Source organism: Oncorhynchus tshawytscha, linkage group LG08 (genome assembly GCF_018296145.1).
Source record: "Oncorhynchus tshawytscha isolate Ot180627B linkage group LG08, Otsh_v2.0, whole genome shotgun sequence".
NCBI classification, from domain to species: domain Eukaryota; kingdom Metazoa; phylum Chordata; class Actinopteri; order Salmoniformes; family Salmonidae; genus Oncorhynchus; species Oncorhynchus tshawytscha.
This window is the reverse complement of record NC_056436.1, coordinates 57254557-57398735: the sequence shown is the minus strand read 5'-3', so window position 1 is coordinate 57398735 and position 144179 is coordinate 57254557. Positions and strand designations below refer to the sequence as shown.

Here is a 144179-nt window from a genome sequence, read left to right as displayed (position 1 = left end):
ACTTACCATCCTGAGACAAGGCCGAGTAGAGCCCACAAAGATCTCCGCCACGGCACAACCCAAGGGGGGGCGCCAACCCAGACAGGAAGACCTAACTGCATTGTCCAATTTACAGTAGTTATTACAGTGAAATAATAACATGCTATTGTTTGAGGAGAGTGCACAGTTATGAACTTGAAAATGCATTAATAAACCAATTAGGCACATTTGAGCAGTCTTGATACAAAATATTGAACAGAAATGCAGTGGTTCATTGGCTAAGTCTAAAACTTTGCACATACACTGATGCCATCTAGTGGTCAAAATCTAAATTGCGCATGGGCTGGAATAATACATTATGGCCTTTCTCTTGCATTTCAAAGACAGTACAAAAACAATACAAAAAAACATGTTTTTTCTTTGTATTATCTTTTACCAGATCTAATGTGTTATATTCTCCTACATTATTTTAACATTTACACAAACTTCAAAGTGTTTCCTTTCAAATGGTATCAAGAATATGCATATCCTTGCTTCAGGTAATGAGCTACAGGCAGTTAGATTTGGGTATGTCATTTTAGGCAAAAATTGAAAGATTGAAACTTAAAACATGATTTTCAATTGTTTTGCACTGCATGGTTGAATGCAGCATTGCAGTATGGTGCACTCAAAATGTATTGTCGTTGAGTAGCCAGCCTCGGCTAATGCTCAAATGTTGCTGTAATAGGCCTACATGTTTTTCCTTTGCATGGTGCTTTGTTGCAGGTTTTGTTTTTTGGTTATTTATTGTCAAACTTTAAAAACCGAAGCCAGACTGCAATATTTTTAGTAGGTTAGTTAGGACTGTGGCATGTGTCTGTACACATTCCCTCTGCTGCTCGCTGTAAACCGGACACACGAAAGCTGTGCAATTGAAGTTGAATTTACTGATGCGAGCGCAGTAGATGAATCAACAGGTAGACAAATTTATACTCGCTTGTGTGTCCTATTTGGCCCGCGTGCCTTGTATTTGACACGTGTGCTCACCTATTAGCCGTGTTACAACTGACTTGTGATCATTGTGTTAGGGTTGCGTCAATTCGAATCTGGTATCAGAACAAGTTATAACACTGAGTCACTGATTGTACTCTATGTACTTTTATTAGCTAAGCAATAAATGGCAAATACAACTTTCGTATATACGGGCTCACTGTAATACCACGCAGGGCAGAACAGGGAACTGACAGGATGTACGTAAACAGCTGTTCTTATACTGTGATAGACATAGTTCCAACCCATCTGTTGGCCTATCACAGTAGGGGCTGAGCGTGGTTTAGACTTGCTCAGCCTATCGCAGGCGCTCAGGCTGGTCCCCGCCTCTTGGCGCTTCTTGGAGTCCTCCCTCCGTCGATGTATAGATTCTTACTGTTCTGGTATCACCCCCTAGTTATAACAGTTGCTCAGTTCCTGCTATTGTGTTGTTCAGTATTTTTCCATCTCAGTTAAACCTCGTGATGACCACCCCTCCCTATACCTGATTAACCACAACTTTGTAAGATACAGCAAGTCACACCATGTGCTCAATATTGTCACATACAAACACAAGGACAAAGCATCTGCTGGGCTGTTATCTACAGTTTTGCAACATGCAGCAGTCTCAGCATGTTGCTCAGTTCTTGACACACACACACACACACACACACACACACACACACACACACACACACACACTGCAAACTGCTGTTCAAACAATTCAATCTTACGTGATATAGTAGTAGGTTATAGAGCATAGACATAAATCCTCACAATTGCTATTGCTAGTTTGATTGTATTGACATCCCCAGCCTTAGTTAAAGTCTGACATTTTTGTAAAAAATATTGAGCCATTGAAACTGAAACTGCATCCCTAAGGCCAGCTGTGATATCAGTGGCGATTTTAGCATGTAAATCTTGGTGGGGCAAAAGAAAAAGTGGGGCGCATGCCAGCAAAGCCACTACACAACACAACACAACACTACATTAATTGCACTATAATGGTGACAAACGGCGCCCACAAAATGTTAGGGCCTACGACAAGCGTATAAGAGGCAATCCGTAATTTCGATTAAGACATTAATGAGTGAGCTAGGATGGACGCAGTCAATATAACTATATGTTCAGCACTTTTGAAATGCACAGCGACATAATTCAGAACATGGCCATTCATACAGTGTTCTCCCTGTACACCAAGTCAGAACCGTAGGATAAATAAAGGGGGCATATAAGCAAACAATGAAAGTTCTTACAATATTCAATGATTACATTTCTCAAAAACAGGTTATAGGCTACATGTGCAGCACTAAGTCAGAACAGTAATGAAATTCAGAGGTGAAAATAGACCAAATTATTAGGGTGAGGCACATGGGCTACTAACAGCTTACTACACAACATACACTTAGTATTACTTTCTGAGCTACAGTTTACATATCTCCCTGGCATATTACATCACTTATGCAGCAGCATACACAACGTTTTTGGACTCACCTTTTGCTGTGCTCCCTTGAACAGGAAGGTGGCGCGGCTGTCCTTCGTGGGCAAATGTTGTCATCAAACTCTGGCATTCTGTGGATTTATGGTGCTTTCAAGACAACAGGGAACTCGGGGCGGGGGGGGGTGAATCATTGTCAGTGATTTTCGGGCACTTCTTATATAACTCTATGGCAGCACCCAAGGGGATTGAATTGTCTAAGTCTACCCTTAGATTTGGTGGTGACGTAGTGTCCCTGTGAGAGACAGAACACTGAGCCAATCACAGCGCAACCTTCCGTATTTTCTGCTGGCTTGCCCCACCACAGAAAGCACTGAGCTAGGCTGAAACACCTGCATTTTGGAGATGCCTTACTCAAATAAACAAAAAAGAGACCATGTTTGTATGCAGCTTTAACAACACAATGATATATTATTATTTTTTACATTGTTTGCAAACTGATATGTGACATGTATTAATGCCAAAATAACATGTGAAACAGGCAAAAATGTGGGACTCAAAACATGTGCCCCAACTGCCCTGAATGACAGATTGCCACTGTGTGATTTACAACCTGATAGCAATATTTTTGGAAGTACCAAGAAATGTATTGGTGAATTATATTAGTCATGCATCCATATATTTTGCTAACAATGCCTCAGTTTACATAATGGAATTTTGAATCAAACAAAACCTATTTTTAAAATCTCTTATAAAGTTGTTGTTTAAGCATAAATTGAATTTGATATTTTTGACTAATATTATGATTTCCTGTTTGTGTCATATCTGCAAAGTAGTTAAAACGCTGTCAATTCCACTTTAAACTCATTAGTGATTAGTGATTTCCAGGAATAAAAAGACTGGATCATAATTGAAGCTCAGGCCTGTGTTTGTTCTTATTTTTCTAAATGATATTCTTATACCCAACAGCTCAGAGTAATCACCAGTGGTAGAATGTTATTACACTGTTAAAAAAAGTTGAAATGTAAGTTGAACCATCTTTCTCTCTGTGTTGGTTTTAATCTCAGTGTTCCCTCTCTGTGTTGGTTTTAATCTCAGTGTTCCCTCTCTGTGTTGGTTTTAATCTCAGTGTTCCCTCTCTGTGTTGGTTTTAATCTCAGTGTTCCCTCTCTGTGTTGGTTTTAATCTCAGTGTTCCCTCTCTGTGTTGGTTTTAATCTCAGTGTTCCCTCTCTGCGTGTTCTAAGTTGGAGTTCTCCAGTACCAGTCCAGAGATGCATTGTTTCCTGTGCCATGGCCCTGTGGACCAGAATGTGGTGGAGAGCCAGGTGGTGCTCCAGGACTACACCAGCTCCTCCTATACTAACGGCCACCCCAACCCCAGCCTGCACCACTAAGGCCCAGAGGACCACCGTGCCACCTTCACCCTCAGCAACGTGGTCCCTCAGCGGGCAGCCTCAAACTCTAGGCCCCTGGGCTCAGCTGGAGGTTGAGATTAGGGCCCAGATGGGTGATTACTGCACGGCGTATGTGGTGACACTGCCATACCTCTGAGTGCTGGATGGCCAACCGGGTGGTCTGCCTACTGCTGCCTCTCCGAAAACTTTAGTCTCCCCGCCTGAGACTCTACTTTCCATCATATTCCGCTGTGGGTCGGAACGACCATCAGAGTGGAGATTGGACCGGTGGACCCCCAGTCAAAGGCCTCTGTTCAGGGGGTACGATGTGAGGCGGTTGGCCCTGGACACCGTAGGGGTATATTCTACAGCATCCACATCAGCCAGTTTCACACCCAATGTCAATGAGCAGGTATGTTAGTAAGATAATTATGGTCTGTCCATAGTCGGTGAAAAATAAAATGCTAGCGTTTCCTCCCCAGTTACAGTGCACACACACTGAACACTAACCTGCTTAAATGGTTGCTAGAGAATATCATGTCTCGTGAAAATGCAGGACATGCGTTGAATAATTACCCAAGCAAAGATTAAAGCAGATTAAAAAAAATGTTTAAGTATTATAACCGCATGTATGAAAAAACAACAGAGCGTCTTAACTGTGAACGGAATCTTCTCCAAATACAAATGACACCTTTGTTCACATGCAGCTTCTGTGTCAAGGTCACTGATAAATGCAAATCACAGACGAGGTTACCTCGGGTTGATCTTTGCTCTGGTACAAGGACCTAGAGCAGCTGATGTGAACACATTTCCTTTAGTCTGCAGTCCACCGTCAATTGTTGTGTGTGTGTGTGACACTATATGACTACAGAAGTTTGTACTTCTGTAAGGAGAGATGGAGAGCATTAAGTTAGTCTGATTAATCAGGCTGTACATGTTATATACAACCTGAAACTAATGCCTGCAAAATCGTGGAAATGTTCCTTACAAGCCAGAATGTCAAATTAGATCACTTAAAAACTTACTCTACCGGTTTTTCCTTCAGCTGCTTGAGACAAAATATCCACAGGAAAGTGTTGTTTATCTGACTTTTTAGAGCCCGTACTTTGGTTTGGCACCAAGGTAAATTAGTTTTATACTGGATATTCAGTTCTCTCGTCAATAGCTATTTAACCAGTCATAATGAAAATGGTACTGAAAACAGTGGATGGAGAACAACACATTTTTGTATCTAATTATTCTTTTGAATATTGAAATCAGAATTTAAAAAAAATTCACACAAAAAGTGTTGATTGTTCTCCATCCTTCCCAGATTCAAAATATAAAATGTTTGTCATAGCTATTGAGAGAAAATCAAATATCCAACATAAAACCATATACCTACCACAGGTTGGCGGCACCTTAACTGTGGAGAACAGGCTTGTGGTAATGACTGGAACAGAATCAGTGGAATGGTAAATAGTTTCCAGGTGTTAGATGCCATTCCACATGCTCTGTTCCGGCCATTATGATGAGCTGTTCTCCACTCAGCAGCCTCCTGTGATACCTACCTAGATACCTACCTACTACCTGCTTGTAACAGAATCAGCGTAATGAATACGCCCCAGATCTCCATTTGAAGCTCCTGCATGCTTGGACCACCCACTTGAACAAGACGTCCACGATTAAAGCAAGCTGTGACAAAGTCGATATCTCTAGTTTCTGCCAGTGCCATACTAGTGAATGGATACGATTCCAGAACGTTATCAGTAGGTGTTGCTGTCACTAAGTTGTTGATACAACGACTCATTTTCCCGGGTTGGGTTTGGCTCAAGCATTTGGCGAGTCATCGCGACCTAGCGTCTAAAATCCTAATGACACCAACAAAAGGTAATGTTTGCTACAGTAGCACCAAAGTAGTATACAAAATTCCAGCTGGTCTGGGGGGAGGGCAAAACTAAACTAGTTCTAGCTGAAAAACTGTGGCAAGTGACAGTATATGAAAGGAGACCATTGGTCACTGAATGAAGTCGTGTTTATTCCTGATAGATAATACAGAAAACAAACGAATAGTACAAAATACCAAAATTGTTATCATCCTCATTGATAAAGTCAAGATACAAGGCCATGATTGATGTATTCAAAGTGAAAATACTAAATTTCATAATATAAAAGATACAATGTACATTTGAGAAACATACAAAACACACAAGTTTCTCCATATACAATTTGACCTCTCAACCTGGATGACCATCATTGCCTTTTTTTTTGGAGTAGATAGAAGTTGTCCCTAACCACTGATACAAGGTCAGAGCTTTAGACTGCATTTCTATTGGTCAACTTCAGGATTGAGGCCAGGGTAAAATAATCTTAGATCTGTTAGGGACTTCTACCTTGAGCAGGAATTTCTTTCAACTTTCCCCTCCCCCAAACAAATCATGGTAAATCTCAATTATCAAACTATAAAAAGCACTCATGGTTTTTGAGCTGCTCTGGTTCGCTGAAGCCTTTCCCACACTGAGAGCACTGGTGGGCGCTGCCGGCCTTGTCTCGGTCTCCACTGTGGATCAGCTGGTGTCTTTTCAGGTACTCTACTCTGCTGAAACGCCTGCCGCACACCTCGCACCCGTACGGACGCTCGCCCGTGTGGATCCGCTGGTGCCTCTCCAGGTTGCTTAGGCGACTAAAGCTCCGCCCACACTGTTGGCAGCGGTGTGGCCTCTCTCCAGTGTGAACCACCTGGTGCCTCTCCAGCGAGCGCGAGTGTGTGAAGCCCTTCCCACAGAGCTCGCAGCGGTGGGGCCGCTCGGCCGCGCACACACACTCGTGGTTCTTCAGGGCCCAGGCATGGCTGAAGGCGTGGCCGCATGAGGCGCAGGGAAACAGGGTGGCCTCCGTCCCTCCCTGCAGGTGAGTGTCCCCCAGGGGGCAGGGGTGCTCCTCCAGCTCAGCCTCGTTGGCAAAGCCCCCGCCGCACTGCGTGCAGAAATGCATCAGGTCTCCGGTCTCCTCCTCACCACTGTCATCCACGCTACCCGGAGCAGATGGGTGATGCAGGGCCTCATCTGAGCCTCCCTGCTCCTCCATCCCCTCACCGTCCCTCGGCCTCTTGGGCCAGCGTGGCTGCAGCACTCCTCCAGCCCCCCCTGGCAGTGCCCTCTCACCTTCCTTCAAACGGGCACCAGGACCCTGCAGGGCATCACTAGAGTCCCTCTCTGAGGGTGTGGGACTCCCCAGCGCCCCCTCCTGTTCCAACCCATCCAGACCAATGTACTTCTGGCCCAGACTGAACTCGCTGCCTGCTATGACTTCCAGGTCAGGGGTCATGGAGCCATGGTTGGAGCCTGCTGTGGGAGGGATCCTCAGGGCTGCTTGCTGGCGCCCCCTCTCTGCCCTCAGGGCCGTCTCCAGCCCACTCAGGTCCTCCACGCTCAGCACCCCCTCCGACACCGCTGTGGGAGGGGACCCCACGTCCCACTCCTCCTCATCCCCCTCTTCATGCCTTACGGCTGAGGGTCGCTTCAGGGCCTCCTGGGCCATAGGGCTGAACTCCATGTCTCCTACTGGGCAGAGAGATGGAGAGAGAGGGTCTGTTAGAGGAGCAGTACTATGAAGGCACATGCAAACAATGTACTGCAGACAACACTGTACAGAGCCAAAGGCGTTAACAAGTGTCCTGTGAAACCTACAAGAAAATGTCAGCAATCCCATTGGGGTTATTGCGCTAGCCAAGAGTTGTTGTAATCATGTTTTTGGTTCCGAGCTGGTGTCAGTACCTTCGCTGTGGTTTCTGGATCCAGTATGGCGGTTCTGGTTGGGCGGGTCCATCTTGAGGGCTTCCTTGATCAGCCGCAGAGACGCAGGCTGGTAGCCCCCCTCCACCATATCACTGGACTACAGACAGAGCAAAACTAACTACATTACCCACAATAGACTACAATACAGTAACATTAATGCAATGCAGAGTTCACTAGCACCCCCAGCATTTCATGTAAATACTTATGAAAGTGCACTTTGCAAGTATCCCAAAGAACACTGTTCAAGTTTTACACTGGGCATTTTCTGTAAACGTACAATGTTTAGACAGTTTAAGATGACACGAAGACAATTGTATTCTTTAAGTCACCTGGTAGAATACACAACTGTTCAGTCCTAAAATGATATTCATGTTTAGGGTCTACAACGTTCTACACTTGAGTGCACTTTCTGAACAAGCACTTCTGCACCTGAATATCAAATCAGTGTCTTTCCAACATCCACGCCATTTACCAGCACTGCTGCAGTTTGTCAGTCACACAAACACAGCAGATGAAGAACATTGTATCTGCGTGTGGTGAGACTGAGAACATTGTTATATTCACAAACTTCACTGAACAAAAATATAAAACGCAACATGTAAAGTGTTGGTCCCATGTTTCATGAGCTGAAATAAAAGATCCCAGAAATGTTCCATATACGCACAAAAAAAAAAATGTCTCCCTGTTCGTGAGCATTTCTCTTCTGGCAAGATAATCCATCCAGCTGACAGGTGTGGCATATCAAGAAGCTGATTAAACAGCATGATCATTACACAGGTGTACCTTGTGCTGAGGACAATAAAATATGCAGTTGTCACAACAATGCCACAGATGTCTCAAGTTGAGGGAGCATGCTGACTGCAGGAATGTCCACCAGAGCTGTTGCCAGAGAATTGAATGTTCATTTCTCTCCCATAAGCCAACTCCCACGTAGTTTTAGAGAATTTGTTAGTACGTCCAACCGGCCTCACAACCGCAGGCCACGTGTATGGGGTCATGTGGGAGAGTGGTTTTCAGATGTCACCGTTGTGAACAGTACCCCATGGTGGCGGTGGGGTTATGGTATGGGCAGGTATAAGCTACAGACAACAAACACAACCGCATTTTATTGATGGCAATTTGGATTGCACAGAGATAGAGTGACGAGATCCTGAGGCCATTCATCCACCACCTCATATTTCAGCACGATAATGCACAGCCCCTTGTTGCAAGGATCTGTACACAATTCCTGGGAGCTGAACATTTCCCAGTTCTTCTATGGCCTGCATACTTACCAGACATGTCAGCCCATTGAGCATGTTTGGGATGCACTGGATCAACGTGTATGACATCGTGTTCCAGTTCTCACCATTATCCAGCAACGTCGCACAGCAATTGAAGAGGAGTGGTACAACATTCCACAGGCCACAATCAACAGCCTGATCAACTCTGAGAAGGAGAACCAGATACTGACTGGTTTTCTGATCCACACCCAACTTTTTAAATTTTTTTTAAGTTATCTGCATTCCCAGTCATGTGAAATCCATAGATTAGGGCCTAATGAATGCATTTCAATTGACCGGTTTTACTTATTTGAACTGTAAGACAGTAAAATCTTTGAAATTGTTACATGTTGCGTTTAGATTTGTGTTCAGTATAGTGGTCTCCGATGCAGTGACGTTGTGTAGGACATATTCAGACGCATCTCCCTCACCTCCTCTTTGATGTTGTCCATCTCCTCCCCCTCTCCTGAAACACAGCCCCCCTCCTCCTCCAGTTCTCCTTCCTCCCCGGGGAACTGAATGAGGTACAGCTCGCGTGCCTCCTTCCACCCTCCCCCCATTACTACCCTGGCTGCTCCTCCTTCCTCCTCCCCCGCGCCTCCCAAGGCAAGGCCCAGCGTCTGCTTTCCTCCTGTGGAGGATGGGGTGAGGAGGAGGGAGCATTAAGGAAAGAGTGGGAGGGACAGAGCGGAGCGGTGATATAAATAGAGGGGGAAGGGAGAGAGCATTATGAAGGAGAGGAAGGGAAGCAGGGAGAGGAGGAGGGATGGCAGGGAGCGGGAGAGAGGCAGAGGGGGGCATGAAGGATGGAGGGGAAGCAGGGAGAGGAGGAGGGATGGCAGGGAGCGGGAGAGAGGCAGAGGGGGGCATGAAGGATGGAGGGGAGCGGTGACAGAAGTGGAGAAGTTGGGGGAAGGGAGAAAGCATGTTGAAGGAGAGCGGGAGGAGGAATGGCATGGCGCAGGAGAGAGCATGGAGGAGAGGGGCGCATTGACAGTGGAGGAGTTGGGGGAAGGGAGAGAGCATGAAGGAGAGCAGAGGGGGTGGGAGTGAAAAAGGGAGAGGAAAGCAAATAGAGAATTGGAGGAGGTGGAGGCAGGGAGAAGGAGAGGGCAGGATGAAGAGCAGGGAGGGAGGAGGTGGAGGCAGGGAGAAGGAGAGGGCAGGATGAAGAGCAGGGAGGGAGAGAGAAGGAGAGAGGTCGTGATGAAGGAGAGCGGATAGGAGTGGGGGAGGTGAAAGATAGAAAATGAAGAGGAGGAGGTGGGGGAGGGAGAGCGGAGGAGTAGAGAGAAGGAGAGATGAGACAGCTCAGCCTCTGCCAGATGGCTTCCAACATAACAAGCACCTCTTCACACAAGCATTACAGGCTTTCGACTTAATGGTACACAAGAAAATCAACTTGTATTGATGTGATATGCAATCACATAACATTTCAATCATAATCTGATGAATGATGTTTAATGTCAGTTTAATACATATGGAAAAACAAATACATAAACTACTTTATGGTCCGTGATGCTTGTGGCTGTACTTACTAAATATGAACACTTACGAGGCACTTCAATTTTCCGCTTTTTCCGCCCACCGTCCTCAGACACTATCAAACCAGCATTGCGGCGATTCTCTGCCCACCCCATCCCGTACTTGCGTTCATTTCTCAGTTTGTTCTCCGTCAGTCGGAGTCGGAGTTTTAGAGCGTCCATTTCCTTCCTGTTCAGCGATATTTCCACCAGATAGTCATTCACCGTGTCCTGGAACAGTTTGGTGATCTCGCACACCGATGCGCGGATCAAACTGTCCATGACTGAGGTTAGGTGGGTCTGGAACGTCTCCACCGAGTCCGCCATGGGTTCGCTGCCTTGGCGATCACACGATGGATATGGGAAACTGGACCAGGCAGATATTCAACTGAAACACGAAAAGTAATAGCTAGAGTTGACCGTTACCAAGTCACATTATCAGTGAGTGACAACAGTACGTTAGTCAGCAGCATCATACATACCTGTAATTAAACCAGTAGCTAACTTCTGAATTATTATAATTGTTCTAGTTAGTAGCCTAGCTACTCACTAACAACAAATACAGCAGTTGAACAAGACAGCCTAACGTCGTATGGCGTGAGGAAAAACAAGTAGCACACCGTGAATGTGAACCCATCTTTACCGCGCGACCGAGCTACCACACTTGAGGTTTAGCTAGCTAGCTAACGTTAGCTTGATTGCTACCAAAAGCTTTATAAATCTAGCTAACTCGACGACTATTACAACACCACTAAGGCTAGACCATACTATGTAGCAGCACTAACGTTACAGTACAAATCCACCTACCCAACGATCGTCGCTATCCGACCTTGTAAAGCTTATTTCTTGAATACAACGCTAGCTAGCTCGCTAACGTTAACCTACAGCTCAAGCACATATTTGGCTCAAGTGGCAGCTAGGCTAGTAATTCTAGCTAGCGTTACGTACCGTGCAGTCGCTGAAATCAGGCTGACGAACCACCGTTTGTTATAAACGACAACCGATACGTATGAACACTGTAGATAAGCCAAGCGTCAATATGACAAAGGAAAAATAGATCCAACTTTATATCCTCCCTTCCAAGCACCGTTGAGGACATTGCGCATGCGTAGTAGACATTACCGTATACAACCACATCCTAAAAAATGTCATTTTGAGGCGATGCATGGGTTTAGACGATTGACGTATGTAACACATGGATTGCTGACGCTATGTATTGGCCACTAGTCGGCCATATTGGCACTCCCTAGGTCGGAGGAGCAGTCCTCCATAGAGCCTCACAGTGGTGGTGTCATAATACCCATAAAACCTAACGGTCAAACAGGGAAATGGACCTAGAGCTAGAGGCGTCACTACGGACCCGGGTTTGATCCCGGGCTGTATCACAACCGGCTGTGATCCGGAGTCCCATAGGGCACCGTCTGGGTTAGAGGAGGGTTTGGCTGGGGTAGGCCGTCATTGTAAATGAGAATTTGTTCTTAACTGACTTGCCTAGTTAAATAAAAGGTTTTTTTTTTAAATAAAGAAAAAATGGTTCCAATCGTTTTTCCACCATTCATTTTCCCATAGGAAATTATAGAAACACTTAAAATAAGGGTTGTGTTTCGTGTAGGCTTACCCTGGTGACATTTTGATAACTCACCTTGTCCGAGAGATTTACATGGTTATCAATATATTAGTCTCTATTTACTCTCAGACATCATGCAAAGCAGACATCATGCAAAGCGACAAATCCCTGCAAGCTCCTGCACTTCATCTCTAGCTGACATCTTTGCTAACGGGTATTGTGTCAATTGAAAACGTGCACAAGACAGTTCACAGAATTGACCATTTAAATAAATGTTGCCAATTTATTCAATACTACATTTAACTCACATTAGATAGTTAATCCAGAGATTCTTACCTTTGCCTTGATTTGACAGTCTTGTCCAGATCATAGCATTTGCAGTTATTTATTATCGTCACATTAGCAACTAATTAGCGGTAAATTTGCTCCCCTTTGGTCAGTGTGGCGAGGGATGTTCTGATCAATAAATTGCAAAACTCGTGCAGCACACACCATACCAGAAGTACTAAGAAATTAGATTTGAAACTCAATTCATAATAAAACCCATTGTGTTCATTGCCCATAGAGATAGCACTCTAGTACACAAAAGCCCATTTAGGATGGGCAGCGCCATCGAGGACTTTCACCATTTTGAAGTAGTCAACTTTGTGAGGCTTCCTATGGGATCAGCCAATGAATTATGCTTGTGAGCAAACATTCCATAACTGTAGATGGCAGTAAATCGCCAACTTTGACTGTTCAAATAAATAACACACTTCAGCTGGCAGTATGCACCCTTTCACAGAACCCAAACGTCTGCGCGCGTGCGCCATCGTGCATAAATGTATTTTGTCCCCCCACACCAAACGCAGGTTAAAATATAACAACAAACTCTGAACCAATTACATTAATTTGGGGACAGGTCAAAAAGCATGAAACATTTATGGCAATTTAGCTAGCTTGCACTTGCTTGCTAATTGGTCCTATTTAGCTAGCTTGCTGTTGCTAGCTAATTTGTCCTGGGATATAGTTAAACATTGAGTTGTTATTTTACCTGAAATGCACAATATCCTCTACTACGACAATTAATCCACACATAAAACGGTCAACCGAATCGTTTTTAGTAATCTCTCCTCCTTCCAGGCTTTTTCATCTTTGAATTTATATGGTGATTGTCATCTAAACTTTCATAGTATTACTACACCGACCAGCAACGCAGTTCGTCTTTCAATCACCCACGTGGGTATAACCAATGAGGAGATGGCACGTGGGTACCTGCTTCTATAAACCAATGAGGATATGGGAGAGGCAGGACTTGCAGCGTGATCTGCGTCAGAAATAGAAAGGAGTTATATTTTAGCCCTTGGCAATGCAGACGCTTGTTGGCATGCTCGCGCAGTGTGAGTGCAATAATTGAATAATATAGATTTCTAAATTGATTTTGCACAAGCGGTGTAGTCAGCCTGTTTGAGTTTGTTTACCAACTCATAGAAGTATACTGAAAAATATATAAATGCAACATGCAACAATTTAAAAGATTTGACTGAGTTACAGTTCATATAAGGAAATCAGTCAATTGAAATAAATACATTAGGCCCTAATCTATGGATTTCACACAACTTGGTCACAGGCACCTTTAAAAAAAAGATAGGGGCGTGGATCAGAAGACCAGTATCTGGTGTGACCACCATTTGCCATGCAGCGTGACACATCTCCTTCTCCTAGAGTTGATCAGGCTGTTGATTGTGGCCTGTGGAATTGCAAAAAGTAAACATCCAGAGAGCCTCTGTATTGCCCCCCCCCCCTTATTTACAGGAAATGGTGCAGTCCTGCTCCCAAACCAGGCGCAAATGGTACTTGCTAGCAGTGAATTGCAAGTGAGGAGTGCAGGTGGAGCATCATGTCTCAGCTTCCTAAAGAAAAATCTGTCTTCCAGAAATGAAAAGAAAGACAGGAGAGAGAAAAGAAACGGCAACAGTATGTCACCCAATTTTTACAAAGGAAGGTGGGTGTAGTCTGTGAGTGGTGGAAATTAACCTGTTAGCTTAGTCCATAGTGAAATAGGCTACTTTTGCTCCCCTAACATTAGTTACTTAATATATTCACAGACAATTCTGAGTGTTTACATTTCGCTCATCTTTAAGCCGACATTTAATCAATGCAGGCAAACTTTTAGCAAGCTATTGATACTAAATCAGTTGTCCCTGCCCCTGCCTGGTGCCAGGCCCAACAGGTGCAGCTTCAGGCATAGCAGCCTTGTCTCCCCATCCCCCTGAACCAGCCCTGTCTCCCCATCCCCCTGAACCAGCCCTGTCTCCCCATCCCCCTGAACCAGCCCTGTCTCCCCATCCCCCTGAACCAGCCCTGACTCCCCATCCCCTGAACCAGCCCTGTCTCCCCATCCCCATCCCCCTGAACCAGCCCTGCTCCCCATCACCCTGAACCAGCCCTGTCTCTCCATCCCCCTGAACCAGCCCTGTCTCCCCATCCCCATCCCCCTGAACCAGCCCTGTCTCCCCATCCCCATAGCCCTGAACCAGCCGTGTCTCCCCATCCCCATCCCCCTGAACCAGCCCTGTCTCCCCATCCCCATCCCCCTGAACCAGCCCTACTCCCAACTGAAGAAGGAGGTGAGCAGCATTGTGTTGAATGACATGTTAGTTGGCATAATTGCAGGTACTGCAATGCATTGAGGACAGGAATGTGATTGTCCAGTCAGGAAAAATGTCTCTTGACACAGAGGCAGTCAATATCAGCCTTAAATTAAGAGATGCAGGCTCTTAGAGAAGGATGGGAGTCTCTCCTGTCTGAGGCAACACTGATTGCTACGCAAATGGATGTTGCACCTCAATTTAGCAAGGAACACAGCCGCCAGAGGAAAAGGAAGACATTCCATGGTGAGACCTCTCAAGAGGAGACAGCTCAGGACAGTGCAGCAACGGAACACAGTGTTTTTTTTACTGCTATGGACAACATCATAACTGACTTGGACACTAGGTTCCACACCACTGCAAAAATTGTAGAATAATTTTCTGTTGTTTTGAAAGTTGGGCAGATTAGTGAGGGTAAAATCCCTTCTGTGTGCCAACCACTGATCATGAAGTATTCCAGAGATCTTACACCTGAGGTACAAAATGAATTAAGACACCTGAACACTGTATATGCTGCCACTTTCCCCCCTAACTTGTCCCATCTTGGTCTACTGAAGGCAATTAGTAAGATGCAGCTGCAAAGCATATTTGGAGAAGTGTGCATTGCTTTACGTATATTTTGCACAGTGCCTGTGACTGTTGCTGGTGGCGAGAGATTTTTCAGTAAACTAAAACTGATGGGGAAAAAAACAATTTGAGGTCCACTATGTCCCAGGACAGGCTTTGCAGTCTTGCCATGCTGTCCATTGGAAGTCAGTTAGCTAGAAAGCTGGACTTCAAAGACTTGATCAGTGACTTTGTTAGCAGGAAGGCTCAGCACTGGGCTCTTGGTGAGTAAGGCTGAGCAAGGGCCAGTGATAACTGTTAAATGGCATTGTTATGGATATTGGATCAATACACACATGATGCCCACAGGCTGAGAACAAGACTGAGAACAAGGTATATCTCAAGGTAATGGCTGGATTGCCATAAAATTGGTTGTGCACAATCAAGACCCCAAGTGGAAGAAACCTATTGATTTGATGACCTCTTGACCTTTCCTCTAGCACCACCATCAGGCCTTTTCATTTCCATTTTGTTTTCCATTTCCACTTTTACAGCTGCTTATTTTCTAGTTGGTATGTGTACTTAGTTAAAACATCTGCTACTGATTTTATTATTTTGTTTGTTATAGATGATGATGTTAATTTATTTTAATTTAAGAGGTTAATGTATATTTAAGTTATATTTATTTTAGGTTATTCATTAATGTTAAGATAATTTTCCATTCAAGAATTTGACCATTAAAATTACATTTAGACTGTAAAAGATGGCCTTTAGCACATTTCTTATAGAGGGTGTCAGTCTTGCATCAAATAGTGAATTCCTGTGTAGAGATGCTGCATGCATGTCTGCACAGTGTTATATTTTCACAGCTCACTGTCAGTAAATATCATACAGTAAATATTGGACTATAAGAGAGTTGCAAGCCTGCAAAGGTGGAGTTATTTAAAGCTTTGAATGGGCCGATTGGGTTCTTGGATGTGTTTGGTTACAGAAATTGTGTAGGGATGGTGGGTCCTGTGGTGGTGGGGCCCAATGTGATATATTTTTTGGGTCCCAAAATCCCAGGCAGTGCCCCTGTCTGCGGTTGTGAGACCTGTTGGACGTACTGCCAAATTCTCAAAATCGATGTTGGAGGCGGCTTATGGTAGAGAAATTAACATTAAACTCTCTGGCAACAGCTCTGGTGGACATTCCTTCAGTCAGCATGCCAATTGCACGCTCTCTCAAAACTTGAGAAGTCTGTGGCATTGTGCACAACATTTTTGTGAAATAAACTTTTTGTGCGTATGGAACATTTCTGGGATCTTTTATTTCAGCTCATGAAATATGGGACCAACACTTAACATGTTGCGTTTATATTTTTGTTAAGTGTAGTAGAAGGAGAAAATGGACTACTTTAAAATGGAGGTGGCCTCAATGGCTGCTTGTGGGTGCCCACAGACGCCTTAATGCAGAAGAGTCTTCCATCATTCTCTATGACGTTGCTCGTACGCTGTCAATGGGCTGCACTGTGCATTTTGGGCGACTCATGGACAAAGGGAGAATGTCAATTGGTTTTGCCTCCCTTCTATGTCCACATTTTGAACAAGGTAAAAGGTCATCCAGGAGCAGAGGCAAGGGGAGGGAACGTGTAAACAAATGCGCTCGTATGAAATTAGACTCCTTCTCCATGTAATCAGTCAAATTACTTTTACATATGGGTGGAATTCCAAAATAAATGTATCATGTGATAAAAACACATTGCGCTTGTGACAGACATTTTAGAGATAAAATATTAAGTAGTGTATTGTTTCTTCATATGTGCATGCTTTTCTCCTTTGAGAAAACAACAGTTGATTTAAAGGGGGTGTGGCAGATTTCAAAACACTTCTGCACTACTTGATAGGACACCCTTATGTCGAGGTAGGTAATCGAGGTGGGCAGCAGACTCCTTCATTTACCTACCAATGAATTGACAGAGGAGTCGAGGAGATGACAGACTTTCCAATTGAGAATCTCCCAAAGAGTGCACTCCTTCAAGGAGTGAATGGAAGTCAACTGGGTGCTAGCAAACAAAAAATAACATAATTAATTATGTGAACATGCACAACATTACACATCTTTTCAGAGATGTGAGATAATTAACTAGCTTTGAAATCATACTTTCGAGGAAAATAGCCAGGTTTCTCGACAAATGCCGCGTTCACGTACTAGTCGGAACCCGGGTATAACTACAACCAGTTAGCAAGTCTGACATTTCCAAGTTTCCTACTTCTGATTAGTACGCGAACGCGACATCATACCCTGATTTTTAGAAGGGATTGCGTGACGATTAGTTTAGCAACAGCGTGATGCAGCATGACATGAACGCGATTGGTCGACAGTCTGCTGAGCGGGGCGACAGATATGTCGATATGCCCTTGAGCAGCACTAAAGTGGTTTTCGAACAGCAACACTCAGATTATTATGGCAGTGTTGCTATTGTTTATAAAAGTCTTTCTTTATAATGTCGAAATAAACATGTATCAAACCCCCATATCACACACTCACAAACTGAAATCCTAATAAAATAAGATATTATCTGTTTACACATTGTACTATCAATTAGTGAGAGATTTATCCAAAGCGTTTTACACGGTTGATCATGAAAATTGTTATTACGTTTTTTTTATGATTATACACATCATTGTTTATATAGTTATGTTTATGATAGAGGACAATGTGTTTATTTAAACGGCTGTGCATCTACCAGGGCCAAGATATCCTGTCGCGTGCCGCAGGGTTTGATAATTGGATCTTTGTTATTCCTTATCTATAACCATGACCTTGCTGCTGTGTCTACCGTACTTCCCATTCTCTTTACTGATGATACCAATTACAATTTATCACACAATAATTTTGACTCACTAATTAATGAAGCCAACTCAAGCATGGCCACATTTTCTGAATGGTTCCAGATAATTTGTTTACCTTTAAATGTAAAAAAATAAATAAACTTTATTGTATTCACTTATAATGTTATCACTTATAATATTCACAAAATATTGTTAAAAAAAAGAGCCAGACTCATCAGAAAGATGAGTGGTTTGGTTCATCAGGCTTTCTTCCTAACTCTATACTATAGCTTTTTTGACCCATATCTTATTTCCTGTAATATAGTTTGGGCCAGTATATATGACTCCTACCTACATAAATTACTCATCATACAAAATAAATTTAGAAGACTAGCCACCTCCTCTAATTACCTGGCTCCATCTGCACCTTTGTTTAAGGAACTCAATGTCTTGTCTATTTATGACGTTAATGTATGCCAATTTTTCACTTTTATCTACAAAATACTCCTACCTCCCAGCAGCCAAATACATTTAAAAATGTCAGAATAATAGTAGAGAATGATTTATTTCAGCTTTTATTTCTTTCATCACATTCCCAGTGGGTCAGAAGTTTCCATACGCTCAATTAGTATTTGGTAGCATTGCCTTTAAATTGTTTAACTTGGGCTACCCAAACATTTCGGGTAGCCTTCCACAAGCTTCCTACAATAAGTTGGGTGAATTTTGGCCCATTCCTCCTGACAGAGCTGGTGGAACTGAGTCAGGTTTGTAGGCCTCCTTGCTCGCACATGCTTTTTCAGTTCTGCCCACAAATGTCCTATGGGATTGAGATCAGGGCTTTGTGATGGCCACTCCAATACATTGACATTGTTGTCCTTAAGCAATTTTGCCACAACTTTGGAAGTATGCTTGGGGTCATTGTCCATTTGGAAGACCCATTTGCGACCAAGCTTTAACTTCCTGACTGATGTCTTGAGATGTTGCTTCAATATATCCACATACTTTTTCTCTTCATGATGCCATCTATTTTGTGAAGTGCACGAGTCCCTCCTGCAGCAAAGCACCCCCACAACATGATGCTGCCACCCCCATGCTTCACGGTTGGGATGGTGTTCTTCGGGTAGCAAGCCTCCCCCTTTTTCCTCCAAACATAACAATGGTCATTATGGCCAAATAGTTATGTTTTTGTTTCATCAGACTAGAGGACATTTCTCCAAAAAGTACGATCTTTGTCCCCATGTGCAGTTGCAAACCGTTGTCTGGCTTTTTTTAATGGCAGTTTTGGAGCAGTGGATTCTTCCTTGCTGAGCGGCCTTTCAGGTTATGTCAATATAGGACTTGTTTTACTGTGGATATAGATACTTTTGTACCTGTTTCCTCCAGCATCCTCCAGGTCCTTTGCTGTTGTTCTGGGATTGATTTGCCCTTTTCGCACCAAAGTACGTTCATCTCTAGGAGACAGAACACGTCTCCTTCCTGATTGGTATGACGGCTGCGTGGTCCCATGGTGGTCATACTTGCGTACTATTGTTTGTGCAGATGAACGTGGTACCTTCAGGCGTTTGGAAATTGCTCCCAAGGATGAACCAGACTTGTTGAGGTCTACAATTTTTTTCTGAGGTCTTGGCTGATTTCTTTTGATTTTCCCATGATGTCAAGCAAAGAGGCACTGAGTTTGAAGGTAGGCCTTGAAATACATCCACAGGTACACCTTCAATTGACTAAAATTATGTCAATTATCAGATGCTTCTAAATCCATGACATAGTTTTCTGGAATTTTCCAAGCTGTTTAAAGGCACAGTCAACCTAAGTGTATGTAAACTTCCGACTTCAACTGTATCTATGAGGCTTATTTTTATGTATTTTATTTATTTGCACCAAAGAAAACATGTGATTGACAGCAATACAGATAAAATATGAATTAGAACAAATTAAACGATGTGCAGGTGTTGTTGGAAGCTCAAAAGGCTTATGTGAAAACCACACCACAAAAAAACAATATATACTGAACAAAAATATAAACGCAACACGCAACAATTTCAAAGATTTTTTATAAATCTGCAGTTTCCAGCTACAATAGTCATTTACAACATTAACAATGTCTACACTGTATTTCTGATCAATTTGATGTTATTTTATTGGACAAAAAATGTGCTTTCTTTCAAAAACAAGGACATTTGACCCCAAACAGTGGTGTGTATATATATATATATATATATATGAGAGTACAAAACATTAAGAACACCTGCTCTTTCCATGACATAGATTGACCAGGTGAATCCAGGTGGAATCCCTTATTGATGTCACTTGTTAAATCCACTTCAATCAGTGTAGATGAAAAGGAGGAGACAGGTTAAAGAATTATTTTTTTTATCTGTGAGACATTGATTGAGTATGTGTGCCATTCAGACGGTGAATGGGCAAGACAAAATATTGAAGTGCCTTTGAACGGGGTATGGTGCCAGATGCACCGGTTTGAGTGTGTCAAGAACTGCAACGCTGCTGGGTTTTTCACACTCAAATTTTCCTGTGTGTATCAAGAATGGTCCACCACCCAAAGGACATCCAGCCAACTTGACACAACTGTGGGAAGTATTGGAGTCAACATGGGCCATGATCCTTGTGGAATGCTTTCGATACCTCGTAGTCCATGCCCCGTGTAGTTGAGGCTGTTCTGACTGCAACATCATTCATTGCTTATGATTCACAACTAGAAGTTGTTTCTTTTTCTGGCCACCAGGTGGCGGTCTGTGCCTTTTTATATGCTAAAGGAGTAATTGACTATTTTACAACTTGGTGTTAGATGTTTCATTCCCCTGGAAGTAGTCTATGGACTAGCAGAAACTGTAATACATTAAACTCTCTTTAAACAGCCATTACAAACTTCAGATAACTTTAGCCACCGCTAGCTAAAAATCAATGGAAGCGATGGGGGCATGTGAGTATGTTGTTTTTTAAATTATTATGGCCAAATCACCTTTAATTATCATTAAACCAAATATAGAGTTGATGTCAGGTGATTTGGACATTATTTTTCAAAAAAATGCTCACATGCCCCCATCACTTCCATTGATTTTTAGCTAGCGGTGGCTAAAGTTAACTGATGTTTGTAATGGATGTTTAAAGAAAACTAAACCTCTAAATAAGTGGCTTCCAAACCTTTTTGCTGCAGAAACCTACTTTAAGGTCTCAGATTTTTCTAGTAACATCACAAAGTAAACTAATATTTCTTGTAACAAACCTGCAGTCTCCTTTCTCTGGCCATCCATATGACTGGTGTGATGAGCCAGGACTATGTCAGTTAGACTTCAGAGTGCTGGAACGATAGGTCTTGCACCCCTGGTGTGGAGGTGTTTAAGGGTTATGCAGGCATCATTGGATTTAGGGTTGTGACCGTGCAATGTATAGGGGGTGCTCTGCTGTATAGGGGGTGCTCTGCTGTATTAGGGGGTGCTGTGCTGTATAGGGGTGCTGTGCTGTATAGGGGTGCTGTGCTGTATAGGGGGTGCTGTGATGTATAGGGGGTGCTGTGATGTATAGGGGTGCTGTGCTGTATAGGGGTGCTGTGCTGTATAGGGGATGCTGTGCTGTATAGGGGGTGCTGTGCTGTATAGGGGGTGCTGTGATGTATAGGGGCGCAGTGCTGTATAGGGGGTGCTGTGCTATGTTTCTGGGAGAGGGAGTATATGGATTCAAGAAGTGTGCTTAAATCAGGGTCCCCCAGGAGGAGCACATTTTTGTTCTAACCCAGCGCTAACACACCCTTGATTAGTTGAAGTAAGTGTGTTCGTGGAGGATTTGAGAATATTGTATTCTCATGGAATTTGGCTCCTACTCTATGGGCCATTCTGGTTCAGACAAGGATGACCAAAATATGGGGTTTGTTACATGTTCAAATGTAATCTTTTTGAATATGTTGCTGTTGGAAACATTTTGAGGATGTTTTTACTTTGAAATCATGAATATATGTACAAGTGCTATATGTTTGTAGATAATTTTTGCTTATGCACTAAAGAGGACAATAACACCTTGATTCATGCCCCAGTCCATCTTCCCCTGATAACGCATGTTGCAACTCATGCCCACTAGGTGACAGCAATCGCTTGCAAACGGAAAAATCAAGACCAGTGATCAGTGAATTTTCCGTGAAATAATCTGTCAATCTAACATTGAAAGAGAAAGCCTGAGCATATGACCCAAAAAAATTGGATGGATATCATTTTTTCTATGAAAAAAATACAGTTTGTTTATTCTTAATCAGCTTTTACAATAAGTACCACAAGTCTTAAGCCACTCAATTTGAGTGGTTTGTATGAATGCAGAAATATTTGGAACAAATTTGACTCCAAAGAAACGTGCTGAAATCTATGTAGTTCCCTTACCATAATTTACAGTAGCCTATAAACATTTCCATTGGAATCATACGTAGCCTAAATGGCATTAAGTGTACCAAGAGCCAGCTGCTGAGAAGACATTATTAGAAGGAGGCTTATTATTGTTGATACATATGGTTATGCGTTCGATGGTTACCTGTAGACCAACGAAACTCACACGCGAGGTCGGAGTTTCGGATTGTCTCCACCGCGTGTTTTGTGGCCTTCTGAATGTCCCGTCCTAGCCTTGTAGACGGCCTTGTTGACCGCTCTAGAAAGTGCAATTGAAATATGAATGTCACAAAAAAAAAAAATCTACCCATCTTCTTGCCCTTGAGATTGGATATTTACATTAGTTAGTTGCAACATAGAATTTTATCCTTGAAGTGCGATAGGGGGTAAAAATGCAATAGTTATTTATTTTACCCAAACTGTTTAAACAAACGTTTTGTTAGGCTATAGGCGAATCATTAACTTAATATTGCTTTGGTTATTTTTAATTGATAATAGTCCACCAAAATAATTATAAAGTTAAATAAATTGTATTCTTCTTCTTCTTATTATTATTATTAATTATAACAGTTCATTTAAGTAACAGGAAAACCGTAGCCTATCTTTATTGAAGATTTTTTTAGGTCCTATTGCGTTAATGTGACTTGCGATGACACGATATAGGCCACATGTGTCAAACTCATTCCACGGAGAGCCGAGTGTCTGCGGTTTTCCGCTCCTCTCCTGTACTTGATTGATGACATAAGGTCACTAATTAATAAGGAACACCCCTCTCACCTGTTTGTCTGTCTTAATTGAAAGAAAAACCAAAAACCCGCAGACCATCCATGGAATGAGTTTGACACCCCTGAGTTAGACCTACATACCGTGTTTTGTTGTGAGAAATTATGGATCAGGTTATTCCATCTAAAAGTAGCATCGTATGGTAATTTATCAAAAGATTTAGAGATCTTTTTAAGTATAATCGAATTAATCTAGTCTACTTGTAGAGAAAGACATGTAGGCCTCCTAAATTGGAGAGGCTAAAGTTGTGTAAATATTTAATTGTGGTTGCTTTTGGGAGATTCCTTATTACTGAAATTGGAGTTGTCGTGGTAGCCATAGGCTATTGCGTTCACGGATCTGTCAAATTACCTGAAACAATTACATTGTTAAGAGTTTTTATTATTAATAACTATGACACAGCACTATTATGATTAATATTATTATTATTGGGCTGTTGGGATCAATTGTATTACCATTGCTGGACGCAAAGGACTGCAAGTACACGGCGCTGTCAAATCTCATTGAACACGTTCACAAATACCGTTCAACAATGCCAAGAGAAGCATGATTGCGAAAAATGCCTGCACGCTACGGACCCCTCAAGAAAGACATATGGCAACAATTGTTCTGTTCCCCATCATAAGATATTAGCAAATGTTCAATCATCATGAAATATATTTTAGTGTGTGTATGATGAGGGAGTGTGTCTATGTGTGCGCATGTTTGTGTGTGTGTTCATGCGCGCACGTGGGTATGTCTTTCTAAAAACAAATGACTTCTAATGACCATGTTGTGGAAGTCTATTGCTCCTTACAAACATAATGGATTTTATACAATCCAATGCCACAACAAAATACAGTGGATATCCATCACAGACGTCCGTGCTCCTTAGTAATTCTGCACTCAAAGGACAGTATCAATGCTTTCAAATGAGAGGTCATCATTATGCCTTTATGAGCCAATTCAAAAAGTAGGCCAACATGCAAATCGACAGATTAATCTGGTAAAGCAATACGCATATTTGCGTCCACGCGCACAGCCCAGCAAAGCGTGCAATGTTGTACAGGTAAACACTGGGAAAGATTTTGCCGCGAATTCAAAAAATGACGTCATTGATGACTTCAGCCAATGAGAAGACAGAACTGCCATTGACGTTGAAATGATTTTTTCCATATAAGGACTAGTCTCCGCCCCTGTCAAATCCATGCTTGTCCCCCTCGAGAGCACTAGAGCCGCCGAACCCGAGAGAAGGTGCGCTCCGCTGGGACAGAGGAAGCATAAAGAGACGGGGAGGGAGGGAATGAGATTTCTTGCTACCCAATCCCCCTTTTCCCCTGGGAGAGCAAGCCTTCCATGGTCCGTCCCTCCCTCTTGTTTGGTAATCATTTCATTTTACTCCTTTTTGAAGCAGTCGCTTGTTTTATCCCACTTTTCATTTCACAATCCCGTGCGCGTATGTTCGCCTTCTTCTGATCAACTTCGGCATCTCCCCTCTCTTTACTCACAACGAAAAGGTATCCTAGATCCCGGCTGATTCTTCTCCTTCGAGATGCTTAACTGTTCTAGCGCTCACCCTCTCTCCACCCTCTTTTAACTTGAGACCGGTTAAGCTTGAGCGAACTGAACTGGGGTTGGAATTAAAAATAAAGCGGAAAAACCCAAAGGGATACGACGCTCGTCTTTGGATAAGGACCGCTATCGCTTTCCCCCTTGTTGCACTTTGGGGAAGATTCTTCCCTTTTCAGTTGCTCGTCGTTAATCCAGGTGGCCTTGTGAGTTGGTTAAGAGAGAGTTCCCAGAAGGTTACTTTCATGTTCTCCATCCAGGACAGCCTCCCGCGGGGAGCCTTGACCATGAAAGAGGAACCGCTGACGAGTGGCATGACACCGGTCCGCTCTTGGATGCAGAGCGCGGGGATATTGGACGCGAACACAGCAGCACAAAGGTAGGTTAAACATCAACTAGACGCACATATGATAATCGCTGGACAGGATGCTGACAGATCACTGCAGATTGCCCGACAGTATACACTCGTAGCCTATACGAGAACCGCTCACAGGAACGCTAAAGGTATAGGCTTACTGCGTTCCGCATAGAAAAACATCTGTAAAGACGTTAACGGTTGGCCTTTTAAGTAGGCTACTGTATCCTGCATTGATTTGCAAAATAACTCTAGACTTAGTGCCCCAATACTTGTAAACATGTAGCAATGTGTAAACAGCCTAGCATCACAAAGCGTGGTGAGTGGAAGGCATTGACAGCGATGCGCTTTCACATGATATGCCCGAATGAGCTCCAAGCAATTTGCTGTTATTGAAAACTCTTGACGCCGATAAGAAAATAACTCAACTTTACAATACGCACCTACCGTCTAATAGAACGTCATCATATCTCTCGCATGAGTGACCTAATGTAAACCAAACACCGTTCCACAGTAGTGCTGGCTAAACAATAAGATCACCTCGAAGAGTTTGCCTCTGTGCATACGTTGATTGGTTCAGGAAGCCCTTACATAGCCTAAATAAACCCCCAAATTATTTATACTAGACTTTGTGTTGAACAAGTGCCAGTCCACACTTACAGCCTAACACAACTCTCATATGTAGGCCTATGCCTATATGTGATCTAGGCGTAAAGTTGCATCCATTAAACTATGAGATTTGTGTTGGCCCATCCTATTGAATTCATATGAGCATCGTTGCTTTTCTATAATTTTAAACTATACCAAGACACATTCAATCGAATATTACTCATTTAGGCTATACGAAATAGTTGTGTATCCATCCAGCTATGGGCAACTCGATTTTATGGACATGCTTGCGCTATTGTAAATGATTGATGTGAAGATTGACAGCGTGTTAACAGTTCCACTATGCCACACAAGGAGAACATATCCTTTGTATTATTTAAGCCTACCTACAAGTGTAACTTTTAAGCTGTTTTGAAGTCATAATTTATTAGAAGGGCTTAATTAATAAAATGTCATATTTTCATAAATCAATTCGAATTGATAAAGTATTGATTAATGTTGATGTTTAGGTCTAAAACAAATAAAACACGGTTTGTATAATATAAATACATAATAGGGTAGGTGATCGTATTGAAAATATTGATGATGTGAGTGTATTGGCATAAATTGATTGGTTTCACTCAAATGTTTAAATACATGACTTCTGCTGACCTGAAAGAATCTAGACCAGTTTAAATGCCTATGCTTTCTTTAAAATCTGATAATAATTCTATATAGGCCTACCGACAAATTACTTTTTGTTTTTAATGTTTCTGCGTGAACATCTTTAACCATCCAAAGTTGTCATCACGGAAAATAGTCACGACAAAATCTCCCCTGTCTCTTGAATTAGGGTATCGCAGATTATTTGATATACTATTTATATTTAGTCTTACAATGTAAACAACTAAAACCGTTGCTCCTGGGTTTAGGTCAATATTTACGTCAGTTTGCGGCATCGACAATTTGTTATGGTGTACGGTGCACATGGCCGACAGTTTGACACATCCCGTTGTCTGAACTAAAGAAATAAACAGCCAAAAAGGTTAACAAGAGCAAGCCTACTGAAGCTCACCTTTACCATCGTGCATGTTCAATATGCTATTCGTTTTTCAGTGCATTTTGAGCATGCAAGATGAGACTATATCATATATGCTCAGAGTATAGGCCTATCGTGTAAGTGACCCTCAGCTCTTCAAGAGGCCGCGAGTGGTGGTGTCATGTTAGACAACAGCAGTACGTTATAATGAACTAGGATAGATACGTTTATTCTGTGTTAGTTGTCATTCTATCGCACACACAGACATCCACCCGGGAGTTCAAGTCCGATAAGCGGGTCAATTGACATGTCCGCTCACGGGTGAGCGCGTCGACGACATGTTTGTAGGCTATACTGGTTTTCTTACGGTGTCAATCCATTTTTAAGTCCACAAACTTACTTTAATGTGTTCACAGTTTTCCCTTCATCACAATGCAATGATATCTTTTGGGGAAAAATCGACCCGCAGCAGCACCTGCATAACTGTAAACGTCAGTTTTAATATTTGGTGTTCACTGAATGATGCTTCATTTAATGCGACGTTTAACTGACATGCAGTTGAATTTCGCATTAATTAAACCCATGTGTCACACATTTATCCTCTGTAACACAAAGAGAATTCATAGAACTGATATGCGTTGAGTGGTCGGCAGTATACAAGTTATTGATCAGTACTGGTTGACAGCTGCATTACTTTGCATTGGTAGCTACACTTCAATTTGGCTAAACAGATACAGGCTATACGGTGGGTGATATTATATATTGTTAAAGTGCATCACTTTACATTATGTGAAATATTGAACATGTAAAATGTACACTTATCTAGATTAAGATATTGCAAAAATAAGGCAAGTGGTTTTTATTAGTGACAGTACATTCGTTATTTATTATACTATTTGAATTGTTTCCAAAAAATCATTATCCGAGACAATTTGCTATATGATTTGAACACATTTTGTATTTTCTTTTTATAGCAGGTTGTCAGATAATTCTTCCTCCCAGTGCATTGAAAGATTATGCATAGCTCATCAGGCATGTCCTTTTCTGTGTGTTTGACTTGTGTGGAGTGCAATGCATTGTGTCTGTGTCATTTTGCAAGGTAGATTGTTGATTTAAATGTTTAATTCTCATGGATAAGTAGCTAATGTGTAGTCCAGCTGCAAAAATGACACTCCTATAGAGGAAATTCAGGTTTGACGCATTGAGAGATGAAATCTTACCAAAAATTGCATGTGAGTTACCCATACCCAACTTATACCATGCCACAAAAAGTTTGATTAAAAAAAAAAAGTACATTCCCCAAAACTCCATTGAGGGGCAATGCCCAAACAGTGAGTATCTATATGTCAAGTCACATTGCAGAAAAGAGTTGCATTTGTGCGTGTAGATGAAGTTTCTTATTATGGGGTAAGGGAAACGTACTCTGTAGAGCCTCTGGCCTTCTCTGGTTTCTGGAACCCTAGTGTACGGAACTGGAGACTTAGAGTTCGTTTTGTTCAGCACTAGAATGTGGTTGTGGATAGATCTGTTATGGATAGTAAAGTGTTTCATTAAGAAATGGTCATTGCTGATTTAAATGTGCAAAGCATTGGTCTGGATCGCTTTCAGAGACACTCCCCTAGCTTATGCCCACCATAACGGCCTTTCCCGATCTAACCCCAAAAACAGCCATTCCACTGAGGCAGGGAGAGGAGGGGTATGTGTGTGTGTGTGTGTGTGTGTGTGTGACTGAGTGGTCTGCACAACTAAGGAACAGATTTAACTTGACCCTCCCCAGTTGCCACTGTAAAATCGAGCAAAGTGAATTATGTTGCCCCTGTCTTTGTCTGCTAGGAGGAGGAGGGGCGACTTAATAAAGTGCAAGTTCCCAAGCTTAGCAGAAGACTGAGTGTTCCGCGTTCACTGGCGGCAACCGATGAGACTGATAGCCCAGGATTCTATATCCAGAGCCCAATCCGTCACTGCCTCAATCATCGCCAGTCACTGGACTCAAAATATGGAGACAATACTCCCTATTGGCCTCAGGCATATGGGACGGAGAAACCCATTTGTACAGACAGACATATTTGTGCGGTGTGGCACTCACTCATATTTCACATCACCACCATGTCGTCTTGGGAGAGATTTTTGTCCAAGGTTCATTTCACTGTAACCTATCATCATTCACAATCCCTGAGGTCAATGAATATGTCTGACCTCTTATTTCTTATTTGTTAGAGAGTAAAATAGATATCGTGAAAGGAGCACTTCTCCCCTATTCCCCCCTATTCAATTCAGCTACATTTGACTGAGCCTTGTGGAATAGTGTCAGATAGTTCAAACAAGGCCCTCACAGTGCATTCACCCTGTTGCAGCGTGTTCCTGTACATTCTATCTAACATGTTGCGCGGTGGCGACAATACGGCGACTCGCGTCAACATATAGAGTCGACCCTTCGTCTCACTGCTACATCTCAGCCACCAGTTCATTGGATCCCGCAACAGAAACAAGTGTTTCTCACCAGCTGCCCCTAAACGTGCAAACAATTAGTTGGCTTGAGCGAGGCCACCATCTTTACGACCCCCATTAGAAGTGTGCAGGTGACCAACTAATGGTTTCAGCTGTGGCCCACTCATTAAGTTTGCAGAGGTATGTGTGTTGCGAGGACCAGGGTGCTGCTTTGATTTTCAGTCTAGGGACAGGTGCGCCTCGGCTCAACCTGTAGTAAACACCGGACAGGGAGAAAGTCTAGTAAAAAAAATACTGTTGCAACCTGAGGAAATAGCTGACACCAAAACAGTGAAAAACTCAAGGTGAAGATATACTCTGCATTTTTTTGCCGAATTCACCAATTTTTATAGAGTATTTGGTGCGTGCTACAGTACATGCCAAATAAAGTAACTTATGGCTTAGGTCTTGATATACAGTACAAGTTGTCGTGCAATGATGGATAGAGCACTATTTTACCTTTAGTGTATGTTAAGTAAGTGTTTGCCCACATGTTTGGATTTGCATTTAAGTTTGAACTAAACACACCGTCTGTGTCCATCACGGCTGTTGCGTAACTTGTTCCACGTGTGTGCACTGTGCAATGCTTTTGTGAGAGAGGCAGCCGTTCTAGTTGAGGAAACTGTTGGTGTTTTGATTTTCATTCGTGAACCCTAATCGTCTGTGTCATTTTTTGATTTATTTACCCAGCCAGCTCAGAGAAACATTACCCCATTGGCCAAAAGTGGTGTAGTTGTCTTGCTGCAATTGCCAAACAATTGTACGAAAGTTTTTTTTACCCTATGATAATGCTCTTTTTACAGTTAGAGAAGAAGGTAGCAGTATTTCTGACAGTGTGCAAAACGAGTGTGAGTGTTTGTACAGTATGAGTGTGTACCAATTAGTACACAGTGAGCAGAGTTCCATGTGTGAGCGTGTCGTAAGTGTAAAAAAAAACAAGTTGTGCCGAGGATCCACAAGCATGTCTGTGTGGGTGTTAGCTGTAGACTTGTTTGTGTGGTTTTGTAGGCCAGTACTTTTCAAATCCCTTGTACAAGTAGTATTTTATATTATTTGAAGAGATGCTCTTTCCATTCTACTTCAATAGAAAGTACTACTTTTCTGATACACCATTACCTGCATGGTTTTGTAGGCCAGTACTTTTCAAATCCCTTGTAGAAGTAGTATTTTATATTCGTTGAAGAGATGCTCATTCCATTCTACTTCAATAGAAAGTACCATTTTTCTGCCACAGCATTACCTGTAGGGAGGGGAGATGAGTAGGAAGGGAGTGGAAGGGTAGAGGGGCTTCTGTATCGTTCTTCTGAAGTGAGGTGTAAAAACAATGCCAAACTGTGATTTTCTTTTCAATATCCGTTTCCTGGCGAGGTAATTGATGCTTCTCGCACGCCAATTGTAGTGGCAACATCTCTCTTCTGATGACTGAATTCTGTTCAGATGTTATCGATGCAGAGTTACACTGACGTTTTTTCAATTGCGCTTGTAAGATTGTGATGTTTGATTGGTCACTGACTGGCCAAATCATTCACTGGGTTTTTTTGAATTCTAAAATGGCATAATGAGATTCCTGAAACCTGATTGCTCAAAGACTGACAGATGTTCAACTACGAGGCAGCTTATTGCTTTAGCGATGGGATAGTTCATTGGGGCAGATAGAGGAGACCGTATACGGGATTTGTTTCCCACTATGATGGTGTTTTTGTTTTGGATTTCTTCAGGCAAAGCGTTGTCGTAGCGAGGTAACAACCTTGCAATATTTGGGTAATATTAAATGGTTGGTCCTATATTGTGAGAGGGGAGAGGAGAGATGTCTAAGGGAGTGCGGTGATAGGTTTCATCAGACATAACTTCAGACTGAAAGCATCCGAGACTACCCATCCTGCCTACCGAGGGTATAGTGTTTCAAAACACACACACAGGCGAGGGCTGTCCTCCTGCCGTGTTCCAGGCTTCCACTCATTAGCTCATATTACACGGCTAATAAGAGCTAACCAAACAAGCACTAGGGAGGGAGCGGCCCTGACTGGGCAAATGTATGCCGGAGTAATTGTGTATCGGCTGCATAAATTACACTCTTCCTTATGCGCGCGCGCGCACACACACACACACACACACACACACACATTTGCATATATTTCATGTGACCCCCCCCAACATTTGCTGGTGCAATTAGTGTAAGTCTGAATTTAGATAGGTCAATGTTCCTTACATTGGTTTTCCATGCTGTTTTATTCTGATACCCCCCTCCCTTTTACTATCTCCTTTGGTTTGTCCTTGGTTTTATACTCAACGTTTTCTCTGTGTTAGTCCTATGTCTTTGTCACCTACTGTCCTCTCCAGGGACAGACCAAGTTGCAACCCAGAGAGCGGTGGCCGTACAACCACCACAGAGGTTGTGTGATTTACAGTTCCACTATTCATTAGATTAACACAGTGGCAGTAGGCCAGAGAGAGGAGATTGTTAATACTCTGCTTGCATCCCATTTGTATAAACAAGGCAATGGTATATGGCTCATTAGGCTGTCCTGCAGGAAGCAGCCGGCCGCGCTGGTTAAAGACTCCGCCGCTCGGTCGGTAGGTCGGTCACACCCCATCACCCAGCTGATTAATGCTGGAGGGGTGCGGGCCGTGTCCACTGTGCCCACTCTGGTGGCACAGGGGATGCTCTCTACCCAGGGGAGAGTGGAGGCAGTGGGAAGGGCAACCACTGATCGCTCCCTTAAAGCCACAATCTGGAAGATTTACCAGCTGCTCATGGGTACTATTTCACAGCTATATGTAGAACAATGTATTTTATACACGTACGTGCATACAACACACACACACACACACACACACACACACACACACACACACACACACACACACACACACACACACACACACACACACACACACACAGTCAACAGTGTCCATTTTAGAAGGAGAACCCTTCTGCTGCATGTTCATTAGTAGATCATTTCAGAGCAGAAGTCTCAGTGCTTAATATCTATTTCCCTGAAGTGTGCAGGCCCTCCAGCAGTGAGGACTTTAGCCCGGGGTTACCTTTTTCATTTATCATAATTAGAATTTGCTGCATTGCATTAAGCCGATACTGCCGAAGAATGTACACTTTGACGACCATCCTAATGCTGCATGGCGGATAGCTGGACCTACAAATGAATTCAAATGATGTAGAATCTCCTTTTATTTTTTTATAGTCGTTAAAACCACAACTCAAAATCTTGTTAAATTCTCTAATGACTTTAGATCAATTGTACCAGCCCATGTTAAAACGACTAGTTCAGTAAACATACCATCCCTATCGGAGCGTTGACGTCAGCCACAGAATGGACATGGGCTTTTTGGCGTCAGCTGATTGTGTTGAGAAGTGACTGGATGACAGTTGCTGCTTCACACGTGATCTCTTCCTTCAGCGTTTACAGTGGGGGGTGAAGTGTCAACGCGCATATAGGGTGGAGGCCCGTCAGAAGATCTGTTAGCGCTATTTGTTGTCGGTCTGCTGCCCTCTGATTTACACGGCCTGTGTAGTAGAAACCTGTGTGCCATCGATACTGTTTTTATTATACTGAGTGCTAAGGCCGTGCGCTACAGGCCGCCGCGCCCAGTCATAAGTGGATGTGGCTGCAATTAGCATAATTGAAATAATAACGCTAACAAGCTTTCTGTGTCGATAGAGTGCAGAGAGATCTGGATGTGCTGAGACTGGCTCTGGCACTGCCGCCGTGGCTGGAGGTCTCAACGTATCCCCGATGTTCTGGCGTAGCTTCATAATTGGGGTAATGGTGTTGAAGGGGGGTTTATACATGTAATTGGAGGTGGGAAGTGATATGATAGTGAGGGCTGTTTCTCACTCGAGTCTTGTTTTATTAATTGTTAGGTAGTTAAGTATAATTTTGAGTTTTCCCCCCAGATGATTTCTATGTAGGCCATGGCAGTAGTACGGTCACCTAATGTTTGTGTTCAGCAAAACATCTAGCAACTTCATGGGATTTTTCCCCTATCGACTTTTTAGGATTTGTTTTTGACTTTTTGCAGGATTTTTAATGAGGGTTTGCTAGATAGGAAAAAAATACCCTATCAGTCCCACGCTTAATATTTAGTAGCACTGAAACCATGACGTCAGATAAGCCCTAGCGCTCTCTCTCATATCTCCCCCCGATGTAAAATGCCATTCTCCCATGTGCAACCTTTTTGTCTTTGTGTCTTCAGAACAGTGTCCAGGAATTCGCTTTCAACAACTCGGTTACAAATGAGGCAGTAAGCATTGGTAATGGGGTGCAGAAAGGTCACACCTGTATTAATCTAGCGTCTGCGGACTATACCCATGAGCGCAGAGAGAAAGCAACCAGGCAACTTTCCAAAAACACTTGCTCCGCCCTCCAAGAAAAATGCAGCACGTGAATAAATATTTCGACATGAACCGCTTTGTGATTGTGTGGCACATGGAGGTGTGTGAATCTTACTCCTCAGCCTGAGGTGGAGCTAGCTTTTCACGAGGCGCTGACTGGTAAGATGCTTCGGGCGGGCGGTCACCCATGCTAGCAAAGCAGACATCCTGCGTTCGAGCCTCGACGTGAGCCCGAATCAGGAGGAAGTGGTAATTGCTAAGCAAGTAGCGTGGCGTCCATTCCATTTGGAATCTCGTATTGATCGTGGTTATTTGTTTTGTTAGTGTAGATAAATGAGATATCAGCAACCAAGTTGAACAGAGATTGATACCAAAGCATTATGATATTTAGATGTTTCATTCATTTAACAACAGAGCTCCTATTGCTGCCTGCAAGCGTTTGTTTATACATTTAGATCTGTCTGCGTTCTTAAAAAGCAATTACGCTCATGCATCCTTGAACATTTTCCTGAATGAGGAATCGATTATTGGATCTAGAAATCGGTTTATATTGAAGCTATGAGATATCTTACAACAAAAAAATTGCTCTCTGTCCACGGCCTGGAGAAGTTAGGCACAGTCTTCCAGACCACAAGGTACACGTAAAGTCAATCAGTCCAAATCATTCTGCCACTGCAATCTGCCGTCTATTGTCTTCACCTGAAGACATGATTCTGCACCATCTTCTTTTTACATATGTTTATGTTCATTTCCATTCAGTTTCTTTTGTATGTTTCTCTCATGTAGTCTCAACTTCATTTTTTGTTGTTGTTGCAAGTGGTTATCAATGTTCACCACAATCAGCCATTTATTTTTGACAGGTCAAGAATCAGTGTGTAACGTCTCCCATTCAGCTTCTTCTAGATATCATTTCCTCTTTCTCCAAAAATCAATTGAATTAAGTTCAGATGTTTAAAAACCTTCTACATGAATTCCTCTCCAAAGCTTTGAAACTTTTTCAATTTGAATTTGTCATCTATTCCACACCATGTCACCTTTTGAATTGGCATTCACTTCAAAATTTCACTTTTAATCTAAATGAACTCCAACCCTGGTTAGCAGTGTGTGTTAGCAGACATCCTCCGTCTCTAAATCAATGGTGAAAAGTGTGTGTGTCTGTGTGTGTGTGTGTGTGCGCATATGGCGCACGCCGAGTGTGTGGAGGTCTTTTATTCTCCGGGCCCAGGGGATGCAGGGCAGAGTTTGACTGACAGGTCAGGGGAAACTGGAGTGGCTCGGTTGCCAAGCCGAATGGTACCCCACAGCGCTTGGCACGAACCGAGGCAGACGCTGCCTTCTGGAGTCCTTGCTACCCAGCCAAATTCACATTGTTGAGGTGGTCGAGGAGACAAATAACACAAAGGAACGCGTGGCACACACAGGGAACGTGAAGAGGGGGCCAAGTGTCTTTCATTTATCACTCTCTCTCTCGCTCTCTCGTCTCCACTTTTCTCTCCTTCTTTTCATTATTTGTGTTTGTGTTTTTAACTTAGGTTTTGAAAGATTACTGTTTGGGTTGTTTTGCAGTCGGTGCTGATAGTAGTAATTGACCTGACTAACATCCATTTTTTGTCAGAACAATGAACACGTTTTGAAACGTAGGTTTCTTAAATGAAACCAAGAACTGCATACTAATACTGCTAGGCTAGGACTCTAGGCCCTATTCAATCCCTACTGCTCCAGGATTTCTTCTTTGCGAGGCGTCATACTTATATTATACTTAAATTATTGGAAAACTTTATTTTAGTTTCACACAGTAAACAACATTTTGTTTTACCTGCAGAAACAGCTTGTGATTGAATAGCGCCTGCTGTGTTTTGAATTGCCCCGGTGCTCCTTGGCTACACGGTACTAACCAAATTTCATCCTTCTCTCTCTCCCCCATTTGCTCTCCCCCTGTCCCCCTCTCTCTCTCTCTTTCTCCTATCTATAGCGGTGTAGGTCTGGCCCGGGCTCACTATGAAAAACAGCCCCCCTCGAACCTACGCAAATCCAACTTCTTCCACTTCGTGTTGGCGCTGTACGACCGACAGGGCCAGCCCGTGGAGATCGAGAGAACCTCTTACATAGACTTTGTGGAGAAAGACAAAGTAAGACCAACACACAAAGGGGAATGGGGAGGAGGGCATGTGTGCCCAGGTATAGCTGGCATTGGGGGTAAACGGGTGGTGTTGACGCTGGGGCCAGTGTTTGTGGGATGTCATTCCTTCTGCTTCATTCTGTGCTATAGCGCAGTGATGCTTTTGAAGTATGAAATGTCTAGCACAGAAGCTGTGGATACACTCACACTTTTCTTGATGTCAAGTCGAGAGCAATATTTTTTTTCTCTATTGTTTGTTCATTTATTATGTACAGTATACTGCAATGCACTGTAATGCGTTTCTTTAGTGAATTAGATTTTTATTCATTCTATATCTCTACATTCTGTAACAGAATTATATTCTATTTTATATACACTAATTTAATTATATTTATTAGATTTGAATTTCATAAACAGAATTGTACACATTTATTTGAAGATAATATACTTTATGTAAATTATATATTGATTATGTCCACCTCATAAATAAAGATCATGTTTTCATTTAATTAACAGATTTGACATATTGTAAGTATCTGTTGTTGTAATTCAATACTAATTCAAAGTATTTGGTTTTAGAAAGTACATTAAGCTCTTGAGATTTCTTACAATTACTGAAAGGTTGTAATCCTGAGAGCTGTTTGAGGATAGAAACCATTCAGATATAGAAGCACTCACAGTTTGCAAAGAACCTGTCGGGGGGCAGTGATGAGCAGAAAGCAGGAAATCTTGAATGAAGCAGTTTTGATTCAGCTTTAAATCAGACATTAAACTCAAATAGTATTTTTACTTAAGTCATTTTGATAAGAGGTTACGTGAAGGTATCTATTTAAAAAAAAATCTAATTTGTATTCATTAATTTGTATTAATTTGTATTATTTCAGGGTGGCAGGTAGCCTAGTGGTTAGAACGTTGGGCCAGTAACCGAAAGGTTGCTGGATTGAATCCCCAAGCTATCAAGGTAAAAATCTGCTCAATTTCCCCCTGAACAAGGCAGTTAACCCACTGTTCCCCGGTAGTTTGTCATTGTAAATAACAATTTGTTCTTAACTGACTTGCCTAGTTAAAAAAATACAAAATAATACAAGATTGGAGAGCAAATATGATTTGATCAGACATATGCTTCTGAAAAGCCTTTGTATTCGTTTTAAGCAGTAGTTGTTAATGTCATTTATTGTACATTCATGTGCCATCTACAAGCTCTGCTATATAGTTGACCAGTCTATGAGGCTCTCTCTCTCTGCCTCTCTCTGCCTCTCTCTCTGCCTCTGGTATTTGTTCAGCAGTACCTGTGCTCTCAGTGGTAATGGTAACCCACTTCTCTACCTGCCGCCTGGGCCATTCTGCCATGCTGCCAGGGGGTTGTTCTCAGTAAAAGGTTACAGAGAACAGCTCCGCCCACGGTCAGGAGGGACAGCGGCCAGCTGGCACGGCCGCTCCTCCCGTCCTCCCTGCCCGTTCCCCTCTGCCTTGACCTCCAGCCTGCCCCTGGGCCCCTGCCAAGACTCCACGGCACACTTGGCACTGCACGGCGGAGGAGGAAGGAGAGAGAGAGAGAGATTGTGAGGGAGGGAAGGAGAAAGAGACAGGGAGAGAGGGAGAGAGGAGCGGATGTGGCCTCTCTCCCGGTGCCCGCCCGTTGAAGAGGTGACATGAGATCAGTGAGAGCGACTTGGGCCACCTGGGAGCTGAGGTCATCGGTGACCGTGGCGACCAACACTAACTGGGCACTGTCACTTAGACTTTTACTACATCTCTCTGTATAGCTGTGGTAACAGGGTTGTTTTAGCTCTCACCTGGGTTTGTCCTTTTGTTCTTGACGTTTGATTTATTCCTGGCTAGACGATGCAACAGTAAAGCAGCTGGTTTGTTGTGTGCGTGTCAGTGACGGGAGTTGGAGGAAAGATGGAGATTCCATGTTGTATATCATCATGGACCTGCGGTGGGATTTTGGGCCTAGACAAATACTCAAAAATAGCAAGGGCTTAGCAACTTCATAAATATAACTCAATCAGAGAACGGTGTGGATTGTCCTCAGAGTTTATGGGAAAAGAGATTTGTTTTTAAAAACATGAACCCCTAGAACTTACTTTCCCAGAACTGTCTTCCTGTATGAATCTAGTAGATATTACAAATGTTCCCTTTAATTCATATGTTTTCAGTTGCATACCATTATTCGATATACCTGTTATTGTGGACACACAGGCAGTGTGATATACCTTAACTAACAGCTTTCTGATTGCAAGCTCATTCGACCTCAAATGAAACCACAGGGTAATAACAGTGTTATAACAGCGGATAACCAGTAATAATGCTGGTTGGTCCCCTGACCTCTTATGGGATTTATGTGTCCTCTTCAGATGATCTCTAATTGGATGCAGTGGATGCCGTATTAGTCTGGGTATTCCCTGTGGCACCAGAGTTGGGTTTAAGATTTCGATTTGTGGCCCAACATCTGCTTGGATTAGGACCGGGATGTTGGTCTCTTCGGAGAATGTCAGCGATAGAGTAGATTGAGACGGGAGCGTAGATTAGGATGGTCTAGTTCTTTTTTTTACAGGTAGTTCATTTAGTTGTGAGATATTGGATGACGTACAAGAGCCTTTATGACAACACAGCAGGGGACTAAATGGGCCGATGTTGCCTTTGATTTTGGGTGTCGCCTCAAAAGCTGAGAGCCGTCTTGATGATTTTTCTGTGTTTGAATTTGACTCTTTCAGGAGTACAATGGAGAGAAGACCAACAACGGCATCCATTACAGGCTACAGCTCCTGTACAGTAACGGTAAGACCACGATAATCCCTCCAAACATACTGCAGAGTTCTCTCTCTTCTCGCTGCTCTCCGTGGAAAGATTAGCTTTAGCACTTTCAGGAAAAACATTTAGCATTTACGTTTGAGTCATTTAGAAGACGCTCTTATCCAAAGCGACTTACAGGAGCAATTAGGGTTAGGTGCCTTGCTCAAGGGCACATCGGCAGATGTTTCACCTAGTCGACTCAGGGATTCGAAACAGCTACCTTTTGATTACTGGCCCAACGCTCTAACTGCTGGGATAGGACATTAAATAGAAAAGGACAACATAAATATAAACGATAATCCTCATCACATCTGGAATTATATTTGACGAGCAAATCCTAAAGTCTGTTTTGGTCATTGGGGAAAAGAACTTTGAACACTGATCACTGATCTGTGGTCATTTTAATGCACAAAGCTTAGATTCCTGTTGCCATGGATTTTGTTTTGAGACCACATCCCGAGAAGAAACAGAAGACTATGGGTGGGGTACAGTACAATTCACAAGTCATCTAAAAATGACCTTTTATTTTTTATTTTTTTAAAAAGGACAAAGAAATGGCGAGAGAACACCAAAGCCTGACGCAATTACAGGCAAGAAATAGAAAATCGTCTCGTTTCCCATGGTCCTTTTTGACTACCTACCCCCTGTTGTGTTTATGCCGTATTTACGCTCCGTTGCAAAGCTAATAAAAGATAAGCAATAATGATTGCTATTTAATTTGTCTGTGAATGAGAACTCCAAAACGGCAGCGGGAGCGAGGGGAACTCGGCAGTAGCAGCCGGGAAATCATAAATAGTAAAAGCTAGAGAGCACAGGCTTGTTTGTTTTTGCTGAGGGGGGCTAGAAAAGCTTGGTCCCCACGACAAGCACGACAGAAAACATAAAGACACCATGGGGACACAGATAAACAGAATTCGGTGAGAAGACGCTATTTGAAATTCGCCGTTTATGTTTCTCTTTCTGCGAAAGAAGTGAATTTGCATTTGAGGCTGATGTTTAGACTGCTGTTGTTGCTCGAGACATTTCATTTGGCTAAACCACACGCCTACTTCTATGCAAATTGTTTACAGAGGAAGATGACATTCAACTTGTCGTTCTGTCAATGGATCGTAAACATTTCAATAATCCAAATTGGTGTCATGTGTAATTGCAGGATATCTGATACATATTTGTGTTGTGTTGCAGGCATCAGGACAGAACAGGATCTGTTTGTACGGCTAATAGACTCCATGACCAAACAGGTGAGAATTCTCCTTACTCTGATCCCAGCCGTTTAACAGGTGACCAGTGAAGTGTGAACATTGTTTCCAGTAGCAGGGTTTCACTACGTATCATATTGCAAACCACCACCCATTTTGTACTTATTAGCTTTAGTTAATGTACATTACTTAATGTAACATGAGTCAACCAATCCCACCTGGGATTTGAACCCATGAACACAGACACCCTTCAGTCATTTTACCCGCTGAGCTAAAGTGCTATCAATTTACAGTACCCCAGTGGCAAATAACTAGTCTTGTCCAGTCAGGCTAGAAGACATAGGGCAACCTGGCTCCACCATACACTGTGCTGTACTGTACACTCCTTCCCATCCGCCCACCCTCCCATCCTGTCCCCAGCCCACCAGGCCCTCCCTGTCTCCAGCCCACCAGGCCCTCTCTGTCCCCAGCCCACCAGGCCCTCTCTATCCCCAGCCCACCAGGCCCTCCCTGTCCCCAGCCCACCAGGCCCTCCCTGTCCCCAGCCCACCAGGATCTCTCTATCCCCAGCCCACCAGGCCCTCTCTGTCCCCAGCCCACCAGGCCCTCCCTGTCCCCAGCCCACCAGGCCCTCCCTGTCCCCAGCCCACCAGGCCCTCCCTGTCCCCAGCCCACCAGGCCCTCCCTGTCCCCAGCCCACCAGGCCCTCCCTGTCCCCAGCCCACCAGGCCCTCCCTGTCCCCAGCCCACCAGGCCCTCTCTATACCCAGCCCATCAGGCCCTCCCTGTCCCCAGCCCACCAGGCCCTCCCTGTCCCCAGCCCACCAGGCCCTCCCTGTCCCCAGCCCACCAGGCCCTCTCTATCCCCAGCCCACCAGGCCCTCCCTGTCCCCAGCCCACCAGGCCCTCTCTATCCCCAGCCCACCAGGCCCTCCCTGTCCCCAGCCCACCAGGCCCTCCCTGTCCCCAGCCCACCAGGCCCTCCCTGTCCCCAGCCCACCAGGCCCTCTCTATACCCAGCCCACCAGGCCCTCTCTATACCCAGCCCACCAGGCCCTCTCTATACCCAGCCCACCAGGCCCTCCCTGTCCCCAGCCCACCAGGCCCTCCCTGTCCCCAGCCCACCAGGCCCTCCCTGTCCCCAGCCCACCAGGCCCTCTCTATCCCCAGCCCACCAGGCCCTCCCTGTCCCCAGCCCACCAGGCCCTCTCTATCCCCAGCCCACCAGGCCCTCCCTGTGTCGCCATGTCAGGCTGTCACAGATCGATGCGGCAACGAGGTCCTCGACAAAGCGCCAGCCACGGACACCAATCAATAGCCCTTAATGTGCTGCAGCGACGGCGCGCCGGAGACAATAATTCTGACAACAACACAAGGAGCTTTCTACCTCGGGTGCGCCACTCAAATCCCTCCCTCCTGCCTAGACTTGGACAGACAGACATGCAGACTTTGCATACTGTAGTGTGTCCACCCACAGAAAGGCAGCCATCTAGCAGCCAGAGGGGGGCCCATGTCTATTGATTGGCTGTTAGGAGCCCATTCTCAGACACTCCTATTGGCAAATTCAAACATATTACTGTATATAATGCATTTACCTGGAAGGCAGTATGTTGCACACAATGGGAATACAAATAATCTTCTTTTAATAGTGGATGTGTAGGAAAATATATCTGTTTGATATCCCCCTTCAGTCTGTCTTATCATCCTCAAAAAAGCAGAATCTGACTCTCCTTTTTGCCTTTTTCAACATGGTGGTATTACTCACGTATGTCCATGATATACCCCCATGAAAACTCCCAGACTAGCTCCAGGGGGTGGAGCGGCTACTTGAATCAGAAATGATGATGTATAAATATCGACCCGATACCCCCCCCCCCACACACATCTCCTCTCCTCCCCACACACACTCCCACTCCCTTTCCCTGGTCCCTGTTGCAATCCCCACCCCTTCTGGCGAAATTGGCAGATTTTAATATAGAGGCTGGGAGGAATCAATAATGCAGAAGTGGTCGTTATCCTAAAAGTATTGTCCCCTTGGGGGTGTGTGTGTGTGTGTGTGTGTGTGCGTGTGTGTGGGGCAACTGACCACCTAGGTGGACGAGGTAGGGGTACGTCATTGGGAGTGGGATGGAGCACTCCCTCCCTCTCGTCCTCCCTCCATCCCTCTGACACAGGAGGTATAGAGAGAATGAAGGAGGGAACAGCTCCTCTCAGTGGTCATCCGTCATCCATGGCCGACATGGCAGCTCCAGTGAAGGATGCCCAGAGGGTGGTCTCTCTCTCTTACTGGGGCTCGCACCGCCATCTGTCTGGGAGGGGTGGAGGGCCGGCCGGGCCGCTCTACACCACGTGGCTCTCCACTATGGGGGGGCTACTCCCTCATCGTCCCCCTCCACCATCTCTTCAGTCTAACCTCCTTTCTCTCCCTGTTAATATGATATGAAAGTTAGACCAAGCGGCGCTTACGCTAATAAAGTGTCACCCACTTCCATTGTAGATATTTAGCAGACACTGATAGCGAACACGCGCACAAAGCCTTTCCAGTTATATGTAGTCACAACCTTTACAGGGCTATGATCGGATATTGTACAGGGAAAGCACAAGTTCAAGTCCAGGGACCCAAAGAAGACTAAACAAACAAATATCGGCTGCTCTTTTCTTCTCCTCAGGCGATCCTCTACGAGGGCCAGGACAAAAACCCAGAGATGTGCCGTGTCCTTCTCACCCACGAGATCATGTGCAGGTGAGTGCCACTCTATTTAAAGGGATATTTCACCCCAAAATCTAATGAATGGACATAGTTGGCACCATCTAAATTAATCTGGAATTGGGGTCTGCAGTTCTCCTGATGCATGTACAAGAATCTACATAACATGTACACATACCATCGACTCCAGGACATTTTATGGAAAAAATTTATGTTGGAGTGACTTTTCCTTTAAGGGATCAACACAAGGCTCAAGGTTAGTCAAATTGGTCAAAACCAGTTAATTTAATGCAACAAGAGGCATCCTTATTCCTCTGTGGGCCATCCCTTTTCGTGCTATATAGTCTTCTCTATACAGCCCTACAGGGTTGCTCTCATTAAATAAGTATAGTTGAATTGAATACCATGCTGAGTCATTATCTACCCACTGTGTGTCTGCCGGATGAAGGCCCATGTTGATGGGGGCTTTATGTGTTTGTGTGTGTTTTGATGGAGGTTGGCTGGGCACAAGTCTGTAGGGCATTGGTTAGGGCCTGGTAGGAGTGAGTGTTAATTATGCAATACAGGAAGTGTGTTTGTGTTTGTGTGCTGCCTTGGACACTGGGGGTTGAGGAGTTTCAAGCCTTGGCCCACGAGAGGCCTCAGCTGGTTGTAGAAGTAAGGGAGGGAGGGAGGGAGGGATGGAGGGTGGGAGGGAGGGAGGAGGTTGGGGTCGACACAGCCCTTTGCCTTTTCCATTGACTCAGTCATCCCTGTTGGAACCCAATTGCATATGCATCAACTGCTATTCAAGCAAAACCTTGATCTGGACGTTTCTAGGGCAAGACAATAGAGAGCATTTACCTGTGAGAAGGCAATTGTTGATTAGCTGAATCAATAATTCAGCTAAGTGTTTAAACACAGTGCTGGAAGAATGCTGATTTGCCTCACCATGGAAACCCTCCGTCTGTTATTTTGATTGAATCAGGGTCTAAGTCATTATCGCACTCATCTTATGACCTAGCTGGGGAAACCATATCTGAGGGTTGTCTCCTGGTTATCTCATGCATCTTGTTTCACATTTCAGAGCCAATTTCAAACAGTGCATGGAGGAACATTCAACTTTTCAACATTTAGTTGAAAAATGGTCGATACTGAAAATGTGGGGACTTCTTTGAGTGACGGACCCATTGTCTCCTCCTTGGAGATCCCCTCTGATACGTCGCTTCATTTTCCTAATGACGGTTCCACTTGGCGTCGGTCATTACGTGATTGAGTGTGATTATTAACCATCCTTCCCCTGATGAATGCAGTGTTTCCATTGGCTAATGAGAAGGGGATGAGAGAGATGCGCTCTCTTTCTTCATCTATCTCGATCTCCCCCTCGGTCTCCCAGGTGACAGGGACGTGATGGCTGAGGTGTCTTTATCTAGTCCTGTGTGGTGTTGCAGCCGTATAAAGTAACACACTCAGCCAGCAGTGGAAGTATACTGTAGCAGCTGGTAGGGACCCTGTCCGGCATGGCCATGTGGTCCCTGGTGGTGGCTTTGAGACTTGTCCCTTTGTCCAGAACTCTCTGAAGATAAAGAGTAGTTCTCTCATCATAGCACTGAACCTATTGGACGGCTTGACAATTTAAAATATTTGCAATGAGTTTATTTGTCTTTAATTAGATAGACATGACGACATTATAGATTGTAGGATCAAAATGGAGGCCCTTTATTTACAGTGTTTTAAATCACTTTTAAATATCACTTTTTTTTCACATTATTTTTAAATATCACTACTTGACACACACACAAATATCAACTTAACTATGTCAGTAGTTGATTAGCAAGTACATTTGAAGTGTCACTGTATTCCATGTAGTGTGACTTGAATTGGTTCACAATATCAACACAGCATTCTTTCATTTGAGACTGGCTCTTCCAAAACCACCAAATGGGGCTTTGTGGTAGTCAGTTGGCGTGGGCCAGTCATCGGAGGACTGTGCTATGGGTACACAGGCTAGCCAGGACTGGGCTCTGTGCGCCAGCCCCGGTGCCAGGCTGGAAGAGGGCACGTTGTGTGAGAAAGGCTTGCCACGGGCGTCCTCTCCCAGCCAAGCCGGCTGTCTGCCTGCCGTCCTGACGCATATCATTAGGTCTGGCTGTGGCCCTCATGTTTGGGCTGGGTAATTACAGCACTTGCCCTTTGAAAACAAGCCCTCCATTGACAGCCATTCACTGTGTGCGCATCTTATCACAGGCCTGTGATCCAACAGACTGGCTCTGTTCTCCATCCCTCTGATGCCCGTCTTCAGGTTCCTCAGGGAGCCTTTGAAGGCTTCTCTTGTTTTTTAAAGCTAAACTCTGATAGTTCAGCTTCGAACACTCCTTTTTTTAGTGCTTAAGTAGATTCCACTTGTGGGGATCATTTGAAGTATGCCTGGCTGACTGAAGGGACAATGATAATGATGCTAGTGACCAGCAAAGGCAGGCTGCCCATCTTGGGATAAAACTGGCATTCCAGGCTCACTTCTTATTGTAGATTCGGTGTGGGTCCTTTTTGCTAGATTGACAAATCATCAAGTTGGCCTCTCTGGTTTCGTTGCTGCGGCGCTCACTGGACCAGCACTGCTCATGCTCAGTACTATTTCTCGGCTGTAGCTGAAAAAAACATAGTAACGCTGACTGGATATCCAGTCTAGTTGTTTTGTGGGACTCGTCTGACTTACTGGCCTGTGTTCTCAGTCATTAGCTAGCCAGGGTGTTAGCCAGTTTGGGCCCGGGGGGAAACGTCATTAAGGCGATATTGTGGACGCTCAGCCAAGGTTTGTTTTCGTGTGCGAAGGGCCCCGGGTCCCCCGAGGGGCCTGGCAGTGCTCCTGGGGTCCAGTTTGTTTATAACACTTTCTCAGTTTGAGGAGGTTGTCACCACAGCAGCACCATTGGGTTTCCAATGCTAATTGGTCTCCTGGAACTTTGCTAATGGTTCCAAGTAGCTGGGGGAATAAATTATTGTGTTGCGTTCTATGGCAACAGTCACACACAAAGACCAGGCAAAAAAACAGTACTTAGTTTATGTTTTTCTTCTACTTAGAGATCAAACGGTGTGATAAATGATTCATAAAATGGGTTAATTTGGCATTCGGTGGCTCGGTTTTAAGCTTGTTTGTCAAATGGCAATGTGATTCATGACAGCATGGGTGAGTGTGTGAGCATAATTGGTCCTCGGCAGGTCATGCAATATGAATAATTTTGAAGAATAAGAGGGTTGGTTTCAATTATCTTTAGAATAACACATTTATATTTAAAATGGGACCTTAGTTACTGTTAACAACCCGCAGGATCAGGACTTCTATTTAAATTTCACATCGCAGTGTTAGAGGCATCACTACAGACCCAGGTTCGATCCCTGGCTGTATCACAACGGGCGTCCCATAGGGCGGTACACAATTGACCCAGCGTCGTCCGGTTTAGGGGAGGGTTTGGCCGGGGTAGGCTGTCATTGTAAATACGAATTTGTTCTTAACTGACTTGCCTAGTTAAATAAAATACATTTGAGTCACTGCATGAAACAAACAATTTTGAATGTAAATGTACAAAAGGCGTATATTGAATCCAAATTAATTTTCTGAATGCAATGTAATTGACACTGAATGAACTGCTAAACTACTAGAAAGTATACTACTACCACTACCAACAAATGGAAAAACTGAAAAACTTTCTTTGCACTATGCTATTGTTACACTAGACTGAATCAGAATGATTGGGAAACTGATCCTCATTGTCCACCATTGCATGGCGACCAACCAGAAGAGCACATTTGGTTGTATTCACACCCACTTTTCTGAAACGGCATGCCACCACATGAGCAGTGTGGCAGGGGCAGAGGGGCAGTGGCACAGACCTGGGCAAGGCCAGGGTGGCCATGGCGGTGTGGCAGGGGTGATGGCACGGGGGCAGGATGGAGGTGGCTCAGCACCGGGCCAGCCATCTCTGGGCGCTGTCCAAACTGTCAGCGAGTCACTGAGTGACCTTGGCTGGAGCCCTGCCCAGCTGGAGTGTGGGTCGAGGTGGGGGATGGGGGAGAAGGGGGACAGCAGATTGCACATGGTTCCTCTCTGACTCCATAGTCCGCTGTATGCCCACTGTTACCAGAGACCGTCCAACAACTCTAGTAACAAATGATAGTAAATGTTTTTAGTAAACCTAAGTGTGATAGCTAATTGTGTCTTTTGTGTTTTTTTTCCTAGTCGTTGTTGTGACAAGAAGAGCTGTGGAAACCGCAACGAGACGCCCTCCGACCCAGTCATCATTGACAGGTAAGGACACACTCCTTTTGTTCCACGTCTTTCTTTCACAGCCACAAAGCAGGCAAGCAGTGGGACCATGCAGGTAAGCAGGACCAAGCCTTCGTGGTTGTGGCTATCATTGGGCCTGTCAGGCTGGCTGGGGTATACTGACCTCCTCCAAAAGGACAGTAGTGGCCTCTGAGGGCACACGGGTCATTACCAAATCCATGTTGGCTCGTTAGACTGAGCTTGGAGAATGGCCAGGGGACAGGAGTGCTGGAAGCTTGGAAACCAGTGATCCACATATACAGAGTCACAACAAACACACACACACATGCGCATACACACACACACACGCACACACATACATGCACACGCACACGCACACACACACACACATACACACACATAAACACACACATGTCTTCTTACCTCTTGCTGCCTGTGTTAGGAGTAACAGTCCAAATCTACAGAGATCATGTCACACCTTGTTTTCCTAGATCAGGTTAAGATCTCAGTAAATCTCATGCTATTCTCTTTAGTCAGACCTCTAGCCAGGGTTGGGGAGGAGTAACATTACCCCCCCCAAAAACGGTAGCTGTAATCCCTTACTTTACCAGCAAAAATATTGTAATCACATTACAGATATTTTTCAAAAACAATATGATTACTTATAGGATTACTTTTACATTCAGAAAGGATGTTTGAGTAAAAATCTTTGACATCTGTGTTTTCTCAATGACATTTGAATCAGCATTGGAAAAAGTTCTTCCTGAGCGAGTCTGACCACAAGTTAGAGACCACTATGATTGACACCAAATGTGTTTAATGGATCGTGTGAACAGAACAGGAATAGGCTTTTTTAGGCTACAGTCCAAGCTATGTCTTCCAATGGTGTGACTGCTGTTGGTATCCAAAGATCATCCAACTTGAATAAATGTTTGGAGGACAAAAGCATTGGTGTAGCCTACGGGTGATACGGATATCACTTATTTACATCTCACATTAATGTGAATCATACTACTGCTCTCTCATTTAGCTATTTGCACCGTAGGCTTCGGATTATGGTGGTTGTGGATGGCTGTTTACAATTGTATTTGTGTATTTTATCCCAATAATGGTTCAATTGAAGAAGCGTAAGCTGCCTATCAATCATTGTTTTTGCGACCAGTGGACAGCCAGTGAAAAATGAGCTCTCGCAACAGCTGCATAGTGCAGACCTTTTTTGACTGCAACCGCCAACCACAGGAGCCCGCTGTCAATGTAAATGACCTGCTGCCGCTCTGCTAATCATCAGATGGGGGGAAGAGAGGAGGTAGGGGGCCCATGTGGGTAGCTGGGGGGCCCTGCCTTGGTTGTGTAACTGATTCAGGGCCGGCCCTAGCCTTTTGAGGGCCCTAAGTGAGATTTGGATGAGGGGCCCCCCCCACCTCGCGGGCAAAACACATTAGTCGCCCCCCTCTTGACAGCAGAGAGAAAGCTAATTACCTGCAATTCTACACATTTTGCTATGACTTATGCCATGTTAATGATATCTGAGTGACAGTGACTAACAACATCAATGGGGGCCCCCTCGAGGTCAGGGCCCCTGGGCACATGCCCTGTGTGGCATGTCAGTATTCGGTATTCAGCCAAGGTTAATAAAAGTTTAGATAGCAGGCTAGACTATTTTACAAATCTAAAAATTGTTAGCTGACAAGGCTAATTGAGTGACTATCAGTAACTGACATAACAGAAAAACTGCAGATGCACAACCACATTTCTAAATTGCACCTTGTGTATCTTTCTATTCTAACTCTTAACAGTAAGCTGAGACCCTGACTGAATGTAAAAAAATATATATATGCTCAGGTAAAACAATTTGGCTAATCTATATTTCCGTATTTCCAAGTCCTATTCTTGAAGATCAAGAGGTATTAAATTAATTGGAATGACTGTAAATCTGACAGACTTTGGATTTTAATGTAAAGATATTGCCTAGCTAATATATTATTATCTGTAGTAGAAAGCAATGGGTTAGAAGAAGCCTACATAACCAACCCATAAAATAACATGCAACATCCATTTAAGGCCAACTATGTAAACTCTAACATTGATTTATCCTGCAATAGATGTCATTCAATTGGTGATATTATTTTGTGTGTCCTTCTAATACCTCTTAAAGGGAAAGTAATCTAAAAGTAGCTGAAAGTAATCAGATTATGTTACTGAGTTTGTGTAATCAAAAAGGTACGTTACTGATTACAATTTTGAACAAGTAACTAGTAACTAATGGATTACATTTAGAAAGTAATCTACCCAACTCTGAGCACATACGATTACAATGACGATACTTTCAACCAGTAAACACACACACACCCCAGTGATGATAAGTGTCGTTTAAAATGAGGGAGGACTATTATTTTTTTAATGAGCATGGCCTTATTTCTATTACAGCATATTGGATGACTGTCATTCATATTCCATTCACCCAGTTCAATGTAACATCGATAGGTTTAGGCTACTACATGATACTCAAATATTCCTGTTACCCATCATGAGGTTGCTACAACCTAGCCTGTGAATGAAAGTTTACAACATAGGTGCACACAGGTCATTGCCTTCATCGAGCTGATCTAGGGCGTAATCATTAGTCCAACAGTTGCAAACAAGAGCTTCTATTGGACAAATTCAGGTATGTTTGTTCTGTTTCCTTCCGTTTAAGAAATGTTTTTCAACAGAGTCGGCGGAATGAATACACCACTGATCACACGTCAACACATTTCACTTTCATAGCAGCCACGTTGTATTCCTTCAGCCACGTTGTATTCCTTCAGCGCTCTCTTCTCTCACCTTTTCCCTTCGCTTGTAGACTTCAGTGCACAACACATCAGCTCTGACCAGGGAAACAAAAACTTTCCAAGCCAAACCATATCATAACCGCTACACACAGCCTAAATCGCTGTCACCATATTTGCTAAAATAATGTCATTGTCAACATACAGTAGCTAATAGAACTAACGTGTTACCATACCCGCTACAATCATGCAGTAACGTTGCAGTGTATAGTCAGTAAGCAGGTCAGCACTTACACCGGTGGGCCCCGGTGGCAATAAATTTGTCAAACTGAAAGCTTACCTTGACTTGGGAGAGTTCCAGTGTTGTGGTGTTGGATAGTCATAGCCAACTAGTTAACATAGAATCCCCCTGTTTGAGTCGAGTGTTTGAGTAGCCTAAACTAGCTAGCTGCATTTGCTAGCTAAGTAAATGTGAGATAAAACAAACCAAAATGGAAAATGGCAACCTAAATAGGATCCCCAATCAGAAACAACGATAAACAGCTTTCTCTGATTGGGAACCAATTCAGGCCACCATAGACCTACATATACCTAGACATACTAAAACCCCATAAAAAATATAAAAAACCCTAGACAGGACAAAAACACAGAGACAATACAAAAACTAAACCAACCACCCTTGTCACACCTTGACCTAGCCAAAATAATAAAGAAACCTAAGATAACTAAGGTCAGGGCGTGACAGTACCCCCCCCCCCCAAAGGTGCGTACTCCCGGCCGCAAACCTAAACATATATGGGAGGGTCTGAGTGGGCATCTAACCTCGGTGGCGGCTCTGGTTCTGGATGCCGTCCCCCTTCTTTACACTGAGTCCGCTCTTGTATCACTGACCCGTGGATCATCGTCGGAGGCTCTGGACTGCGGATCCTCGCTGTAGGCCCCGGGCTGGGGACCCTCGCAGCGTGGATCATCGCCGGATGTTCTGGACTGGGGACCGTCGTTGGAGGTTCCGGACTGTAGCCCATCGTTGGAGGTTCCGGTCTGTGAACTGTCGCCGGACGCTCCGGACTGGGTACTGTCGCCGGACACTCCGGACTGGGTACTGTTGCCGGACGCTCCAGACTGGGTACTGTCGCCGGACGCTCCGGACTGGGTACTGTCGCCGGACGCTCCGGACTGGGTACTGTCGCCGGACGCTCCGGACTGGGTACTGTCGCCGGACGCTCCGGACTGGATACTGTCACCGGACGCTCCGGACTGGGTACTGTCGCCGGATGCTCTGGACTGCCGAGGCACACTGTAGGCCTGGTGCGTGGGGCGTGGTGCCAGCACTGATGGTACCGGGCTGGGGACGCGCTCCTCAGGGCGAGTGCGAGGAGCAGGAACAGGGCGTACTGGACCCTGGAGGCGCACAGGAAGCCTGGTGCATGGTGTTGACACTGGTGGTACTGGGCTGGTAACACACACCTCAGGGCGAGTGTGGGGAGGAGGCACAGGATACACTGGACCGTGGAGATGCATTGGAGATCCAGAACATAGAGCTAGCTCAATACGTCCTGGCTGGATGACCATTCTAGCCCGGCAAATGCGAGGAGCTGGAATAGAGCGCACCGGGCTAGAATAGCGCACTGGAGACACCGTGCGCATCTCTGCATAACACGGTGCCTGACCAGTTACACGCTCCCCACGGTAAGCACGAGAAGTTGGCTCAGGTCTCCTACCTGACTCAGCCAATCTCCTCGTGTTCCTCCCCCCCAAAAAAAATCTTGGGGCTGCCTCTCGGGCTTCCTTGCTAGCCGTGTACCTTCATTTCTTCGCTGTTCCTCGATTCTCCTGTATTTCTCCTCGTAGTATCGCCGTTCCGTTTTCGCTGCCTCTAACTCCTCCTTAGGACGGCGATACTCCACTGGCTGTGTCCAGGGTCCTGCTCCATCTAATATCTCCTCCGAGGTCCATCTCCCCATTAAGCGCTTTTCCTCCTTTTCACGCTGCTTGGTCCTTGTTTGGGTGGGTTATTCTGTCACGTTCGTCGTATAGAGGCGCAGCTTGCTATGAATACATTCTTCTTTTAATAAAGAAAGCACACTAAACAAACTAATAAAACAACAAAACGCATGTGACTCTATATAGAACAAGTGCTGACATGCAACTACACATAGACAATAACCCACCAAACCAAAATGGAAAATGGCAACCTAAATAGGATCCCCAATCAGAGACAACGATAAACAGCTGTCTCTGATTGGGAACGAATTCAGGCCACCATAGACCTACATATACCTAGACATACTAAAACCCCATAGATATACAAAAACTCTAGACAGGGTAAAACACCTAGACAATACAAAAACTAAACCAACCACCCTTGTCACACCCTGACCTAACCAAAATAATAAAGAAAACAAAGATAACCAAGGTCAGGGCGTGACAGGACTACGCACCACACACACTTGCATGCATCACAAAAATACATATCCAGTCCCAATAGGCATATCCTCAGGTAGAAATCTGCAGGAATGTCCATGTCCTCAACTAAAGTGTGTGTGTTAGTGGTCACCCCCCCCCCGCGCGCGCTACATTGCTACGCTCGTTACACCCCACCCAAACAATTCCAAAATGTTTACCAGCGACAAGCCTGGCTCATGATTTAGTGCCGGACTGCCCATATCACTGCATTTTAGTGCCCTATTAAGAGATACAGGATTTATGGGGACGCAGCCTCAAGCTACTTAACCAACAGATAAAACAGTTAGCCAGGGTGGGTGGAGGGTTGCTATTGGTGACCCGCGATGCAAATCACCCCTATCAGTCGCCACTGTAAAGTGGTTAATGCCGGCAATTCATGGCCCCTTCCCCACACACACACACACACACACACACACACACACACACACACACACACACACACACACACACACACACACACACAATCACCTCTGTTTCAAATGATCCGTAGACCCTGTAAATCAAACTCTGATTCTGCTCTGCATCTTTTACCACCTCTCCTCGGATTATCGCTGATAAACACTAACACACACACACACACACGCACATTATTAAATGTATGCAAGTGCACACACACTCCCTATATAGCAAGCATTTGAATATAAAATGGTGAAATTGCAGGAACTTTATTTAGTTTGGTGACAATGTCCTCTTTCTCTCGTGATCATTATACATTACTCACGTCTTATGCACGTCTTACATGCCTTCTCTATGACATCACATTCGACATACACACTTGCGCCTATAACCAGCATAAGGGACGGGTAGGGGATACATTTGGTTGGCAGACAAAATGGAGGTTGCACTCTGAGGTGGGACCTCCATCTAAAACCAGGAAGCAGTTTGTTTCCAGTGCTGCCATTTAATGGGGGAAATTGTGCCGAGGCAAGCAGAAAGCTCCAATGGGGCGTGGTGAAATATTGGCTTGTGGCCATTAAAACAGGTGTTATTACAAGCTAATATTGCAATTAGATGGCCAGGCCAGTTCCATGAGTGGGACCATAAATTCCCAGAGACTGTCAGAGCTTACTGGGGGACCAGTGGCTAATTACTCAGTATAGACCACATGGGCCCTAACCCCTCCTTGTCTCCTCCTATCTCCCATCACCCTCTTACCTTAATGGATCTGCTGGACATGGGAGTCATACCCTTCTCTCCCCACCCCCACCCCTCATAGCTTTCCATGATCTGTTCTATAGTACTAACCACTAGCCATCCCCTACAGTCTGTCAATGGACATTTGTTTAGGGCTGTCTCTGTTGGTGTCGGTTACTGTTTATGAGTGGCTTGGGAAGCTGTCCATCATTGGTTGGACCAGTCGATGGGGAGTTATGAAAGCTCTCCTGGAAATAGATCTCATATACTGTATATATTGAAGCCTCCTCGTTTTTCATATGATCAGTATTACACTGGAGATTTAAAGCAAAAGTCATGTCATCTATCAGGTGCAGACATCTGTTAACGTGTGGATATACTCTGAGTGTACAAAACATTAGGAACACCTTCCTAATATTGAGTTGCACCCCCCACTTTGCCCCCAGAACAGCCTCAATTCGTCGAGGCGTGGACAACAAGGTGTCGAAAGGGATGCTGGTCAAATTAAATGTATTTGTCACATACACATGGTTAGCAGATGTTAATGCGAGTGTAGCGAAATGCTTGTTGTCCATGTTGACTCCAATACTTCCCACAGTTGTGTCAAGTTGACTGGATGTCCATTGGGTGGTGAACCATTCTTGATACAGATGTGAAAAACGCAGCATCATTGCAGTTCTTGACACACTCAAACCGGTGCGCCTGGCACCTACTACCATACCCAGTTAAAAGGCACAGAGGTCTTGCCAATTCACCCTCTGACTGGCACACATACACAATCAATGGCTCAATTGTCTCAAGGCTTAAAAATCCTTCTTTAACCGTTCTCCTCCCCTCCATCTACACTGATTGAAGTGGATTTTCACAAGTGACATTAATAAGGGAGCATAGCTTTCAGCCGGACTCACCTGGTCAGTCTGTCACGGCAAGAGCAGGTGTTCCTAATGTTTTGAACACTCAATCTGTGTGGACGGCTATTAGCGAACACCAATAGTTATGTGTGTATGCATGCATGCACGTTTCCTGGCGCTGGACTGACTGACAACCTCCAGTGAGGGTTAACTCTGTGGGGGGTGATGGGGTTATCAGCCTCCCCGGACTCTTTCCAGCAATCGCAGCCTATTGATCGGCCAGTGAGCACATCAGAGCCGGCCAGATTAAGAGTATAGATTTACAATAAAAGCAGGACATTACTCGGCAGCCCGGGTAGAAATTGAAAGAAGAAAAAAAGACGAGGTTCTGGAAGTGGGATGAGTCAGGGCCGAGAGAGAGGTAGGGGTTGCCAGGTTGGGGAGTGGGAAGGTGGGATAAGTCAGGGCTGAGAGAGAGGAAGGAGTTGCCAGGTTGGGGGTGGGATGGTGGGATAAGTCAGGGCCGAGAGAGAGGAAGGGGTTGCCAGGTTGGGAAGTTGGATCGTGGGATGAGTCAGGACTGAGAGAGAGGAAGGGGTTGCCAGGTTGGGGAGTGGGATGGTGGGATGGGTCAGGACTGAGAGAGAGGAAGGGGTTGGTAGGTTGGATGGTGGGATGAGTCAGGACTGAGAGAAAGGAAGGGGTTTGCATTTTGGGGAATGGGATGGTGGAATGAGTCAGGGCCGAGAGAGAGGAAGGGGTTGGTAGGATGTGGAGTAGATATTTGTCAGACTTTATGGGTTGTTTGTCCGGGGTCATGTTTTGAGGAGCCAGGTTATGGGTACAAGGGGCCAACTGCTATTACATGATTTTGCATTGGGTTTTATGTATGTTATTCAAGGCAGTTGTCCCTGTGTCAACGTTGTTTTAACGGCTTTTTAACGGCACCTTGTCTGGTGTTGCGTTGTGGGAAGCCTTGCTTTGTGGTATCTTTTGTATTTCGGCCTTAGAATGGTGCAGTTAGGCTATATCAGGGGTGGTGGTTGGGGGGAGTGAGACTCAGGGGTGTGTGTGCGTGTTCAGGGGGTGGGGGGTCAGAGACTGTGGTGTAGGTGTAAAATATGGATGGGGGACTGTTGGTGGCCTGGTCTTCTGGTTGAATTATTCAGTATATCCCATCCCTCACACAAGGGGGGACGGCCTACCGCTGCTCCATCACGACTTTCAGGACCAAACGGTCTTTAAGAGAAGGAGAGAGAGAGGTAGACGTCATCCTCTCGGGCTATAGATTTATGTTCTATTTTGGCAAGAATTTTGTTTGGTCTGCTGACCGATGGGGACAGGGGAAATGGGGTCGGTTGCCACAGTGAGGCGTGTATGTGTGAGGTACCTGCAGTGTATTTACAGTCCTGTAATCTTATCCAATGACTGCCACCCCTCGGGCTCTGCTAAGAGATGCAAAAACTCTCAACGTGAAGTTGTTTGTTGTCTCTTCTCCTTAATTCAAATTATACAGTAGCTAGCCACATTACCTTACACCTTCTGGTTGCTCCTCGACTTCTACTTTGTGTGTGTGTGTGTATAAATGTGTTAGTGTGTGTGTGCTTATATTTATGTGCTTGTGTCAGGGTTAGCCCAGATGACCTTGACGACTGCTCCACAGGGTAAGAGGGAAATATCAGCGCCAGTGTTTGTGGTTCACCCCTCTCGCCTTTCAGCAGGGTATCTATTCCAACACACACACACACACACACACACACACACACACACACACACACACACACACACACACACACACACACACACACACACACACACACACACACACACAGACGACAGCTCCCCCAAATAGAAAACCACACAATCACAGCCACGGTCGCACTCTACCCCGGCATGATATGATACGACTAGCTGCCTCTGGTGAACAATGCTCCCACAAAAACATTATTCCTACCTCTCTCTTGGCTTTGATTCCCAGAGGAGAACCACTACTCGTATCCAACCTGCATGACTCTCCAACTTATTGAATCTTTGCATTTTCCTCAAGGAGGCTGAAGCTCGTCGAGCAGGTATTCTAATACAGATGTTGCCATTAAACAATCATCCTCCATTTACCATTCAGAGGAGGGTTTTCCAGTCCCTTAAAACCCAAAGGCTCTGTGAGTATAACACACTTCACTCTCCCTCTGTTGAACGGGGGCTTGGAAGCTGCCAAGTCACCCTGTTGGCAGGCGGTTGGGAACAGAAGGGGTGTTTCGCTACCTGTCTTAGCGTTCACAGCCTGTGGTAATATCCGTCTGGGTGGTTCCATCAGGCCGGGGTGGAGCCAGGGCCTCCAGCGGGCCCCCGGGGCTGAGCATGGCTGATGTGATACGCTGTGAAGTGTGCACTGGTCCAGGTTGCCCATAAACCTATTCACCAGAGGGGAAAAGATATCATTCACCATTTGTTTTAGGATAGTAACTCCTTCCCATTTCCTCTGTCCTTGTTTACTCTCTGTTGTGGATCTGCATGTTCTGGATAGGTATAGTTAACTGAAATGGGATTGAGCCCTAATTGGAACCCACTCATCGACACACGGACTCTCTTCACAAACAGATCCAGCCACGCCTCCCAGGCACCGACTCCAGTCCACCTTCCCACCCAGAGTAGCGCTCCATGTGGGGGCATGGGAACTGGGAAAATCCCTAGTCCTGACAGGGCCCCCCTACCAAGACCTGCCAGCCGCTAAGCCCTCCTGCCCCCCCCTCCAGCGCCTGCTTGTCACTAATGCTGCCGTTAGCCCTTTACTACTCGTCGGTGAGAGAAAAGCTATCGATCCCTGTTTGTTGATCCTGCTGTTGACATACCACTGGCTCCTGTGGCTTTCAAAGAGCCAACACGGGGTGGGATGTAATCTGTAAACACCGCCGAGGACCCCTCGCCGAGCCCTCCACTCCCAGCCCCACCATCGACTCAACAGCTCAGGCTTAGCTGGGATGCCTTCGCACCCCAACCACCCACCTGCTCCTCTCTTCCCAGTCCTTTACCTCAACCCCCCCATCTTCAACTCAGCTGATTGTGAAACCATGGGGCAGCAGCATCTTCCTATCATGAATGTATTCACCTTTGATATCGGCCAACTCCCCTCCCCCACGATGGTCTCTCTCTCTCTCTCTCTCTCTCTCTCTCTCTCTCTCTCTCGCACGCTAATCACACGAGTGTTTCCCCAATTAAGAATGCACAGATAACCCTCCATTCCCTCCAAACCCCACTGACACACACACACACACACACTCGGGTGGTTTAATCAGGAGGAGGAGTGTGGTGTGGCTAATTAAGTCGGTCCATCCCAGTCCTCCCAAACAGATGTGAGGAGGCAATTTGATGCAGGATAAGAGCTGCTTGTTTATAATGCATGCCTGCTATAACCATTCATAACAGCTCACAGAGCTCATAGAGTATAGCTCTTGAAACATTGTCTAACTTGAAAATAAGAGTAGTCTGTTGTTGGTTTTCACCCTTGAGCAAGACACTTAACCTTCATAGCTGGAGCATATATTCATCTTTATGAATATCTAACATGGGGAACAACCCCACAGATTATTTAGGTCAGTCTGTAATGGAGGGTAGTTCGTTTCATCAGCAAGCAGGTTTCGTTTATCAGCCTTTGGTTTTTTTTTCTCGTAGTGTGAGGATGCAATCTGGACGCGGCATGCCCGAACCAGCCACAGCAGTTCAAGGGAAGAAGGAAAGGAGGGAGTGAATCACTGGATGGATGAAAAGAAGAGTGTGGATGAGGAGGGAGGAGTTGGGGGGGTGGTTGAATGGAGAAAAGTGGTGGTGTGGATTAGGAGAGAGGGAGAGATGGCAGAGTTGGGGGGGTGGAGAAGAGTCGTGGTGTGAGGGAGTGAGAATGAGACAGGATGGGGGGGACAGAGGAAAAGAAGGATGGAGGGAGGCAGGCAGGGACAAAGAGGAGCAGATTAAGAGGGTATTGATTTCTATATAAAGATTCCGAGATTTGATATGAGGAGGGTCGCAGGAGAGGGGCCGGCCACGAGAGAGTGAGAGCGAGAGAGAGAGCGAGCACACAGGGGGAAGTCGAGGAGATCCATTACATCACCGTAAACAGTCCGATTCCACAGGGCCCATCGGTAACACCGGCGCACCGGATCAACACACAGACGCCACCCAAGGAGTTAGAATGGATGATCAGCTGACAAACTATGAGAGAGAACGCGCACATGGTGTTTCCCAATGTTTATGTTTCTTACCTCTCATAGGGCCTAACCTGTCAAACCACGCAGAATAACATCACAAAACAAATCCACCAGCGATATTACGTACAGACATTTCACCGAGAGATGATATATGCTCATGCGAAAGAGTCGTTGCGGAATCTCCCAAAGACATTTTAACTAGGGAGAAAACAGTCTGGGAGGCAGTTGATCAATCATAACCCAAACCATCAGATTGTATCTTTATTGCACAGACTGAAATTCTATACAGTATTCCCACTATAGGTTGCCTACCAAGTTGAGTTTGTTAGCGGTGGGGGGTAATGACAGTTGAAATCCTGTTGTTTCTAAGGTTTGGCTCTTTGTGTGTGTGAATCAACACTTTGTTATGCACTGTGTACATATCTCGCAGGGGATGCAGGATCATCTATATTTGATGCAACTCTGACGCCAGGGCAGGATGAGACCCTATTGCTTTCACCACACACACACACACACACACACACACACACACACACATAGACATGATAACACACAAAAAACACAGACATAACTAAATAAATGGATTGGCTACAGTGTCAATAACATGCACTCATACAGAATGCACTCAGTCATAAACATATAGACAAACACTTAGAAACGCTTAGAAAACGTAGCAAACCCATATATACAGTGTATACCTACAGTAGATCTTAAGCCATCTTGTCTACACATTTATCCCTCTTCACAAAGGGATTCACACACACACACTCACCCACAACACAAATCAATACCAATTTATAATTCAGGATTGCTGGAGTTTGGGTTTTAGGGCAGGCTGGCTTCCAGCCTTCATAAATATTACAGTGTTATTGACTTGATCCGAATTAATTGGAGATTTTTTTTCTCTTTTTTTTCTTCTGCCGTTCCCCCCTTTTCTTGTTTCAGGGTGCTGCGCAATAAAGTCTAGTTTTATTTATTCCCTTTGAGTTAGAGATGAGAGGCCTAACTGGATACAAATTTGATCCCTAGAATGAAATAAAGTGGATAATAGCTGACAGAGGACGAAGCCTTGACAAATCTAGGGAGAGCTGTGCTACATGTGCCGGGATTGGGTTAAGCGGAGTAATTTGTCTGCGCTGCGTCTCGTCCGTCTGCTTCAGCGATCTGGGCTCCAACACAGGCTTTGTGCCCCTTGGTGCAAACATGTCGTCTTGTAAGACATTGATCATTGGGATCTGAGAGGCAAAATAGTGCAGAGTAGCCTTCCGGTTTGGGAGCATGGCAGACACTATACACAATACTTAGACAGGCTCTAGTGTACTGTACTACATGAGTACAGATGGATACTCCAAAGTACTTTCACATTTATGAAAAGATGAAATAATAGAAAATGTTATCATTGTTAAAATAGCATCGCTGCTTATGTCGACAATAACAGCTTCATACAAAGCTAGTAGTACTTATATTGATTATAATAATAATGATGATGGTGAAATAAGGAAAATGACACACACACACACACACACACATACACATACACATACACACACACACACGTACCTATCACTCTAGCTTCTCCCGACCTCCACCCTCAGCTCAGATCTCCTGGGGAGACCTCTATGGTTGACTCACTGAAAGAAAATCAATCATGTCATGAAGCAGAGTCCAAAAAAACCCACCCTACTACTTGGTGATGTAAAGTCCAGTGAGCAGAGCAGCCTCTGTAGCACGCCCTAACAGTATTCACAAACACCGGATGCATTTTACCTCTACCACACACGCACATACACACATACAATCAAAAGACACACACAGACACAGACACAGGTGTAGACTGGTGAGCGGAGGGCAGAGTGGAGGTTTAAGGCAGGGGCTCTGGGGAGGAGGGATTTGGGAGCGGAGTTTGTTCCCTGCAGTCAATACACAGAGCTCCTCAGCTCAGCAGGCCCTCTATTAATCCTCTAATAAAGGGCCTGGGACCACTGGTACACTGGGAAGGAGCTGGGTAAACCCAATGAGAACACATTCAAACACACACGCTCCAAATGTATTTAGAACTCATTTAGGTTGAACATGAACCGATTTGTATAGTTGTTATTTTTGTTACGCACTCTTATAAAGGCGTTATATAAAGGCATGATAGCAGTTGAGACTTAGACGTCACATCTTTGTTTCTGTCACAGTAGTCAATATTTTCGTTGGGCAAGCAGGATGCAAATGAATGATATTAGCTACCAATATGTGGTCAAGCTTAGTTTTACTTAAGATAATTCCTATTTGGCAAAAAAAGACATCTTGCTACCCAACACCAGCAGCCAGCAGCAGCTCCTCTCAGAACCCATAGACACGTCAGCTCTATTCTCTTATACGGTAAAAACACCCCCCCCCCCACCAAGTGAGAGTGTGAAATACTGTAGACAACTGAACTAGTATGTCTGTAGGTATGTCTGTCAGTCCGCCCACATGGGTACGTGCCCACACTTGTGTATCAAAAACAAATATGTATAAAGTTAGTTTTAGCATGGTTCCTGAGCACTCGGTCTTCATTGGGAGTTTCAGAACCCAGTGAAACACAAGTTGGACTTTCCTCTGCAGCTTAATAAGAAAGTCTGCTCATATCCCAGCAGCTGCAGGTTCTTGCTGTGTTGCAGTTATGCCAGTTATGTCCTTTTGGCTTTTAAAGGATTGTCTGGTGCCGGATAATCATGACTGAAATATTGGGTGGGTTGGCGAGGGGGGTAGAGGGGGGCACATTTGGCACAGCAAGCAGGGAGGAGGGAGGCGGGCAGGCTCTGCCCGGTCGTCTTTAGCTGCAGTAAAACCCTCTTAGTGGGTAATGCCATCTGGCCCAGGCCCCTGGTGGAGGCGTAACGGGCCCAAAAACTTGGGGTCGGGATGCTTTACTGCCCAAGCCTGCCGTCTGCAGATGGCACCAGCCGCGCCAGTGGAAAACGCCAAGGTCGACGCGTGTGGCACGGGAGTGGCGCAGCTAAATGGCACGGAGAGAAATATGTGGATGTGCCGGACTGATTTTAACATCAAGCCAGGGCTATGCTCGACTAAGATGCTATGCTAGCTACATTACTTAGCTCTATTTCACTGTATGTCAGTTCTGTCACTGCTAATACCTGTGTGTGTGTGTGTGTGTGTGTGTGTGTGTGTGTGTGTGTGTGTGTGTTATGCCCAGAGGTCTGGCGCCATAGTCACAGTTCTCCTTTACTACCAGGGTGGCAGCTGGCAAAATGAATAGCCATTTTAACACCAGTGAGCACGGAACAGGCGCGGCGCACAAAGGAATTTAATAAGTGAGAGAGTGAGAGAGAGAGAGAGAGAAAGGGAGAGAGAGAGAGGTTTTCTCTTTTATTTCAATATGATGTTACTCCCACTCCTCCTTCTCCCCCTCTCCCACTCCTCCTTCTCCCTCCTCTCCCACTCCTCCTTCTCCCCCTCTCCCACTCCTCCTTCTCCCCCTCTCCCACTCCTCCTTCTCCCCCTCTCCCACTCCTCCTTCTCCCCTATCCCCCTCTCCCACTCCTCCTTCTCCCCCTCTCTCTCCATCCTTTTCTCCACAAACAGGCGCAGGCTCCCCCGGCTCTCCACACCGCCTCCAGCTAAAGATGAGACTGAAAATTAATTTGGGGGGTTTCATTAGATTGGCTTTTTGGCCCATTTCCCTGAGTTAGTCCCTGAGCAGAGAGCCCTGGCATCGCTCTCGCCAGCCCCCTCCACCCACCTACCCCTGCACCCCCTGCTCATGCCTGTCACAACTCGGGCCGACGAGAATAACCAGGAGTGGGTGGAGACAGGGGGTAAAATCACAAAAGAACTGAGCGACAAGGAGCCCACTATGCTTTAGTGATCATTATAAAGAGTCCATACCCCATGCCCTTAGGAATCTGGAATGCTACTTTGTTACTTGCGTGTGAAAAATCTCTTGCCTTGGGCTCTATCTCCTAAAGCTCATCACCTAAAGCACATCATATCTCAATTCAGATGTTCAGGTACAAACAATCGCAGTGTGTGTGTGTGTATGATAGCGAGAGAGTCAAGGAATTTGGCGGTCATTTTAGCCAAATTTCCAACCTTTATTTCCAACCCAGTGTTCTAAAATCAGACTCTATGAATAGCTTATTGTGTGAATTATTGGATGGATCCAACAGTTTTACTGTGCCTCTGTTACGATGTTCTTTATATGGTACAAACAACAAGCAATGTTAAACCCACTTCAACACCCTCTCTGCCAATTTTCCCCTCTCAACACCCTCTCCTGGTCGTCATGTACCAAAACCTCAGCCGTGATTTTTGTTGTGTTTTCTCCCCAAAGTGTTTTTGAGAAAATTCTCTCGCTTTTTCCTTCAGACAGACTCTGGTAAATTGAGTTTTCAAGGTGAATGTCCCATTACTGGAGAAGGTTGACAAATTAATTTGGTGGGCGCCTTGTTGCAGTGTGGCTAGCGATAGAGACCAGGCTGTCAATTTGAGAAATGAGGTCTGGCTCATGGAGCCAGATGGGAGAGAAATGGAACAGCACATTAGCTAATTACTTATGCAAATCACCCCGGTCCTGCACCTTAACTTAAGCCCACGCTGGATGATACTTTGGGAGGCTGGAGAGTTTTAGATAATGTTAATCCTATAGCCCGTCACCCCTCTCTAGTGAGGCTCTTCACCTGCTGAGGTGGCTCCATGAGGGATTACAAACACACCGGGAGAATACACGTGTATGTGTGTGTGAGTGTGTGTGTGGTAACACATGGGAGCACACATATACACACCTGGACTCGCTCGCACAAACGTATATGTCCTCTGTGCATACACACACACACACACACACACACACACACACACACACACACACACACACACACACACACACACACACACACACCAACACACAGACTAACAATAGTCTTTGTCCACACCATTTGTTCTTTGTTATAATTTTTTCTGGTAATTTTGCTCTCCACAGTTGATTCCAGCCCATCTGCTGAGTAAACCTTGGTGTGTTTGTTGTTAACTTACAACATGAACCAAGCCTCTGTAGCCAGGTGTTCATTTAACGCCTAACGGCAACACTGAGAAGACACCCATGAGCCTGGTTTTCTACGTTCACTGCCTAGCCATATAACTGTCTTAGCTTTGCCAAAAGCCTTCTTCCGCTATGTGCTGCTGGCGATGGACAAAATGTAAAGTACAAAACAACCACGAAACCTAATGCTAATGACAAAATACACAGAAGTAATACATAGTTCAAATACATGCAATGAAGTCATTTAAATACTTCCCTATTCCCGACACTCAGATAAAAGGGTTCCAAATGGGTTTTTTCGCCTGTCCCCACAGGAGACCCCTTTTTGGTTCCAAGTAGAACCCTTTTTGGTTCAAGGTTGAACCCTTTTGGTTCCAGGTTGAACCCTCTGTGGAAAGGCTTCTACATGGAACCCCAAAAGGTTCTACCTGGAACCAAAACAGTTCTACCTGGAACCAAAAAGGGGTCTTCAAAGGGTTCCGCTATGGGGACAGCCGAAGCACCTTTTTTTTCCTAAAAGGGTTCTATCTACAACCTAAGAGTGTGCTCTGTCCGTCTGGCATGAGTGAGCTCTTTCCCAAACACCTGAGTAGAGTAGTGCAGGTAGGGCTCTGTAGGCAGTAGACACGGTACTGTAGGGGACTGAGGGTGTCCATCTCCACCTGCATGCATGGCGTTACTCCCCGCATCGGCGCAGGGCTTACTGGAAGCTTAGCTAGCTCGACGCGGACCCCCTCCTAATCACACGGTGCTAATCCCACCTGTCAAAACATCCCAGCGCCCCAATCAAAGATCCAAAGATCCAGACCCAGTCCCCTTAATTAGCTCTTCTAGCCCTGGATAGATGCTGGGAAGAAAATCTCCAGTAAAAATCAACGCTGTGTTCCACCTAGAACCTCTTATCCTCAGGAGGAGAGACATCTGGTAATATAGAGCCAGGGGCAGCGGGACACCTAGTCTGAAGAGGACATGGGTGTGTGTGTGTGTGTGTGTGTGTGTGTGTATGTGTGTTGGTGTATATGTATCAGTAGGGGAGAGACTGAGAAAGTGTGTGTTTGTGCAGGCCAGTGTGGGTGTAGGCATTGATCCATCGATTCGTGTTTGGCTGACAGGCCCCAAGCGAAAGCTTAAGTATTATTAATGGTTTGGCTGTTTAGCTGTCAGTCATTAATGAAAGCACTCTCACTATTAGCTTCTCCTATCCTGTCACTCCTGACACACACACACACACACACTGGCAACTCAATAAGACAACAGAAAACTCTCAGCTCCGGAATGTCCACTTAATATGAAGGAAATTGTGCTGACGGCAACATTTGATATGAAGTGTGGACAAGCCTTGTCCTATCAGGATCTAATTGTAATCTATGATGACCAATGTTTGGTTGCACTAGGTCTAATAAAGTTGAGAAGATTATAACATGACAAAGGTATTTTTTCGCTCACTTGTACTTGGGAGCCTCTTAATTCTGATAGACAAAAAATAACCTGGGCCAACGTCTGGAATTGCTAATAGTAGATAACAGCAAACTTGGATTAGTTTAGCTACTTCTGTACCCCTATTATAATTAAGTTATCTGTTTCATTTAAACAACTTTTATTTCCATAAGAGTGCTTGTGCTCCTTTTCAACCTGAGGAAACATTGGCGGGTCCAAATGATTTAGCAGAGACCTCTAATTGACATTGGTTCAACATGCAGATTAGAAACGAACCTGGATTTACCTCTGCTGTGTTTCCACCCACCTCTCACAGAGAGACCGTGAGTCCGTGACCCTAGCTCCTGTTATAGACACAGCTGCATTCACACTCGGCACGTAAAGATAATCTTGTATGGAAGACCCTGATGTTAGTTTGGTTGATTCAATCTCAATTGCTATTCAGGAAACAAATAAAGCCTCAAGTCAGGAAGTGAGAAAATAATGATTCTCCAAGAGTTGTGGTTGATGGTAAATTCACGAATGGGAAACAGAATCGACGTCAACACCACTGATACTGTCACAGACGACACATTGTTCAACATTTACTGTACCACTGTCTTTATGATCTGTGGTTTGGCTTCCAGCCCTTTAGAGGAACATGTGTTATCTATTTAGAGAGTCGAACCCCGGAATGTTTTTGTTTTTCCCTGTAGAGTGAGGGAGCATGAGGAGGAAGTGGCTAAAGTTTCTCTTGGGAAACATCGCTGGCTCCAGCTGATTTCAGACGCTGTCCCATGCTTCTCCCATGGTGAGGCATGACTCCGCAGCCTTCTTCTCTGCACAAACGGAAACACATGTATGCCCCCTGACCCCAGGCACATGGAGGACTCTGAGGCTATCCAGAGCAACAGAAAGGCACCATTTCGGCTCCAGATAAAGCCAGGCTAAGAGCAGGGTTAAATTAAGTCTCAATTATACCATGGTGTTGGAGAGGCGACCCATTTGGAAGGCAGTTTCAGCATTTCTGTTTTGACAATTTGACGCGGGACTGTTGTCACGTTGGCATAATGGATTCGGGAGACAGACTCACAAATGTGTAATTAGGCTTTTTATTTAGAACCAAATTACGGCGTGCCGTGTAAAGGCACGGGGACAAAGACCAAACAAACACGTAACAAAAACACAGGGTTGGAACTCAAACAAAAGAGCGAGGAGTACCTCGAATAATTAACACACGCTCACAATGATTAACACACGGGATGAGACCCGTAATCATCTGCACAGGTTCTCAAAACACACAGCGCAGGTACTCACACACACCAACGGACATTGTAACAATAATCGAAAGCCCAATGGACACCAAAGGGCACATATATATATATATATATATATATATATATATATATATATATATATATATATATATATATATATATACAAATGCTAATCAGTGGGAATAGGGGACAGGTGTGTGTAAGGAAAGTTGCGGAACGATCCGTGACAACTGGGAGCATTTGGATAGGCAACACTAAAAACCAAACCTATGTTGAAAGTTTGACAAATAAAAAAACAACAGTCCTCAGAGCATGCAATTTTGCATGTGTCTGTCCTGTGTTCTGCTGTACAGGAAACAGATTCGGCTTTAAACGAGGTAACCAAATCAGTGCTTTTATTTACATATATTTTATTGACTGCAATAATGCGCTCAATTGTTGTGTGAGTCGTGTGCTAATCTAACATGGGGAAAGAACACCCATTAGGCTTCCTACAGTACATGCCATTGAATGAACCCCTTTATAGGGTGGGGTCTAACTACTGTGCTTGTATGGAGGGAGTCAATACGTGTAAATACCAGATAAAGCAGGGCTAATGAGACCAATCATTTCTGTGAGTGTGTGTGTGCGTGTGTGTGTGTGTGTGTGCCTGCCTTTACTTCACGGGCTCTTATCTGTACAACAGTCCTATACGCCTCCACTGCTAAATGGACCTCAAACAGAGATCCCAAACAGTCACTTCAGTACAAACTGCCGTTGTCATCCGTAACTAAAACAGTCACATTCAATATGCATAGTAAAGATAGAGTCAAACATTGGAACCACTTTCCTATGAGCCAGATATGGAGTAAGTGGGTTTAGTTTAGCTTTGGCTGGACATCAGTGGCTGGTTTGGGGCTGGAAACGGCTCTCCAGATGCCCATCTGTCCAGCTAACGTTGATCCAGGGGAGATATGTCCTTGGAGTCGCCCCCTTGGCCAGGGGTACAGCTCACTGTGGGCCAGGTTTCATTGGGCAGTGGACCCACTTCACCAATAGCATGCCAGGTTGCACTTTCCCATGGCTAGCTGTGAGTGGGCGGCCGTCGGGCACAGTGGCACCCTGTGGCCAAACTGGCAACTTCCCCTCTTTCTCCTCTCCCTTTCTGACGGAGGTGTAAGAGATGGCACGGTCACGTCCATTACCTCATCTGGCTGTTTTCAGGCAGAAAGCAGAGAATCATATCCCTGCTTTATTGTTGATTATTAATATGTTTGTGTTAATATGCAGATATGATTTCCTATAGAGAAATCACTTTTCCCTTCATATGAACTATTTACATTGAATAGAGAATGTAATGGGGCTTTGAATCGCCTTTTAGTCATAGCCGTGGTGTGTTGGAATGTGTAAGGTCCGACTGCAGCTTCCCTCTCTCTCAATATCTCTCTCTCTCTCTGTGTGTGTGTCTGTGTGTGTGTCTGTGTGTGTGTGTGTGTGTGTCTGTGCGCGTGCGTGCGGCTGGGTTATTAAAAGCTGTCCTGTGTGACTGAGAAGGAGTGAAGGGGCCTGGGTTCTTTGCTCATTCAGTGAATCCTCCAGTCTGAGACCTAACTTGTCATCAGACACACTAGCACTTTAATTAATATTTACCTTTCCTAGAGGATCCGCGTTCTCCCCTTCTCAATGATCCCACGTTGTGTTAACACCTCAGAAAACAACATTGAAGCTTTAGGATAGTGTCAGGTTGTGGAGCACTCTTTAATGGGGGGGCATTTAAGCCGCGGAAAAGGCACCGAATCCGACAGATGTTTGATCAAGATTTGATTTGACCTGTCTGTTGAACTGCGTTGACATCTGACTAATGAAACGTTTACAGTCCCTTCCTCCTTCCTGTATGTTTTCACGGTGTAGAAGTTGACCAAAAAAGAAAGAAACCCACACACTGCTCTTGCTAGCATCACTGCTCTTTATTCAACTTTACGTATCGGCCTCAAGGCCTTCGTCAGAGCAGAGTAGAAGATGAAAAGGGACATTTATATATTTTTCATCCAGAACTGTAGGGATAAGGTTTGTTATTTTCTCTAATTCAGTTGTGCACGTTTCCCTTTATGCTCAGGTAATGCTGTGCCAAGTTCAAACAGCATAGAGTAATTTTGTGTAAATTATGTTCAATTTTCCCAAAGCATTGTATTGTTTTTTTCACACCAGTGTAATGCTCTTGACTGGGGAAACCTCCTTTCATCTTCTTTAGCAGAGCCTTTCCTCTGATGGATTGGCCTGGGACACCGCCAAATGGAAGACTGAGCTGATATGCCCATTTAGGCTACTCTATTGTTTTAAAGCAACCCTGAGAAAACGTACAAATGCAACGAAATCTACAGCCCACATGCATTTGCTTTGTAGTTACTTTGCCAAATACCCTCACAGTTTAAGCAGTGTGCGGTTGTTTGGTATTGCACGGGTGTGTAACCTGACTCCAACAAGCCAGTTCATTTAAGGTAGTACAACTATCAGTCCTAATTCCATTGTAAGCTGTCTACATTGTTCAGGTCGTGCTGAGTTGGTTGTATGCTGTGAAACACGCCTGCCCTCTGTTTTTGAAATCCGCTGACGATGCGGTGTCATCTCTGACTGCTGGCTGTGAAAAGAGACGCCAAACAAAAAGGCAAACCGAAACAGGAAGCAGAGAAATTTAACAGCAGTGACTTCCTGCTCTGGCAACCCGCAGGTTTGTTTACTGGTGGTGCCATCGCTGCCGCTAATCAAAGGCGGGGCCAGGAAAGTGGGGGAAAAAACATAGATTGACACCAACCGTACAGCACTTGACAAACGGCCTCATTGCGTTTGTTCAGCGAAATTAAACACTCTGGACTTTTTTCACCTGCTCAGGCAAGCAGCCGCGCATATGGCCCGCGAGTTAAAAATAAAGACAATGCGCATACATTACCATACATAATGCAGAACGACCCCCATTTAATATGCAAATTCCCTGAAATATTACTGAACACCTTCTGTTCTGAGCGAATACATTTGAATTTGCAATTAGAATTATCTTGTATAATTAATGAAAAGCGTCAATTTTTGGCTGCTTACTAATTTGATTAAACATGTTGATGGGGCATTTAGGGAGCCAGCCGAATTGGAAGCGAAGCTAGACCAGAACTAGGAAAAGAACCAGAACGTGGTCCAGTTCCCATATGACCTTCCTGACCCCGATAGCTTGTGCTTAAGTTTCAGTCGGCTTGTGCGCACTGGTGGCAGCACTGGGATACACAAACCTTAATTAGCCAGGTGGAATGTGACCCGTCCGCTTGTCCGGAATGGCAAAGAACAAATTGCCTCAATTGCACAGTGGCTTCGCCTACAAATCAGGGAGTGTGTGTGTGTGTGTGTGTGTCTGCCATGTCTGTTCCTATGGCTCACAAAGAGGAAACTGAAAACAGGTAGATTTAACCCCAGTAGTTCTACTGCTTCTCCTTTGGAATTGCTATAAAGCTCAAGTTGACTGTTGCAGTTTCCGATCCAATGAATCGTGAATAAAATGTGTGTCCATGTAAGTTTCACATCTTTTACACATTACAGCTATTGTTGATTTACTGATAAATCATAGGTTTTCTGTAGTAGCCTGTTCAGGTTTGGCAGATTGTTAGTCATTTTTATCCCCCTAAGATATTTCCAGATAAATCCTATGGGCTACCTCTATTTTATAAAGGATATTATTTGCACAACAATACAATCTAATACCCAAACTAGTCTGCTCAAGAATAATTTCTTCACAGTCCAATTAAATCTACTCCCACAAAAAGGATTTAATTGATTACCAATAATTCTAGGCACACATTTTTGTGTGCATTAAATACTTTCTTTAAATTATGTTATCTTTATGGAAATGGTATCTAGGCATTTACATGTAATAGTGAACCTTTGTTTTATTGAGTTATTGAGTGGGATTGTGACTGTTTCAGGATAGTATTTTTGCCATAAATGTTACACTGGACACTATTGTCATATGTATCTTCTCTGACGTGCCATGTGCATGGAATGGACACTGAAGCATGCCAGAGCAGAATTCGTGCCATGGCAGCGTAATGGCGGAACCGTGGCCAGCCAAAAGGGAGTCCTCTGAGAACATTACTGAGCCCTAGTCATGGCAGGGGAGATGCCAGCTGATTAGGAACCATCCTAACCACCCTAAAACGCCAAACCACTTCACAAAAAGCTCCAATCAGGCAAATCGGATGAAGACATAAGCTTATTCCCAGGGACTTGGTGACCCTTTTGACCCCAGCTCTCAGCTTTGTGTTGTTTGTTATGTCTGGCTTAGTCCTTGTATTGTATGTAATCCATATAATACACACACACACACACACAGACACACACACACATAGTCTTGTATAACTAACCATGTGGGGACACACATTTCAGTCCCAAAATCCATGTGTACAGTGCGTATGTTATTATGTGTTTGTATGCACGTGTCTTTGCCTCTGTTTGTGTTGCTTCACAGTTCCCGCTGTTCCATATTTGTATCTGTTTTTTAAAATCTAATTTTACTATTTGCATGAGTTACTTGATGTGGAATAGAGTTCCATGTAGTCATTGCTCTATATAGTACTGTGTGCCTCCCATAGTCTGTCCTGGACTTGGGGACTGTGAAGAGACCTCTAGTGACATGTCTTGTGGGGTATGCATGGGTAACCGAGCTGTCTGCCAGTACTTCAAACAGACAGCTTGGTGCATTCAACATGTCAATACCTCTCGCAAATACAAGTAGTGATGAAGTAAATCTCTCCTCCACTTTGAGCCAGGAGAGATTGACATGCATATTATAGATTTTAGCTCACTGTGTACATCGAAGGGCCAGCCGTGCTGCCTTGTTCTGAGCCGATTGCAATTTTCCTAAGTCCCTCTTTGTGGCACCTGACTACGACTGAACAGTAGTCCAGGTGCAACAAAACTGGGGCCTGTAGGACCTGCCTTGTTGATAGTGCTGTTAAGAATGCAGAGCAGCGCTTTATTATGGACAGACTTCTCCCCATCCTAGCTGCTGTTGTATCAATATGTTTTGACCATGACAGTTTACAATCCAGGGTTACTCCAAACAGTTTAGTCTCCCCAACTTGCTCAATTACCACATTATTCATTACAAGATTTAGTTGAGGTTTAGGGTTTAGTGAATGCTTTTAGTTTTTGAAAATTTAAGGACTAACTTAACTTATTCCTTGCCACCCATTCTGAAACTAACTGCAGCTCTTTTTTAAGTGTTGCAGTAATTTCAGTCGATGTGGTAGCTAATCTGTATTTAAAAAAATATTTCACCTTTATTTAACCAGGTAGGCATGTTGAGAACAAGTTCTCATTTTCAATTGCGACCTGATAAAGCAAAGCAGTTCGACACATACAACGACACAGAGTTACACATGGAGTAAAACAAACATACAGTCAATAATACAGTATAAACAAGTCTATATACGATGTGAGCAAATGAGGTGAGATAAGGGAGGTAAAGGCAAAAAAGGCCATGGTGGTAAAGTAAATACAATATAGCAAGTAAAACACTGGAATGGTAGATTTGCAGTGGAAGAATGTGCAAAGTAGAAATAAAAATAATGGGGTGCAAAGGAGCAAAATAAATAAATAAATAAAATAAATACAGTAGGGAAAGAGGTAGTTGTTTGGGCTAAATTATAGGTGGGCTATGTACAGGTGCAGTAATCTGTGAGCTGCTCTGACAGTTGGTGCTTAAAGCTAGTGAGGGAGATAAGTGTTTCCAGTTTCAGAGATTTTTGTAGTTCGTTCTAGTCATTGGCAGCAGAGAACTGGAAGGAGAGGCGGCCAAATAAAGAATTGGTTTTGGGGGTGACCAGAGAGATATACCTGCTGGAGCGCGTGCTAAAGGTGGGTGATGCTATGGTGACCAGCGAGTTGAGATAAGGGGGGACTTTACCTAGCAGGGTCTTGTAGATGACATGGAGCCAGTGGGTTTGGCGACGAGTATGAAGCGAGGGCCAGCCAACGAGAGCGTACAGGTCGCAATGGTGGGTGGTATATGGGGCTTTGGTGACAAAACGGATTGCACTGTGATAGACTGCATCCAATTTGTTGAGTAGGGTATTGGAGGCTATTTTGTAAATGACATCGCCGAAGTCGAGCGATTGGTAGGATGGTCAGTTTTACAAGGGTATGTATAGTGTTGAGTCATCTGCATACATAGCTTTACTCAAAGCCAGTGGCATGTCATTAGTAAAGTAAGGGGCCTAGACAGCTGCCCTGGGGAATTCCTTATTCTATCTGGATTTTATTAGAGAGGCTTCCATTAAAGAACTCCCTCTGTGTTCTGTTAGACAGGTAACTCTTTATCCACAGTATAGCAGGGGGTGTAAAGCCATAATACATATGTTTTTCCAGCAACAGACTATGATCGATAATGTCAGCCCCCAGAATCATTTTGTCATCGATTTCTCTCAGCCAATCATCAGTCATTTGTGTAAGTACTGTGCTTGTTGAATGTCCTTCCCTATGAGCATTCTGAAAGTCTGTTGTCAATTTGTTTATTGTAAAATAGCATTGTATCTAGTCAAACACAATTTTTTCCAAAAGTTTACAAAGGGTTGGTAACAGGCTAAATGGTTGGCTATTTGAGCCAGTAAAGGGGGCTTTACGATCCTTAGGTAGGGAAATACATTTTGCTTCCCTGCAGGCCTGAGGGCACACAATTTCTACTAGGCTTATATTGAAGATGTGGCAATATCGTATGCCATTATCCTCAGTAATTGTCCATCCAAGTAGTCAGACTCCGGTGGCTTGTCATTGTTGATAAACAACAATAATTTTTTCACCACTTCCACACTTACTTTACGGAATTCAAAATTACTATGCTTGTCTTTCATAATTTGGTCAGATAAACTTGGATGTGTAGTGTCAGTGTTTGTTGCTGGCATATCATGCCTACATTTGCTCATCTTGCCAATGAAAAAATCCTTAAAGTAGTTGTAAACATCAGTGGGTTTTGTGATGAATGAACCATCTGATTCAATGCATGATGGATCGGAGTTTGTCTTTTTGCCCAAAATGTCATTTAAGGTGCTCCAAAGCTTTTTACTATCATTCATTAAGTCATTTATCTTTATTTCATAGTGTAGTTTCTTCTTCTTTTTATTCAGTTTAGTCACATGATTTCTCAATTTGCAGTATGTTTGCCAATCGATTGTACAGCCAGACCTATTTGCCATTTCTTTTCCCTCATCCCTCTCAACCATACAATTTTTAAATTCCTCATCAATCCACGGAGATTTCTGCAGAAATAGTAAAGATGTGACCAATACACATTGATGACTTCATTCCTGTGTTGTTTGTAACTACCCTGGTAGGTTGATTAATAACCGAACCAGGTTGCAGTTTGAAGCTTTCTCTTGAGTGGTCAGCCTGATGAAAGCAAGTCAATATTTAAATCACCCCGAAAATATACCTCGCTATTGATATCACATACATTGTCAAGCATTTCACACGTTATCACTTGGTGGCCTATGGAATCTTCCCACCAGAATGGGTTTTAGGTGAGGCAGATGAACCTGTAGCCATATTACTTCAACAGTTTTAACATGAGATCCTCTCTAAGCTTTGCAGGAATGTGGTTCTGAAAATAAATGGCCACAACTCCACCTTTGGCATTTCTTTCTTTTCTGTGGATCTTATAACCTGTTAAGCTTCCCCCCTACTTTTCCACCTTTGGCATTTCTTTCTTTTCTGTGGATCTTATAACCATGTATTGCTACCACTGTATCATCAAAAGTATTATCTAAGTGAGTTTCATAGATTGTCAGAATATGAATATCATCTGTTCCTAGCAAATTATTGATTTCATGAACTTTGTTTCTTAAGGTACATATGTTAATGTGGGCTATTTTTAACACTTTATGGGATGCTTGATTGTTTTTCCTGCTTTTCTGGGAAGCTTAGCAGAAGTAGACATCCTCAGGTTATTTATGTTAGTGCAGGAAGAGCTGCACACAGTGGACTTACTGCTAGGGCACACCACCTCAGTGCTAACAGTATAACTCTGGATCATAGGCACATGATTACTGCATACAATAGCTGTAGGATCAGCAGAGGCATTCAGGGCAGTAAGGGGGACATTAATTAGGTTACTTACATTGTGTCTTCCAGCGCCCCTGGAATAATGTACATTTGCTGAAGCATTATGACAACTCAGCGACACAATGGTAGGGATTAAATGAGCTGGGCTTGGGTCATTTTCCCTAATCCCTAACCCTAAACCTAACGCTAACCCATACCCTAACCCTAACCCTAACCTTAACCCCAAAACCTAACCCTAACCTTAAAACTAACCCTAGCTCCTAACCCCAAACCTAATTCTAAACCTAACACTAATTCTAACCTTAACCATAAACCCCCTAGAAATAGCATTTGACCTTGTGGGGACTAACAAAATATCCCCAGTTGGTCAAATGTTTGTTTGTTTACTATTCTTGTGGGGACTTCTGGTCACCACAAATACAGTTGAACACACACACACACACACACACACACACACACACACACACACACACACACACACACACACACACACACACACACACACACCTCTTGACTCCCATCTGAATGGTTGGAGTGGAGGGATAGTGTGAAATCCAGAGAGGGAGCACACCCAGCAGCTGATGCTGAGATAATGCTTTTGTCACTGAGGTATTTGGCCATGGCTGTGTGTGATTGAGGGTATGTAGCTGTTTTTGTAAAAGAGCTGTGTACGGGTGACCCATGTGTCTTGAGCGTAGTGTGTGTGTGTGCGCGCGCGCGCGTGCGTGCATTGTGGTCTTGCGCACGTATGTATTATCAGTGAACCTGCGGTGCTATATGTTGATGTCTGTGCAACACATTTGTCATTTATGGGTATGTGTGCTGGAGTCTGGAGAAAGTATTCATGTCCGTGTGGGCACAGTTACGAGTGTGTATGTGTGCCTGTACTGTGTGTGTGTTTTGTGTTTGCGCCTGCATGCCTGTGTGTGCCTGGGATGGATCCAGGCTGTGCACCTGCACTGCTCTCAGGGCTTCGTTTCTCTCTCCACTCTCCTGTGGCAGACAGCCATGCTGGAATATCTGCAGCTTTCCCAACAGCTCCGTATCAATTACTCCTCACTTGTCACCCACTTATGAATATTTATGATATTTGTAATAAAGTGCCTCTTCTAACTTGGTCTTTGTTTCTTGCTGGCCATTGATTGATGCCTGTTTGTGTGTGTGTGTGTGTGTGTGTGTGTGTGTGTGCTCATCATTTTTTAGGGACATAACCCACGGCAAAGAGCAAACAATTGTTTTTCAAAATCATCTTTTCCCTTCTTTTTCATCATTCATTTACTTGAGTATATATTTGAAATATGAATGACAATTTCATACACAGGAAATATCTGTGAGATGCATATTTCAATGCTCCAGGAAGCAGTTACAGTAAGATACTGTGTGTCCACATCATCGCTCTAAAGAGAGACTTAATTCCTCTCTGGCACTTTGGCATCTGGATGCTATTAGCAGTGAATGATTTCATGAGTAATCCACTTACACTGACTGGAAATATGAAAAGATAAATGTTGACTTCAATCCTGCACTCTGGACAATAAAGGAGGTAACGCTCCTCGCTGATGAAAGCAGCCTATTGTTTTTGAAATGAAAATAAAAGTTTAAACCCGGCATAAATTAAAATTCAATGGATTATTTGATGTTTCATTACTGTGGTGCTGAGGTCTCATTGGGTGGGATGGTTAGAGTATAGAGAGGATCTGTTTCCTTTTATGTTCAGACTCATCTGCAGTCCATTGTAGTAGCAACTCTATTCTCCCACAATGGGAGTGGAACTCTCCAGTGTAGGTCAGGGGCAGGTAGGATGGATTTCACTGATACGCCTAGCAGACAGGTCTTTTGGGGACCTCCTTTTTTTTCACAGGCTAAAACAAAAGAGAAAACAAACAAAGCTTGAAAATAGAAATGTCTACAACTGTCATTTTTTTGTATTAATATATTTGACTTGTATTATTTATTTCCTGAGGAAAAAAGTTTCAAACTTTGTGCTAACAGGTCTTGCTTAACATTATTGCTAAGGCTAGTTCAATTGAATCTGGACCATAGTCGCCAGACCCATTTCCCTTAAGGACAGACTCAAAAACTCACATACCTTTTGGCTCGGGTTTTGAGAGCATCAAAACGATAATCACAACTTAACACCCATTTCTCCCTACTTATACAAGCAGCAGGAAACATCATGTGTTCATGAAGCTAAATCTGTTGGGTGAGACTGGGAGGAGGTATTGGGGAGTGTTTTTCAAGGCTGCAGCAACTGCCCCACCTAAGCAGTGTCCAGGGCCAGGCCAAGGTAGAGGCAGATGGTGTGAGGGAGTACACCTTGTCCCTGATCACGTCCCTCCCAAAGCAGCTGAGAGAATTCCTGGGCCAAACAGATGGAGAATATCATTGGGCTTTCGCTCTCTGTGATTTAAAAACCTACGTCTGGAAATGAGACAGCTCCAGTTGGAAGAGGAGCACAACACATTTTTTTTCCCCCTTCTCTACCCAAGCCCTGCCGCTGTTTGTTACAATTAGGTGTAGCTTGGTGCTATGTTGACGCCCGGCTGAAATTTCCTCCCCTTTTATTTGGGCTCCAGTCGTGTTTGATTAAACTTACCGTTTGAGACGTTCTAACGTGGTTGGGTTCTCCACCGACTTCAAAGGCGGGACTAAATTACATTTACTTTGTAACGGTTGCATCATTATGCTGCTTCTATCAACATATCACCGGCTGTATATCTGTTTCTTCCTCCCTCCTTCCTCCCTCCTTCTTTGTCTTATCTCCTCCTCAGCACACAAAGAGTACAAACAAACAGAACAACCAGGAGGTTGCCATGTTTTTCCCTAGTCAGGTGACGGGAGGAAGTCTCTCTGTTGTTGATGAGAGGCGTTCTCAGCGTGTTCTGTCTCCATTCACAAACAATTGAAGGGGCCGGCGCTTAAAGAGGTTAAAGTGGCATGCGCGATATTATAATGAAACGTGTGAGAGGCAACCCCCAGGCCGTTTATTCAAATGGGAGAGTTATTTTTAATTTTGGTTCAATAAAGCAAGACGCTCACTCGTCTCTGCCTAGATACTTAATTAAATACTTGACGCCGTGTATTCGTTTTTATGACGCCAGGCCTCGTTTGGAATAGTACTAGCCATAAAGAGAAACATTTGTCTGACAGACAAAGTAAGGGATAAATCACTCTTCCTCTGAAGAATAATACAAAAAACTGAAATTATATTACTTTGTAGGGTCCATTTCTCAGACCATTATAATTTGCATTCTTTTTCTAAGAGACGTTTTGTTATTCGCTAGTTCGGTGGTTACATTTCTCTCCTATACAGGAAGTCCATATACAATACATTTGTGTTCAGGCCTGCTTAATGACAGGACTTGCATTCAGTCCCTTCTTCCAGTTACAATCTGCAGTATAGATACTCTTTCACAGTATTTCCCCATGTATATCTCCTCCCTCTCCTCCAAGTAAGATGTCTCCCTGCAGACCGTTTCCATGGCTCTGGCTGTGCTTGGTGTCTGCCTTACATCCCCATATTTCTCACACTGTCTCCCAGTCTGCAGGGTCTAAACTGGTGGCATCTGCTAGTCCATCTCTCCCTCTGTTTACCAATATGCTCCCAGTCTGTCCATAGGGCCCTCATTGACTGAAATATATGGCTTCATCTCAAGTATACGGTGAATCTCCCTCTCCCTGGGCCTTAGCATGCTACAGCAGTGGATTAGGCCTGATTGATTCTACCATGCACTGAGTGTGCAGTATGCACCGGTAGGCTCCTTTAAAATCAGAATAGAGAGCCTTTATTGGTGAATAACAGGCATCATTTGGTGAAACATCTGTCTTTTCTGTATAAATTGTTAGAATCATCAGGTGTACAGTGTTCAGGTCTTTGTTACTCCTATCTGTGTGTGTGTGTGTGTGTTGCCACTCTACAAGCACACCCCTCTGCTCCGTCTCTCTACCTCGACAGCCTGCCTGCTCTGGCGCTAGGCCCGAGGCCCACTCTGCATTAAAAAGCCTGCAGGCCCCGGTGTGAAAAATGGGGCCATTTGTGCTTGTTTGTAAGTCCTGTCAAGAAGCAGCACCTCTGGTCCGGCCGGTTAACAAATTGGATGTTTAATCTGGTGACATTCCTATCTGGGCCAAGGGCTAATGTAGGTGTCTAAGAATAACCTGGGCGGCAGGCGTGATAGATGGTAGCCTATTATGGGCTGTATTTAAATCTGAGAGGACAATTCCTCCGTCGCCGCCCCCAGACTGACAGCTTGATTTCAGTGCTAGGGGCCTGGATGGAGCTGTCAATCAACGTGTCAGGAAGGGATTTTCTTTTTTCCACCTTCCGTCTGCATTCGGCGGACAGGTTGTTGGACAGCCCGTCCTCTCTCTCGCCGAGACGGTGATTGTAGACATGTGAGGGAGGAGAGGCTAGCTGGTAGCCACAGGTCTGTGGTTTTGACCAGCCGACATAGGGGAATGTGCTCGTGTTCGACTCTCTGATGCCTAGGAAATGGACAACTCCTACCTCCTAGGCACTTATAGATCTGGAAGGATTGGATAGGTATAAGCAATATGGTGGAAGTTCCACCCAGCCTATCCTATAGCAAGGACCTATAGCCTGAAACAGCCTTTGACCTCAGATGTTTCCAGACAGAAGCCTCATCTGTCTTGGCACTCATGTCAAAGGAAAAATACAACATTTTGCATCAGACTTACTCAAAGAGACTCAATTGATGCTCCAACAGTCCTTTTTCAAGTCCTGTCACTGGACCAAGTTGATGATTCAATGAATATTCAACACCACCTCTATGAAAGATATAGAGCTGCTTCCTCATGCAGCTCCATACATCGCTGTTCAGGGCTTTACCTGTCGTTGTGGTGATTCTCCCCCTGCTGTGGAACGTATTGTGTGTGTGTGTAGCCTATGCATGCATGCATGCTTGTGTGTGTACCCTCCTCTGCTGTTTCACTCATCACAGTGTGTGTGTGTGTGTGTGTGTGTGTAGCCTATGCTATGCATGCATGCATGCTTGTGTGTGTACCCTCCTCTGCTGTTTCACTCATCACAGTGTGTGTGTGTGTGTGTGTGTGTGTGTGTGTGTGTGTGTGTGTGTGTGTAGCCTATGCATGCATGCATGCTTGTGTGTGTACCCTCCTCTGCTGTTTCACTCATCACAGTGTGTGTGTGTGTGTGTGTGTGTGTGTGTGTGTAGCCTATGCATGCATGCATGCTTGTGTGTGTACCCTCCTCCTGCTGTTTCACTCATCACAGTGTGTGTGTATGTGTGTGTGTGTGTGTGTGTGTGTGTGTGTGTGTGTGTGTGTGTGTGTGTGTGTGTGTGTGTGTGTGTGTGTGTAGCCTATGCATGCATGCATGCTTGTGTGTGTACCCTCCTCCTGCTGTTTCACTAATCACAGTGTGTGTGTGTGTGTGTGTGTGTGTGTGTGTGTGTGTGTGTGTGTGTGTGTGTGTGTGTGTGTGTGTGTAGCCTATGCATGCATGCGTGCTTGTGTGTGTACCCTCCTCCTGCTGTTTCACTCATCACAGTGTGTGTGTATGTGTGTGTCCACCTGCTGTTTCACTCCTGCTGAATCCCTCAGTGTGAGCTCTCAGCCTCTGCTTTTGATGCACTGCGTTTGTTGTGGTTCTATATCTGATGCTCCCCATACACAACCCGACCACATCTGTTCACCGTTCCCCGCTTTAGGGTTTTACCCTACCTCCAAAACACCTCAGAGATAACGACAACATGTCTCTTCTACCGTTTCAAACTTTCCTAACAGTACTGAGGTTGAAAGGTGTTCTATCTAATGTAATTACACTCATATGTGTTTTCCAAAACTCGCCAAAATTGGAAAAGAAAAACATGAAATAATTGTTTGATATCAAGAATGTTGTTTCTGAACAAACCGTGATCTTTCTGATGCGTGATTTGACGATATGTTTCTCGGCACAGGAAGCAAACGACAGATTTTTGCAGCTTGCTACAATTTCTAATGCATGCCGGGGCCATGAGGTCACCGCGAGTCACAGTTTTATTTTCTCTCGTTAGAGCATTATGTCGTGGAGTGATTTTGATTGGAAAGATAAATATGTTCTTTGCCATGGCAACAAGGCCAAAACACAGCTGAGGAAGGACCAGAGGAAACCTGAGTGCAGCGGAGAAGTGTGTGTGTGTGTGTGTGTGTGTGTGTGTGTGTGTGTGTGTGTGCGCGTGCGATGGGTGGGTTTAAGTACCAACAGACAGGAGGTTGTGGTTGAACACGTACTGGTTTACTTGGCCAAACAAACTCCATTCTCTCTGTGCTCCAAAGCAGTTTCTCACATCCACCCTCAGAATAGAGCCAGCCACACTTGCTGAATGAAAATAATGATGGGATGTTCTGTTCATATCTGTGTTCAAGGAATTCTGCATGTGTTTTTTCATATGATAGATCTCACATAAAAAAATGGGATTTTGTTGAACACACTGTGACATTTTTCACTGTTTCCGCAAGCTGATAACCCTTCACTGACACAAAGCTCTCATTAACAACACTGCTTTATTTTAAAGGATCATGTTGACTTCAGCATAATAAATTAAATATAGATATATTCTAGGCAGATATTAACTCTGATCAAATTATTTATCATCTCTCATACAGTAGCAGAGTTGTTGTATCCTTTAGTGGAAATGGCCAGCTGCCAATTTACCAGGTTCAGACAAAGTCATCTCAAAAAATGTTCAGCAGTAATGGATTTTATGTCACATCATTTTTAATGTTGAATAATCGGTGTCTGATCAAAGATGAAAGGTGAGGTAAAATCCTGGTGCTGGCTTATATTGCGATCAATTTGATTTGGATATTTAAGGCCATCCGTTTGTCTGATTGAGCCCTCCTCTTGTACTGTGTTGATTTCCAGGCAGAGAGACGGCCTTCCTAGATACGTCGGAAGTGAAAACAAACCCTTATAAAATACATAATGTGTCCGCTCAATATTTTAGAAGGAGCAAATGAATTGTGCGTGACACTCTTAGCAGAATAAACTGCTTTTGTATCTCTGGCAAAGTTCGGGGAATAAGGGACCAGAGTCATAATGCGTTGTTAAGACAATAGACAATCGAGCGTGTGTGTGTGTTTATGTATGTTTCAGAGAGGGAGAGAGAGCGAGAGAGAGAGAGAGAGAGAGATCTGTTCCAGGGACTGTTTTAGTGCCTCATCAAATATTTAGTTTGATTGTACATGGTCCTGTAATTGCCATCTTGGCTACTAAATTATTGATGGCATGTAGCAGAACCGAGGAGGATCCTAGTCTTGGAGCGTTGTCAGAAGGGGACACACACACATAGACACACATACACACACATATTGTTAACTCCATCCGTTTCATACACTAATTAGCTATACAGGAGCTTCCTCAGAATGTGTCAGTAATTATTTGAAGAGGGCATTTGTTTTCAATACAGTAGAGTAAATATTAGATACTGTAATAAGACTGTGTGGAATATGGTTCCTTCTGATGTTGGGGAAAATGTTCCTTGAATTTAGCGGAACAACAATAACGAGTAGATTAAATCGTGGGAAACAATTAGCGACAATGCTAATGTCATTTCAGTGTCACTGGGCAGACTGTAGATCTCTGTGTCTAACCTAAGTGTTTGATTAGGAACTTATCTCAGTGATACTGTGAAGCAATTCAGCAGTGTGTCATCTCTCAGTTGATTTCAGCCTTAGTTTTGAAATTGGAGAAGTCGACCTCAAAGAATCTGAGGCGCTATCTCATTGCCTCCTGGTGCTGCTCATCATAGAGTAAACAGCACCGCCTGGTTCTGTCTTTTCATAGGCATCAAACACGCAAAGCAAATGGTGGGGCAGAATTGGAAACGCGGCAGCTTTTAAAAATACCCCTGCTGAAATATTGATTTCTTATTTTTCTTGCCTAACGTAATAAATGAGAGACTCTGGGAATGGTGAAGGTGTGTGTGTGTGTGTGTGTGTGTGTGTGTGTGTGTGTGTGTTTGTGTCTGTGTGTATGGAGTCAGGAGGGCCTTGTAATTTGAGCCAGACATAATTGCTTCAGTATAGTGCTGTGGGTGTGGTCCCAGGATGACATCAGCTAGAGTGGACCTCAGCTCACATCCGCTGTAATGAAAATGATGCTGAAGTCAGATGCTTATTCCCTGCTCAGCCTCATTCAGCTTTAGTGTACATCATATGTAGCTATTATCTCAAGCTTTATTCCTTTGAAACAATGATGTTACACAACCGCTTTCATCAAGCGTTTCAATTTTTAGAGGGCCTGCATAGTGATTTCCTGTGCCCTTGTTCTTTGTTTAATGTGTTTTGCCCCTTCCTGGCCTACTGCCGCTTTGTGCAGCTTCTCTGCCAACGTTATTTGTAATGCTATTGTACTTGGGGCTAACTGTATGCAGCGTCCCAATAGTCACATCTCCTTTCCTTATGTTCACAAGGCCTTATAAGGCCGAAGGTCTTGGAAAATAAAACCGAGATGGAGTAGTACAGATGTAGGATCTTCATTTGATCACACTTTTGTTGCTGAGATTTTTCCTGCACTTGCAACTTGTGGTAAATTTGAGTTTTAAAAAGTTTGTCATTTCCAAATTGTAGACTTAATTTGCCATAATAAAAACTGTATCAACCCCTACAAAAAAATGCCCATTAATTATAATTCACATAATAATTCATGTTTTCTGCTGTAGCAAACTGGCTCAAATTAAGATCCTACATCTGTAGACCATCCAGTCCTTACACCTATCAGCGATCACAAAGGAAAGGAGACAAGGACACAAAGAGACAAGGAAAGGACGCCTTGAGATGAATGTGGACTCAGCCTAAACTGAGGCAGGTTAGCCCAGCAGGACTATAGCAGCAGTAACTCCTGCCACAGCCACGGTTCCACATTAGAGTCTGGCAGGCTCACACACCCCCTTGTAATTGATTGTAGGGCAGCATAATGAGGTGGCGGCTTACAACAGAGACACTGACTCTCTCATTATCTTTACCTACTTTTTAAGAGCAGAAGCGAGACGGCGGGAAAAACTGGCTGGAACTAATAACAGAGCCCTGGCTGTAGATGGACATTCATTATTTATGATGTTTTAATAAGTTCTCGATAGGGAGGGAGGAAGGGGTTGAACGGAAAAGGAGAAGTTACTCCCTGGCTTTCCTCCCTTAGGGATGGATCGAAATTTACAGAATGGTTACTTGGAGGAAAATTGGGGAGGGTCATGCTTTTTCAATTTCAGTCAAGGGGAAGGTTTAGTATTGTTTAAATCTAGTCAAAGGGAGGGTCATGTAATTGGAAATGAAATGTAAATATTTCTCAGTGTTTTAGAATTAGTTTCTTATTAGGCTATATATCGACATGTGCAAGATCCTGCTCCTCATCTCTGATTCTCCGCTGGGTGCGCAATGTCAAGTGCGCCTATTACCTACAGTTGAAGTCGGAAGTTTACATACACCTTAGCCAAATACATTTAAACTCAGTTTTTCACAATTCCTGACATTTAATCCGAGTAAAAATTCCCTGTTTTAGGTCAGTTAGGATCACCACTTTATTGTAAGAATGTGAAATGTCAGAATAATAGTAGAGAGAATGATTGATTTCTTTACTTCATCACATTCCCAGTGGGTCAGAAGTTTTCATAGTCAATTAGTATTTGTTATCATTGCCTATAAATTGTTTAACTTGGGTCAAATGTTTTGGCTAGGCTTCCACAAGCTTCCCACAATAAGTTGGGTGAATTTTGGCCCATTCCTCCTGACAGAGCTGGTGTAACTGAGTCAGGTTGGTAGGCCTCCTTGCTCGCACACGCTTTTTCAGTCCTGCCCACAAGTGTTCTATGGGATTGAGGTCAGGGCTTTGTGATGGCCACTCCAATAACTTAACTTTGTTTTTCCTTAAGCCATTTTTCCACAACTTTGGAAGTATGCTTGTGGTCATTGTCCATTTGGAAGACCCACTTCCTGACTGATGTCTTGAGATGTTGTTTCAATATGTTGACATAATTTTCCATCCTCATGATGCCATCTATTTTGTGAAGTGCACCAGTCTATCCTGCAGCAAAGCACCCCCACAACATGATGCTGCCACCCCCATGCTTCACGTTTGGGATGGTGTTCTTCGGCTTGCAAGCCTCCCCCTTTTCCCTCCAAACATAACGTTGGTCATTATGGCCAAAAAGTTATCTTTTTGTTTCATCAGACCAAAGGACATTTCTCTAAAAGTACAATATTTGTCCCTACGTGCAGTTGCAAACCGTAGTCTGGCTTTTTTATGGTGGTTTTGGAGCAGTGGCTTCTTCCTTGCTGAGCGGCCTTTCAGGTTATGTCGATATAAGACTCGTTTTACTGTGGATATAGATACTTTTGTACCCGTTTCCTCCAGAATCTTCACAAGGTCCTTTACTGTTGTTCTGGGATTGATTTGCACTTTTTGCACCAAAGCACGTTCATCTCTAGGAGACAGAACGCGTCTCCTTCCTGAGCGGTATGACGGCTGCGTGGTTCCATGGTGTTTATACTTGCATACTATTGTTTGTACAGATGAACGTGGTACCTTCAGGCATTTGTGGAGGACTTGTGGAGGTATATAATTGTTTTTCCTGAGGTCTTGGCTGATTTCTTTTGATTTTCCCATGATGTCAAGCGAAGAGGCACTGAGTTTGAAGGTAGGCCTTGAAATACATACACAGGTACACCTCCAATTGACTCAAATAATGTCAATTAGCCTATCAGAAGCTTCTAAAGTCATGACATAATTTTCTGGGATTTTCCAAGCTGTTTAAATGCACAGTCTACTTAGTGTATGTAAACTTCTGACCCACTGGAATTGTGATACAGTGAAATAATTTGTCTGTAAACAATTGTTAGAAAAATGACTTGTGTCATGCACAAAGTAGATATCCTAACCAACTTGCCAAAACTATAGTTTGTTAACAAGAAATTTGTGGAGAGGTTGAAAAACGAGTTTTAATGACTCCAACCTAAGTGTATGTAAACTTCTGACTTCTACTGTATTTAGTGGGGTCTCAATCAAATGATCCATAGCTCATAGGCTACGATATGCATGCTCGTAGAAGCACAGAGCAAAGTTCTATTTCTAAGATAGCTGCTGGGTTGGTGTAGGTAGGGTAGCCTAGTGGTTGGAGCATTGGACGAGTAACCGGAAGGTTGCAAGTTCAAACCCCTGAGCTTGACAAGGTACAAATCTGTCATTCTGCCCCTGAACAGGCAGTTAAACAACTGTTCCTAGGCCGTCATTGAAAATAAGAATTTGTTCTTAACTGATTTGCCTAGTTAAATATAAAACTAGACTGCATTACACACTGCAGTGGATATTCCAACCCTGAGCCCTGGCCTGCTGCCTAACCAATGGCTGTGCTGTGTAGGCCTACGGTGGTAGATAAGGAGAAGAGTTAAAGGCTTCATAGGAAAATATTAGTTTTTTTGGCCTTGCCTAAAGCCTATGTTCTGTTCAGTTTGAGGAGGAGAGCATGAAGATTAGAAGGAGAACCAGAGGTCCACTTTGATAGCTTGTTAGTACTATAATTATTTATTTTTTAAATGTTTCTTGCCCCTTATGTATGTATCAGAGTTATTGACCTCACAATAAGCCAGATGTGAGTAACTTACATTGTGGTGCTGAGACTTGGACAGCTCATGGTGCTGAAAGTAGACAAATTCAAGTAGGCATAATTCATTTCAACCGTCTTGGTTTTAGTTAGAATGCTAACAACAAGAGGACTTTGTGTTGGAGTCTATTTCTTCCTATTTATGAAATAAGAGGTAGGCCTACCTGTTTCACAGACAAAATTAGGCTATAGTGCTACACCCATAGATTTATCAGTCAATTCCTCCACCCACCATGCACTCTTTGAATAGCCTACCTCCATGTCAGTGAATTGCTCTCAAGTTAAAACTAAGTCTCGATTTGAGGGGGTATGAGTGGATATGCCGTAGGCCTATATTTATTAATGAAGATGGAGAAAACCACAGGCCTACCCCTTGATAGCTTAAGATTTAGAAGAAAATAAGATGGATCCGATTATGTGACCCACCACCACAATTCAGTTGTATGTAGAACATTTTGAAACTGTGTTTTTTTTTTTACATTGGATAAAAGTAGAGACTCAGAGCTAGAAAATGGTATATCATACACTGCAGTTGAGAAACAATGGGAAAAATGGCCCGTGAATGTTTTGGTGCACCTACTGGAGAGCTCTTCCTTGTTTACACGTATTTACCTATACCTGTTCACACCGTCTTAAGCCTTAGCCCCACCCATCTCTAAGGATTCACATGAGGCCATACTCTATGCTAAACAGAGTGAGTAGTGTTGTAAACAACCAAAGATTTCAAGACTAAAAGTGGTACAAGTGGTGGCCTACAATAAGAAAAAACTCCAGGCAAAAATACACTTTATCTAGTCCTTGGCCTATATCCTAATCTGACTTTGATGCAGGTCATGTTGTTCTTCACATTACTGTCTGGTGAACACACACCATATACAATCAAATCTATGTTTATTTGTCACATACAGAAGGTGTAAATGGTACAGTGACATTTTTACTTGCGTGTTTGCATAGTAGCAATATCAAAAACAAAGTGTCCAGATAACAATATTTTATCATTATTAGATGACTCTTACCCAGGCACACTTGTCTAAATTGATGGGGCATGTGAAAGAAATGCTGTAACCAACCCCAGCCATATCTAGCTAAGTGGATGAGTCACTAATGTCTAGACCTGTACACATGTTCATGAAATACAATAGATAGCCAGAATCACACCTGGCGGTTTTGATGGTTCATGTAATCATCTGGCAAAGTGGAGTCTTTTGTTTAGACATGTAGCTAGCATGATCCCAACTCATACTACTACCAATACAAACATTGTCATAGCTGTAGTATGAATCTGCAGGTAGAAGCTAGACTCTTACCCGTATCAATGGATGAGCGCTTCATGGCAGACTGGAATCATTTAACTCCTACATCTTGTTTGGCCAGCATTGTGTCAAGTCACTCCGGTTCACACTGATCGTTGCGTATGCAGAAAGTACCCCATCACAACTTTTTCCAACAGATCTTTGTTGACAGCGCCTGCTAAATTCAGGGCGTCAATATTGTTAAGAAAAGTAGCAAAACTTTTATAGTTCTCGATGTCTAATGTTATATCTTTCAAAAAGGCTGCATTGGAAAGGATTACCAACACATACTGAGCAGCTCATGTTATAGACAGAGGCATGCTACATGGCAGACCAATCAGAACTCATCTCCTGGCATGTCCAGCCCACTCATTATCTCAGCCAATCTAGGCTAGTGGGAAGGTTCCTGGCTTTTTCGATGGCTAAACCAACTAGGCTCGTAAATTAACAATTGCATTTGTATTTACAGATGGCATACAAGTTTGTTATTAAGGCACATGAAAGTTCACATGTTCCAGAAGGCATATCTGCCCAAAAATACATTCTGATAAAAAAATATATACATATGTTCAAATGCCTCTCGTGTGAAGTAGTGATGTGCGACATACACCTAGCTTCCTGAAAAGAGTCACATATAAAGTGATCTATAACAACACTTTGGTCCGCGATGCTTTATGCTAGAAACAAGCTAAAAGTACCTGGGAAAGACGTAACTCCGATACATATGGGGATATCATTGTTTTGTTTCTTTGACATTTAGAGGCTGACTTTGCTTGGGAAGTAATCTAAATGATCAAGCTATTCACTTTCTGTACAGTAGAATATGTTTAAACCCAGACAGCTCTTAGGGAAACCCTTGTGACCTTCTTTCGTTGGGTTAAGCCACGGAAAAAGAGTAGCCGTCTGTTGAAGCATACGTTTTTCTGCATCGGAAGGCCTGCTCTCTGGGGTGAAAAAGTTAGCCTAACTTTTGAAAGTACCATGCTCAGATTCCTAATGAAGTCTCAGATTTAACAAGACACACAGAAATATAATAACCCATAGGCCTCTCGCTCTGTCCCTATTTAGCCTGTAATTTTGGTAATTAGCGTGGTATTAAAAAAGATTCTGATAATATGTAAAATGAAGTAGAATTGTATGAAATGTTTACAAAAGGCAATTTTTTTCTCAGACCTGTAAATATGATGATAGATTCATGCAATGATTTTACTATAAAAGAGATCTTTCCACCCCTACTTTTGTCTACGTGGTCTGTCAACCCACAACCTTCTGACCTGCAGCCCTGCGCTCTATCAAAATTCCTGCATTGCAATTTAATGCTTACAAGATAAAGAAACGTTTCTACAACTGCATATATAAGGCTCTGATCTGTCCAAAAAGCGAGGGTAAACGATAGACCTGTTCTCTGCTATATACTTTGTTGTAATTATAATTGTGCGTATAAGGAGGGTCTTCCAGCATTCAGAGAGGGTTTACGTAAAATATTTTTTGCTGAAACAGAGGGCCATTCATTTTCAATTTAGAGACATTTGATTTTCTCCATGTAACCCTTAGTATAAATAACGTTAATTCGCTAAGGTGTGTATGTGCATTGGATTGCCACAGATACAGTAAAGACTGAAACTGGAGAGGTCAAGTCAATCAAATCACATTTTATTTGTCACATGCGTGGAATACAAGTGTAGACTTTACCGCGAAATGCTTACTTACAAGCCCTTTCCCAACAAAAAAAGTAACAAAAGTAACAAAAGATTAAAAAGTAACAAAAGATTTGAAAAATGTAAAAAAAAAGGAGAGTAACACAATAAAATAACAATAACGAGGCTATATACAAGGACTACTGAGTTAATGTGCAGGGGTAGTTGACGTAACATGTACATGTACAGTTGAAGTCAGAAGTTTACATACACCTTAGCCAAATACATTTAAACTCATTGTTCCCAATTCTTAACATTTAATCCTAGTACAAATGCCCTGTCTTTGGTCAGTTAGGATCACCACTTTATTTTAAGAATGTGAAATGTCAGAATAATACTAGAGAGAATGATTGATAGATTTCAGCTTTTATTTATTTCATCACATTGGATGTGCGTCAGAAGTTTACATACACTCAATTAGTATTTGGTAGCATTGCCTTTAAATTGTTTAACTTGGGTCAAACGTTTTGGGTAGTCTTCCACAAGCTTCCCACAATAAGTTGGGTGAATTTTGACCCATTCCTCCTGACAGAGCTGGTGTAATAGAGTCAGGTTGGTAGGCCTCCTTGCTCGCACACGCTTTATCAGTTCTGCCCACAAATTTTCAATAGGATTGAGGTCAGGGCTTTGTGATGGCCACTCCAATACCTTGACTTTGATGTCCTTAAGCCATTTTTCCACAACTTTGGAAGTATGCTTGGGGTCATTGTCCATTTAGAAGACCCAATTGCGACCAAGCTTTAACTTCCTGACTGATGTCTTGAGATGTTGCTTCAATATATCGGCATAAATTTCCTTCCTCATGATGCCATCAATTTTGTGAAGTGCACCAGTCTATCCTGCAGCAAAGCACCCCCACAACATGATGCTGTTACCCCCGTGCTTCACGTTTGGGATGGTGTTCTTCGGCTTGCAAGCCTCCCCCTTTTTCCTCCAAACATAACAATGGTCATTATGGCCAAACAGTTCTATTGTTGTTTCATCAGACCAGAGGACATTTCTCCAAAAAGTATGATCTTTGTCCCCATGTGCAGTTGCAAACCGTAGTCTGGCTTTTTTATGGTGGTTTTAGAGCAGTGGCTTCTTCGTTGTTGAACGGCCTTTCAGGTTATGTTGATATAGGACTCGTTTTACTGTGGATATAGATACTTTTGTACCCGTTTCCTCCAGCATCTTCACAAGGTCCTTTGCTGTTGTTCTGGGATTGATTTGCACTTTTCGCACCAAAGTACGTTAATCTCTAGGAGACAGAACGTTCTTCTTCCTGAGCGGTATGACGGCTGCGTGGTCCCATGGTGGTCATACATGCGTACTATTGTTTGTACAGATGAACCTGGTACCTTCAGGCGTTTGGAAATGGCTCCCAAGAATGAACCAGACTTGTGGAGGTTAAAAAGGGGGTCTTGGATGATTTATTTTAAAGAGGCACTGAGTTTGAAGGTAGGCCTTGAAATACATACACAGGTACACCTCCAATTGACTCAAATAATGTCAATTAGCCTATCAGAAGCTTCTAAAGCCATGACATCATTTTCTGGAATTTTCCAAGCTGTTTAAAGGCACAGTCAACTCAGTGTATGTAAACTTCTGACCTACTGGAATTGTAATACAGTGAATTGTAAGTGAAATAATTCGCCTGTAAACAATTGTTGGAAAAATTACTTGTGTCATGCCCAAAGTAGATGTCCTAACCGACTTGCCAAAACAATAGTTTGTTCATTAACAAGAAATTTGTGGAGTGGTTGAAAAACAAGTTGAAAAACAAGTTTTTACACCTAAGTGTATGTAAACTTCCGACTTCAACTGTAGGTAGGGGCAAAAGTGACTAGGCAATCAGGATAGATAATAAACAGAGTAGCAGCAGCGTATGTGAAAGTGTGTCTGTGTGAGTGTGTATGGCATCAATATGTGTGTGTTTGTGTTCGTAGTATGTATGAGTTTGTGGGTAGAGTCCAGTGAGTGTGCATACAGCCAGTGCAAAAATGTTAGTGCAAAAAAAATCAATAAGTGGGTCAATGAAAATAGTCCTGGTAGCCATTTGATTAACAGTCTTATGGCTTGGGGGTAGAAGCTGTTCGGGAGCTTTTTGGTCCCAGACTTGGCGTTCCGGTAGAGAAGGGTCTACTGGCCCTGCGGCCATGTGAATGTTAACCTGTTTAAAGGTCTTACTAGCTGGTGCTCTCATGCATGCTTCAGTGTTGCTTGCCTCAAAGCGAGCATAGAAGGTATTCAGCTCGTTTGGTAGGCTCGCGTCACTGGACAGCTAGCGGCTGGTTTTCCCTTTGTAATCCATGATCGTTTGCAAGCCTTGCCACATCAACGAGCGTCAGAGCCAGTGTAGTAGCATTTTATTTTGGTCCTGTATTCACTCTTTGTCTGTTTGATGGTTCGTCGGAGGTCATAGCAGGATTTCTTGTAAGCGTCCGGATTAGTGTCCCGCTCCTTGAAAGCTACATCTCTAGCCTTTAGCTCAATGCGGATGTTGCCTGTAATCCATGGCTTCGGTTATAGTATAACATACTATGGAATATTTGAACTTAAATATATGGTAAAACATTGTAAAAAAATGTTGATGGGCCCCAGTGCTGAGCGGTGCAGCTGCCAAAAGCCTGAGAGTCATTTTCTCCCACTAACTCTAGTCTCTCCTGATGTGATAATGATGTTACACCATCATATGTCTCGTATAAAATTCTCTGCCAATTTGGAAGCTACAACAAAGTAATCGCTGCAAGTTTCAAGCATGACACTGGTTTCAAAAGGCTTTTCAGTGCTCATACTCTTAAAATAAGCCAATGGAACAGGTGTATAGTCATTATATTTCTGATATAATGAAAACCCTGGTGGTTTATAAACAAGGGATTGAAATGGCTCCAAATGTACAGAAATATATTTCATACATTCAATCTAAGTGAAGTTACCTGTTGAGTTTTCTGATGGGATCGGGTAACCTTTTCAAGTGACCAAATCATTGTGCAGCTGTGAAGTAATTACAGTTTACAGCACAAGTCTGGCCTGAAAACTAACCCCTTTCTCTCGCTCCCATTTCTCAAAGTTGAGATCAACATTCAACCTCCGTCCTGTCATCTTCTACAAGCAGCTACTTCCCCCTTTGCTTCCGAGCTGCTATCGCAGAACCATTCCAAAGGGAACCAGGCTTTGATCTGGTGCCTCTTTTCCATGAAGAGACCTGGAATCTTACATTCCTTGTCAACTCCTGCCCAGTGGCAGATGGAGGATCCGGGGCCGCCGAGACAACATCACATGCTCCCCCCTCCACAGACCTCACCCTCATCACTCTATTCCTATTTTTGTGTTTTATTTTTCTGTTTTCTTGTCGTTTTGGAAAGCTGTGGTGAATCTTAACTCTGAACTGGCTCTACCCAGGGTTTCTAGGAGGGTATGTCCCAGATTCTCATTTTTCTTTGTGTTGCAAGTTGGTGTGCTTGCTTGGCTGAGCTCTGCTCTGGTTCAACGCCATTGGAAAAAGAGTGTAGCTGTAATATCGGCGTGGCTGGTTGGCTTACCAGGCCCTTGTCTCCAGCTGCGTTTTAATTCAATCCCTATTGATCTATATCTCTCCTCCCAAGGACTCTGATATCATATGAATTGGGCTTGGGGATGGGTTCCCCATGTTATTGTATTCCATTGCCATAAAGGGCATTAGTAGCCTACAGTGCACCCCAGATCCAGTTTCAGTCAATACCGGCTAAATAGAGTAGCAATTTCTTTCTTGTTCAATGTGTCATTACAAAATGGGCATATTTCTTTACGCAACAGGGCTCTTTTGAATTCACACTCCCTCTCTCTTTCTATGCTTATCACTGTACGGCCACTTGAGGCGGTTTAGATATATATTTTGATTGAGCAATGAGAAAATCGCTTCGCTCACCACTGTGTGTTTTAAATATATTGTTACTGTCTTGTTAGGGAGAAATCGATGCTCTCTTCAGATAGCGACCATTTATATCTCTCTGAAAGGGCTGCTCTCCGCGACAGGAGACTCCCAGCATCCTTTGCAACGGAAAAAAAATGGATGGCTGCATTGGACGAGGTTATCCCTTGGTTAATGTGACATGGCTGTCTGTGACCTTGCCGGTTGTTAACTGCCCGGATTATTATTGTGATAATGTGGCAATTAAAAAGAAAGCGCTCCATCAAAATAGGGGGCTTCTGGTCCAGAAGATGGATGTGCAGAGATTACATGGCAGTGGGAAATGCATTAAGACGGCAATCCATTTTTACTGTATGGCTGGGAATCTTTGCTCCAACGGCTGGGTTATTACGGCTCATCCTCGTTGATATCCATTCCCAATCAATACCCCTCTGTTGCCGTAAAAACAGTCAATTAACACATGGGAGAAAGGATTGGACATAAAGAAGGTCAAATCAAAAGCCAACCCTAATGAGACACCATGAGTCTGGAGGGAGAAGGAGTGTCATTTTGTGTTTATTTGAGAGAGAAAAAAATGAAGAAAATGCTTCAAAATAATTCAAATAATTCTAGATTTTATTCAAGTGTTTTGAAATGTTTACTGATGTCCCTAGTTTGATTTTGAACATGAATAGCAAATAAAAAGCATGGTTGCATTTGATTGTGTTAACTATTTTTCTCCCAGCATGCATCACATTGAAAATTGCATCGACATTCAAATGTGATGAACTGTTTTCAGTGTTTGAATAAAACCTCTTGATGAAACAGAGTTCTAATGTAGTATGTATGATTTTTCTTTCTTTTGTGTCTACAGATTCTTCCTGAAGTTCTTCCTCAAGTGCAATCAGAATTGTTTGAAAAATGCAGGGAACCCACGAGACATGAGAAGGTTTCAGGTAAGGCCATATTTATTGTTAAACCTGCCACCATAGTTCCACACAACATACATTTTCTCATTCGGCTCACTATGCAGGTACACGAATTGAAAACACAGTATATTGTTAAGGTTCTCTGTTTATCCCTCAGGTGGTGGTCTCCACTACGGTGAACGTGGATGGCCATGTCCTTGCTGTCTCCGACAACATGTTTGTCCACAACAACTCCAAACATGGCAGGAGGGCCCGACGCCTGGACCCCTCTGAAGGTACAACTGCCTCACAGTTACAGACAACATGACACTTTCTCTAAAACCTCAATGCATCTTGGTGTCTTTGGCCACCTGTGTGCCAGTGTCTAAAAACTTTGGCTGTGGTGAAAATGATGGTGCGGCATTTTATTTTGCCCCACTGAACAACTGACTTTTAATTACATCATCCTCTTTATTGGACTAAATGAAACCATATCCTTATGTCTGGAAAAAGATGATGACATCCTCTTTGAATTGGGAACCTTTTTATTACCAAAGCCCTAAAAAAAACACCCCGGAATCACACTGTAAAATCTACCTCAGCGCGTCGTTTGCGGTTATGACGTAACATGCCATATTGTGAGAAAGAATGGTACTCTTGTTCTTACCGGCAATATTAAAACATTGTCCCCTACCTGCCTAGCGACCACACGGCCTAGCACCTGGCTAGGCACAGGGAAACCGCTTAAACTTATCGCTTTGAACTAACTTCTTACAAGTTTCTGAGTTGACAAATGACAAGAGCATTGGGATACACTGGATAAAGAGTACTTAGGCATTCATAGGAACACTGGGAGAGAGAAAGTCACATGGGTGGTCGCCACTGACGGCAACAGAGCAGAGCAGTACGGTGCCATTGTGTGACTGGAGTCAGAGCGCCATTGTCTCCCTATGCAGACTCGAGAAGGCTATCACGGAAGTCAAGGCTCCACTGAGGGAGTCTCACCGTCTTTCATCTCAGACAGATTGGGATGTTTTCAGAGGCGATAAAGCCAACATCTGCTCCTGTCTTTGTTCCATCCCCCCCTACGCCCCCCCAAGCCCCCTCGATAAATGTACAAAGTTTCCACAGTCTGTTTCACAACATTGTGTTTTATTCATTTGTGAGAGTCCCCCCATTTGACTGTGTGTTTATGGCTGTGACAGGGGGGAAATTAATAGCGATGACAGTAGACTACCGAGGAAAAGCCCCTTCTCCAACAACACCCTCAACAAAAAAAACTCCTGTTAAACGGTGTGAGAGACTCTGTCAAACAGTATCCCATTGGTTGAAGCACATTGCGCTCATTTATAATCTACTGGCTTCAATTGTCATTCAAGCCTTAAAAGTCTGTTTCCCATGCCTCCTCTTTCGGGATCATCTTTACATTTGAGAAGGCTACACTGTTCCACCACTCCCAGGGCACAGTTAGAATGACTACCTTTACACCATGAACCAGTAGGCCTATGCTATTCAACTCAGCCTCATATCAATTGGATCAGTATCGGTCTCTGACAGACACGCGATCTGCTTGCAGACTGTGTGGCAAATGTATCCCACCTCCACCGCAAGCCACAGTCATTATTTTGATCACTTGCCTCCTTCCCCTTTTTTTGCAGTGCAGTGGCTGTTTTGGCCAGATATCCTGTAGACAGGACCGGTTAGTCAGCCTGTCTGTCTCCGTTCTGTTGTGCCTACACACAGTCTGGCCAGGCAGGAGACACTGTAATGTTTCTGTTGAGCTTATTGATCCTCCGCCATCAAACAAAAATGAAATCATAACACTGCATTTTTGATGACTGAGCTAATTGACGTCGTAGACGGCAGGACCGTATGCAATTAGACATCTGTTTGGGGAAAAAAACACACCAATTGTATGTCATTTGTTAATGCTACCCTTGCATTGTATTAGTCATATTGCAACTGGACAGTGACTTAACATTCCTCTGAGCATATAACACATTTTTGGTCCAAAAAGTGTAACCACTCCGTTTGTCAAGTTGGGGGATTTTAACGGTCCTGGTAAGTAGAAGTCATACCCGTTCCTGCTGTCTGTGTTTCCGAAGCAGCTACGCCCTGCATCAAAGCCATCAGCCCGAGTGAGGGGTGGACGACCGGGGGAGCTACTGTCATCATCATCGGAGACAACTTCTTTGACGGACTGCAGGTGGTCTTCGGTACTATGCTGGTCTGGAGTGAGGTGGGTCCAGATACACACACACACACACACACACACACACACACACACACACACACACACACACACACACACACACACACACACACACACACACACACGGACGGGCGCTAGGTGAAAGAAGCTCAGAGAAAGACACGGTGCATAAGACAGGGCATAGAATATTGGAACATGTCCAGAGTGCTTCAGGGACGACAGAGGCTGCCTCAGTGCTACGCCTGGCCCACTCTGTTAGTCAGGCAGATGCCTCCATGCCACAGAGTCTCTATCTGGAAATCATTACACATAGTTCATGACAGTGTGTATTCGGTTGGGTTTACTGTGCTTCGTCGTTTGGCCATATGTACTGACTGAACTGGAAGTTGCTCCAGATATTATTGTCTTCTAAATGACTTTTAAAATGATCACATTTGAATTTGCTAGACAGAGTTGTGGATGATGCTGTAGATGCACCTTTGAGATCAAACTAAGACTAAGTGTGTCTATTGTATAGTAAGAAATTACCATACCTCCCACAGTGCACTGTTCTTAGCGTTTAAACGAGTGTGTGTGTTGTGTGTTCCAGCTAATCACGCCCCACGCCATCCGGGTCCAGACGCCCCCTCGCCACATCCCAGGGGTCGTGGAGGTCACGCTCTCTTACAAATCCAAGCAGTTCTGCAAAGGGGCGCCAGGACGCTTTGTCTACACCGGTAAGATTGTCTACACCGTTCCTTCCTTTTTTAAAATCTGTTTTACCCTCTCTCTATATCTCTCTGCTTCCTCCTCTCCTCCCCTTTAAATCCCTTTGGTATCACTTCATCTGAAGGTCTGTTTTACCCTCTCTCTATATCTCTCTGCTTCCTCCTCTCCTCCCCTTTAAATCCCTTTGGTATCACTTCATCTGAAGGTCTGTTTTACCCTCTCTCTATATCTCTCTGCTTCCTCCTCTCCTCCCCTTTAAATCCCTTTGGTATCACTTCATCTGAAGGTCTGTTTTACCCTCTCTATATCTCTCTGCTTCCTCCTCTCCTCCCCTTTAAATCCCTTTGGTATCACTTCATCTGAAGGTCTGTTTTACCCTCTCTCTATATCTCTCTGCTTCCTCCTCTCCTCCCCTTTAAATCCCTTTGGTATCACTTCATCTGAAGGTCTGTTTTTATTAACATTAGTACATAGGTTAACCATTATATTGAGTTTTTAAAAAATGGGCATTGGGACTGTCACCACATCTTCCTATAGGGTTTATTGTTCTTCATGCTATATATTACAATACATATAGTGGTGGCGACATTCCCCGTACTCCTCTGTCCTTTCAAGGTGGTAAACATTTCCCCTTGTGCAAGGGCATTGAGTCCTACCCGTCTTTTTTGCTGGAGCTTTTCCCCAGGTTATCCTTCAAGCCTTTGTCTGATGTCCAGACTGTTATGCCGGGCGTGACTGCCGCCAGAATGGAGTATCGCTCCCTTAAATCAGTTCTTTACTATTCCCGATTATTCCATCGGAATATCCAGATGCCATTCAAAGTAGCAGAAAGGTCAGATGGATGGCTGTTTAGTGTGATAAGGAAATGTCACTGTGTTGCCGATGAAAGAGGGGACTGTGTTAAGGCTTTCTGTTAAGCACAGGTTTATCGCTGCGGCCTTCTCCCCTCTGTTCAAAGCACCGCTTAGTTCCCATGCAAGTGTGAGCGAAGCAAATAGACAACTTCACAATGGGCCGTCCAACCCAGCTTACAGTTCCTTTTGCAATGCTAATACCTGATTCCGTTTGACGATATGACTGACAACTGCTCGGTGTATTGCTTTTATGGACGGGTGTGGTGAATCGAGACCTCCTGGTACCTCGTCCTGTACGTCTATTAGGCCGAGGGACGGACGGGTTCTGTCGAGAACCCGTGTTGTGGATCCCTGGAAGGAGTTGTAATACTTTATGTGGTCACCGAAGTACTCAAATGTGGTGAGCATTTTATGATTTGAAGTCGATAAAAATGATAAAACAAAAACTATTTGACTTGATCGATAGCGAATCAACAAGGATGTATTTCGCTGGTGACTCCATTCCTAACACAGACAGGTGCCTGCACCATAATATTGTAAAAAAAAGGCTCATTAGTCTCTAGTTCTTCTCTCCAGATTGAGACCCATATTGTGCACACATCAACATTTAATCTGATTTACACATACATATTTCAAGATTGTCTGCGTGCATTTCTGGAGCGTGTTTATTGTGCCAGGAGTGTCTTCTTCATGAATGCAAAATGAGGCAAGCTTTTAAATACTAAATCGTCAAGCTTGTGTATAATTGAACAGGAAAGAGAATGCATCCAGGCTCAATGATGTCATTTCCTCTGGGGAACTTCCAGATGCCCAAGTGAGCTCGTCTTTCAGTGCGTCCCCTCCACAAAAACATAGCCCTCTCCTATCAAACAGTGGTTGAATAGCGTAGCAAATCAGCTGAGTTGTAGAGATGACACACCAAAAGTTTGAACTAATGTAACACATTATTTTGTTTGATATCATGCCAAAGAAAGAGGGAGCGAACCACACGTTGTGTTATGACAGAGGTACACATGGGTCTAAATGTTTTATTCCTTTAAACTCAGCCGAGGGAGAAAAAAGAGACCTAGATAAGTTCCCCTCTTTCTCTGTCTTCCCTCTGTAGCAGAGAACGGTGTCTCCGGGCTTTGATCCAAGGCATTACAACTGTTGCCATGGGCTAGAATGGCAATACAATGAACCTGAGCGAATTGCACTCCTCGGGGCACTCCACTGTTACCTGACACTTTCTATGTGACTGCAGCTTATCTACCGTACAGAGACATGCAGGACTATGTTGACTCTGTCACTGCCTTAATATGTCTGGGTCCACATTGACTTATGAGACAGTGAGTGATTGGTCTCCTTGATATTGGAACTAAAGAGTTGGGTCTAGTGTCTAGACAGATATTATAGGTGCTGGTTTCTCCTATAACCAAACAGACAGACAGACAGACCAGTGGCTTCTTGGATTGTTTGCCCTCCAGTCAGAATCATTCATTTGAGCCTTCTCTTGTGCAGTACTTGAAATCCATATCTCACACACATGATATCCAAATAGAAATGTGATGGTTTCTCTCCCACACACTTCTCTCTCTCCTTTTTATTCATGCAGCTTCCTCTTATTGCCAACTGCACATCTCCATCTTCACCCTCTCTCTCCATCTCCCCTCCTTTACCCTTTCTTTCCCTAGCCTCCCTCTCCCTCTCTGCCCCCTCTCTTCTCCCTGCCCTCCCTCCCCCAGACTTCCAGACTCTCTCAGGGGTTGTATATCCCCAGGTGCGGCTCGAGGAGGGGAGGGTGAAATTAATGAGGGGAGCCTGGAGGTATTGACTTTCCTGGGAAAACACAGCTCTCTAAAAATCAGTGGCCAAGTACTGCAATAACTCAGCACCCATCGATTCCCCTTCCCCATAGGCCACATTGATCTATGCATTACAAGCACTGAGGCTGGCAGCATGGATCCAGCACCACCCTGCCTTAACACCACCCCACTAAATACTGGAATGATGATACTGCTACTATTACTACCACTGCTGTTACTGGACCACCATTACTACTGCTAACACTACTACCACTACCATTACTACTACTACTACTACTACTTTCTAGTACTACTACTACTATCTAGTACTACTACCATTACTCGTGGAAATGGTACTATTTTTAATAGTGTTGTTACTAATTCCTCTGCCATCACGGATGATAATATTCATAGGAAGTGAATGCCGTCATTCATGGATGGCAGTGTAGTGTACAACACACGCGCTGTGCCGGATCCATTTCATGGAGTGATGCATGGTTTGAGTCTGTGACTACTATTTCACTAGCCTGGGGGGGCAGCAGCCTCAGGGGGTTCTCGTGGCAAGCCTCATCTTGTCCAAATCCCCCCCAATCAACAAAACACATCTGTCTGGAGGGAGAGGACGTGTGACCCAGAGGTTGGGTGTTAGAGTGAAGGGGTGTGAGAAGCCAGTCCAAGCTACATGGCCTTTTATTTGGGTTAATCTGACGTGTGGCAATCCAGTGCTAGTTCTGATGAGGTCATTCGGAAAGAAGAATTTAGCCAATGGCAGAGACGGCTAGCAGGAGCTGCTGTTGGGACCTGGTTGTTGTGTGGCGTGAAAGGAGGCCTGGCACCCTGGCGGCCACTACCTCCCAGGCTAAACCCTTAAGAAGTTGGGCTGGGCCAGTGTTCCTATCACAGCGAGGAGAAAAACAATGGTCCACTCTGTACTGTACCTTACTGCTCTCGCTCTCTCGCTCTCACACACACACACACACACACACACACACACACACACACACACACACACACACACACAGGGGCTGGCCACATGGAACATATTAGCAAAATGTTCCATACGGTATGCTGAAGGTCTTGTGAACATGTAACAAAGGAGCGAGAGTTATACCTCGGCTTCCCCGTAGTGTCGAATTTGAGCATCTGTAAAATTTTCGACTTACTCGACGTGGTGTGTTGGTCCTTCCCAGCCCTGTCGGCGATCTCTTTCTGTAGCACTGTACACTGACTAATTGACTACTGCACTTTTATTGTTTAAATACTCTCACTGTAACACAGGGAGGTAATTATGCGCACGTATGCGTGGTATCAACTTGCGTGCAGTATAGGAAGAAAAATGAACACTTTTACACAATCATGTGTTAATTGTTTTCCATATTTCCATACTTGTTACACAGTAGATTTCCCCATGATTGAGCATACATACCCCCCTGTACCTACAGTTTGCACTGAACCACTGTTGGATCAAACATTTAGTTTCTTCACGTAGACACAGAAGAACATCACATCGATGGTTGTCCTCTAGAGCATGGAGAGAAGTGGAGGTGACAGCAACACAACCACTCCCTTCTGTTGCCTCTCTCGTCTCCTGTGAGATCTGAGAATGACGCAACCCCTGTGATTAGAGTGTGCATCCGCTTCAGCGGCGAGATATGTTAATCAGCTAGTGAATAATTACCTCCTTGGTGCCTTGATTAGACCAGAGTGACAAGGCTGGGAAAGTGTGTGCCTCAAAGAAATACCACCTCACACACACCTGAGAAGTTATTCTTTTTGAGTCACAGCCCACAATGCCCCCACAGAAACGCTTATTATCTGACATTAGTTCTGCTAGTCCCCCTCCTTGAAGACGAGGAGATCTCTGTCTTTGATATATGAAATGTGGCATGTCTCTGTGGAAGAGAGGGGAATTCCCTCAGTGGAGAACACTGTTCTGTCTAATAAAAGACCGGTAACTTCGGGGAATCTAGAGTAAGTGTAGTTTCATCACTTGTAGCATTAAATGGATGTGATAAGTACTCATTGACTTGGGGCTGAATCCAAACATGAGTTATGTCCCATTGACATCTGTGTAGGATTTACAGAGACATACGGAGACAAAATGTGGTAAACTGATAGGCCTCCTTCATTGAAAATACAGTTCAGTATTTAGAACCCTTCCCTTTTTTGACATTTTGTTTTATTCTTAAATTGATTAAAAAATAATTTTCTTCATCAATCTACACACAATACCCCATAATGACATAACAAAAACAGGTTTTTAGAAATTTTTCACATGTATTAAACACCTGATATACATAAGTATTCAGACCCTTTGCTATGAGACTCGAAATTGAGGTGCAGGCGCATCCAGGTGCAGGTGCTTCCTGTTTCCATTGATCATCCATGAGATGTTTCTACAACTTGATTGGAGTCCATCTGTGGTAAATTCAATTGATTGGACATTATTTGGATATGCACACATCTGTCTATATAAGGTCCCACAATTGACAGTGCATGTTTGTGCAAAAAACAAGCCATGATCATGCCAAGTGCCATGCCAAGTGTCTGTAGACCTGCGAGACAGGATTGTGTCAAGGAACAGGTCTGGGGAAGGGTACCAAAAAACTTCTGCAGCATTGAAGGTCCCCAGAAACACAGTAGCCTCCATCATTCTTAAATGGAAGAAGTTTTGGCCAGTCAAACTGAGCAATAGTGGGAGAAGGGCCTTGGTCAGGGAGGTGACCAAGAACCCAATGGTCACTCTGACAGAGCTCCAGAGTACCTCTGTGGAGATGGGAGAACCTTCAGAAGGACAACCATCTCTGCCGCACTCCACCAATCAGGCCTTTATGGTAGAGTGGCCAGACGGAAGCCACTCCTAAGTAAAAGGCACATGACAGCCCACTTGGAGTTTGCCGAAAGGCACCTCTAGGACTCTCAGACCATGAGAAACAAGATTCTCTGGTCTGATGAAACCAAAGGTGCTTCAACAAAATACTGACTAAAGGGTCGAAATAGTTATGTAAATTTCAATTTTTTATTTGTAATAAATTAGCAAACATTTCTAAAAAACGGTTTATGCTTTGTCGTTATGGGATATTGTGTATAGATTGATAAGAAAAAACAATTTAACCCACAAAATGTGGAAAAAGTCAAGGGGTCTGAATACTTTCCGAATGTACTGTACCCATTAAAAGATTCCCTCTTTCCTCTGAAGGTCAGGTGTGGTCTATCGTTTTTCTCTCTCTTCAAAGCTATGTGGTCTAGTGTGGTGTCAGACAGGGGTCACTGGAGGTCATAGGAGTCATATAGACTACATCAGTCAGGCTAATTGTTACCATATCGCCAAAGTGTTTTAGTCTTAATTAGAAGTGTGTGTTTGGTGAGGGAAGAAGCCCTTTCATCTTCCCTGGTGGCTCTCCACTTTAAAGAGGCCATATCTGTCTGGGGCCAGTCTGTCTGTCTGTCTGTCAATCACAGTTTAAAGTTCATGAAATTTCTATGAGCATCGATCGCAAGGGGGCCCGGATGATTGATCAAGCCTCTTGCTTTGAATTTCTCTTCTCTATGCTCTCACTGTGATGGGATGTGTGTGTTGTGTGTGTGTGTGGGCGGGGGGGGGATGTGTGTATGGTTGCCCGTAGGTCTATGTATTGAGTTTGTACAGTGTTTTATATATACAGTGCAGAATATAATGCTGATGGAGTCATGTTTGGGGAAAGCAACTGTTTTCACACAGACAACAGCGTACCGCAGTCCAAGCCAGAGTTTGGTTTTGCATCACACGTCTGTACGTGTCCCAGTGTGTTGCTATGTCATCTTACTCTGAATGAGGGACAAATGAAAGAGCGAGAGAGAGAGGGGGGGATGAAAGGAGTAAATCAATAGCATAGTGCACGTGTGTAACAGTAACAGGGCGGCTTTAGATGCTGGTCGCCCGGTCGGTGCTCCACAACCCCCAGCCGACGACACACAGCCGCACTTGACCGACTCAGATCAGGCTCACACTGTTACTGCGTCCGACAATTTCTTCCCTCAGAAGAGAGGGAGGAAATGATCTGATACACACATCTGTAGGCGACGGGGGCAAACGCAGCGATGACCTGCATCAATCATAACATGAATAGAGATGATAGGAATGGAAAATTGGAGCCCATGTTGCTCAAGCCGCTTCAAATCCCCTGTTCTGTCAGCCGGGCGGTGGGGATGGGCTGGGGCCTTGATGGTGTATCTCATATGAAATATGGACTCCATTTGAAATGATACGTGCAATATAGGGAAAGCCACGGAGAGCCTATGTGTTGAGTGGTGGAGCAGGAGAGTGGAGATTTATGGGTTTGAGGATGATCCTCATCGGGGACATGACTGCGCCTTCAACAAGGATATCACTGGAGTGAAAGGCGTCAAGGCGCCAAAAAAAAAGATTCCCTAAAGTGCATATTCCATCCATCAGCTATATCTGGTAAATGTGTACAGAATCAGCTAGCAGCCAAGTAGAAAAGCAGAAGCCACCTAAGCGGTTGGAAGGACAGCGGCGATGAGGGAAAGTAAATAGAAAATAGCTCAACATAAATAGATGTAAACACGTTGGAGTATGAGGATGTAAACATGTGCTGAGTAAATGGATACATATTGTGCCAAGGCACCACTTGAAGCATGCAAACCCTATAAAGCTTTGGAGCCTTAGTCTCTACACCCCGTGAGACTGATTGTAAAAAAGAGCAGTGAGACTTGCTACGTTCCAATAATATTAACTGGCTTCCTTTTCCCTCTCTCCCATTCTGGACCACCAATCTGAAAGGACTTGGATTTGTTTAAATTCTGTAGTTGGAACACCTATCCAATCACTCAGTAGCAACAAAGGAAAGAAAGAATATTGGTGCGTAAGCCCACCTTAACTCTATCATGTTTCCCATATTTGTTCGGTTCAGGGGTGTAAGTAAGCGTCCCTCTGATCACGTTGACCTTGTAGAGGTACACTGTTCTAACTCTGACTTAACCTCTTGCTCCTGCTGACTGAAGTCGTTTGGGTCATTTGGAAGGCAGCGCTGTTTGAAATAAGACAGAGAGCAACATGGGAATTGATTTTGAGGGAGCTTTAGGTAGCCTCCTCCTAAACCTCTAGAAATAGGTGAGGACATCTGGCTCGACACGTGGAGGTTTTTCACACGGGTTGAAAGGTGAAATGTTACACATGTACGATCAAATGAGACATTTTTGTTCACAAAATAAAGACTTTTCTACTTGTAACAATACTCTCAACCTACAGAAGAGGAAGAGTTGTGCATTGAATGAAGTCAGAATGATATCAGAGTATTAAGGTAGAAGACATGACACTTAAGGCGTTGATTGAATTAACATTATCATCTGTAATACCAATTAATGCTACATGGTCTATCTGACTTTAAGTGCCTAAAATTTGGAGCTCATTGTTTTCCTGAACCCGAAAATGTCTGTCCTGCTTGTGCTGTGCCCTGCTGTCACCAGCACCATGTTTCCCTATCTAATACAGTTCTGTGCTTTGGGATCATATTTCACTAGAGCTCCTCTCAGGCTTGGTTGAGTGTGTTAGTGGAAATCCCATTCACCCTCTCCCTCCCCTTTGTCCCAGTCGAGTGGTCACCTAATAACAACGCTCTGTTTAGTGAGACCCCAGTCGACCGTTTGATCACTTTCATAGAGCGAGAAATAGAGAGCAATAAATGAATGATTAAATAAATAAATAAAAGTATACCCTCCCGCCCACACCTCTCTTTCTCCCTCCCTGTCTCTCTCTCTCTCTCTCTCACTCCTACTCCCGCACTCCTACTCCCGCCTCCTCTTCCCAGCGAACTGCATTATCTTTCCCCTTTGAAAAAGTCCAAACGTCAGACACCACAAAGACGACTGGGCCCCCGAAGAAAAAATCTATACAAATTACGATGGAGAAAGTGGCACTGATGGCTGGAATTGCAGCATATGTTTACACTAAATCAGGCAATCTATCTTCATATGGGGTGTGTAATACGTAGGGGGTCAGGGTTCGCGCAGTGCGCCGGCGCTCTCCAATTACTCGGGCTCTTTGCGAAGGAGGCTGCCGTATCGATTGGCTGCGAGAACAGGGGCCTGCAGGTAGCCAATGGGGTGCTGGGGTCAAAGTGCAGGGGGATTTTAATAAGGGGAAGTAATGGACTTAATTTCTGAGGGGCCTGGCAGTAGAGGACGAGATGTCTGCTTCACTACCCTCTTGTCTCCCAGTCGAGAGGTTCATTAGGAGGCAAGCTTTATGAGATTACATTCTCTCTCTCTCTCTCTCTCTCTCTCTCTCTCTCTCTCTCGCTCTTTCTTTCTTTCTTTTTTTTTTTGCTCTCTGTCTGGTCTGTCTGTCTGTCTGTCTGTCTGTCTGTCTGTCTGTCTGTCTGTCTGTCTGTCTGTCTGTCTGTCTGTCTGTCTGTCTGTCTGTCTGTCTGTCTGTCTGTCTGTCTGTCTGTCTGTCTGTCTGTCTGTCTGTCTGTCTGTCTGTCTGTCTGTCTGTCTGTCTGTCTGTCTGTCTATCTCTCTGTCTCTGTCTCTCTCTGTCTCTCTGTCTGTGCTGCTCATTCCCTTTTCTATTGCTCTGTCTCTCTTCCACTGGTTCTCTCTGATAGTGTCCCACTCTCTTGGTATATTGGCTGTTTTTCAAATTTTCCCTGATTGTGTTGAAATTCCCTTTTACAATGCTCAGCCCTAGCTCTCTGACAAGGCCTAAGGAATACCTCATTATCCAAAGACGTGTTTGGTTTCAAAGTAGACTATCCCCTTCATCCCGACAAGGGAGAAATTGTCCATGAGAGTGTAATCTGTTTGGGCCTTGCTAACGTTCCTCTCTAGGTCCCTCTCAGGGGACAGGGGCAGATATTCAAAATGGCAGCCTGTGTGGAGAGGGCACGTCTAGGCTCCGTCACCCTTCAGATAACATCCTGACCCAGCCGCAGCCTGAAAGCCCTTTTCTCCTTCCCTTGGTGTGAAACGAGCCTCAGACAAATTTGATTTAGCAGCTCGCGGGTGCCCGTTCCCGGGGAAAGAAAACAAATATTGTTATAATGGTAATAACATCTATTTGCCGCTCGCGACAAACGGCAGCGGGCCTTTGAAAAGACCCCGCGCTGCCGCCACCACCTTATTCTTATTCATGAAAGCGCCGGTTATGCATATTAGCGCAAACTAGCTATTCTACTCACCGGCATTTGGTGTGTCAATCATCCTTACGGAATACAAGAGGCACCGGTGACAAAAGCGGAGAGGGCAAGAAGGCTGACAAATTGTCCCCAAAGTCAAATTTGACAGCCTTTTATGATTAATGGGCTTGATTATGGAGAAATATCTCTCTAACTCATTTCCGGCTGTTTCTCTTTTCTCCTTCGTCTCGAAATGGAGAGGAATGGAGATTGCGTTGTTTGCAAATGTGTGTGTGTGTGTGTGGGGGGGTGAAATAAAAAGGGGGGTACCTGAGAGGCTTAGAGTGAGGGAGGTGCAATTGAATTAGTTAGGAATGCCCCGTGAAAGGGATAGCAACTGGGACAGGTTGAGTGGAAGGTCTCAAGCTTAATAAATAGAATAGACGAAAGAGAGAGACGTGATGGTGGAGGAAGAGATCGCCTGACGCCGGGCTGACACTCAAGGCTATTGTAGAGCACATGTATCAAGGCAGGACAGCTAGTCAGGGGAGATATTCCTCTAGAATGTGACATAACACCTTCATAAGGCCTACATAGGCATACAGGCGTGGAATTGAAAAAACAATGCACATGTGACATAACACCTTCATAAGGCCTACATAGGCATACAGGCGTGGAATTGAAAAAACAATGCACATGTGACATTGGAAGCTTAAGAAGATCGATGCATGTTTGAGCTGCTTCACTCAGCAATGTTCCAACCTTGATAATTCTCTCTCTTTCCAGCCTTGAATGAGCCCACCATTGACTACGGCTTCCAGAGGCTACAGAAGGTCATCCCCAGACACCCAGGAGATCCCGAGAGGTTACCTAAGGTCAGTGGCGTGCCTCATAGGACACCAAGGAGTACATCATCCCCTGTTGTTACTCCAAAGACCACCCAGACTTCGGACCGCCAAATATCTGAGTTTATAAACCTGATTTGTTTGATTTGGATTAATTATGAACCCTCTGCCCTATGAACAGGCTCTGATGCCAAGGGGCACATTGTTCTGATATCTCGTACAATTGGAAACAGGTGGTTATGGGATGTCGTATTTGGTGTTTGAGACAGTGTTCCTGGTCTGGTTGTTTTTAGGTTTGAGGTAGCAACAGTCACTTATACATAGACATGAGTGTATGCACGGTACAACACTGCCTTTCAGACACACTTGATAAATACTTGCGTACAGACAACGACAACACACACTTAGGCACAGACTCAGGTAGGGCAGCCGTCAGGTGCCCTGGGCGGTTTGCCGCCTGGTTAGTATGAAAAGATTATTTTCCCCCTAAAAGGTGCTCCACTAAATGAGTGAGATTGTTTTGGGCAGAGAACTGCTGTAAAGGGGGATATGATCAGATGGGGCCTGACAGTCTAAAGCAGCTGCCAAATTGAAACCATTTATCAAAATCTGACGTCTGAGATCCAGTCACCAAAAAAGTAGTTTATTTGTAAATTGATACTAATAGTGAGCATATATTGTCTGGCCCCTTTGATGCCCTGATTTGTGGCGGAGGGAGAATGTCCCCATCAGCCGTTATATATTTATTTATTCAAAAGAAAACTCAATATGCAAATAGATTTTCCTCCGTGTTCCATCCAGCTGCGAGCTTTCCCGACATTTTAGACAGAATGAAATGGCAACAAGAGTAACACCTTAAAGCTTGCCATTCGTGAAGTACCTCATTGCTCTCACCCAATGTGACTTGTCAGGATAGACTCACAATATCACTCGGGAACAGATAGGTTGACATTTCATCCCTTTGTTATCCTCTCTCCTTTCCTTTTCCTGTAGGACAGAAAGGTTGGCCAGGAACGGTAGTAGAATGTTTGTCTCTTAGGCAGGGAGCAGAGCTCCCCTAAGCTACATCCAGAGGCTATAGACACCAAACCCTGCTATTGGAACCAATTAAAGTCAAATGTAATTATGTATTTTTTTACTGGAAGAAACAGAGCATGTCTAGAATGGTGGGAATAAGAGGTATTCCATGTAGATAATGATAGGGGGGAAACACTAATATAGGAAAACACTGGCCATCGTTCCTCTGGGCTCCTTTGGTTTTGGCGTTTTCCTTTGTCGCCGAGAAACCCCTGTTGAGTGATTTCATTAGGAGGTTGGCAACCACACTTCTCCAACGAGCCGGTGTCAAGAGGTGGGACCCTAGCTCCAGTGATGGACAGACAGACCAGCCCGGGGCTAAAGCATGGCCAACTGGTCACTGATGACCTCGGAGGCTGGGGCTGGATCAGGTTCGCCTCTAATTTCATTTCCAGTCTGCCTTGGCTGCAAGCGGACACTTCCCTGTCCAGATCTATGGAGGATATGTGAAACGAGTTCAAGCTCTAGCCTCCCCTCATTGCTCAGCATGGGAGGCACTCCGTTCCAAGACCTTTGCGGTAGAAGACCCAGACCCATTCCCAGGTCACGGCAAGTTTAACGGCCTATGAATCCTCTTAAATAGACACCTGGATGGTGATGCATTCCTTACATGCGGAGGGCCTATTTTCCTAAGATACGGCCACACGGGAAGCCTGTTTTGATACAGAGTAGACAAACAAATGGAGACAGAGCTTAAAAGCAAACCGAGGTGAAGAGTTTGCCGTCTTATCGGCCAAAATGTGTTAACGGCAACAGCAAAAAATTGGCTCATGTGAGGTTTCATATGTTCAAGGAGAATATGTGTTTTCCACCTGTTTGGCCATTGCATTGGAATTAACTGCCAGGGTTAGGGGACAATTGTATTTGAATGCAATTGTTAGTGCGAGGATGGAATAAAAGCCTGCACACCCTGTAGCTTTTCAGCACCTGAGCTGTGTGTGCGCACACCCCTGATCTAGACTGTGTACTTGAAGAGATCAGTTTGGTGGTATGGTGTGGAAGCGGTAGCTAGCCATAGCGTCTCCTGTGTGTTGTATCTAGGTGGTATGCAGAGCCGGGCTAGGGGGGATTTATCATTGTTAAGGGACCTGTCGGATGACTTCTTCTCCAGGGTCAGCTGATCTCTTCTCTCCGGGCACCTCTGGATCCAGGGAGCCAACCTCCCATAATTGAGCCCCTGGAAAGCAATGGAAGAAAAAAAGAAAGTGGAATATGTCTGGAGACAGACGCAAGGAGGACTGGGGCGTTGGGGGACAGGGGCTGGTTGCAGGGGCGGGGCTCAGGAGGGTTGGGTGAGGTGGGTAAAAGAGATATGCTGTTCAACTATATGACGTATGATCAAGGTGCATTCCATAACGTTTCCACATGAAAATAGCACTTATCAAAGTACCGTATATCTGTAATAGTAAAGAAATTCAATTCCTCGAGAGAAGTACCTTTTCTTGCCGTGTCACTAAGATGTTTAAGAAATACCTCACCATTACAACGCGTACAGTCAAGGAGAAGTGGATTAGACTGGGTTTCCAGTCGATAGGTAATTCATTGTAATTTAACTTATCAATTTTCTCAAATTCCACAAATCAATTGGAGAGAAACAATCCTCATATAAAATGATCTGCATTTTTCAACTCGTGAATCAAATCGGAATTCATTTCCTCAATCGACCTGACTTGAAGATGACGCCAGCCAGTTCAGGATAGAGGGATTCTATAATTCCTGCTCTTTCATATCGTTCTCCTTGTGAGTTATTCCACCTGGAGCTCTGAAGTACCCTAAAGAGACATCCACTCTCTAGATGTGTGGTCTGTCGCTCCAGAATGCTGGATGTGCCTTTCCCTCTTGGCCCTGAGACAGACGAAAAGAGAGCATGGTGGATGAAATGGTTTCCCCCTCTGTCTGAGGTCGTAAAAGAGACATATACTAGCTAAAACCTGTTTTTCCCCAAGTCTAAGTCATCAGGGTAGAGGTTTCCAGGATAGAGGCTGGGAACAGACCCATCCTACTCTCACAGAGGGAGGGAGTCTCTTGTTGGGCCAACTTCTTATCCCTCACTGGCAGTAGCCCCACTGAGGATGAAGGAGAGAACACTCCTTTCCCTCCCTCCTGCCCTCCCCTGTCTCTGTCTGTCTCTCTGTCTCTCTGTCTGTCTTTCTGTCTCTCTCTCTGTCTCTCTGTCTCTCTCTCTCTGTCTGTCTGTCTGTCTGTCTGTCTGTCTGTCTGTCTGTCTGTCTGTCTGTCTGTCTGTCTGTCTGTCTGTCTGTCTGTCTGTCTGTCTGTCTGTCTGTCTCTCTCTCTGTCTCTCTGTCTCTCTGTCTGTCTCTCTCTCTGTCTGTCTGCCTGTCTGTCTCTCTGTCTCTCTGTCTCTCTGTCTGTCTGTCTGTCTCTCTGTCTCTCTGTCTGTCTGTCTCTCTGTCTGTTTCTCTGTCTCTCTGTCTCTCTGTCTGTGCAAAGTGCTTGCATGCATGTGAGAGTGTGTTTTCTGGATGCTGAGAGTATAACATCACAGACTGTACATTACTCCTCCATGGTTAGAATTCAGTGTACAACATGTTACTGTTTTATTCGTATTCTTATCCCAGAGTATTCAGTGAATCTTTCAACCCTTGCATATTCCATGTTGTATGTTTATTCATATTGCATATGGGTCATTCCAAAAATCAAGGTATTACCTTTATATTTAATTCAAGTGACACTCACTTTATACGAGCACTAAACCAGCATTTAACACACTATGGAATCTCTCTCTGTTCATTGGCCGAGGTGATTATTGAATGAGCCGACATGCTGCTTCTAACCCTCCATCCCTCTTTCCCTCCGTCCATCTCTGAGAGGAAGTGCAGAGCAGCCTGACCCCCCCCCTAGAGGTGTGGGCCAGTGATAAGAGATTATGATGATAACTGGGAGATAGTGCATTACCGTATTGATTGTGTTAAAACACCCGCGCTCTGATTGCCGGCACTTGGGCTGACAGGAATCCAATGGCGCTGTCTCTCCGAGCCGCTAAAAGGAGGAGTGTGTGTGCGTGTGTGTGTGTGTGTGTGTGTGTATGTGGATATGTGTGTATGTGTGGTATGGTTCACGGCAAGGCATTGCAACGTCCATATCTCACCTCCACACACACACATGCCTCACACCCCCACCCCAACAGTTACAGTACCACAAGGCCCAGGCATAGATAACCCTTGCTGTTATGTCGCAAAATGCTGTGATGTATTTCCAATGGTCCAAGTCAAGTAACATGAAATGTAATGAGGTTCTCAGAACAGACGGCCTGTTGTTAGTTGGTTATCGAATGGTTGTTATTGTTTAGAACAGCATTACTTCTTCTACGATAATAGTCTGGAACAGAGTTTCCCAAACTCGCCCCCTGGGTTACATAAATATTTCTACACAGCTGACTCTAATAATTAAAGCTTGATGATGAGCTGTTTATTTGAATCAGCTGTGTAGTGCTAGGGCAAAATCAGCTGGGTAATGCTGGGGGGGGTGTACTCCAAAGAGTACTTCCTTTTGCATTTGTTTGAGAGATTCTGGTTACCGTAGTTAGGACAGTTGTTATGATCAGAAAATGGCCACGCACTTCAAACAATTGAACACCCAAACACACAAACAGAGTTGCACCAGCGAGCAGTAAGGCCTCGAAGGCGTCATTAACTCGAGAAAGGCTGTTGTGTTTGTCGTTGCCTAATGAAAATACAAGTAGAGAGACCGTCAGTGACAAACACACACACACACACCAGTGTGTAGAGGCAGGAATGTGTGCGTGCGAATGTTTATGAGTGCATGTGCTTGTATATTGCTGCGTGTGTAAGTGTTTGCGTACGTGTGTGTGTGTGTGTGTGTGTGTCTGTGCGTTTGAGGCGGCAGGGCGGGAAGGGGTTGCCAAAGTTCCCTATGGCGGGCAGGGTGTTGCAGCCGCCAAGCCTCAGAGACATTAACTAACTTCTGTTTTATAATGGAGATTAATGAAGCGAGCGCATGCCAGAGGGGAGGAGAGAGGATGAGAGGGGATAGGATGAGAGGAGAGGAGGAGAGGAGGGGTCTGAGACACTCCTCACAGGGGTGGATATGTTGGCAGTGCCAGGGTGTGACAGATTGTGCCCTCTCTCAGTGGATAGGGGTTTGGGCGTAGGGACGAGGGGTGGAATAGAGAGTGACAGGAGCTATATTGCTTGGTTGCAGTGGGGGTAGCGGTGTGTGTGTGTCTGTGTGACTTTGTGCCTGCAGGATAGCTGCGGGGTCAGTAGGAGTGTGGGGGTAGGCAGGTGGGTCGGCATGCCCACTAAGGAGAGGCACCGAGGAAGGGCACACTGGCACGGTGGATCTCAGATAGATGTGAAACATAATTTGATCACTTTTTGTTGCAGAGAGTTTTCCCTGAAATGCAAACTTTAGTGTATTTGAGGTTTAAAAAGGCTTCTAAAGTTTGTAATTTACATTTTTTACCCTTTCGAAAAATGTATCAAGCCCTACAAAAAATGTCCGTTATTTATGATCCACATAATGATATACCTTTCCTGTTGCTGCAGGATTCTTTTTGTGCTGTAACAAGCTGGCTCAAATTAAGATCCTACATCTGTACACACGCACGGACGCACAGACATACACACACCCATACACACACAAACACACAAACACACAAACACACAAACACACAAACACGAACACACGCATACGTTCACACCTGCTCTTTCTAAAAAAAAATGTGCACATGGTAAAAAAAACTAAACCAATATGTTAATAAAACAAGGGAATCTAATTTCCTTTCAAGCATATATTCAGGAGAGAATACATGAAGTTAAGAAAAATGCACACACCCCTTCCTCACTGAAACTCAAGTCAGTATGCTTGCCCATCTGGGCAGATGGTTTTTCCTCGGGCTGATTCGACTGAATCATTTTTCCTGAGGTCATATTTTGTCGTGGGAAATGGGGGACAGAAAAGAAAGAGCGTCCTCGTTCACTCTTTCCCTGTCAAACACTGAACACAGGGCCAACAGTGAGGGAATAGTTAAATGATTCAACGATAAGGAAAACAGTTATTCCCAGATACATGTTCACCACAGCACTGCCCATTTCCTTTGACAGCGTTTCGGTCAAGTTCAATTATTTTTTTATTTTTTTACAACACAAGGAAAAGTCTCGATGTGTTGTAGGAACCAATCACGCTCCAGAAAAGCAGACAGAGGCCCCTCCTCGTTGTAATACCCCAGAGACCTCCAGCAGAGGCTCCCACAACACCAGCTCTCATCCACAGAGCCCTGGAAACAACAACCAACCCAGCCCTCTCGACCTCACTCACTCCTCTTCTCTGTCCTCTTCACTTCGCATCTCCTTTCCACTCTCATGTGGTGACGTCCCATCCTCCTCTCCTCTCCTCTCCTCTCCTCTCCTCTCCTCTCCTCTCCTCTCCTCTCCTCTCCTCTCCTCTCCTCTCCTCTCCTCTCCTCTCCTCTCCTCTCCTCTCCTCTCCTCTCCTCTCCTCTCCTCTCCTCTCCCTCTCCTCTCTCATTCCTCAAGTGAAAAGGCACAGGACCTTGTGTGAATGTGTGAGTGTTTGTCCCCCAATTTAGCCCCGGCGATTGTCAGCGACGCCTCCTCCGGCAGACCCTATTTATCTATCTATCAGGCCTGTTATTGTTATTAAGAGCCATCGCCACGGCGACCCACTGGGCTGCCGGGGAGAGATTGGACACTTCCTCCTCTGGGTGGTGGGAAAACAGCCCGGGGGCAATGGAGGAGGTGGGGATGGAGGGATGATGGTGGGAGAGAGAGAGAGCAGGAGGGAGGGGTGAATTAGGCATCCAATAAACAGATGCAATGTGGCTCTAATAAGCTGGGGTCTGAAGTGGCGGATCGGAAGCACTGAAGGCAGTCTGAAAGTGTTAATGGGTTCCCACCACCTCAGGCTTCTTCCTTCCCCCTTCCCTCACTCCCTCCAGGGTGCATCGGCAGCCATTTTGATTAGAGGCCTGGTAACGATGCCCTCCGATCATGACAATTTGTTACTATGTGGTGCCGTGACAAAATGTGTGCTCTAACAAAAACGTAAACCCCCTGCAAGCAGAGACATAAGAGGTTGGGAAGGGAGTGGTTGGGCCTAATACTTGAGACGCCTAAGTGCTGACTGGGAGAGAGTATAGTGTGAGTGTGGGTGTGTGAGAGAATGGGAGAGGGGAAATGAGATGCAGACAGCTGCTTTCTCTGGGTTGTTTATCACACATAGGCCTTGCCATTAAAGCTAATCTCTGACTTGTGCTCTGTAAAACAATGATTACATTTGAATGCTTTCCCCATTTTACGACCCCAACTCCCCAACATCCAGGTCCGACTCTTACAGCAACCTATTTATAACTTTCAAACAGAGTTACAATGCAATGGAATGATTTACACTCACAAAACCAAAACATCCCAGATTGTTTTACCACTTACATGTTTTAGGTTTTAATGTTCTCGGTTTATACGAGCAGTAAAAACAATTCTTCAGATTTTTACTGTTAACCATCAACAAGTTCCAGGATTCTGAAATTGTAATGAGTGTGGAGTCTTTCATGTAACTCGGTATCATACTGTGTTTTTCTTCAAATGAACTGTAGTATTCAGTAACATGTGATGTCATTTCAGGAAGTGCTGTTAAAGCGATCAGCAGACTTAGTAGAAGCCCTGTACGGAATGCCCCACAATAACCAGGTATGTAATCATATCGATGTTTATTGGCTCTCATCCCTTTAAACATACCCCTGGCATTTATTGAAGTTTTTCCTTTTTCGGCGACTCTAAAAAACCTGTTAAGCGTTTTTATTTTCTTTGATTAATTACAGATTAAATGAACATTCCATTTCATATTTCAAGAACAGCCAGGTCACAAGGACCTGGGAGGCCAGGATAACTATCTATGTAGTGTCTAGGTGGCAGAAGTAGGCTAAATGTACTGACTAAGAAGAAATAAAGGGTAACGTGGCCCAAATAAAATATATGATCAGGTTCATTTCTGGTCAAAGAAATACTCAACACATAAAATCTCTAAACTCACAATTCTCTCCACCTTCTCCCTCTCCCTGTCCCTCCTTCCCATCAGGAGATCATTCTGAAGCGGGCAGCTGACCTGACCGAGGCCCTGTACAGTGTCCCCCGCAGCCACAACCAGCTGCCTTCGCTTAGCGGCTCGGCCGCTCACTCCGGCATGATGGGAGTCAACTCCTTCAGCAGCCAGCTGGCCGTCAACATCTCCGAGGCCTCGCAGGGGGACCAGGGTGAGTGTCACAACCCCCCACTATGACCCCTCACTCCACGACCCTCACCCTTCACCCTCTGATCTTCTCACACCTTCTCTGTGTATTGGTGTCCCCTGTAGATATGCTCGTCCTATGTTTCTCTTTAATATAAGCTTCATGGCTATACTTTAGCAGTACTTTAGCTGATTTTAGCAGCCATATACGTCAGGCGTGGCCATTTGTGCGTATATATGCTCAGTGAAATGTGTGTATGCCTTTGTATGTATCCCTCTGTGTGTTCTTTTGTATGTATCCCTCTTGTGTGTTCTTTTGTATGTATCCCTCTGTGTGTTATTTTGTATGTATCCCTCTGTGTGTTCTTTTGTATGTATCCCTCTGTGTGTTTTTTTGTATGTATCCCTCTGTGTGTTATTTTGTATGTATCCCTCTGTGTGTTCTTTTGTATGTATCCCTCTGTGTTTTTTTTGTATGTATCCCTCTGTGTTTTTTTTGTATGTATCCCTCTGTGTGTTTTTTTGTATGTATCCCTCTGTGTGTTTGTTTTTGTATGTATCCCTCTGTGTGTTTTTTTGTATGTATCCCTCTGTGTGTTCTTTTGTATGTATCCCTCTTGTGTGTTATTTTGTATGTATCCCTCTGTGTGTTATTTTGTATGTATCCCTCTGTGTGTTTTTTTGTATGTATCCCTCTGTGTGTTTTTTTGTATGTATCCCTCTGTGTTTTTTTTGTATGTATCCCTCTGTGTGTTTTTGTTGTATGTATCCCTCTGTGTGTTTGTTTTTGTATGTATCCCTCTGTGTGTTTTTTTGTATGTATCCCTCTGTGTGTTTTTGTTGTATGTATCCCTCTGTGTGTTTTTTTTTTGTATGTATCCCTCTGTGTGTGTTTTTGTATGTATCCCTCTGTGTGTTTTTGTATGTATCCCTCTGTGTGTGTTTTTTTTTGTATGTATCCCTCTGTGTGTTTTTTTTTGTATGTATCCCTCTGTGTGTTTTTGTATGTATCCCTCTGTGTGTTTTTTTGTATGTATCCCTCTGTGTGTTTGTTTTTGTATGTATCCCTCTGTGTGTTTGTTTTGTATGTATCCCTCTGTGTGTTTGTTTTTGTATGTATCCCTCTGTGTGTTTTTTTTGTATGTATCCCTCTGTGCGTTTGTTTTTGTATGTATCCCTCTGTGTGTTTGTTTTTGTATGTAGCCCTCTGTGCGTGTGTGAGCGTGGACGTGTTTAACTATACTTGTTGGGACCAACAGGGGACATTTTGTTAGTCCCCACAAGGTCAAATGCTATTTCTAGGGGGTTTAGGGTAAGGGTTTGAATGAATGTTAGGTTTAGAATTAGGTTTAGGTTTAGGTTTAGGTTTAGGGGAGAGTGAAAATAGGATTCTGAATGGGACTGAATTGTGTGTCCCCACAAGGATAGTTATACAACACTGTATGTGCGGTAGAGAAAGGGTGTGTGTGTGCGTGCGTGCGTGCCTGTGTGTGTGTGTGTTAGTATGGGGTAGAGAAGGGGTGTATGAGAAGGGGAGGTGCTAATGAGTTAAAAAATGCAGACGAGGTGGCATGAATAAAGCAACCAGAGTTTAGACACTGAAGACAGCAGCTCGGTCAAGATTTCAGGGAGCAGAGTGTGAGTGTGTGTCTCTTTTTTCAGTGCATGCTTGACACTATTGTTGCAAGTATGAATTCACTGTTTATACAATTCCAAAAATGCGGAAGCATGTTATTATGCATATATTATAATGCAAAGCCCTCCACACACGCAGGCATGTATGCATTCACGCACACACACAAACACACACCCCTATCCTAGAGAGGGCTGTTTCCTTTGACAAAGCAGCTCTGTGACTGATGCACAGGAAATAGGTCTGAACGTGTGATGAACAGATTGGCTCACGTCGGACCTGAGGATACAGGCAGAAAGAGGAAATGCGAGAGATATCTTGAGATGTTTTCTCTCCCCTGACACCTCAGCATAGTTCCTCCCTTCCTCCTGCCCTCCCCTTGTCTGCTTTTCACATCAACCACCAAGTGAACACCTACAGTAATCTATGAAGTCATGGGAACAGGACTGCAGCCATCGTGAAAATACAGAATGTCATAGTCTATGTCCATAATCATTGGAACATTGCAACCCAGAATCAGACTATTCCCCACCTACTGTTACTCCTCTTTTGAGCTCCAAGAAATGATGTACTATTACTCAAATATTAATTTGATTTTGTATTTTTTATTTCACCTTTATTCAACCAGGTAGGCTAGTTGAGAACAAGTTCTCATTTACAACTGCGCCCTGGCCAAGATAAAGCATTAATATAGAGGGCGGCTCATACGCCAAGCTTTATGAAAGGACTGAGCAATGCAATTTACTGAAACAATTCCAGACGAGCGTTATGGATCTGCTTTACATCACGTTGTGTGCAAAAATGGATTATATCATTCCTCCTCTGGCATTTGTCTTCAAACTTGCATCCACTCCAGTTGTTTTGCTTCACGTTGACAGTTTCCTCTGGAGCGAGTAGGGGTACTACCCGGCCCTTGTGGCTCGTCTCGGTCTCGTTGACCTCCAGAGGCTGTCCGCGATAGCTGGATAGGGTTACTGACTGCTCCCCCTAGGCTAGGCCTGTCCTTCATCTCTCCCCCAATAGTGGAGTGGAGATGCCTTAACTCTCTCCCCCTCTACCACCCCCAGCCCTTAGTTGATTGGCCCTCATCTAGGATGTATTGAATAGCCGTTCTCCCTTCGTTATAGCCCTCTTGCCTTCACGAGGCACTAGGGCTCCTACCCATCTGGGGGCTTAGAGACAAGGGAGAAAGGCACAGTTGTGCTCTCACTTCCTCTCCATACTACTTTTTCTCTCTCTCTCTCTCTCTCTCTCTCTCTCTCTCTCTCTCCCTTTCCCTCCCCTTTCTCTCCCTCACTCTTCTTCTCTTTTCTCTCATTCTCTCTTCCCACTTCCTGGTTTGAGCCAACGCAATTCCCAGCAGGAGAGCAATTGATGGAGAGCTACCCTGGGATCAGGAAGAGTGCAGGCAATGGGAAACACATGTCAGGAACAACAGTGGAGGGAGGGGCAGCAGGGACAATCCCTTTCAAAAGCCACACTGTGTCCGATTCAACTCTTCAATTCATTGGGGAAACATGGAAACTTCACACTATGGTTCCATTTCGAAAGGCCCTACTCTTACCAAATCAATGATCACTTTTGACATAATATTTATTAACCCTTGTTCTGATTTGAAGTGTAAAGGGAATTGTGCTCAAACAGGTAAGAGAGGGAAAATGCTGCCTCCGGTGGTTTTTGTTCTGGAGGTGAGCAATGCAAATTGGAATACTCAATATTAGATTAGTAAAAATCAGGTCCATGCTTTCGGAGTTAGTCAATGGAATACAAATGTGATGTTGTTCAAACTGCACTGTGCTGATGCCATTGGATTAACTATAGCATTTCCTCCTTTCGACCAGGTTACTCCCGTAACTCCAACAGCGTATCGCCCCGTGGCTACGTCCCCAGCTCCACGCCCCAGCAGTCCAACTATAACACCATCACGTCCACCATGAACGGCTACGGAGCGGGCATGACCAACCTCGGGGTGCCAGGCTCACCCAGCTTCCTCAACGGCTCCGCTGCCAACTCCCCTTACGCAAGTAAGTAAAGCCTTATTTGGTCCCAATGATCATTAATATATCTGATTGCATCTCAATGCGTCACGTCTCAAGGCATGTCACATTCCGTGTGTGGAGGGGGTGTCATTTGGGTAATTATATATGTGGTGGGATAGCAACACACGGTTTCATTAGGACAGTAATACTCTGATTCAGTCCAGGAGGGATGCAGTGTCGGCTAGTTATCTCCTACTTCCTGTTTGCACAGTGATTGGCTTAGACCTGGGGCACAATGTGTGTGGACTCGCACCAATTTAGTATTGATCAATTCAGTAGAGGCACAGAAACAGAACATACCTGCGTCTACTGCCATTCTGGAGGACTGGTGTTGAGGACACCTGCCTTGGAATTCCTCACACACACACATGACGTAGATGACATCACAGGGATTCCTCCTCTCTCCCTCAGTGCTAGAACCCTTCTGTGTCTCTGTCCCTGATCCTTCCTTCTAATTAACATGCTCAGAGTCACGATTCCACTCAGAGGTCACAGGTGTTTTTGAACTCTGTCACCCACGGGGACTTTTTGAGTTGCTTATTGTTTAGGCTACAGCATCACAGATCAAAGTCTCCCAGAGGCGTGTGTAGAGCATGGCAGACAAAACAATGCCACAGCGTCTCAGTGGTTGTCGATTCTGGATACGAAACTGAAAGTCGGTTTTGTTCTGGCATTTCGATGCGGAGGGTTATGTGTTGTCTACTGAAGAGAAAGGTTGGGTTTGTCTGTCTGTACCATGCATTGTACAAGTCTTCATCTGCTTTGCCTATACCTTGTTCCATCTCCTTCATTACTTACCGCTACTAACATTCTAACACCCTCATAGTATCATTCATGCTTGGGGTCAAACCCATTAAGTTGGATTAAGTAGCAAAAAAATCTCAACTGTGATGTTACAGAGCAAGTATAAGTCAATAGTTCAAGGAAGACGAAACAAAAGAACTATTCACATGTAGGGATGCACATAGTTTGCATTTTGCCATCCATTTTAGAGTCCCATTTAGAATTTGTGAGCTATGGGACTATAAGCTGCTTCAGGGATTCATACCTTACTGGAATCATATTTCTTGTGGTAAAATATGCAATAACTACAGAGACTAACCGAGTCATTATTGGGTAGAATGGGGTATCAAATACACTGTGATTGTGATCAAATTGCTTTATTATCACAGTCAGCATTTCATACATGAACATTCTACACATACTGTACACACATACACACAATTCTTTTTTTGTTGTGAACATGGATGGAGGTTGCTGCTACCCTCAAGAACAAGGTATTGTCGTGTCAAGTCTAAAATGGGCCTCTTCAAGTTATGGATCAACTTTGCAAATATTGTGCACCTTTTACTCCGGGCTTGTCACTCCAGACCTTGACCCTTCTTCAGACAGGCATCCATTCCTCAGCCCCCATGCATGCCCTCACTGTTACAGTTCATCTCAGTCCACTCACTCACCAACCTCTGTCTGTCTGTCTGTCTTCTCCGTTAGGATCTACCACCTCCCCCTCCTCCTCCTCCTACTCCTCCTCCTCTTCCTCCATCCCTCTGTTCTCCGGTGGACCCATAGGCCCTTATTCATTCTCTCCTGTCCATATGATCTCTGCAGTCAAACAGAAGAGCGCCTTCGCCCCTGTCGTGCGGCCACAGACCTCCCCGCCCCCCACCTGCACCACCACCAATGGCAGCAGCCTACAGGGTGAGCATCCCACCCCTCTCCTGCCTCTCAGTCCCGCCCACTTCTGCCTGGGTTATTGTTAGAAAGGGCGTTGTCATGGAGACCCTGTAATGCTAGAATTCACATGACGTAATGATGTGGCCTAAGGTAGTAGTGGATTGAAGGTCAAAGTTGATCCATAACTTCTGGCTCTTGGTAAAGTAGATTTTGGAATCTGAGACTTTTCAAAACATTCATCACAATCAAATAATTTGGCTGAGAATCTTTGTTGACATAGAGTGACTGATTATAAGTCAATGTAACATGACTGGAAAAGTTATTATATTTGAAAAATATAATTTTGTCATTCTTAGGTTTTGCAGCAAATCCATATGCATATCATAATTACCTCAACACACGGCTTTTCATTTAAGAGGGTGTGTAATGATTTTCTATGGGATATCCTTACAACATTATATTACCGTTTTATCGATGCAAAATGTGTTATGGATACAAAACGTCTCCCCACTTTATTAGGTAACCAGCGTGTCTGTCTTTCAGCCATGGCAGGTCTAATAGTCCCACCTATGTGAAGAGGGCCTACTGCCAGATTGACCACATCTCCACTAGCTCACAGAATCTCTACAGCATCAGCTTAATTCTCATCAACCTCCAAAACAGGACCATCAAGCCTCTTCACTCCTGGAAACAGAACAGCACAACAAAGAAAATCCAAGTAACCGAAAACCCGTAAAATGACGCTAGATTATCTTTGTGTTGGTTCAGTAGTTGACTTCATCGTCACTTTCTGTGTTTTGCATTTTGGGACTTGTAAGCCATTCCTTGCCCAACAGGTAGCATTTCCACATAGATATGTATGAAGGGTTAACTAATCTGAAAATATAGCAATGTGAATAACAAACTGTGGTTTTGAAAGGCAGGTAGTTACTCCTTGTCGTGTAAGCGTTGTCCGGCGTCCTACGAGGTTCATTTGCATGTCTGAAAAACTATTTTGACTGGATCTTCTAATGAACCTAGTTCGTTGTCAGTCATATAACCACTGTGAGCAGGTAGAGTCTAAAGGCCTACAGTTCAAAACAGTCAACTTATGGAAAAAGTGCAGAAGCCATGAATATCCAACACTCGGTCAATTGTCCGACTCAAAATCGGTGGGAGTTTCAATGAGAATTCCCCACAATGTCTATAAAAAAAAATCTGCATCAAAAAGACAACTGATATCTAATGTCGTAGTCTTTTCGCATTTTAATTTGTGTACCATAGCTTTTAATAATGTGCGTTTATCATATCTGAAGGAAAATGCAGTAATTTTCTAATCTAACGAAAGGGTTGGCAAACATTCTGCCAAGAAGCAAATAGCAAATGTTGTACTAAACAGCCTGAGGTTTTGAGGTTAAAGGGTTTTAGATGTCTACCATTTTTGAAACATAGTACGATAGATATATTTCCGGGGTGTGTTGATTGGTAGATTTTAACCAGAAATGCTTGCAGCAGTTTTAATCACATTTAGGTACCAGATTTCTTGTTATTCTTCTGATTGTGCTTATTTTGTATGTATTTATAAAGTATGTTTTGGGATTCCTTTTGTGATTTAGGCCTGAATGATAGTCTTAAATATATATGTAAACACATTTGATGTCTTAATACCTTTTAGATATTGTAAAAAGATTGAAAAAGGAGAGGAACAACCCTTTTGTAAAAACAAAAAAAGTCAAACATGACATGGTCACCCTGTCTTTTAAAGCAGGATATACGCCCCACCACTTTTGTATAAAAATGGTTTTCCGATACTATATTTAACTTTTTGTTTGTATACAGCATTTGTGTTTTCGCCAGTTCTCCTTGTCCTTTGTGTATTATTGTGAAATGTGTATTATCATGGTTATTTCTTAATGCACTATTTTAGTTGGGGCACTTACAAGAGCAATGCATCTTAGCAAGCAGGAAAAAAATACAAAAAAAGAAAAACAATTACAGAAAATGGAGATTAAAAAAATTACAAAAGACAAAGGCTAGTACAAATATGCACCAAGATGTTTTTGTTTTGTTGTAGCCATTCTTCGATTCACATTTTTGTCAGTGTGGCTAAAATGGCAAGGTTGTTTTCATGTGAATTTCTCTTTTTCAAAAACTCTTCCATCCTAATCCTCCATACTCCTTACTTAAAATTGTAGGCGTATCCATTTTTTTCGTTCATTGGTTTAGAATTCAACTCCTTTCCCATCTTAACTACGGACCCAAGCCTATTCCTTGTGTTTTTGGTGATAATGAATGTAATACACATGCCTGAATCAGCAGCGAGGTTGAAACTCAAGTACGCCCTCCGATAACTGCTGTGGAGGGACCACTCAAGTGTAGGGTTCACCGATCTCAAGGAACCTTCCATTGATGTCAGTGTTGTCGGTGGTGTTATTGTCGTTGCACACAATCTGTATCATGTACTTATGCAATGTGTATTTCCTGTAAAGCAAGCTATCGCTCCACATTTCAGTGGAAATGGTTTTGAAACGTAAAAGAACACGAGACATAATTGATGCCTTACAATAGAACACGATCCAATACAATGCATTTTCATTATTTTGATACTCTTAATTGAAGTGTGGTCTTGGAATATAACAAATATTTAAAAAATGGAGTTATGCTGTTGCAGATTTATTTATTCCTTATTTTACCAGGTGAGTTGACTGAGAATACGTTCTCATTTACAGCAGCGACCTGGGGGAAAGTTACAAAACATAGTAGAAATAAATAGATGTCTAAGAATTAGTTACAGTTGTCGTTCATTTGATGGTTTTGAATAATCATTTGAGCTGCAGTGGATGTAGTTTAAACTAGGATATGTTGAACGATACATCCTCCAAATTTCCACATAGTCTGTGTAACATAATGATAGTGGGACAATAGGTCACAAAAATCAATGATGCGCCTGATTAAACCTTTGATTTTATGCTAATTCTGTGCAGTGATTGACATAAATCAGCTATCATCGGGTGGCATCAACATGTAGTCATAATGTGGGCTTGTGAAGAAAGGAAAAAAGGGAAAATCTGTTGCACCACTTTGAGAGAGACATTTTTCAATTACGAGAGTCAAGGCCAGCTCATAGAATGTCATCTGAATTCAATATTATGGACTTCGAAACCCATTTTCAATGAAAACACACGTTTTCTCTTCGAGTTAAATCTTGGCCGACTTCTCACAATCCTCCCCTTCACCCCCATGTATCCATTCCATCCCTATACTGAGTTTTCAAATAGCTTGCACATTTTTTTTTGTTTTTTTGTTATAGTTGTAGATAGCTTGCTTTTTGCTGCCCTGGTTTTCTGCAGAGGTTTTTTAAATTGCAAAGTGTACTTTCTCAATGTTTTATTCAATATGAAAAGGGGAGAGGTACTGCATCTTTGTCAAATATGAAATGTACCATCAAAGTATACTCTATCAAAGCACAATGTTTAATTAATGTCTCTAAAATACAAAAGGGGGGTATCCCCCCCGCTTTTCCTTTTCTGTCTTTGACCATGCTGTAAATAGATGCATGTTTTTTTCTGTGATCCAGTGCTTTTTGTACAGAAACAGACTAATAAAGAATACATTTGGCTTGAAAACTGTCTTGTATTGTTGATGTTCTAGGTTTTGCATTGGAGTTCATTTTGCTCAAGTGTGGCTTATCTCCAGATCTACCATAATCTATTCCCTCACATAGCAGAGGGCAACAGGAATCACACCAAGCGCTCCTAGCTGAATAAGAAACTTTCCAGACAAGCTCATCCTTCAAAAGCTTCAACCTTTTGGACGCTCGTTCTAGCCAACACTCAGTCTATGGGAGATACGTGTGCAATAGCCTCCAAAGACCACATTTTATGATGAAAATCTTGGCTCTCAAACCCTCGAACTAGGCTTCTCAGATGACATATTGACCGGTGTGTATCTGAATCAATCATTCAAAGTCTGAGTAAGAGCAACAATTCCTCCCTCTATAAATGATAGCATAACATCAGGCAAAAAGATAATCTCGATGGTTGCAAGCCTGGAGGTTGACTCTTATGTGTACTAAACTGTACAAAGTGACTTCAAGGCACTACACAGAGAACACACAAGACAATTCCTTTGTGCACGCTAGTGTGCATTTTTGCAAAGAGTTAATGGGTTTGTGTGTATGCATACCCGTTTGATACTGTGTGCAACGTGCACGGGCTTCCTCAGAGGTCGTAGGGTGTGGCCGCTTCCTGAGATAGCTGCCCTTAACTCTGCCCGATAGCTCTTTCTGACGCCATTAGAGTAGACCAGCAGAGGTCTTTATCAAGTCTGCAGCCCCATAGTAGGAAGTCTGCTTCCTATCTTTCAAGCACGTAGGAGGATCACAACATAAGCTATCTAAGAGACTTAGCATCGGGGGCTGCAAACGGCAACGCCGATTAGACACCATTAGCTCTCTCAGCCACAGGTTGTGAGTAATTAACCCTACTTTGGGAGTCAGCAGTTTCTTGATGAGTTTTGATGATGCTTTGTTTGTTGGTATACTGTGCTTGTTAGTAAGAGCCTTCACCCAAAGCCTTCTAGAGCACGTCCATAGAAAACCAGAACGCCATCTCCCCGAACCCAGAGTCCTTCTCCTGTAAGCCTGCGGTGCCAGAGCCAAAACACATCTCGACTCTGCCAAGTGAGGGCGGAAGCCGAGCAGCCCAGGCTATATAAAACATGGCCACCATCCCATAACAAGTGGTTCGTCACGTAGAGAAGCCATTAACGGGTTTGACATATTTGAACGCGAGCGCTCCATAATACATGACCAGGGTTTCCTCTGTAAAGATTTCATGTAAAAAAGGTTCTCATTCGGCACTAGGCTGTTGATACTTGAAGGTTGTGCGGTCACTCTGAAAGAGGAGGATGTTGTAGTGTTTCTGGGTGATTTGGCTAACAACACATAGGGACTAAGTAATGCATCTGCTAGAAGGGGGAAGGAGGGGAAGAGGAAGCTTCCACTAAGAGGCCGAAGCCTGACCTCTATTCATATGACGGCCATGGTGCACCTCAATACTTTCTGGAAGCCCCTTTTCCTATCATCTAATCACTTCAACCTTGCTGACCTGAAAGGACTGTATGGGTGTCAAACAAGAGGGAACAATCGACCTAGGCTATCAAATTAGATAGCCATAGTTGTCATAGTACAGAACGCAATCATTTTAATCAGAGTTGTAATAGATTGTGTACCGGTGTGTTGTGTTTCAGGGTTTGAGCTGAGTGAATTAGGTGACATTATGACACTCCACAACACCATACATCTGCACCCCGAAATGTTGAAGTATTAGACCATTTCCTGTGTGCTGATGTCATGGTGACACCGCAGGCCTGGCTTTGGGCTGGGGAGGTAGTGGGGGGGGTTCATAACAGTAAAACGGCACTCAGGACTGATGGGGGACTGTAAGTCATCTTCCACAGGAAGTGCTTTGGGCCTCAGCCCGAGATGACATTGGAGCCCTCCGCCAACTCTGCACAGTTGAGAAGGTATGTAAATCACCCGTACAAAAGTTCAACCTAGCCAGCCATGTTTCCTGGGAAGGACTGATGCTCGAGGAGCTTTGGAAATATGATGTTGGCCCATCAAAACCATGTGTTGCACAACCTCTGCACTGTCAAAAAAAGAGCACATATTTCAGTGTGAGGTTCAGTGATTTTCTCATCTTTTGGAGTAAGGTTAGGGAGTTGGAGTCTGAGTGTTTAATAGTTAGTGAGTCTCTCAAGCTTTTGGTACTGTGACAATGTGACGAAGCAAATTGTATTTACAGGTGTGTCGTTATCTTTATAGCCTATGACATGTCTGAGTAGGAAATGCATAGGGGGGTTCTGTTGTCTGGGATTGGAACCTGCTTCTGTCCTATCAGAGGATGGGGTTATTGTTTATGGTAGTAGTGGACAAATTGTAGTATTCATTTATTTATGACTCTATTCAATCTGTATAGGCTAAGCATGACAGATTCCGCAAAATAAATGTAAAGCTAATTTCCGATTGAGCCGCCATATGAAGCTTTTACTGTGAATGCAGTCTCTGCTAATGCAGGAACATTGCCTTTAAATTTCAACCATCACTCTGTAAAGCTGAACATCCGTGATGCGCATTAAATAGAGCATACAGTGTATTACAATGATAGTAACATCCACAGTAGTATATCAATATTATTACTAAACAATGTAATACTTTTTTTGTGAATGGAGGGGTCTACTAAGATGTTGTTATACCATGGATCATTTAGTTATTTGATTTAGGACCCTTTTCTTTGATTTAGGACCCTTTTTCTTTGATTTAGGACCCTTTTCCTTTGATTTAGGACCCTTTTAGGACCTTTGGCTGTAGGTCTAAAAAATTAATCTAGAAACATGATTTGATGAAAAATTGAATTGGTCCTACTATTAGCCCATAGAAACACTTTGAATAACACATACAGTACCAGTCAAAAGTTTGGACACACCTACTCATTCAAGAGTTTTTCTTTATTTGTACTATTTTCTACATTGTAGAATAATAGTGAATACATCAACATTATAAAATAACACATATGGAATCACGTAGTAACCAAAAAAGTGTTAAACAAATCAAAATATATTTGAGATTTGAGATTCTTCAAAGTATCGACCCCTTGCCTTGATGACATCTTTGCACACTCTTGGCATTCTCTCAACCAGCTTCACCTGGAATGATTTTCCAACAGTCTTGATGGAGTTCCCACGGGCTCCTAAGCAGCACAGCGGTCTAAGGCACTGTATCTCAATGCCAGAGACATCACTACACACACCCTGGTTTGATTCCAGGCTGTGTCACAACCGGCTGTGATTGGGAGTCCCATAGGGCAGCGCACAATTGGCCCAGCGTCATCCAGGTTTGGCCGGTGTAAGCCGTCATTGAAAATAAGAATTTACTGACTTGCCTAGTTAATTAAAGGTTAAATATACATTTTACAAATGGCTGCTTTTCCTTCACTCTGCGATCCAACTCATCCCAAACCATCTCAATTGGGTTGATGTCGGGTGATTGTGGAGGCCAGGTCATCTGATGCAGCACTCCATCACTCTCATTATTGGTCAATAACCCCTACACAGCATGGAGGTGTGTTTTGGGTCATTGTCCTGTTGAAAAACTAATGATAGTCCCACTAAGCCCAAACCAGATGGGATGGTGTATCACTGCAGAATGCTGTGGTAGCCACGCTGGTTAAGTGTGCCTTGAATTCAAAATAAATCACAGACAGTGTTACCAGCAAACCACCACCACACCATCACACCTCCTCCTCCATGCTTTACCGTGGGAACCCCACATCCGAGGAACCAAAAATCTCAAATTTTGACTCATCAGACCAAAGGATAGATTTCCACCACTTTAATGTCCATTTCTCGTTTTACTTGGCCCAAGCAAGTCTCTTGTTCTTATTGGTGTCCTTTAGTAGTGGTTTCTTTGCAGCAAATTGACCATAAAGGCCTGATTCACGCAGTCTCCTCTGAACAGTTGATGTTGAGCTGTGTCTGTTACTTGAACTCCGTGAAGCATTTATTTGGGCTGCAATCTGAGGTGCAGTTAACTCTAATGAACTTCTGCAGCAGGGGTCCTCTGCAGCAGGGGTAACTCTGGGTCTTCCTTTCCTGTGGCGGTCCTTATGAGAGCCAGTTTCATCATAGGGCTTGATGGTTTTTTCGACTGCAAATTTTCCCTATTGACTGACCTTCATGTCTTAAAGTAATGATTTGGCTGTCGTTTTTATTTGTGTTTTTGAGCTGTTCTTGCCATAATATGGATTTGGTATTTTACCAAATACGGCTATTGTCTCTATACCATCCCTACCTTGTCACAACACAACTGATTGTCTCAAACGCATTAAGAAGGAAATAAAATACACAAATTAACTTTTACAAGGCACACCTGTTAATTGAAACAAATTCCAGGTGACTACCTCATGAAGCTGGTTGAGAGAATGCCAAGAGTGTGCAAAGCTGTCATCAAGGCAAAGGGTGGCTACTTTGAAGAATCTCAAATCTCAAATATATTTTGATTTGTTCAACACTTTTTTGGTTACTACATTATTCCATATGTGTTATTTCATAGTTTTGATGTCTTCACTGCTTTTCTGCAATGTAGAAAATAGTACTATAATATTTAATAGTAAATAGTAGAAAAACTCTTGAATGAGTAGGTGTGTCCAAACTTTTGACTGGTACTGTATGTGTTATTCAAAGTGTTTCTATGGGCTAATAACAGGACCAATTCAAATTTTCATCAAATCATTTTTCTAGATTTATTTTTTAGACCTACAGCCAAAGGTCCTAAAAGGGTCCTAAATCAAAGAAAAAGAGTCCTAAATCAAATTACTAAATGATCCATGGTATAACAACATCTTAGTAGACCCCTCCATTCACAGAAAAGTATTACATTGTTTAGTGATAATATTGATATACTACTGTGGATGTTACTATCATTGTAATACACTATACTCTACAGTTTAGAAAATAGTACAATAAAGAAAAACCCTGAAATGAGTAGGTGTGTCCAAGCGTTTGACTGGTACCGTACATGGAAAAACAGTCCAAAAATGAATCAAAAGGATATGTGGTTTGAGGTGTCTGAAATGCATCTGAGAGATCTAGGAAAGCATCAGGAACAACAACCAAAAACAACGACAAAAAGTTGTGTAACCATGGTTTCAAAAAATACTATTAATTTCCACAAAAGTTTTACCGGTCTGTAATGGGTTTCCTTTAGACATGTCTCTTGAAGCTCGTGGAGCAGAACGTTCATGTTCGTGATAGTCTCAGCTTTTGATGGTGGGATCATATTAGTTTTTTACCTCAAACCGTTTCAACTTGACATCAGTGACTTTAGATGTGTCCCATGAAGCTTGTGGGTGTCGTAGAATAAAACGGACAATATGTTTGTAATCGTGAGCTTCTCAGCTTTCTACAATTGGGTCCAAACCGTTTTAATGTTACAGACATTTACGTGTGAAGTCTCTAGCTTAAATAGATGGATTTTGATGCTGATCTTGTATCATTATGCTGATTAGATCGACTCTAGGGGATTATCGTTCACTGATGCCTCCCCCCTACTACTACTACTACTACACACACACACACACACACACACACACACACACACACACACACACACACACACACACACACACACACACACACACACACACACACACACACACACACACACACACACACACACACACACACAGAGAGAGAGAGAGAGAGAGAGAGAGAGAGAGAGAGCTCTTAACAAGCATGACAAGTGTTACTTGATCATGTTAGTGAATATGCCAAAAGGCCAAACCACATTTTAAAAATTATGCTGATATATAGCCTGTACCAGCACCATTTCCCCCACCGGCTGGTATAGGTCTGACACGCTCCCTTGACTTACCTTCTGCTTCTTCTTCTCACTGAGGTCAATGGTGCATGGAGATCCCCACAGGGTTGAATCCTCGGGGTACATTTTACAGATCAAATTGTGTAGCTGAGGGTCATATCGTAACTCTTTTGTAACTAGCTTTACCACCCTGTGTTATTGCGATTTACTCACTAAAATAGTTATTGCTCGCTATGAGCCTGAAATGGGGGATTTAATTTAATATGAAACTTTGCTTAATCTATTCACTAAGAGTCCAACTGAAAAATGTAAATAATAGGATTCGTCGGCAATGTCCTCAGCAATTGTTTTCTGTGCTTGCTAGCTAACGTTACATCTGGGAAATGTTAATAAAATGTTCATGTTTCCTTTACCATTCTATGTTGTGTCTGTATCATCTTTTACAAGTGGTTTGTGATTGGGAAAATAGAAAGGACATAAAATGAATACATAGACCTTTAATGTTGGTGTTATAGATATTATGTTCATGAATCATTATTGTCTTCTCTCAAGTGCACATACGGTGTCCTAACGTTTTTCCATCATTTCCTTGTCATCACATTTCTCCATTACTTTCAGCGTATGTATATGCTGTATTTTATACCATTTATCTTGCCTTTGCCTCTCTGTCATATTTATATGTATATATTCTTATTCCATTCCTTTACTTAGACTTGTGTTTACTAGGTAGTTGTTGTGGAATTGTTAGATTACTTGTTAGATATTGCTGCACTGTCGGGACTAGAAGCACAAGCATTTCGCATTTCGCTACACTCGCAATAACATCTGCTAAGCATGTGTATGTGACAAATACAATTTGATTTGATTTGATTTTCACGATCATGTTATGACAGTATTATGAAATCACACTTTGAAATGGAAAGTGTTTTGTATTATCAAGTCATTTCAAATGGTTCTAAATGCAGTCAGCCGTGTGTGTAAGTTTAGGGCAGGGCAGGGTTCTTGGTGGTTAGTGTCACTGTATCACTCAGTGATCCCTCAGCATGGCTCTGGGATGCTGCTACACTAGGACCTTAGTGAAACCCCCGGGTAGGAAACCCAACCTCATAAATATGGAGCAGAGCAGGGGCAGTGCTCCGTTTCTAATGGTCCCCCCTGGAGATCCACAGTCACTCTCTCAACAGTTCCCAGGAACCATGCATGTGAGAGGAGAGGGGAGAGAGAGAGGGGGGAGGGGAGGGGGGGGTGGAGCGAGAGGGAGAGAGAGAGAGAGAGAAAACGTCCTTTGTTTGGTTTTGCTGTGACTTTTTCCCCCCTCCTCCCTAGGACCTCAGTGAGATGTTTTCTCGAAGACAAGCAAAGCAGAGAACACCTCCCAGAAACAAAGGAAACAAAAGCAGAAGAGTGTACACCTGTTTCCCTTTTTCATCTGTCTTCATCTGTCTGAGGGAGGCAGGATGTTTAGCTTGGCTGCGACCTGCCCCATGACTTAATCCCTGGGTGATATTGTTAACGTTTTTTCAAGAAAATAATGAAAACCAAATGCAGCGTGGGACCCCGTTTAGATTTTCAGGGCCTGCACTTTAACAATGTTACATTTCCAGCTATTGAGGCCAAATAATTTAGTTATGTTTCCCTTGTAATATTATGCCAAACATGAGATCTTTACTTTGTCAAATCTGGTAAGTATCAAACCAACTGTATCAATAGGAAAACAGTTTTAATAAGCATTCCCAGAAGAGAGCCGAGAAACACCTCTCACCTGGAAGCTATTAAAGCCGACAGGAAATGGAGGCAGAGATCGAGTGCTTCCCAATAATCTGTATCCCCCTGGAGAATGAAAATATGTAGATTCATCATAAAACATTTCTGAGAGGTTGAATTGTAACAGAAGATAAAAAAATCACCACAGACAGCTGGGCACCCGAGGCCCTCCAAGATTATTATCACACAAACATCTGCAGACATAACTTTTTCAGATTTTTATCTGTGACTTCATATCATCACTTTTGATATCCATAATGTGAACTTACATTTTCCAGATGGACAGCCATTTTTCCCATCGGTTTGGCAACGTCTCGGTAATATTTGCCCTCTTCGCTGATAGATTTAGACGGCCTCCATTAAATTACGACTCGCGCTAAGTCATGCATGGCAAATGTTCTAGCGAAGGGGTTCTCCTTTCCATTGAAATTCCTGAAGCACCAGGATCGTCATCACGATGGTCTCACAGGCCGGAATCAGTGTTAATAAATCAATCCCCAGCTTGGGCGTGCTGTCCTCCGCTCCCTTAGCTGTTTGATAAACAAATGGATTTTGCATACCTAATGAGGATGGGGGAGGTAGCGGTGAAGGAGAGAATACCTTTAATGATCTCCACAGACTTAAAAATTTTATTAAAAAAAAAAAACACTGGCACCTGCCAAACGCAAGGAACAAAGTCCAAGTCAGGAAATTCTGGACAGCAATACATCAGTGATCACGGATGAGGATTTCTTGTGTCTTGGCAGATTTACAGTGGACAGTGAGACATTTACTGGGAAGACAATGCATTGAAGGGAGAGTTCGCATGTAACAGTGCATCGCAGATAAAGACAATGCACGGTCATAAGCATTTCAGCCACCCCTGTAATTCAGGGGTTTGTGCATGTCAGGCGCAGCCAGCGAATACAAGGTGACTGACGTGCAGACGATGAGTAATCAGCGGCACATCTGCATAACACGTCTCTCTTTTCTGGCCTCTCCAATTGGAAAGGGTTATTTCAAAACCTTGAACGTAAAGGACAATAGAAAAGAAAAAAGTACTTTTGAACTCATATTTATTGGCTTGTGGGATAGATATATCTAGCAGATCAGGTACTTGGCTTGATGGTCCTGGGGAATAACTATTTGGACCCGGAACCCAAAACTGTTTTGCCTCATATTGACCGAACAGTGTCACTGAGAACAAAACTCATCACAACATCTGGCAGAGAACACGATTTATTATCCAAACATTAATATTCATCATACAACATAAAACTATGGGTTGATATTTGTTCCTGACCATCTATTTAAAATAAATGTTAGGCCTTTTGGGTAAAAGTGTTTGTTTATGCGACAAGACTGGGACGTGTAGGTGTGATTGGCTAGGGACAATTGATATGGCGTCCTTCAGAGATTCTCAAGAGAATGGACAATTATGTATAGAATCAAAAGCAACAGTATAGAGGGCACAAATGGATTTTGAGGGCAACTGATCAGTAGACAGACAGAACTGTTCATTATCCACTGCAAGATGACCTTTCCACAGGATTTGGCCTTGTCAAAGTAGTTGATTAGATAATATCGCATTTGAGTCCTTGTAAAATATGTATACTTTTGTGATGTTGGCTGGCTCACTGTTTATCACTAACTAGATACAGGTAACTGGTGATCTCTAACAATTACCAGACATAGTTAGTACGGCATTATGAATAGTAAAATCTATCATAATTTATGAAGCATGACAGGATAATCCCATGGTTTGGTGGTTTTGCAATAAGAGACCCAATAAAATTTTAGTAGACACCTCCATGGTCAAAATATTTACCAATGGTATGCCTGCATTCCATCTGTCCACCATTGGTGCTGCCCTTAAAAAAAAATCCCCTCTGGGAACTGTGAAGATGTACGAGAGTTCCAGCCTTGCCAAGACTCTTATTAAAACAACGAAGCTCATAATTATCGTGGAATTCCAAAGTAGCGCTAACCATAATTAGGCCACACAGGAACAGCCTTATAAAGAATGAATGTAATAAATAAGCCATTAGATGGGCAGTAAAGGGGCAGGGAGTAAAAAACAACGCTGGAACAGAGTCTGGACAGGTCTCATTGCCTCTTGATGAGCACTTTGAGAAGTTGTCTATTCTCATATTTTCATTCCATTCCTAATCTTGCTGGCTGAAATCTTCAACTCCCTACATTTCGCAAGATCCTCTATATACAGTTGAAGTCGAAAGTTTACATACACCTTAGCCAAATACATTTAAACTCATTTTTTAACAATTCCTCACATTTAATCCTAATAAAAATTCCCTGTCTTAGGTCAGTTAGGATCACCACTTTATTTTAAGAATGTGAAATGTCAGAATAATAGTAGAGAATGATTTATTTCAGCTTTTATTTCTTTCATCACATTTCCAGTGGGTCAGAAGTTTACATACACTCAATTAGTATTTGGTAGCATTGGCTTTAAATTGTTTAACTTGGGTCAAACGTTTCGGGGAGCCTTCCACGAGTTTCCCACAATAAGTTGGTTGAATTTTGGCCTATTCCTCTTGACAGAGCTGGTGTAACCGAGTCAGGTTTGTAGGCCTCCTTGTTCGCACACGCTTTTCAGTTCTGCCCACAGATGTTCTACGGGATTGAGGTCAGGGCTTTGTGATGGCCACTCCAATACCTTGACTTTGTTGTCCTTAAGCCATTTTGCCACATTTTTGGAAGTATGCTTGGGGTCATTGTCCATTTGCAAGACACATTTGCGACCAAGATTTAACTTCCTGACTGATGTCTTGAGACAAGTTGCTTCAATATATCCACATAATTGTCTTTCATCACGATGCCATCTATTTTGTGAAGTGCACCAGTCCCTCCTGCAGCAAAGCACCCCCACAAAATGATGCTGCCACCCCCGTGCTTCACGGTTGCGAAGGTGTTCTTCGGCTTGCAAGCCTCCCCCTTTTTCCTCCAAACATAACGATCGTTATTACGGCCAAACAACTCTATTTTGTTTCATCAGAGGACATTTCTCCAAAAAGTACGATCTTTGTCCCTATGTGCAGTTGCAAACCGTTGTTTGGCTTATTTATGGCAGTTTTGGAGCAGTGGCTTCTTCCTTGCTGAGCAGCCTTTCAGGTTATGTCGATATAGGACTCGTTTTACTGTGGATATAGATACTTTTGTAACTGTTTCCTCCAGCATCTTCACAAGGTCCTTTGCTGTTCTGGGATTGATTTGCACATTTCGCACAAAAGTACGTTCATCTCTAGGAGACAGAACGTATCTCCTTCCTGAGCGGTATGACGGCTGCGTGGTCACATGGTGTTTATACTTGCGTACTATTGTTTGTACAGATGAACGTGGTACCTTCAGGCATTTGGAAATTACTCCCAAGGATGAACCAGACTTGTGGAGGACCACAATTTTTTTCTGGGGTCTTGGCTGATTTCCTTTGATTTTCCCATGATGTCAAGCAAAGAGGCACTGAGTTTGAAGGTAGGCCTTGAAATACATCCACAGGTACACCTCCAATTGACTCAAATTATGTCAATTAGCCTATCAGAAGCTTCTAAAGTCATGACATCATTTTCTGGAATCCAAGCTGTTTAAAGGCAACTTAGTGTATGTAAACTTCTGACCCAGTGGAATTGTAATACCGTGAATTATGAGTGAGATAATCGGTCTGTAAACAATTGTTGGAAAAATTACTTGTGTCATGCACAAAGTAGATGTCCTAACCGACTTGCCAGAATGATAGTTTGTTAACAAGACATTTGTGGAGTGGTTGAAAAACTAGTTTTAATGACTCCAACCTAAGTGAATGTAAACTTCCGACTTCAACTGTATATACTGTAACTGATGATGCTCTTGATGACATCATCGGATATGTAGTAGTGAGATAATACATTAACCTCTGACATGATGTAGCGTTGGTTTTCTCATTGTACCTATTAGTTCACTTTCATATTATTTAAAGGTTACTTGGCATGTTGGCAAGACTACCCCAAAGTGTTTCCCTTCAAAATAATGACAAATATTTGTTTTTAGTTGCCAGCGAGAGTTTGTGATTCCTTGCTATTAGTGTTTGCTTTTTATTCTATACACATGCCCCTAAAGAACTAATGAAATCATGCCCAAATACCCCCTTTTCCACTCAAATAATTACAACAGGCTCCCACAATTCCATCAAGGCTGATGAAATTGTATTTGTAATGGTTGCTTTGAAGTAAAAGGAATTATCATAGCTCTGAAAGTATTAAACTTCTCCAGAAGGAACCCTACGGTTTTATTCGTTTTACTACTGCTGTCTTTTTACGGATTCGACCGCCATCCCAGAGCAAGCAACACCAAAGTTAACGGCTAACAAAAAGTCAAAGGGAAAACTTGCCTGATTATGGCAATAACTCCTGGAGATACTAATTACCAATGGCTGTAAAATAAGTCAAACGGGTCATCCTAATGAACACACCAGAGACCTATTGTTAAACTCCATTAAAAAAAGATCTCTTTTCCCTCCTCTTTTTTTTCTACAGCATCACTGTCATCCTATCAAATATAACAAAACAAATTCCTCTTTAAAGGTCATTATGCTACAATGTTCCGTAATGAATAATTCATGTAATTTTAAGCTTGAAATGTAAGCCGAAAATGGTAATCTATTTCAAAAACATATTTATTTGGGAAATATTCTCAAAAACATCCCTTAATTACACATGTTACATTTTTGGCTTAAATATTTGGACAAGGAGAGACACAGTCATGAAGGGGTAGCAGAGTGTTCTGTGTGTTTGTCTTACGGTAGGAGATGCAGTTGTAAATGGAAGCCTATCTCCTTGCCTGTCTGACCGATTTCACAAAAGAGAGTGTCTGTATGTGCAGACAGTAGTTTGTAAACAAAGACGTTGCGTAAACATTGAAATGGCAGGTTTGATTGAATTCCAACCTACAGTGCATTCAGAAAGTAATCGGACCCCTTGATGTTTTCCACATTTTGTTACGTTACAGACTTATTCTACAATGGATTTAAAACAATTTTTACCTCATCATTCTACACACAATACCCCATAATGTCAAAGCAAAAACAGCTTTTTAAGTATTCAGGCCATTTTCTTTGAGACTCAAAATTGAGCTCAGGAGCATCCTGTTTCCTTTGATCATCCTTGAGATGTTTCTACATGTTGATTAGAGTCCACCTGTGGTGAATTCAATTGATTGGACATGATTTAGAAAGGCACATACATGTCTATGTAAGGTCCCACGGTTGACAGTGCATGTCAGAGCAAAAACCAAGCCATGTGTCATGATTCCGGACGAAACCCAGATGCAGACACATGAGGCAGATGGTTCAAGTCTCTGAGATTTATTGAATATACAGGGGCAGGCGAAAGGCAGGTCGAGGACAGGCAGGGCTTCGTTATCCTGGTAATAGGTGGCAGATGTAGACGGCAGGGAGGCTCAGGGTCAGGACAGGCAAAACAGGTCGTAACCGGGGAGACTAGAACAAAAACCAGAAAGAGGAAAAAACACGGAGAAAGATGCTGACACGACTTGACGAGACAAGACGAACTGACAACAGGCAAACAGAAAACACAGGTCTAAATACACAGTGGAAATGGGAGACACCTGGTGGGGATTGTGTCAAGGCACAGATATGAGGAAGGGTACCAAAAAATGTCTGCAGCATTGAAGGTCCCCAAGAACACAGTGGCCTCCATCATTCTTAAATGGAACCATTTTGCAACCACCAAGACTCCACCACCAAACTGAGCAATCGGGGGAGAAGAGCCTTGGTCAGGGAGGTGACCAAGAACCCAATGGTCACTCTGACAGAGCTCCAGAGTTCCTCTGTGGAGATGATAGAACCTTCTAGAAGGACAACCATCTCTGCAGCACTCCACCAGTCAGGCCTTATGGTACAGTGGCAAAACAGAAGACATTCCTCCGTAAAAGGCACAGGTCAGCCCGCTTGGAGTTTTCCAAAAGGCCCCTAAAGTTTCTCAGACCATGAGAAACAAGATTCTCTGGTCTGATGAAACCAAGATTGAACTCTTTGGCCTGAATGCCAAAAGTCACGTCTGGAGAAAACCTGGGACCATCCCTACGGTGAAGCATGGTGGTGGCAGCATCATACTTCGGGGATGTTTTCAGCGGTCGGGACTGGGAAACTAGTCAGGATCAAGGGAAAGATCAACGGCGTAAATTACAGAGAGATTCTTGATGAAAACCTGCTCCAGAGCACTCAGGACCCCAGACTGGGGTGAAGGTTTACCTTCCAACAGGACAACAACCCTAAGCACACAGCCCAGACAACGCAATAGTGGCTTTGGCACAAGTCTCTGAATGTCCTTGAGTGGTCCAGCCAGAGCTCAGACTTGAACCTGAACAAACATCTCTGGAGAGACCTGAAAATACCTGTGCAGCGATGCTCTCCATCCAACCTGACAGAGCTTGAGACGATCTGCAAAGAAGGATGGGAGAAACTCCCCACATACAGGTGTGCCAAACTTGTTGTGTCATACTCGATAACTCAAAACTGTAATCGCTGCCAAATGTGCTTCAACAAAGTACTGAGTAAGGGGTCTGAATACTTATGTAAAAGTGATATTTTGTTAATTTATTTTATTTAAAAAAACTGTTTTTGTTCTTTGTCATTATGGGGTATACTGTGTAGATTGATGAGGGGGAAAAACGATTTAATCAATTTTAGAATAAGGCTGTAACGTAACACAATGTGGAAAAGGTCAAGTGGTCTGAATACTTTACGAATGCACTGTATGTATGGATTTTGATCCAGCTGAGAAACTGAAAACATTTGGGTGTAAGACAGGCAGTTAATGAGACAATAAGTACTACATCCTTGGCAACAATCATCCAACGTTGGTATCACCTCTCTATGGCATGCCATCCATCCACTGTGCATCTAGAATTCAGGGGGCTGTTAAACCTTGCAGGGTGGGCAGAATCTAATAAAACCTAGTTGACATTTTAATTGCATTTTTCTCATCAAGGAGTAATCTGCAAGATGGTTGTGGCGTTTCTGTTCAGACCAATAAGGATGATATTATGATCACCACAGGGTGTTGGTGTCAGCTTAATTGAGGAGGACGGGCTCGTGGTAATGGTTGGAGCGGAATTAGTGGAATGGTATCAAACACAGGGTTTCTATGTGTTTGATGCAATTCCATTCGCCCCGTTACAGCCATTATTATGAGCCGTCCTCCCCTCAGCATCCTCCACTGATGATCACTCATTTCCTGGATAAATATGCAACTCCTGACTCTATTGTGAGAATGGCACAGTTGAAGGAAGATTATGCCTGGAGGCTGGAGTTTGGACTATTTTTAAGTTTGTGTTGTTTCCTTCATTTGTTTGACACGCAACTGTGCAGAGTGTATTTCTCACAGTATGGGGTCCAAATTTGACTTGTGGATCATGACTGACATCTACTGTACCTAAATGACAAGAAAAGTAGTGCCACTTTCTCACCACAGTTCTTCAATCTGTTTTGGTGTTAAACATTTATAAATCCGTGGGGTAACAACTGACAGCCTTGACCTGGCCCTTGTGTTGGAGAGTTGCGACTTCAGAGACTTGGCGTTTAACGGTCTCTCCCTCAAGTGTCACACTATGATAATATGGCTGATAATTGCTTTTAATTAGCAGTTACATAAACATTACACACGAAATGGGTTTCTGTCAATTCATTAAACTTCTACTTGAAAATGTCATGCTAACTCAGAGCACAACTGTGAGCCACTAGAAGCAAGGTAATGCCATCAGCCATACACTTTCTTGTATGATAACAATCAGAACGCAACCTGAACTGCACAGGACCAAGAGTACTTGGGTTGCAATTTCCATCGCACAAACACACACACACACGCACGCGCACACGCACACATGCACACACACACACACACAGTGCTAAATTTCACATGTAACATCATATTTTCACGTGTGAGAAGAAAAACATGTTTTCACCTCACATGTGAATTGTAGTTGCACATGTGAAATTTGTGGTTTCACATGTTAAAAACTTTCATGTGAAAATCGGATATGCCGTTTCCCATGTGAAAAACATGCTCGTGAAAATCTCAGGTTGCCATGTGGAATTGTATTTTCACATGTAAAAAACAATCACGTGAAAAATCACATTTGCAATTTCACATCTTAGAAAAGTCCATATGTGAGAACTTTCAAACGTGTAATTGCAAGTTCACATGTGGTGGTGAAACAGTGTTATTCTCCACACATATGAAAAGGGGATGTTAACATGTTGCAGTAGCAATATTTCCACATGTGGAATTGCACGTTCTGTAATGCCATTCTGTAAAAATGTAATTTAGCCTACCTGAATACAATAATTGAACTGTGTTTAAAATAATGATTTATTATTTCTGAGCCATTCATTTGGAGTGTTACTGCTGCAGGCGCACGCCTCTCTTCTTCATACGTTGGTCAGTGAGCGTTGGAAGAAGCCCAGTGGAAAAGAGAAACTTCCTGTCTCCTTATTTATCCTGTTTAACATGTTAAAATTAACTGAGTTAATCAGTTGACTCAGGTTAACTTTTGATCATTTTATCGCTTTTTGTCTGAAAGCGTTCAAAATACACAGAAAACGTACAAAAAACGGATCCTAGCCGGCGAACCTAAACAACGTCGCCGTAAAAGGGGCAACCGAAGCGGGTCTTCTGGTCAGGCTCCGGAGACGGGCACATCTCGCAACACTCCCTACCATACTACTCGCCAATGTCCAGTCTCTTGACAACAAGGTTGATGAAATCCGAGCAAGGGTTGCCTTCCAGAGAGATTTCAGAGATTGTAACATTCTTTGCTTCACGGAAACATGGCTCACTAACTTCTGTGATGCGGCAGGGTAGCCTAGTGGTTAGAGCATTGGACTAGTAACCGGAAGGTTGCAAGTTCAAACCCCCGAGCTGACAAGGTACAAATCTGCCGTTCTGCCCCTGAACAGGCAGTTAACCCACTGTTCCTAGGCCATCATTGAAAATAAGAATTTGTTCTTAACTGACTTGCCTGGTTAAATAAAAGTTTAAAAAAACTTGAGATACGCTATCGGAGTCGGTGCACCCAGCTGGTTTCTTCACTTATAGCGGCGACAGAAACAAGCATCTTTCTGGCGAGAAGAGGGGCGGGGGTATACCTTATGATTAACGAGATGTGGTGTGATCATAACAGCATACAGGAACTCAAGTCCTTCTGTTCACCTGACTTAGAATTCTTCACAATCAAATGTCGACCGCATTATCTACCAAGGGAATTCTCTTCGATTATAATCACAGCCGGATTTATTCCACCCCAAGCAGACACATTGATGGCCCTGAACGAACTTTATTTGACTCTTTGTAAACTGGAAACCACATATCCTGAGGCTTCATTCATTGTAGCTGGGGTTTTTAACAAGGCTAATCTGAAAACAAGACTCCCTAAATTCTATCAGCATATTGATTGCGCAACCAGGGCTGGGAAAACCCTGGATCATTGTTATTCTAACTTTCGCGACGCATATAAGGCCCTCCCCCGCCCTCCTTTCGGAAAAGCTGACCACGAATCCATTTAGTTGCTTCCAGCCTACAGACAGAAACTAAAACAAGAAGCTCCCGCACTCAGGTCTGTTCAACGCTGGTCCGACCAATCTGATTCCACGCTTCAAGACTGCTTCGATCACGTGGACTGTGATATGTTCCGCATTGCGTCCAACAACAACATTGACAAAGATGCTGATTCGGTGAGCGAGTTCATTAGAAAGTGCATCGGCGATGTCATACCCACAACAACTATTAAAACATTCCCAAACCAGAAACCATGGATTGATGGCAGCATTCGCACAAAACTGAAAGCGCGAACCACTGCTTTTAACCAGGGCAAGATGACCGGAAACATGACCGAATACAAACAGTGTAGCTATTCCCTCCACAAGGCAATCAAACAAGCTAAGCATCAGTATAGAGACAAAGTAGAGTTGCAATTCAACGGCTCAGACACAAGAGGTATGTGGCAGGGTCTACAGTCAATCACGGATTACAAAAAGAAAACCAGCCCCGTCGCGGACCAGGATGTCTTGGTCCCAGACAGACTAAATAACTTCTTTGCTCGCTTTGAAGACAATACAGTGCCACTGACACGGCCCGCTACCAACACTTGTGGACTCTCCTTCACTGCAGCCGATGTGAGTAAAACATTTAAACGTGTTAACCCTCGCAAGGCTGCAGGCCCAGACGGCATCCCCAGCCACGTCCTCAGAGCATACGCAGACCAGCTGGCTGGTGTGTTTACGGACATATTCAATCAATCCTTATCCCAGTCTGCTGTTCCCACATGCTTCAAGAGGGCCACCATTGTTTCTGTTCCCAAGAAAGCTAAGCTTTCTGAGCTAAATGACTACCGCCCCGTAGCACTCACTTCCGTCATCATGAAGTGCTTTGAGAGACTAGTCAAGGACCATATCACCTCCACCCTACCTGACACCCTAGACCCACTGCAATTTGCTTACCGCCCCAATAGGTCCACAGACGACCCAATCGCAACCACACTGCACACTGCCCTAACCCACCGGGACAAGAGGAATACCTATGTGAGAATGCTGTTCATCGTATACAGCTCAGCATTTAACACCATAGTACCCTCCAAACTCGTCATCAAGCTTGAGACCCTGGGTCTCGACCCCGCCCTGTGCAACTGGGTACTAGACTTCCTGACGGGCCGCCCCCAGGTGGTGAGGGTAGGTAACAACATCTCCACCCCGCTGATCCTCAACACTGGGGCCCCACAAGGGTGCGTTCTGAGCCCTCTCTTGTACTCCCCGTTCACCCACAACTGCGTGGCCATGCACGCCTCCAACTCAATCATCAAGTTTGCGGACGACACTACAGTGGTAGGCTTGATTACCAACAACGACGAGACAGCCTACAGGGAGGAGGTGAGGGCCCTGGGAATGTGGTGTCAGGAAAATAACCTCACACTCAACGTCAACAAAACAAAGGATATGATTGTGGACTTCAGGAAACAGCAGAGGGAGCACCCCCCTATCCACATCGACGCGACAGTAGTGGAGAGGGTAGTAAGTTTTAAGTTCCTTGGTGTACACATCACAGACAAACTGAATTGGTCCACCCACACAGACAGCATTGTGAAGAAGGTGCAGCAGTGCCTCTTCAACCTCAGGAGGCTGAAGAAATTCAGCTTGTCACCAAAAGCACTCACAAACTTCTACAGATGCACAATAGAGAGCATCCTGTTGGGCTGTATTACCGCCTGCATGTTCACCCCGCTATCATCCAGAAGGCGAGGTCAGTACAGGTGCATCAAAGCAGGGACCGAGAGACTGAAAAACAGCTTCTATCTCAAGGCCATCAGACTGTTAAACAGCCACCACTAACATTGAGTGGCTGCTGCCAACATACTGACTCAACTCCAGCTCACTTTAATAATGGAAATTGATGTAAAAAATGTATCACTAGCCACTTTAAACAATGCCACTTAATATAATGTTTACATACCCTACATTACTCATCTCATATGTATATGTATATACTGTATATACATCTTGCCATCTTTATGAAATACATGTATCACTAACCACTTTAAACTATGCCACTTTTATGTTTACATACCCTACATTACTCATCTCATATGTATATACTGTACTCGATACAATCTACTGCATCTTGCCTATGCCGTTCTGTACCATCACTTATTCATATATCTTTATGTACATATTCTTTATCCCTTTACACTTGTGTGTATAAGGCAGTAGTTGTGAAATTGTTAGGTTAGATTACTTGTTGGTTATTATTGCATTGTCGGAACTAGAAGCACAAGCATTTCGCTACCCTCGCATTAACATCTGCTAACCATGTGTATGTATAACAAATAATAATAATAATAATTTGTTTTGATTGTGACATAAAATTTGATAACATTTGATTTGATTTGAAATACATAATCTATACAGCTATAAACAACAATGTGACGTCAAAACAAGTTGACATTGAGGTGGAAGAAAGTGTTTTTATCAATTTACCTGACTATGCTAACTGTAACTTTAGACAAAATCATGATGTCATTATTATTGTAATGCTTTTTGTATAAATAATCTTACATTACAGCTCAATTTGATCAAATTCTGAGATAAACTCAATTACACTTTTGAATCGTTTGACAACCCTAGTTAAAATCTACATTAACATGTGAAAATGCACATGAGAGTGTAGCGGACATGAGCCGTCATGGTCATGTGATAAGGTAGCCCAGCGTGCAACTTCAAAATGAGTGTTGGCCCTTTTGGTCTAATGGTCACATACACACAGACATACACATACACACGCACACGCACACGCGCACACACTGAGGTGGGATCAACTGGCATGCCTAAAATTCACAGTGTTCCCTTGAGTGTGCTGCCAATGACCAACACCTCTACAGTAATGAACTTTAGTGATCTGGAGGTTTTTGACAGAACACATTCAATCGTCTGCTGTGGTTGAATGGTTAAACGGATGAGCGCTCGCAGTTGAGCTCCCTCATGGCTTAAACACAGAGAAAGTAATTGGAACTAGTCAGAGTAGCTACAAACAATTCTTTCATTTTCGACGAGATTCAAATTTACAGTTTGAATGGCAGAAAAATTCAAGATCTTTCAATTACGTATTTTATTTTTTTCCCCAGCATTTAAATTGGAAGTGATCTCTGAGGAAATAGTTATCATTTTAATGAAAGTCTCC

At 43.7% G+C, this 144179-nt stretch overlaps 2 protein-coding genes across 10 annotated transcripts; one reads left to right on the top strand and one right to left on the bottom strand.

Annotated features, from left to right (window-relative positions):
- Nucleotides 1-5817: 5817 nt before the first annotated feature.
- Nucleotides 5818-11630, bottom strand: LOC112256266 (zinc finger protein with KRAB and SCAN domains 1). 3 transcript variants are annotated; one of them, XM_024429391.2, is made up of 5 exons: nt 11331-11630; nt 10415-10770; nt 9291-9490; nt 7577-7694; nt 5818-7363 (listed from the first exon to the last, which is right to left on the bottom strand). In XM_024429391.2, the coding sequence occupies exons 2-5, from the start codon at nt 10707-10709 to the stop codon at nt 6261-6263; spliced, it is 1716 nt and encodes a 571-aa protein (XP_024285159.1). In that variant the 5' UTR covers nt 10710-10770; nt 11331-11630; the 3' UTR covers nt 5818-6260. The 3 variants fall into 3 exon arrangements, with proteins under 3 accessions (XP_024285159.1, XP_024285160.1, XP_024285161.1); XM_024429392.2 differs by having other exon boundaries at nt 5818-7360; nt 11331-11629; XM_024429393.2 differs by lacking the exon at nt 11331-11630 and having other exon boundaries at nt 10398-10557.
- A 12702-nt stretch (nt 11631-24332) lies between these two features.
- LOC112256267 (transcription factor COE3) lies at nt 24333-123943 on the top strand. Of its 7 annotated transcripts, none has more exons than XM_024429395.2 (17): nt 24334-25033; nt 35447-35603; nt 38314-38377; nt 39578-39633; nt 42261-42334; nt 46515-46583; nt 93134-93215; nt 93346-93463; nt 95276-95406; nt 95969-96095; nt 106630-106718; nt 114389-114454; nt 114843-115017; nt 118467-118649; nt 120273-120362; nt 120695-120757; nt 120882-123943. In XM_024429395.2, the coding sequence occupies exons 1-16, from the start codon at nt 24900-24902 to the stop codon at nt 120751-120753; spliced, it is 1674 nt and encodes a 557-aa protein (XP_024285163.1). In that variant the 5' UTR covers nt 24334-24899; the 3' UTR covers nt 120754-120757; nt 120882-123943. The 7 variants fall into 7 exon arrangements, with proteins under 7 accessions (XP_024285166.1, XP_024285167.1, XP_024285163.1 ...); XM_024429394.2 differs by having other exon boundaries at nt 24335-25033; nt 95273-95406; XM_024429398.2 differs by lacking the exon at nt 120695-120757 and having other exon boundaries at nt 24333-25033; nt 120156-120362.
- Nucleotides 123944-144179: the final 20236 nt, after the last annotated feature.

Excerpts from the sequence above, each read along its gene's own strand:
- LOC112256267 (XM_024429399.2), top strand. The coding sequence starts at position 24,900 with ATGTTCTCCATCCAGGACAGCCTCCCGCGGGGAGCCTTGACCATGAAA. Across the intron at positions 38,378-39,577 it reads ACAGCTCCTGTACAGTAACG|GCATCAGGACAGAACAGGAT; the intron begins GTAAGACCACGA and ends GTTGTGTTGCAG. Across the intron at positions 96,096-106,629 it reads AGGACGCTTTGTCTACACCG|CCTTGAATGAGCCCACCATT; the intron begins GTAAGATTGTCT and ends CTCTCTTTCCAG.
- LOC112256266 (XM_024429391.2), bottom strand. The coding sequence starts at position 10,709 with ATGGCGGACTCGGTGGAGACGTTCCAGACCCACCTAACCTCAGTCATG. Across the intron at positions 9,491-10,414 it reads GCGGAAAATTGAAGTGCCTC|GAGGAAAGCAGACGCTGGGC; the intron begins GTAAGTGTTCAT and ends CATCCTCCACAG. Across the intron at positions 7,695-9,290 it reads TGGACAACATCAAAGAGGAG|TCCAGTGATATGGTGGAGGG; the intron begins GTGAGGGAGATG and ends CTCTGTCTGTAG.